Source organism: Cynocephalus volans, chromosome 14 (assembly GCF_027409185.1).
Source record: "Cynocephalus volans isolate mCynVol1 chromosome 14, mCynVol1.pri, whole genome shotgun sequence".
NCBI classification, from domain to species: Eukaryota; Metazoa; Chordata; class Mammalia; order Dermoptera; family Cynocephalidae; genus Cynocephalus; species Cynocephalus volans.
In genome coordinates this window covers 29,841,500-29,985,678 of record NC_084473.1, presented here as the reverse complement: position 1 = coordinate 29,985,678, position 144,179 = coordinate 29,841,500, and the positions used below count along the sequence as shown (strand labels likewise).

Below are 144,179 nucleotides of genomic sequence, written 5' to 3'. Positions count from 1 at the left end.
CCCCAGGAGGGATGCTGGGGCCCTGTATAGCTGTTCAGCTGGAGTGTCCACTCTGGGCAAGGCTGCTGCTGTTGTGGACAGGCCATCCGTGAACCTAAGAGCATTACTGAGATACTCTGGATTTTCTCATCTGGGGAAGATTGCCCCACACGAGGTTACTGGGGCTATGGGTGAGCTGCTATGCCCCCAAAAGTGATGTCAGATCCCTCTGAAACCCCATGCTGGAGCAGGCAGCCCTGGGAAGGCTCACTGGTGCTGCAGGTATGTGTCTGTGCCTGAGAGAGGCGTATGAGTCCTCCACTAACTCTCTGTGGCTGCTCAAATTGCTAGGACACCTCACCAAAGAAGGTGGGTTGCCAGCAGTGGCTAAAAGCCCCAATTAGGCATTTTTCTTTTCTTTACTTTTTTTTTTGTTGTTGTTGCTGGCTGGCCAGTGCTGGGATCTGAACCCTTGGCCTTGGTGTTACAAGGCCGTACGCTAACCAACTGATCTAACTGGCCAGCCATAGGTGGTTTCCTGACTCTGTAAAGTGTGCATGCCTACATCCTCTGTCCTAAGAATGGCACCCTCACTGCACTGGATGGCCTGTTCCCAGGGTGCAGGACTGCTGCATGGATGCAGGAGTGGGCAACCTGGTACAATAACATGGCTGCAGGGGAGTGAAACCACTGTGTGGGTCAGAAGAAATGGTCTCAAGTGTTGGGGTTGATCTCAAATCTGTGCCCGTTGTAGAAGCCTGGGGCCCAGGGGGTTGGGCCAATTTAGCATGTGTCCCTCCCCAGGTCAATTCAGCTGTGTGTGCCCTCAGGAATTCCCAGCACTTGGCATGTGGCCGCAGAGGCAGCCCTTAAGAGAGGCATTCTGCTCCCCTTCTTATGGCTATCAGTATTGTATGGGCAACCCACCAATATAAGCTGGGTCACTGGCTATGGGCACCAGACCCGAATAAGCTGCTTTCTGGGTCTGGAGCATGTGTGCACTGATCCCCTCTGTCCTGAGGGTGGTGCCCTTGCTGCACTGGACCATCTGTTCCTAGTGCACAGGGCCAAAGCCAAATCCAATGTGTTGGGACTGATCCCAGTCCCAAGCTCGCCACAGCAGTGTGGAATGTGGGGGGTGGGGTCAGCTCCACATGTGTTCCTCCCCAGGCCAATGCAGTCGAATGTGCCTGCAGCAGTTCCCAACACTGAGCGCATCGTCGCAAGAGCATTGCAGAGTCCTCTGTGGATTGGGCCGCTGGTCCACTCACCTTCCTGCAGTCAGAAACTCCTCCTGAATCCCTGTTACTCTGGGTTGGGGTGTGGGATGGTAGTGGTGGCCAAAAATTTTTTGTTCTCTTTGTGACTGTCGTGAGTTTCTGTACTCACCAACATCTGCACTGCTCCCTTCTCCCTTGATGTAGTCCTTCTCACTCCTTTCGTTTTTCTGATTCGGGGATAGCTGTGCATTCATTGCACTCTCCATCTCGGTGGGAGATGTGGGCTATGTATCCTTGTAGTCAGCCATCTTGCTCCACCCTCAGGTCATCAGTTTGATAGGAATTATGTGTCACTTTTCTACACCATGAACTTCTTTAAAACTTCTACACCATGTACAACTGTTTCTTTAAAAACAAAACAGAAAATTATGTTTTTGAAAACCTCAAACAAAATTTATTATATTATTAAATTAGGGATAAATAACATGTAGGAATAGATTATAAAAGAAGAAAACTGCTATTAAATGGTAGATGATCTGTTTAATCTGTTTCAGTTCCCTGATAACATTTTGCAGGTATAATCAAGGTCCTACTCTGATAAAATTAAGTTACAAATCATGCCAGCAACCTTATCTACCTGAAATTTGCTGGCTGTATTATGATCATATTTTTCCACATATATAGATCTCCAGGAATCTAATTTTTGGGGGCGGTCTTCATTCCCTTACAAAAATTTTCCTACTGCTCCCTTATTTCCTCTCATAAAATGGGGGATACCTTTTAAGAATAGGTTTCTTTTAAAAGGTTTGCATGTAGTATTTTTTCTCTTCCCCATTATACTAAGCTATGCTACATAAATAAAAATATGGTGTGAGCTAAATACATTCCTATTTCAACAAAATAGAGTTCCTCTGAAGGCACCGAATTTTAAGTATCCTATCAAATAAAATCATCTTTGCACTGAATTTTAAGTATCCTATCAAATAAAATCATCTTTACACTGAACCACCATAATTCAGAGATCTCATTACTTTTGGCAACAGAAGAAATTGGTCACTCGCATTAATTCAGGCTGCACAGGTAGGGGAGTAAAACCAGGGCTCCTCAACTCAAGTGAAGCCAAAGAATCAAGTTACCTTAAATGGCACAATCTTCTGCTTCGTTCACATCATTAAATGTAGGATTTGAGAGTGTCTAAACAACTGGGCCATCTACTTCAATTCTCACTTTGTTTTGACAGGATCTCCTTTGGCTGAGTGTACTCAAAGTTGACTCTTCATTCAAGAAAAAAGGGTAATAAAAAAAGAAAGGGAAAGTAGGTAGATATTGGGGGAAGGGATTATGCAAGGAAACAAGAAAACATTTATTGATAACTGAGTATAACCAGGCATTTTGTATATTTTAAAACCTTTAATGTTAGAAAATCCTGATAAGTAGGTATGATGCTCATATTTTTGATGAAAGTTATGAGACTTTGAGAGAGTATATGACTGGCCAGGATTGTATGACAGGTCTGTCTAACTCCCAAACCCATGCTCCTTCTATTATTCCATACTACCTGGAGAATAAGGGAAAGTGAGAATAAACAAGCTGGGGGGATTATGACCCATTCACTTCAAGGATCTGTCAAGAATAAATTGGTGCAAGGGTGTAGAGTATGCATAAAACAAATGTACTTCACAGGGCCTGGTTTTCCAAAGCCTTGCAGTTCCAAATACTGACCTTGCAAAGGACAGGAATATTTCCCCAGGCTATAGTCTCGGTTGTAAGATAAAGAATTGTAACACAGCAAGGTTGCTGTCTCAAAGACAGACAGGTTACTGATTGATATGTAAAGATACTGGGAAATTGCTGTAAGAAGAGAATGTTTGCTACGATCAAGCTTTTGTTGGTGGATCACTTAATTGCCTAATGGAATGTCATCTGACTTGTTTTTATTGAAGGTTCCCAGCTTCTATTGTTAAACTTGTTAAAACTATAACCCCACCTATGTCTCTTCCTGTAACTTCCTGGGCTGGAAAATAAATGCAGGAAGAGAACCTCAATTCGTGGTTAATTTCTCAAATGGAAGGAATGCCTCACTCTTGAAGGTTCGGGGAGATTAACCCCTTTCTGGGGCTCCTCACTGCTCAGAAGAGATGAGCTTTGAGTAATTCTTAGCAGCTCTGTCACCCAGGGGAAAAGGGGTGACAAATCCATGGGAGGCAAAGCAACACAAGGGAGTGTGGCTATAAGGGGCTAAGGTGAAGATGACAGGCTAAGAAGTATCTGTTTGAAAGGCTGAGTATCAAATATGAAGCCAAAGGAGACCTGGCAAACCTCCTGAATGCCTAGGATTATGTTTTAATGGTTTTGGAGAATTTGGAAGGCTTTCTTGTTTCCTTGATTTAGCCTGATAAGAATGGTAAGCAATGGAGAAGGCAGCATTTTCTATCCAGTAGAGAAGTGTGGGCAGATACCAGTCACGATCTGATTCAAGTGTTAAATGAATGACTCTGCTTACTGTGTGGAGACTAGACAATAGGAACTCAAACACAGAACTAAGGAAACCAGCCAGGGGGCTAGGGCTGTGGTGGTTGAGGTAGGGTGGTGACAAGAACCAGGGTGGTAGTGGTGGAGAAAGTGAAAGTGATTGGATTTAGATTATATTTTCAGGTAAAGCTAATATTATTGCTGATGGATTGGATGTTATTGGGTCTTATGGCTTAGCTTCAGCACAGCCATGTTGAGTGGCTTTTCTGCTTTCCCCCCACCCCCTTCAATTTCTTCCCTGGGAACTGAGATTCCTCTCCTGGGAAGGGGTAAACATTACTGTTATCATCAAAGGAACGTCTTGTGGGTTGCATCTAGCAGGCTTCAGGCTAGAATGCTTTGTATTGAGATAGTAGCTAATCAGGAGTCTATGCCTTAACCAACCAGATGTTATTGGACCACAAGGACTGTGTCATCTTGCATATCACTGATTTCAAAACTGCCCATTCCTCTGCCAGAACCCTTAAAGTCTTATCAGCCTCCTGCTTTCCTTTGTTTGGGGGAACTGATCTGATCAGTCTCCCCTCCATGTTAGTGGAATAAAGCTTTTTGGCTAAAATAGCAACTGGCTTGGGTCTCTTCCCCCCTTTTCTCCATCTAACAGTTTATTGGTGCCCAATGTGGGGCCGGGTAGTTTGGCTTCCAGCCACCCTGGCCACGAACCTGGTGAGGCACTCTCTCTCTCTGCTCCTCACTCCTGGAACGGGGTCGGGGACTCTGGCGAAGGATTTTCTCTTGCAACCTGGGAAGCAGTGGGCAGTTTACTCCCAGATCCTGAGCAGTCCTTTGTCCCCACCTCTGCCTGCTCTCAAGCCCCCTCTTTTCTCTCTCTGTCTCTCTGTCTCTGTCTCTGTCTGTCTGTCTGTCTCTCTCTCTCTCTCATATCTCCCACAAAAAGGCAGCATGACTGATGGCAGCTGAAGACTGTGGGATGAGGCCACACCTTGGTACAGTCTAAAGGCCCCAGGATTGTTTGCTTTAGTAGCTAGTGACCAATGGGGTGGAGATTTCTCTTTTGCTTTGCCTCCTCTACCCTGTCTTGAGACTCGAGCCAACAACTTTTTGCCACCGAATTCCATTGCTGACCTTTGCAGCCAGCACTGGCTATAGATCTCTACTTAGGTGAATGAATTCTTGTTTCCCTCTCACTACGGAACCACATTCACAGATATTCCAGGACTGTACTCAAAACTTCAGTGCTGGGGCGGCAGCTCCCCTCTCAGCCATGCTGGTGGCTAGGCACCTCCACACTTAGGGACGCCTAGTGTCATTGGTTTGCCTCTCACTCTCAGATCCCCACAGATTTCCAAGGGTGCCTCGTCTTCACTGAGGCTCTCAGGGACTTGAACTTCTCTCACCCCCCAAATTTACATTTCACCTCATGGGCAATCAGATATCTTGTACTCCAAGAGACACCCCTTTGGAGTGCCTTCTTCGCAACCTAAAGATCCTTGTACTCTCACCTGATACTCGCCCAAAGAGACTTATTTTCTTCTGCAATACTGCCTGGCCACAATACAAATTGGATAATGAAAGCAAGTGGCCAGAGCATGGCACTTTCGATTTCCAAATTCTCTGCAATTTAGCAAGTTCTTCCACGGCAATGGAGAGCGGTCAGAGGTCCCCTGTGCCCAAGCCTTTATTTACCTTTGTTCTCAACCCTCTCTCTGTTGCACTTGTAACTCTTACCAAATTCTTCTCCTCAATGACAAGCCCCCCAAATCCTCTTCTTCTGCTGAACAACCCTCTCCTCCTTCTGCCTTTGATTTTGATCCTGCAGGAAGTGCTCCTGTGTCCCGGAAGCCTCCAACTGCCCCATCTCCCTCCCTCCCTCCCACCACCACAGCCTCCCTCTTCTTACCCCTACTGGCCTGCATCTGACCCGCCTTCACCTCTCTCTTCCCCTCCTTCACCAGATCTCAAAAACCTAAACTCTCTGGTCCTAAAGGCACAGTGACTGACTGCCCTCCTCCTCTCTTACCTCTGTGCAAGGTAGCAGGAGTGGAAGGCATAGTCAGAGTTCATGTTCCTTTCTCTTTTAACGATATGTCCCACATTGAGAAATGACTGGGTTCCTTTATCACAGACCCCTCTCGATATATTAAGGAGTTCCAATATCTTACTCAATCCTATGATCTTACATGGCACGATATCTATGTTATTGTTTCCTCTTCCCTCACCCCTGAGAAGGAATGGGTATGGATAGCAGCCCAATCTCATGCAGATGATTTATGTAAACAACACCTTGAACAGTGTGCAGTGGGCCCCATGGCAGTGCCACAAGCCAAGTCCAACTGGGATTATCAATTTGGCTCTCCTGACCACAAAAAGAGGGGTCGTATGCTTTCATTGCCAGCAGAATTGCAGCTATGTTCTGCCAAGGAATGCTCTCATGCAAGATTACAAGCCATGAGAGAGAAGCTATTCTGTTTCTGGAAGTGACAACGTCTTCAGCACAGCCACTCTTGGTGGCTGTGGAGGTGGCTGCAGCAAGTCACAGGCTGTGATGATCTCAGCTGTGACAGCAATGATCTACTGGTTCCTGAGCACCTCAGTAGCAGTGGCAGAAGTAATACGCTCCTGTAACAAGAGCATGGATGCATGGAGACAGAGGAGTGTGAACTCAAATGCGGATTCCAGGAGCCTTGAGTGGCAGTGGCAGGGCTCCTGTGGGGATGCTGCACAGACCATAGCAGCCTCCTGGAGGAGAGAGTGAGTTTTGTAGCAGACCAGTGCGGGCTCCTTCAGGGGTCATGAGATGACTTGTGTTCCCTCAAAATTGTGTGTTAACGTCCTAACCTCTGGTACTTCAGAATGTGGCTTTATTTGGAGATAAAGCCTTTAAAGTTGAAATTAAGTTAAAGAGGTCATCAAAGTGGGCCCCAACTCAATATGACTGGTGTCCTTATAAGAAGATGAAATTTGGACATAAACATGTACAGAGGAAAGACCATGTGAAGACACAGGGTGGAGATGGCTTCTACGGTTAATTTTGTGTCCACTTGTCTGGGTCATGGAGTGCCCAGATATTTGGTTAAACATTATTCTGGGTGTGTCTGTGAGGGTGTTTCTGGATCAGATTAACATTTGAATCAGTAGACTAAGTATAGCAGATTGCTCTCCCCAATGTAGTTGTGCCTGTCCAATCTGTTGAAGGCCTGAATAGAACAAAATGTGGAGCAAGGAAGAATTCACTATCTGCCTGATGGGCTTTGAGCTGAGACATTGGTCTTTTCCTGCCTTCAGGCGCAGACTCCAGCTGGAGCTTACTCAGTCAGCTCTCCTGATTCTCAGGCTTTTCTTTGTACAGGTCAAGAACTACACCATCAGCTCTCCTGGGTCTCTAGCTTGTTGACTGTGGATCTTTGGACTTCTTAGCCTCCATAACAACATGAGACAATTCTTTATAGTAAATCTCTTTTTCTATCTATCATCCATCTATCCATCCATCCTATTGGTTCTGCTTCTCTGTAGAACCCAGACTAATATGGTGGCCATTTACAAGTCAAGAAGAGACCTCAGGAGACACCAACCCTGCTGACACTTTGATCTCAAACTTCTAGTCTCCAGGACTGGGAGAGAATAAATTTCTTTGCTTAAGCCACCTGGTCTGTGGTACTTTGTCATGACAGCCCTAGCAAACCAATGGGTGGTAGTGGCTTCTTGCAGGACCTGATCTTTGGGTAACAGTACCTCTCTTACCCTCTCCTTTGGTCCTCTAGTCCTTTTAACACTTTAAAACAGTATCTACTGTTTAAATCCCTTTGTGCTTGAAACACCTAAGGTGGTTTCCTTTTTTCTTACTAAACCCTGCCTGATAACAGTATTTACTACAAGGATAAAGTTGGATAAAACTGCATGTGTCCATATGAATGTAATTGCCAGAGCTTTTGAAATCTATGTGTTATCTTAAGCAGCTGGAATTGTTTCTTTTAGTTTGCTTATTTAGTTGACTGAAACCTGGTCTCAACAACGGCCTAATTCAATGAAATTAAGGTACCATAATTTTTCTGGTAGAACAGAAAAGAAGGAATCCAAAGACTTAGGGAGGGGAAAGTTAGAACAAATTTTTAGATGTGACCCTCCACTATGTCCCTAGGAAGACTCAGAGCAGTAAGAAATGAATTGATGAGGGAAACACAATCATTTCATAAAGCTCTGTAATGGCTGTCTTCAGCCAGCAGCAGATGAAAGTGACACATGCTACACTACAACACACTCCCATAGTGACTGAGGCCGCGTGGAGGCACTTAAATGCCTGGGTCAAGATGGGCCTAGTTACTGAAATGGTTAGCAAGGGTGGAGCAGGAATCGAATGACATACACCTGGATGAAGTGCAAAAATTAGTGCCACCATCGAAGACTTGAAAGGTGCAGGGATGGTGATTCCTTCCATATCACCACTTAACTTGCCTGTTGGTCTAGCTGGAAGGCAGATGGGTCTTGGAGAATGACTGTATTTTTGGAAACCTAATCAGATGTGATTCTAATGGCAGCAGCACTATAGCAGGAGTAGGGGCCATGGGAGACCGAACTGCTTGTTCATCCAACTTACTTATGTTTCAGGATCATTTCTACTCAATTATGGCATGCTGCTGCTGTGCATACCCAACTCTGTGAACTGGGTTTCAGGAAATACCCAGCATGCAGAGAGCAGCTGTGATTGAATGGTATTTTGAGTTCCCTAGTCAGGCATTCAGTCTCAACTAGGACTCAGGAATAAGCCAAGAGCTGTTTCTCAAAGGTGAATAGTTATTTCAAGAAGAGAACATGGCTTTGCTCTAAAACCTTAGGGTCTGTACTGCTACTGGCTTTACAGAGATTTCATACAGTGTCCTAATGTGCCACAGACACTTTGAGCATCACTGGATCTTTTGGATTATAAGGCCAAAGTGGCTGAGCAGCTTTTGTTAATAGGACTAACTACAGAGTCTTCTCTTACATTCCAATTTTCCCAGGCCAGCCTTAGTTGATTCTAAAAGATAAAATCTCAGCCAGCAAAGAGCTTATTAATGTTTTATTCCCCTGGATAAACACTTTCACTTTTATATAGATAGGCACCATTTGACTCTCCTGGAAAAAAGACTGACCCTTTTATAGAGATTCAGTACATTACTCCCTTGGACAAATACTATGAACTTTTATATATCTTTAATATATACTGAGCAAATATGAGTCTTCTTTGGATGTATGCTATCAGTCCCTAGTTCAGATACCATATTTGGAAGGTATCTAATCTATGATAACAAATTCGAATTCCACCATCCAGCCAAGTATCAGGAGGTCTCTTTTCTTTTTCTGGGGCCTCCTTCTCTGATGAATTAAGGAAGTTCTCAAGGGATTCTTAGACTGTATTTATATAGGAAAGAAATGTTGATGTGTTCAGGGTGTGGTAGTCAATGACTGAAGCTGGTATACACTCACCATCTTCCTTCCTATAGAGCAATTTTTACAAATAAGAGTCTTATTTTTAACTTCCAAGTCTTAGAGTTCTATAACAATGCCCACCTACCATTCCTGTGCAGACGGTTTTCTAAGCCTAGACCATAGAAAGTCTTAGTTAAGGAATTAAATGTAAGGATCCAATTTATTGGTATTTTGGTTAAGGTCGCACAGTGGCAGAATGCATTGGCCCCCACTCTCTTACCATTTTCCCCACAGACAGAATAAAGGATGCAGATATGGAGGTGAGAGAAGGTCTACAATGAAAGAAGAGAAGCAAACTGGGAGTGGTGGGATTTGTAGGAAGGGAAAGCGATGGAGACAGGATGGGGAGAAAAGCTCCTGATGCTTAAGCCATCTACTCCTTTCCACCTGCAGAGCATTCCAGAGGAAATGACATGTTGGGAGGGATACATCATCTGAATACAGCAGGAAACCAGACACAGGCTAGACGGTTGTGGGCTCTTCTGCTTGCTATCCCACCATGGTAAATTGATTATCCCCTCAGTGTAGCATCTAGTTTTGATGGCTCTTATTCTCACTTTCCAACACTGGGCCATCAGCCTCCTGAAAATCAGCCGCCCAGCCCTGTGGGTATCCTGCCCGTGTCCTCCCTCATCTGGTTCCACACAGTGCTCTCTGCTGCTGAGGCCCCCTCAGCCTGTGAAAAATTATAGAGTCACAGCCATAGCTTCTGGGACTTTTGAAGCTGCTTTCCTCTATCCCTGCCACCCGCACTAAGGCCTAAGGTCCTGGGTACGAAAGCTGAGTTACATTCTTCCCTGTTATACCAAAACCAACATCAAGCTGAGCCATACTGGTGCCTGAAGCAAAAGGAAAAATGAGCACACCTATCAACATGTTTTCATTTATCTTTTAATGTTTTTTTCTAGAACATTAAAGAAGTTGAAAAACTATTGAAAAATTGAAAAGATACATTAAAACTCACAAAATTATTTTAAGTTTAAATATTTTGTTTGGTGATTGAGGGCAAGATGGTGGACTAGAGGTGCCCAACACATGATCCTCCCACAGAAAGGGATAAAAGTAAGGAATGGACAGCTCATACAGGGGAAAGCAATGGCGGGAGAGTATGGGAGGGCAGTGGGAGCCTGGTGAGGACACCGTGGAGCACAAAAACCAAGCAAAGTGATGTAGAGTAGAAAGAGGCATGAAGCTCCATCTGCTGCCATGTCTCCAGCACCAGGATCAGCCAGGAGGAATTCTCCCTTGTGGTGGGAAGAATCTACTTGGCCATGAGCACTTCTCAGTGGTAACCCTTCTCCTGCTCTGGCCCAGCCTGACCCCCAGTGGTTGCCTGTGCCATTGTCTAGTCCCAGAGCTGTGGTCCTTCTCCCTGCAAAGGAAATTATCCTGTGCAAAGCACCCTACCATGTGGCCCACACCATTTGCATGGTGCAAGCCACCTGAGCTGCTCTAGCCATCCATGTAGCCCCAGCCTCTCATGTGACCCCAACCATCCAATCGCCAGCATGGCCCCACCCATGAGCCTGTGTCCAGCTGTCCACCCACGTGAGCCCAGCAATCTAGCAGCCCACATGACCCCACCCACCCAAGTGGGCCTAGCCATCTAGCTGCCCAAGCAGTCCCACCTGCCCTAGCCACCCTTGTGCCCAATCACCCAAGTGGGCCCAGCTGCCCCAGCTGTCCCAGCTGCCCACATGGCCCCCACCCACCTGTGTCAGCCCAGTTGTGTGTGCAGCCCCAGCCACAGACATAGCTGCCAGAAACCCCAGAACTATCAAGTCTACCCAGAGATACTGAGTCTATCCAGAACAACTGAGTCTACCTGGAACTACCGAAACTACTGAGTCTACCGAGCACCAAAACTAAAACACCTCACCCAATAGGCAATATATATCAAATCTACAGGAGGAAGTCTCTCTACTCAAAAGCTACCCCAGAACAAAGGAAGAAGTAACCACTTCATCAGAAGACTAGATGTCAATGTAAGGATAGTAGAAAGATGAAAAATAAGAAATTATGACACAAACAAAGGAATACTAATATTCTCAATACCAGACCTCAAACAAGAGGAAACCCTTGAAATGTCTAAAAAGGAATTCCAAGCAACAATCTTAAAGAAATTCAGTGAGTTACAAGAAGACTCAGTTAGATAACACAATAAAATGAGAAAAACAATCTAGGACATGAAGGAGGAAATTCACAAAGAGAAGAATACCATAAAAAAGAATGTAACAGAACTCCTGGAAATGAAGGGCTCATTCAACAAAATAAACACTGCAATGGAGAGTGTAAGACACAAAAATAAGCACTACAATTGAGAATTAAAAAAAAGAAAAGTCTAAGAGAGCTAACAGACCACCTTAGTTGCACAAACATCCAAACCATAGGTGTTCTGGAAAGGGAGGAGAAAGGAAAAGGCATTGAAAACATATTCAATGAAATAATAGTGGAAAACTTCCCAGGTATTGGTAGACATATGTACTTCCAGATCCAAGAGGCTGAAAGATCCCAAACAGATTCAATCCAACAAGGTCCTCTATGAGACACATTGTCTTCAAGCTGTCAAAAGTCAAAGACAAAGAGAGAATCCTAAAAACAGCAAGAGAAAAGTGTCAGGTCACCTATAGGGGAGTCCATATCAAACTAACAGCAGACTTCTGAGCAGAAACATTACAAACCAGAAGAAAATAGGATGATATATTCAAAGTACTAAAGGAAAAAAACTGCCAGCCAAGAATACTATACCTGGCAAGGCTATCTTATAAGGGGGAAAATAAGGGGGAAACAGTGTATTTGCCAAACAAATGAAAGCTGAAGGAGTTCACCACAACATGACCAGCTGTACAAGAAATCCTTAAGAGGGTTCTGACCTGGAATCCCAAATATGATAACCACAACCACAAACACACAAGAAAGAACAAACACCACTGGTAGAGCAGATATGCAAATGAGAAAGAGAAAGAAACTATCATACCACCTCAAAAAACCACTGAATGCTCAAGACAAACAATAAAAGGGAAAGAAAGGAACGAAAGATAATTAAATCAACTGTAGGAAAAGAAATAAAATGTCAGGAGTAAAACAATACTTTTCAATACCAACCCTAAATGTAAATGGATTACATTCTCCACTCAAAAGACACAGACTGACCCAAATATATGCTGTCTATAAGAGACTCATCCTGAAAAGACACACACAGACAAAACGTGAAGGGATGGAAAAAAATATACCAAACAAATCGATACTAAAAATGAGCAGGAGTAGCTATTCTTATATCAGATAAAATAGACTTTAAACCAAAAAGTATAAAAGGAGACAAAGATGGTGTATTAGTCCATTTTGTGTTGCTATAACAGAAATATCTGAGACTGGGTAATTTATAAAGAAGAGAGGTTTATTTGGCTTACGATTCTGGGACAGCTGCATCTGGCGTGGGCCTCCAGCTGCTTCTACTCATGGTGGAAAGCAGCAGGCAGCCAGTGGGTACAAAAAGATCACATGGTGAGAGGAAGCAAGAGAGAGAGAGAGAGAGAGAGAAGGTGCCAGGGTCTTTTTAAGCAACGAGCTCTCATGGGAACTAATAGAGCGAGAACTCACTCATTAATCCCTCCTCCCCCAGGGAGAGCATTAATCCATTCATGAGGGATCCACCCCCATAACTCAATCAGTTTCCAACACTGCCACATTGGAGATCAAATTTCCACATGAGTTTTGGAGGGAACAACACATCCAAACTCCATCAGATGGCCATGATATAATAATAAAGGGATCTATCCAGCAAGAAGACATGACAATCATAAATACAGGTGCACACAACACTGGAGCATCCAGATATATAAAGCAAACACTAGTAGTCCTAAAGAGAGAGAAAGGCCCCAATATGATAGTAGTTGGGGTTCTCTCAGCACTGGACAGATCATCTAGGCAACAAATCAAGAGAGAAACACAGGATTTAAACTACACTTTAGACCAATTGGACCTAGCAGATATCTACAGAACATTTCATACAACTACAGAATATACATTCTTCTCATCAGTACATGAAACATTCACAAGGATAAACAATACATTAAGTCAAAAATCAAGTCTCTACAAATTTTAAAAAATTGAAATCATTTCAAGTATCTTTTCAGTGCTTGACAGATTAAGACTAGAATTTAATAACAAGCAGAACTCTGGAAACTATACAAACACATAGAAATTAAACAACATGCTCCCAAATGACATATGAGTCCAAGAAGAAATCAAATAGAAAATCTAAAAATGTCATGAAACTGATGAAAGTAAAGACACATCATACCAAAACCTGCAGTATACAGCAAAAGTAGTACTAAGAGGGAAGTTAAGTGCAATAAATGCTTATATCAAAAGAATAAAAAGATTTCAAATAAACAACTTAACACTATAAGTCAAAGAACTAGAAAAACAAGAACAATTGAATCCCAAAATTAGTAGACAGAAAGAAATAATTAAGATTAGAGCAGAACTAAATGAAAAAACTATACAAAAGACCAATAAAACAAAAAGTTGATTTTTTGAGAAGATAATAATAGACAAACTATTAACAAGGATAACTAAAAAAAGAAGAGAGAAGACCCAAATAACAAAAATTAGAAATGGAAAGGAGACATAACAACTGATAAAACAGAAAAAAAAAAACCCCCCATCATTAGAGACTATTATAAACAATTATACTCCAACAAATTTGAAAACCTAAAAGAAATGGAAATAGATAAATTTTTGGACACATACGAACTGCCAAGACTGAAACAAGAAGATGTAGAAAACCTGCACAGACCAATAAAAAGCAATGAGATTGAAGCAGTAATCAGCAGTATCTCAACAAAGAAAAGCCCAGGACTGGATAGCTTTACTGCTGAATTCTACCAAACATCTAAAGAAGAATTAATAACAATTCTCTTCCAACTATCCCCCAAAATTCAAACAGAGGCCATTCTCCCAAACTCATTCTATGAGGCCAGCATCAGCCTAATACCAAAACCAGACAAAGATACAACCAAAAAAGAAAATTACAAGCCAATATCTTTGATGAACAAATTCAAAAATCCTCAACAAAATATTAGCAATCAGAATACAGCAACACATAAAAAAAAAAAAAAGAAATACACCATGATCAAGCGGGAATCATTCCACAGATGCAAGGAAGATTCAGCATCAAGTCAATAAATGTGCTACACCACATCAACAAAATCAAGGACAAAAACCATACGATTACGTCAATAGATGCTGAAAAAGCATCTGACAAAATTCAACATCCCTTTCATGATAAAGGCTCTCAGCAAATTAGGTATAGAAGGCAAGTACCTCAATACAATAAAAGCCATATATGACAAACCTACGGACAATATCATCCCAAACAGGGACAAGACAAGGATGCCTACTCTCACTGCTCCTTTTTAACATAGTATTGGCAGTACTAGACAGAACAATCAGGTAAGAGAAAGAAATAAAGAGTGTCTAGATTAGAAAAGTTGAAGTCAAACTGTCCCTGTTTGCAGATGACATGATCCTATATATAGAAAAACCTAAAGACGTTACCAAAAAACTCTTAGAGCTGATAAATGATTTCAATAAAGTTGCAGGGTAAAAATCAGCATGTGAAAATCAGTGGCTTTTTTATACTCCACTAGGGAACTAGCAGAAAAAGAAATCAAGACAGCAAGACCATTTATAAAAGTCACCAAAAAAACAAAAAACCAAAAACCTAGGAATCAATTTAGCCAAAGATGTGACAATCTCTACAACAAGAACTACAAATCACTGTTGAAAGAAATTAAAGAAGACATAAAAATATGGAATAATATTCTATGCCTTTGGATTGGAAGAATTAACATTGTTAACATGTCCATATTACCCAAAGTGATCTACAGATTCAATGCAATCTTCATCACAATACCAATGACATTCTTCATAGAAATAGGAAAAACAATCCTCACATTGATATGGAACAAGAAAGGACCCCAAATATCCAAAGCAAACCTCATCTCCCAGCTCCCTGCCACCAAAAAATCTTGGAGGTATTATACTACCTGACTGCAAATTATACTACAAAGCTATAGTAACCAAAACAGTTTGGTATTGGCATAAAAACAGACAATCTGACCAATGGAACAGGGTAGAGAATGGAGAAATCATCCCACATACTTACAGCCAACTGATCTTTGAGAAAGGGACCAAGAACATACATTGGGGAAAAGATTGCCTCTTCAACAAATGGTGCTGGGAAAACTGGAGATCCATGTTTAGAATAATGAAACTAGACCTGTACCTCTTGCCATATATTAAAATCAACTCAAAATGGATTAAAGACTTAAATATAAGACGTGCAACTATAAAACTCCTAAAAGAAAACACTGGGGAAACACATCAGGAAGTAGGACTTGGAGAAGACATTATGAATAAGACCCTAAAAGAGGCAACAACAGAAAAAAAATGTGATTATATCAAACTAAAAAGCTACACAGCGGAAGTAAGACACACACAGACAAAGTCACACATAGGTGCATTTAGATAGTAAAGGGATGGGGGGAGAGAGAGAGAGGGAGGGAGGGAGCGAGGGAGAGAAAGAGAAGAGGAGAGGAGAGAAGGAAACCTGTTTGTAGTAGGATCAGTATTTATTTCTTCAACTCCTTTCCTGGCTAAGACAGAATTAAAAGAGGGAGACTTTGTTAGCATAATAATGTGATGAAGTTGAGCTCTAAAAGCAGGCAGTTTTAGCATTGTAACTTTTTTGTTCTTTTGTAGATATTTCACTCTGAAGATCCAGAAGGCCCCAACATCTCCTTTGGTAGTTGAGGCCACCTTACCCTACCACAGAGAGGAAAGGAAACAGGAAAACAGGAGAAGCATGCTTGCAAGTAGAGAAGTGAGAATTGACTTGATGGGACTCTGGACATATTCTTAGCTCAGTCAAGATTTTCTGTCTAGGAACAAACCATAATTACTTAATGGGGTATTATCAATTATTGAAAAATAAAACCCACCAGAGCTTGATGCCTACTAAGTCCACTGTTGAAAACACGGGACTGACCAGGGTCTAGCCATGTAAATGGGGCCATTTGAAAGCATCGATAGCATCCCCTTTCTTCTTCCTTTTCCTTCCACAAATCTCTCCTACCTCTTTGTTAACACTTAAAATCCTGTTCACCAGGAATAAAGTCGTTGCAACTTAAGTGACAAATGTAGACTTCACTTTAGTCTACTCCCCTTTGGAAGGGAGATGGGGATAAGAAAAGCCTGCACAGAAATCGGAACAGATGCCACAGTGGATTTGGACAAGGATTTGTTAGGCAAAGAAGAACTGAGTTACATTAGGGAGTTTTGAAATCTTCCTGGGAAATGGCTCCAACCCTCATGCTAGTGAGGAAAGGCAGTCTCACCTGGAGGCAGGGGCGTGGTCTCATTGGCCTCGCCAAGAGTCAAGCTGGCTTTGACAGCTTCCTCTGGACCCCCACCATGTCTTTGTTGTCCCTCTGTGAGAAGTGCTAATAAGAAGGTGAATCTTTGCTGAGGTGAGCTTTGTAGCAGATCTGTCTCCATCTGTGCTGAGTTCCTTGAGGAGAGAGTAGACTCCATCTTTGTCCCCTTGAAAACCACCCTCTCCCCAGCGACGAGAGCAATCATTCTTTATATCCAATAAATCCTCTAGGATAAAGCGCCCACACTCTTCCCTGAACCTCATTTTCCCCATTTTCTCACTGACTCCCTCACTGTGCTCCAGCCACTCTGGTCTTTTTCAAGTTCCTCAAACATGCAACGTTTCTCTCCATCTCTGAGTCTTTGCACATGCTGTTTCTTTCTCTAAAATGTTCTTTTTTTTTTCCCCTTTGCCTAGACAACTCCTTCTCATATTCAAGTCTCAGCTTAAATGTTGCTTACTCAGGCCAGGACCTAACTAAGCTAGATGCTACGGTACTTCTCCTTTGTAGTGCTTTTCAGCATTGTGACTTAAATATTTATTTGTGAGATTAGTTATTTAATGCACATCTTTCATAGTACATTACAGACTCCAGGAAAGCCAGGACTGTGTCTGTCTAGGTCACACTGGTACATCACAGTAACTGGTCATGGAGAACGCCAAATAAAAACCTGGTTTCAATAAATATTTACCTCTGTCCAACCTCAAAAATTCCACAGTTTCCATCTTGTTGTTGTCAACAGTCAATTGTCCTTCCTTATCTGACTCAACTGTCAACAAAACTTGTTTCTTCTCAAAGCCATGTCTTCATTTTGGTTCTGGAATGCCGCAATCTACTATTTTCTTCCTCCTGTCTCTCTGGCCACTCCTTCCTACTCTCCTTTCTGGTTTATGCTTGTCCTAACCTCTAAATTCTGGAGTTCCCCAGGACTCACTCTTAAGATCTCTTATCTTCTCAATTCCCAGGTGATCTCAATAATGGCATGGTTTTAAGTATCATTTATAACCTAACTCCTAAATTTGTATATTAAGTTTTGACATCTCCCTGTGTTTCCAAACTTGTAAATTTGTCCACTCAAAAAGTAAACTTGAATATTTATTAGGCATCATAAAAGTAACAGATCCAGTGCAGAACTCGATCTCCTCATCCTCCAAACCCCTGAATCTCTCATTAAATGATATCGCCATTCATCTAGTGGCTCAGGTAAAAATTTTGAAGACATTTTAATTCTTATCTTTCCTTCATACCTCACATACAACCCATTTTATAATCCTTCTATTATATCTTCGAAATATATCCAACATCTTTCCATTCACCTTCATCTCTACTCTTACCATCTTAATCTATGCCACTGTGTTATTTTAAAAAATTATTTGATTTTTTTTCCTTCAAATGTTGGAGTTTATTTCTCTTCCTCTTGAGTGTGGGTTATTCTTAGTGGTCACTTCTAATGGATGCAATGTGGTGGAAGTGACCATGTGAAATCTCTTGCTGTCAGGGGAGCCAGTTGCCATGAGAACACTCAAGCAGCCCTGCAGAGAAATCCACATGGTGAGAAACTGAGGCTTCCAGTCAATGGCCGTGTGAGTGACCCATCTTGGGAGTGGACCCATCAGCTCTAGGCAAGCCTTCAGATAACGTAGGCCCCAGCTGACACCTTGACTGTAACATCATAAGAACCCTAAATCAGGATTACCCAGCTAAGTCACTATTGGAAAATAAATGTGTGAAATAATAAGCATTTATTATTTTAAGCTGCTAAGTTTTGGGATAATATGCTATTTAGCAATAGATATATTAGATATACTTTATTCATTTCCTGGGGTTGCCCTAAGAAATTAGCACAAACTGGGTGGCTTAAAACAACGGAAATTTGTTTTTAAACAGTTCTGGAAGGCCAGAAGTCTGAAAATAAGATGTTTGTAGGGCAACATTCTCTCTGAAGGGCCTAGAGAGGGATTCTTCCTTGCTTCTTCTAGCTTCTGGTGGTTTCAGTCATTTCTTGGCTTGCAGATCCATAACTCTAATATCTGCCTCCATCTTTATGTGGCTTTGTCCTCTGTCTCTGTGTCTTCCCCTCTTGTGTCTCTTATAAGGACACTTGTCATTAGATTTAGGGCCTTACCAGGATAATCCAGGATGATCCTAGCTTGAGGTCCTTCGTCATGTTTGCAAAGACCCCTTTCCAAATGAAGTTACATTCACAGATTCACAGTGGTTAGGATGTAGACATATCTTTTGGGGGCCATCTTTCAACCCACTACATTCACTACATTTACCATTATTGCTTCTTATCAGGATAGTCTCTTAACTAGTCTCCATATCTCTATTTTTCTATCCTCCTAAACACAAACACACACCCCTATGGTTTACTGTATACACAGCAACCAGAATGACCTATTTAACACATGGTACAGATCATGACACTCCCCTCTAATGATTTTCTACCACATTTAGAGTAAAATGCAAACTATTTACCATGGCTTAGAGGGTAGGTAGATCTGGCCTCTGCCTATATCTGGCCTCATTTTCTCAATACTACTGTGTTATCCAAACTTGTGGGTGGCCCTCAGGCAGGAAAGAACTGGTGCCAAGCAGGTTTTCATGAAGTTAGGAGGCCAGTCATTCAAAGGAGGAGTATGTGAATAACACACACGTGGAGGCTTAAGCTGAGATCCGTATGTATGTTTCATGAAGGCCAGAAGGAAAAGGCAGGGAGTGGGATGGCTGGAAACACTTTCAGGGGTTGAGACCTAGGAGAAAGGGACAGAGTAGACATCAGTGGGAGAAGCCAGAGATACACCTGTGGGGCTTAGCATAGATAGGTGAATCCATGGAAGAGGCATGACATTAAAATGGCCACTGATATTAGTAAATTTGCTCCTCATTCCTCCTTTGTATTCCTGGATCCTGCACATGTGTAGTGGTACCAGGAAGAGATAAATCTCTATAGAGGATTGTAACTAAACTGCAGCAGTTGCCTCAGGTTCAGAGAATAAGGTCCTTTGCAAAAGTGAATTTCCCAGATATATGAATTCCAGAATGGTAGAGTAAAAAGAAATATGAGTTTGACACCTATTTTCAAGTACCAGTTCTCCCACTTACTAGATATGGACTTGTTTAAGTTACATATCCTCTTTGACTCCTGGAGAGTTCATCTGTAAAGTGGGGATAACAGCATCTGTCCTAGGTTCTCTGGATTGGGTCACTCAGTCTCCATTTCAGAAGACTTGAAAGCTACATTTCTGAGTCTTCTCTGTAGTCAGAGTCCAGGATGTGAATTTGGTTCTATCAGTCATACAATTTGGCACAGGTGTAATTTTTAGAAAGTTAGAGGTGAAATGGAGGCCATTTTCCTGCAAAGAAAGTTATAGAAATATATAGCATTCCTACAGATGGTTCTAGGGTCCAGTCTACAATGTCCTGAGGGTATAGAGTGACTTGTGGTAGTATCCATGGCTTCTTGATCTGACTTCCAAACCTAATTATTGCTTGGGGTGCTTGTGCACTCCCCAGTTTCCTGGACATGGAGGCAGCTGGCAGGACAGCAGTTTTTTGCTTCTACAGCTATAGCGAGAGTCTCAGAGCAGTAGCTCCCATGGTGGGTCAGTTCTATATATTTCTGAAGGTTATTTCTGGAGGTCCAGTCTGGAACCTGATCCTTAAGCCCTTCTGATGATTTTGAAAAGACCTAATTCCCTGAATTAAATTCCTTTCTGCTTGAAAATTTCACAGAAATTTCTATTTCCAGAGCTGAAGAATGGGACCCATACAAAAGGCATGAGGGGTGTTACCAGGGAGGGCCAACCAACTAACTCATCATGAAGTCTCATAATGCCAAGTGGCATTTACCTTGGCAAATGCACTGAAGTCCAGGTTAGGCTTGTGGCTTACTATCTTAGGACCCGATATACTAGGGTTGATGGGGCTTGGAGGCTGACTAATGCCAACAAAGCTCTCAAGAAGAGGATTTATGAAACCAGAATGCTCAATTAATAATTTACAATGAAGAATACACTGCCAGGAAGATCATACGCAAGTACTAGCCTGACCAGCACTTCTACTGATTGTGGTAAAGCCATCTGGGAACTCAAATTTTCAAAGGCTATTTGGCGAGCAGTCAATTGGAACAAAGGAAGAGCCACAACAGGAAAAACTTGCCCCTGGACCAGACTAACCAAGGGTCCTGGGCACCCTCTTTCCTCGACAGTGTTTGAATGGACTCTCCAAATGGTATCTCTTAGTTTCTCCTTTTCTGTGCTTTCAAGGCAGACCAACTTCCCATATGATTCTAAACATGGAAGTATGGGCATGTAAGGGGAAATTGCAATGTGGACATAGATTGCACCCCCAAGGTAATCTGCCTATGACAGACTCAACCTGGAGAGTTTACTCCTTGAATAGGACTTACCCAAATTTCTGTCTAACTCTCACTATCTTAAGAAAAGTGTGCAATCCCTGAGCAAACATCAGCTGTGGTCAGGAAGAGCAGGCTTCATACTGAAAAGGAAGAATGAGCTCTGGCTCTTAGAGAAGGGACTGCATTTAAAAAAATACCTCAATATGCTATTTTTTGACACAAAAGAGTAACTCTTGGAGAAATTTTGGGACTGCTTGGCATCAATCAAAGAATCTAAACCACTCTGTATAATAATGAAGCAGAATTTTGACAGTCCAAGGTCAACCTAAGAGGGGACGAGGTGAGGACAATCCCCCATCCCCTCCATCTTTCTCCCCTCACCAAAGTTACAAAGAATAATCTAAGGAAAAGAGAGATGTGTTGGGAAAAGGACCTATCAAGATGCACAGAACAGAAGGGGAGGCAGGTGAGAATTTCTGTATTCAATCTTGGGGAGTTTGTTGGGGTTGTAACCTCTCTGCTGGGGTTCCAAGATCTTCAATAAAATCCTACTCTTCATACCTGCCTGTCTGAGTGGTGCTTTGGGAAAACAAGGAAAAGGGACTGAGCTCCGGGTCTGGGTTGATGTAAGGTGAAGAAAAAAAGCTGCAGGAGGGAAAAAGTAGCAGAATACAAGAATCCCATGAAAAGAAGGAGTTGGGCCAGGAAAAGATAAGCCTCTAAGAATGCCCAGCAATTGTAGTGCGGGGAGAGTGCTGAGTGCTCGTCTATGCAGGATTGAGTATAACCCACTTTTACTTAAATAAGTACAGGGCAATCTGGGTGGGCTGGAGTGCTTGGGCAGCCAGGATCAGTGCAGTAAGGAGCTATAAGATTGGGCTTAGGAAGGAGGGTATCAAGAGCAAGACTGTAATGTAGAGCCTTGTGTCCTGCACATAGAGTAGATATTTCAACTTTTTAGTATTTCTCTTGGAAACTGCTAATAAGTTAGCTTTCCAGAAGCTGGAGGGGAAAGCTTTTTCTTTGGTGTTTCCTAGACTCTTTCCCTACACCCCATGTTGTCTGACTGGCCAATGTGGTTTCTTACTAATTCCTAAAAGCATCCCTGGACTCTCTTCTCACTGTACACAACATGAGGTCATGCCAATTCATGCTTCTCTGACGTTCAAAGAAAACACGATACCTCCTCTTTGTTCTTTTAAGTCTTAAAGGAACTTTGATGGAGAGCAATAAAATTTCATACCAGTAAAGTTGGTAATTGCAGGGTTTTAAATGCTTGATGAAAGGCCCTTTCTTATGAAAGAAGACTATCTTCCTCCAATTACATAAAACAGATCCTCGAGGTCAAGTCACACAGTTTCCTGCTTGGTGCCCACAGGAGAGCTTCTACTGACTCCCCATCTGGGTTTAAAGTCCTGAGGTATAAGCAATGTCTTGTTACAGAAGACGACAAGGCTGAGCAGGGGGAGTAGGAATAGTCAGATAGCTACATGTGCTCTCTGGAAGGTTCTATGTGGATGCCAAGTGCTTTCCCCGAAAGAGTGGAACACAGAGCCTGTGAGAAATTTTGACACCAGGCTGTCTAAAGCTTTTAAGTGATTTAGTCAGAGCCAGAAATTCTTATTCGTCAGAAAGGATTTTGCGGGTGAAAGGAAAATTTTGGACTAAGCTTTTTTCCAACTTCATGGATAGAACCAGAGCGAAATTTATCATAAATAAAGCTTAGTGAGTCATAGCAGCATTTTTCACAACAGCCAAAAGTTGCAAGCAACCCAAGTGTACATCAGTGGGTGAACGGATGAACAAATTATGTTCTATGTAGCATATACAGTGGAATATTATTTGATCTTAAAAGGGAGGAATCCTGACATGACAATGTGGATGAAACTTGAGGACATTATGTTAAGTGAAACAAGCCAGTGACAAAAAGGCAAATACTATATTATTCCACTTATACTCATATGAGGTATGTAGAGTAGCCAAATTCATACAGATGGAAAGTAGAGTGATGGTTGTCAGCAGCTGGGGGGAGGAGGAAACGTGGTGCTGTTATTTAACGGGTACAGAATTTCCATTTGGAAAGATGAAAAAAGTTCTTGACATGAATGATAGTGATGGTTGCATGACAATGTGAATGTACTTAGTGCCACTGAAATGTGCATTTAAAAATGGTTGAAATGGCAAATTTTATGACATATGTATTTTACCACAATAAAAAAAAGCTTAGTGAAAAAGATACTGTATTTGCAAAAGTTTGCATTTCTTTAAATTATGTTTTTCAACCAGTGTTCCATGAAAGCCTCATGAGAAAAAGATTCTATAGTTTGAATTAGCTACAGAATGCCCCCCACAAAGCACATTAATCACAGGAAAGTCTCTGAGAAGGCCTGCATTGAAATTATTTAACGTTGTTTAACCCAGAGTTTCACATATGTATTTGACCCTAGGATGCTTTTTTCCAGAGACCACTTAAACACTTGTTAGAAATGTTATTCTGCGAAGTATCAGTTTGGAAAGCACTATTTTAAATCATCCTCCAATCTGTATAGTAGATGTGTCTAGAAAGTAATGGGTGACTTTCTTCATGGACTTGGATGCTCAGTTCTTTATAGATATAACTCATGAACTTTGTGACTAGCAATTACAGATTACTTAATTTGTTGTGCTGTTATTTCAATAAAGAGATCATAAATAAAAAGCTCTCAATAAATAGAAAATTCTCTGACTGACTTACTTGAAAACTAGTTATTTGGATTTTGCTAATGAACATAGGCACCCCTGTCACTGTGGCAGCAGCTACCTGGATTACAGGCATGTGACTTACAAATAAAAATTAATCAAGTGACCGTAACTGTCCCATAACTGGCTTTTCTTATCTGCATGGGGCTTCCCTTCACCCTGCCTGATGTAAGGGGTCCACGAGTCCTGCTGAAATGGAGAGGATCATGTAAGAAACAGTCTTACTCTTGTAGTTATTATTTCATGCTTAGATTTTCCCTTGCATCTCCATCCATTAATAGTTGCAGAAAAAGAAATTCTATCACAGTGTATTTCATGCCTACTGTACTGGATTGAATTATGTCCCTCACAAACCCACTGAAGCTTGAATTGCATCCCCCAAGTTTTATGTATTAGAAACTTGGTCCCCACTGTGACTGTTAAGAGAGTGGGAAATACTATTACGGTAACTGAAAGGTGGAGCCTTGAAGAGGTGATTAGATTACAGGATGACGCAGTAGTGAATGGGTTAAAAATGGTGTCAGGGGCCTGATTCTGAGGGCTTTAAAAGAAGAGAGGAGAATCTATCTATCTCTGCTCTCTCTGTTTCTGCCATCTTGTAATGTGAGACTACTGAGTCATTGCTGCCACAGCCAGATGGACTTTGGACTTCCCAGCCTCAGAAACTGTAAGCAATAAATTTCATTTTCTTATAAATTACCCAGTTCCATGTATTTTGTTCTAAGCAACAAATATGGACGAATATACCCACAAATCAATATTTTGGGCAAATTATTTCTACTCTGTGGAAATAAGGAACTTGGATTAGATTACAAAAGTTCCTGCCAACCTAAAAAAAATTACTTTTTTAAGATAAAAGAGTAATTTTTCTTTTTCTTGGCAAGTCAACATTTCTGTCTTTACCTTATGAAGATTTTTAGGTTTACAATTTTAAAAATTTTACAAGTATTTTCAGTTTGCACACAGTGTTTATATTTTGTACCCACAAACTCTTTTTCTTAATAATTCTGTTGTTCTTTTGCCGCTTTTACTGCTGGGCTTTTGACAGATTGTTCTTAGAAAAGGTGGAAGTTTTAAAACTTTAGTTATTTCATAAGAGAAAAGAACATTTGAAAATGAAACAAAGAAAATTTTAAAAACACCTGTAAATGGTAACATTCAGGGACAACCATTACAAGAATTGAAATGGAGTGTAAAACTTCCAAATCAGAAAAGAGAAAGAAATGGAATAAGAAAACAAACATGTCACAAACTGAATACTAAAAAGAAGAAGAAGAAAAAAAAAAAAAGAACCATAGAAAAGAAAGCACAAAGTAAAATGGTAGGAACAAGGCTAAATATTTTTAAAATCAATAAAAATGTAAATGAGTTAAATGTGCAAATTAAAATAGACTTACAATGAATTTGAAAACAGTAACACAAAATTCTGCCATGCCCTTTTACAAGAGACATACTTAAAGACCTGGGAAGGTTCAAAGTAAAAAGGATAGAAAAAGATAAAACATAAGTACTAAACAAAAGAAAGCTGGCAATAAGATGTTAATTTCAGATAAAATAGACTTTAAGACAAAAAGCATCTTCAAGAATAAAGAGGTCCCTGCATAATATTTAAAAGCTTAAATACCCATAAAGATGCCTCAACACAATTCTAAAAATATGAAGCAAAAATTGAAAATGGACCTAAAATTATCAGGAGAAATGGGCAAATTCAGAATCAGAGTGGAAGATTTTGATAGAAATATCTTCAATTATCGACAAGTGAACAGACTAATATTAGGGTTGTGGTTAAGATTAACTGATAATGTACGTCATTTAACTTATAAAATTTGGTTGAGTGCCTGTTTAATGCTAGGCTATTCTAGACTTTGGATTAGGTGGTGACACAAAGATATGGTCTCCTATCTCATGGATCAGACAGTCCAGGTCCTGGGGCAATACAGAGGGGGTTGACCAGGATACCGCCTCACCATGGCATGGAACTTGGAAGTATAGCTTAGTGGTTAAGTTTTCATGCTTTGGACTTGGGTCATGTTGGGTCTTGTCTATAGCACATAGGAACTACATGGCTTGGGACAGTAATTTAATTTCAATCTACTCATCTATAAAATGGAACACAATGCCTATCTTCAAGTGTTGGTGGATAACATGACATAAAGTATTCAAAGCTCTTAGAACAATGCTTGGCATATGTTTTCAATAATTGGTAGCACTTATCATTACCTGTTATTTTGCAAAAAGCTTTGAATCAACAATTGCTGCTGATCCTGATGATCAAGCTTTAATAACACTCTGAAAAAATAGTACTTTGTGGAGGAATATCGGATGTTTGAATCCATTTCACCACAAATCCTAGTTTGTTTCACTTCTCACCATGTAATGGAGATGCAAAAAAGGATTACTCAAAGCAACATGAATGCAATAAGAAGTCCAAAGGGACTGCACCTCAGCAGCCCCTCTGTTAGAAGGAGAAACTGGGTATAGCCCCGATTCAAAGTTAGCTTCTGTTTTCTATGGTAAAGACTAGGGAGTTTCACAAGAAAAATCAGTTGACTCAGTCATTTCAAAAGGACAGAAAGACATGGGCATTGTGACAAAAGTTATTTGTGGCTAAGTATAGCTTAAACAATGGAAACGAGTGACATCATTTAAATCTAAGTATAATTGTCTCTAAAGTTTCCATAACAACACAGTTTGTCCATAGCAAACATTTTTTCACATTTTTCCCTACAGCAATTCTTTAAAATCTCTTAACAAGATTGGTATGTCAACTACCTGTTAGCTCTAAAATCATTTAAGTATACAATCCCATACTTAAACAACGATTAGAGTTGACTAGATGGGCTTTTGCCCACTGGCTGTGGACTTTTGTCCCTTAATTGAGGACTTTTGTCCCATACATGTGTTATCTAAAAACCCTATTCTAAAAATCAAATAAGAATCAAGATTTCTAACCCTCTACACTAGTTTTTCACTTTTTTAGTCTTTTTAGCCAGCTTTATAGTTTTGCATATTTGGGACTGGTGAATATGCATATTTGTAGTTGGTGAATCTGAATACTGTGGCTGCATTTATCAGTTTGTGTGCTTAGAATTTCAGAATTAGGATAATGCATTGTGTCTTACTTCATATTCTGGCTAAAATGGCCACTTTTCCTCTAACACGTTCAGACATTCTAACATGATATTTGGGTAAAACTCAATCTGAAACCATGATTTTTTTTTAAAAATTGTTTTTATTAGTGGCTGCTGGTTATGAGCTGCCACTTCATTTCAGGAGATCAGCACTGAATGTGTCCAGGGATCAAAACGGAGGCCTCAGGGCATTTCTGCCATCAGTAATTCATTTAACCCATCAGGAAGTATTTACTAAATTCTTCTGAAATGTCAGACGTTGTTCTATGTCAGGAATGGTGGAGAATACAAGTATGAATAAGTTATGATTCTTACTCTGGAGAAACTTACTGTTTATGGGGAGAAATAAGAAGTAATAAACAAAGAGCAAGAAATAGAAAGTAACTCTACTCTTCCTAAGGGCAGGAATATGGCAAGGATGTCTACTCTCATCACTTCTACTCAACATCGTCTGGAGATTCTAACCAGTGTAATCAGGCACAAATTACAAGAAGGAATAAAAGGCATAAATATAGGAGACAAATAATTAAAACAGACAAATAAAAAATATTAGAACAAGTGAATTTACCGGTGTCATAGGGTACAAGGTCAGTATACAAAAATCAATTGCATTTCTATATATTAGCAATGAAGGACTGGAAAATAAAATTTTAAAAGCAGTACCACTTATAATAACATAAAAAAATACAAAATACTTGGGAATAAATTTAACTAAAGATGTTCAAGTCCTTTATACTGAAAATTACATAGCATTGTGGAGAGAAATTAAAGACCTATGCAAATGGGAAATACGCTATGTCTATAGATTAGAAGGCTCAATATTGTTAAGATGTTGTGTTAGTCTGTTTTTGTGTTAATACTTGAGACTGAGTAATTTATAAAGAACAGAGGTTTATTTGGCTTATGATTCTGGGACAGCTGCATCTGGCACAGGCCTCAGGCTGCTTCTACTTGTGGCAGAAAGTGGCAGGCAGCCGGCAGGTACAAGCAGATAACATGGTGAGAGGAAGCAAGAGACAGAGAGAGAAGGTGCCAGGGTCTTTTAAACAACCAGCTCTCACGGAACTAATGGAGTGAGAACTCACTCACTACCCCCACCCCCTAGGGAGAGCATTAATCCATTCATGAAGGATCCACCCTCATGACTCAAACAGCTCCCAACACTGCCACTTGGAGATCAGATTTCCACATGAGTTCTGTGATGTCAATACATCCAAACTCCATCAGATGTGAATTCTCCAGTTGTTGTATAGAAATACAATCTCAAACAAATCCCAGGGGACATATTTTTGTTGAAATTTATAAGCTAATTTTAACACATAAAAGTTCAAAAGATCTAGAATAGCCAAAACAATCTTGAAAAATAAAAAATTGGAGGACCTTTGCTTTCTAACTTCAAGATTTATAAAATTACAGTAATTAAAATCATGTGGCATGAGCCACATTAGACAAGACTGAAAAATAGACAAATGGAATAGAATAAAGTCCAGAAATAGATCTACACATGTAGGGCCAATTGATTTTTAATATGTTGCCAAAGGAATTCAGTGAGATATGAATGTTATGAAAGTTATTTTAACAAAAGGTGCCAAAACGACTAGACTAGCAGTGGGAAAAAAATGAACCTCAGCCCTACTTCATACCATACACAAAAATTTAATTTGATATATATATATCATATATGAAAACATGAAAGTTAAAACTATAAAGCTTCTGCAAGAAAATAGAATACTTTTATTTCTTTGGAGCAGGCACAATTTTCTTAAATAGAATGAAATACATTAACCATAAAATAATTGATAAGAAGTACTGAAACAAAATTAAAAAACACTTGTTAAGAGACACCATTAAGAAAGTGAATAGTCAAGCCACAGAAAAGGTACTTGAGATGTACGCATACCTCAAGTAGGTACGTGAATTCAAAATATATACAGAATTTCTACAGCTCAGTAATACAAAGACAAAAACTTCAATTTAAAACAGACACTGCACAACAGAAGTTATAGAAATGGCCAATACACACGTGAAAATATGCTCAAAATTATTAGTCATAAGAGAAGGGAAAATTAAAACCACAAGACACCTAATCAAATGGTTCAAGTGAAAGAGATTGACAACACTAAATATTGGATAGGATACGGAATAGCTAAAACTCTTATACATTGCCAGTGGAAGTATAAAATGTTATACTCCATCTTGGAATGCTATCTAGGAGTTTCTTATGTGTTAAACATACACCTGTTCTATCACCCAGCAAAATAAAAGAAAGAATTAATAAATTATGATATATCTTACAATATCACTCAGCAATAAGAAAGAAAGAATGAATTATTAAAACACACGACAGCATAGATGAATCTCAAAAACATTATGCTGAGTGAAAGAAACCAGATACAAAAAATACGTACTGTTGGATTCCATTTATATGAAATTCTAAAACAGACGAAACTAATCTATAGTGATAAAAATCAGAACAGTGATTGCTAATGTTGGAGGTGGAGAGTGGGGACTGATTGGAAAAGGGCATTAAAAAACATTCTAGAATGATAGATATGGGGTGGTAAAATGAGTGTATACATTTGTCAAAAATCATTAAACTGTGGATGTGGGAAGATAGTGGACTAGAGAAACCCAGGATGCATTTCTTCCTCAGAGGAAGAGCGAAGTAGGAACACTGCTACCAGCGCTGCACTCACCAGTGACATTGTCAGGACCCAGGACTGTTGCCTGCCTTCCCACTGTAAGTTTTGCCTCAATCCACATGGCTGCTGCCTGCACAGTAGCCATCCACACTGGCACTGCAGCACCGACCAGACCAGCCATGCACAGAATTCCTGCCCACACTGCTGCACCAGTCAGCCCTGCTGTGTGCAGAACCTCTGCCACAGCTGTCTGCATGCAGCAGCCATTGCTAGTGGCCATCTATGCCACTGCACCAGCCAGGTGAGCCATGCACAGGACCCTGGCCCAAGCCACCTCAACAGCCAGCCCAGCTACATGCAGGACCCCCTGCTATAGTTGTGTACAATGCAGCTACTGCCACAATAGTCATCACCAGTCAGACCACCTGGGTGTGAGAGCTCCTGCCAATGCTGAAGCAGTAGCCACCCTGGCTGGGCATGGGACCCCCTGCTGTACCCACCTGCAGTGCAGTGGCCATCACCAGTGGCCATGTGTGCTGCCACACCAACCAAACTGGATGCATGTGGGATCCCTGCCCAAGCCACTCACCAGCCAGCCTGGCTTTGTGGGACCCCCTACCATAGATGCATGCAGTATGGCTGCTGCTGCCATAGCCATTGCACCAGCCAGATTGGCTGAGTGTGGGACCCCCATTCATGCCACAGCATCAGCCAGACTGTCAGTGAGAGGGACCCCATGCCAACACTGAAGAAGCCAAACCAGCTGGGCTGGGTACCTCAGCTGCTACCACCTGTTCCGCTGTTCCCTCTGCTGCACCACCAGAAGCCATATATACCTACCACTGCTGCTGGCCATGGGCAGGACCCATCACTGCCATCACACATTGCCACAAGAAGGGTCACAAACAGAGCCACCAGAAAGAGGTAAGCCAGCACAGACCCACACCCCAGTGACCCAACTCATAGGGGGAATTATACCTCATGTATAGTTAGCAGAACTGCCTTCACCCAGGGAGAGACATGTGCAGAGAACCCAGAGAGTACAGAAACCCAGGAGAGCCAAATAGTGTACAGAAGGAAATTCCCATCCCTCAACCAAGAGAAACAAGGACCCAGTAGAAGCCTTGGTTTATAGAAATGAGGAAGTAAAAACCTTACCCAGGGTCACCCATTCAAGCTGAGGAGATCCAATATACCCCAGTGCACCCATCACGGTCATGGGACACTGGATGGGGAGCCAACAAGTCCACCTAGGGTCACTCATCCCAGCCAAAGAATGACAAGGAACCCAGGAACTTTGTGCAAGACCTCAAGAGCTAGCCCACGTCCTTGACATCCCAACTAACCTCAGCAAGAAATCACTAAGTGTCCTAGTGCCTACACGTGGGAGGCACCCACACACAACTCCAACATTGAATACAGCAGAAGTACCCACATGGAGACTACACTATTGATTCTACCCAAAACCAATACTAAAGCACATTATTCAACATCAATATAAAACACATCTACAGGAGAAAATCTCTCTCCTCAAAGCTCACTGCAGAGTAATAGTAGAAGCAACTGCTCTACTGGATGACAAGAAATCGACATAGAGAAACTAGAAATATGAAAAAACAAGAAAATATGACACCACCAAAGGAATACAATAATTCTCAAGTAGCAGACCTCATAGAGCCAGAAACCCTTGAACTGTCTGAAAAGGAATTTCAGGTAATAATCTTAAAAAAACTCAGTGACACACAAGAAGACTCAGACAGCACAATGAAAGGAGAAAAACAATCTAGACTTGAAGGAAGAAATTTACAGAGAGATAAGTTCCATAAAAAAGAATGTAGCAGAACTCCTGGAGCTGAAAGACTAATTCAATGAAAAAAACAAACAAACAAACAAAAAACTACAACTGAGAGTGTAAACAGCAGGCTAGAGCAAGTGGAAGAAAGAATTTCTTAACTTGAAGACAGTCTTTTTGAAATAATACAATCAGACAAAAAAAAAAGGAAAGAAAAAGACAATCTAACAGAGGTAGCAGACCACTTTAAGTGCACAAACATTTGAATCATGGGTGTTTTGTGGGGGAGGAGAAAGGAAAAGTCATTGAAAACATATTCAGTGAAATAACAGTGGAAAACTTCCCAGGTATTGGTAGAGATATGGACTTCCAAATCCAAGAGGCTCAAAGGTCCCTAAACAGATTCAATCCAAAAAGGTCCTCTCTGAGACACATTGTAGTCAAACTGTCAAAAGTTAAAGACAAAGACAGAATCCTAAAAACAGCAAGAGAAAAGCATCAAGTCACCTATAAGGGAATCCCCATCAGACTAACAGCAAATTTCTCAACAGAAACTCTGCAGGCCAGAAGAGATTGGAATGATGTGTCCAAAGTACTAAAAGAAAAAACTACCAGCCAAGAATACTTTACCCAGAAAAGCTATCCTTCAGAAGTGAAGAGGAAGTAGTGTATTTCCTGGACAAACAAAAGCTGTGGGAATTCACCACTACACCACCAGCTCTACAAGAAATCCTTATGGGAGTCCTGCATCTGGAACCCCCAAAATGATAATCACCACAATGAATACACTAGAAAGAACAAACACCACTAGTAGAGCATATATGCAAATGAGAAAGGGAAAGAAATTATACCATGCCAGGAATTAATACCAATTCACTTCAAACTATACCAAAACATTGAAACAGAAGCCATTCTCCCAAACTCATTCTATGATGCTAGCATCACCCTGATACCAAAACTGGACAAAGATACGATAAAAAAACAAAACTACAGGCTAATATCTTTGATGAACATAGATGTAAAAAAGCTCAACAAAATATTAGCAATCAGAATACAGCAACACGTCCAAAAAAAAAAAAAAAAAATACACCACGATCAAGTGGGAATCATCCCAGAGATGCAAGGATGATTCAATATACACAAGTCAATAAATGTGCTACACCACATCAAAAAAATCAAGGACAAAAACCATCTTTGTATGTCAATAGACATAGAAAAAACATTTGTAAAAATTCAACATCCCTGCATGATAAAGACTCTCAGCAAATTAGGTATAGAAGAAAAGTATTTCAATATAGTGTAAAAGCCGTATATGACGAACCCACTGCCAATATCATCCCAAATGAAAACTTTTTTCTTAAGGACAGGAACAAGACAAGGATGCCCACTCCTATTTAACATAGTATTGGAACTACTAACCAGAAGAATCAGGCAAGAGAAAGAAATAAGGACATCCAGATTGGAAAAGATGAAGTCAAACTGTCCCTGTTTGCAGATGACATTACCCTATATATAGAAAAACCCAAAGACTCTACTATAAAACTCTTAGAGCTGATAAACAATTTCAGTAAAGTTGCAGGATAAAAATCAACATGTAAAAACTGGTAGCATATTATACTCCACTAAGGAACTAGCAGAAAAAGAAATCAAGAGAGCAAGCCCATTTACAATAGTCACCAAAAAACAAAAAAACAAAAAAAAACCTAGGAATCAATTCAACCAAGGAGATGAAACATCTCTATAATGAGAACTACAAATCATTGCTGAAAGATATTAAAGAGGACACACAAAAATGGAAAGACAGTCCAGGCTCTTATATTGGAAGAATTAACATTGTGAAAATGTCCATACTACGGAAAGAAATGTGTAGATTTGATGCAATCCCCATCAAAATACCAATAATATTCTTTACAGAAATAGAAAAAAAAAAATCCTAACATTCATACAGGAACAACAAAAGACTCTGAATAGCCATAGCAATCCTGAGCAAAAAAAAAAAAAAAAAAAAAAGTAAAGCTGGAGACATAATGTTCCCTGACTTTAAACTATAATACAAAGTGATAGTAACCAAAACAGCATGGTACTGGCATAGAAACAGACACTTGAACAAATGGAACAGAATAGAGAAACCAGAAATCAACCCATATGCTTACAGACAACTGATCTTTGAAAAAGGCATCAAGATCATACATTGGGGAAAAGACTCCCTTTTCAATAATGGTGCTGGGAAAACTGGACATCCATAGGTAGAAGAATGAAACTCAATCTGTACCTCTCACCATATACCAAAATCAATTCAAAATGGATTAAAGACTTAAATACAAGATCTGAAACTATACAACTCCTAAAAGAAAACATAGGGGAAACACTCCAGGATGTAGGACTGGGCAAGACTTTATGAATAAGATTCCAAAAGCACAGGCAACAAAATAAAAAATAAACAATGAAATTATATCAAACTAAAAAGCTTCTGCACAGCAAAAGAAGCAATGGACACAATGAAGAGACAACCTACAGAATGGGTAAAAATATTTACAACTATGCATCTGACGAGGGATTAATATCCAGAATATACAAAGATAAGCAGAAGAAAATAAGTAACCTAATTAAAAAATCAGCAAAGGAACTGAGTAGATATTTCTCCAAGGAAGATATACAAATAGTTAACAGACCCATGAAAAAATGTTCAACATCTCTCAGTATTAGGGAAATGCAAATCAAAGCCACATTGAGATATCATCTTATCCTGGTTAAACTGGCCATATAAAAAGATAGAATGATAAATGCTGATAAGGTCGTGGAGAAAGGGGAACTCTTCTATAGTATTGACAGGACTGTAAATTAGTGCTGCTTTTATGGAAAACAGTATGGAGGTTCCTCAAACAACTACAAATAGAATTGCCATATGATCCAGCAATCCCACTGCTGGGTATACACCCAAAGGAATGGAAGTCATTATGTCAAAGGGATACCTGCCCTCCCATGTTTATTGAAGCTCTATTTATAATAGCCAAGAGTAGGAACCAACCTAAATGTCCATTGACAGATGATTGGATAAGGAAAATGTGGTATATATACTCAATGGAATACTACTGTGCTATAAAAAAGAATGAAATTCTTCCATTCACAGCAACCATAGATGAACTTAGAGAAAATTATGTTAAGTGAAACAAGCTAGGCACAGAGAAAGAAACACCACTTGTCCTCACTCATAAGTGGGAGCTGAAAGAAAGAAATGAAGAGTCACAATAATGCGCTAAAACTTAAAAAAAAAGAGAACAGAACTGTGGTTATTAGAGGTGGGAAAGGGGGAGAGAGAGGGGGTTTAGGGAGCAATTAATTAAGAGTCACGAAGATTGATTATGTTTGTAAACATGAGTATACTAATTATCCTTATTTGATGAAGGGGGAATGGGGTAATCAAAAGTTTATTTAAGACACTTTAATTTTGAGATATCTGTGGGCCATTCTAGTTAGAAATACAGAATAAACCATTGAATATAGAAGTGAAGGGATCAGAAGAAAGATCTGGGCTGCAAATATTCATTTAAGGGTCATAGCATATATTAATATCAAAAGTCATGGGAACGGACAGAGTGAGGATTTAAAGGGAGAAGAGAAGGTGGCTATGGACTGCCCGCTCCCTGAGCAATTCAAATATTAGAGTTCAGATAGGGTAGGGGGGAGAAGAGGGCTGGCAAAGGAGTCTGAGAAGACTAGGGAATTAGGGGAAGACCAGCGGAGTATGATGTCATGTCCTTTTTGCCTTTTCAGGAAGTTTGTTCCATTGTTATCATTTCTACCTTCACTCTCAATTGGATCTATGCAATAAATATTGAATTATTTGTATACCACCCCTCCAGCTATTGCTCCAATTTTCTGCTTCTGTTAGCCATGCTTCTTGCAAGTTTTTCCTACATAGTCATATCCTCACCTCTTATTCATTCTTTAATGAATTCAATTTTGGCTTCTTCCCTCTCCACTCTGTAGAAATGGACCTTGCTAAGGTCAGTTTATGCTGCCAAAGCCAATGGTGATTTCTCTGTCCTTATCTCACTGGATCATTCTGTGGTATTCTATGCTGTTAACCACTTCTTTCTCGAAACACTCTTCCTCTTCTGGGTAAATTGAATTCAGGAAGAACCAGCTCCATTCTTCTTGCTGGTTTCTGCTCTCTCACTGCTCCTCTCTCACACATTCTAATCCATCACAAATTGCTATCAATTCTGCTGCTGAAACATGTCTTGAAATTACTTCAGACATGTCCATATCCATTGCCACAGATCTAACCCAAGCCATTATCATCTCTTGTCTGCCTAACCTCCAAACTGGTCTTCCTGTTTCAACTCCTGCCCCACTTCAAGCCACTCTCCACGTAGAAGCTGGAATGATTAGATAAAGGGGTATAGGGTACTATCTCACACTCACACACAAACTCCCCCAACCACTGGAAACTATTGATGGCTTATTTTACATAAAACACTATCTAAAGCCCTAAACATGGTCTTAAGCATGATTTAGCTTTTTTCACCAACCTCCTCCTGAACTGCCTTTCACTCATGCAGTACAGTGCTTTCCCTCCTCCCATCAGTTCCTTGGGTATACCAAACTCTTTTCCACCTCAGGGAGTTTGTACAGCCTGTTTGCTCAGCCTGGAACATTCTTGCCATGGCTCTTTGCCTGGTTCCCTGAATCAGCAATCAATTCCAGCATCACTTCCTCAGAGTGGCCTTCTCTATGTATTCTATCTCTGACACAGTTCCGACAGCCCAGTCTTTTCCACTGTACTATGTAGTCCAATTTGTAAATACTTATTTATTTTTGTGTTTATTGGTTTAATGTTAGTTTTCTTTAGAGATATTTCATCTCCATGAGGGTAGAGATCAGGCCTGTTTTGTTTAACATCAGAGGTCAGTGAGTATAGTTCTTGGCCCATAGTAGATATTCAGTAATTATTTGTTGAATGAATTTATTATTGAGTATAAAGTTGATAATGATAAGTTCTCCAACCCCAGCCTGGATCAATTGTTTGTTTTTCTGTGTAACTCCCTCCAGGCAGGATGCATCATTTCTTCCCACAAAGTTCTATTTTATAGCCCTCTGTGCTTGTATTTACAATGCTTCTCATGGCAGACATTACTAGTATTCACTGATATCCTGTTCATCCTATTCCCATCCACTTTACCTGAGTTACTGGTAGGATTATATTTTACTACTAGATTAAGTTATTGTTCCCGATATTTGCTGCCCCTCTACGTGGTAAGATTATTATACCTCCGACACTTTGCAGTCAGATATTGGCCATGTGGCTCACTTTGGCCTAAGAGTGGAAGTGAGATTTGTCACCTCTGAGCAGAAGGATAGAGCCACGGCATCAATCCACAGACTCTCATTCTATATATCATGAGAATGACAATGTCTATATAGAGGATGCTCCTTCAGCCTGGATCCCAGGGCTTTAGATGACCTGCAGGCCGTATGTCACAAGAGCGAGAAAGAAATAATGGTTTCTGTAAACAATTGAGATTTGGGGGGTTGATCATTACCACAGTTTAGCCCAGCCTGAGCTGATGGATCAACTCGCTTCCTTGAAATTGTATGTAGCTCATGACTGGTTCTGCCATCAAAATGTGAGCATAAGTGTATCACTTCCAGGCAGGGTTAGCTTGGTCAGGTCTTCTCTGGGCTTCAGGAGTCAGGGTCTCTGGGTCCAAATGCAGTGTGGTACTGAAGAATCAGGAACAAAACTTAAAGCGGATGTTTTAGCCTGTTTTGTGTTGCTATAACAGAAATACCTGAGACTGGGTAATTTATAAAGTTTATTTGGCTTACGATTCTGGGACAGCTGCACCTGGCATAGGCCTCAGGCTGCTTCTATTCATGGCAGAAAAGCGGCAGGCAGCTGGTGGGTACAAGCAGATCACATGGCGAGAGAGGAAGCAAGAGAGACAAGCAAGAGGAGGTGCCAGGGTCCTTTAAACAATTAGCTCTTGTGGGAACTAATAGAACGGGAGAACTCACTCATTCCCCCCGGGAGGGAGAGCATTAATCCATTCATGGGGGATCTTCCCCCATGACTCAATCAGTTTCCAGCACTGCCACATTGGGGATCAAATTTCCACATGAGTTTTGGAGGGGACATCACATCCAAATTCCATCAGCAGATTATATATTTATGGCTTGGTAAAGAGAGAGAGAATGAGATTGCCCTGAAGAAATCTTTTGCACGTAATACAAATGTGCTTTGACTCTCTAGTCCAAATCCAGACAGCTGGACTCTGGACTACTAGGCATTTTCTTGAATAGGACCTGACCTGTAAGCATTCTGAGGCCCTGGATATCTGAGACCACTCAGTCCCATCTCTGCTTGGCTCCCCGCAAGTGAAATGAAGGAGCTCTGTGTACTTATTTCTGCAGTTTGGCCCAAGACAGGCCTCACAGGAGGAATCCCTACTCTCTCCTGCCTGCTGGTAGTGTGTCTCAGTGTGGGATTCAGAGCCTTTTCCCTGGGAAGTGCCTGATGAACATCATTAGTTTATGGCTAGATGCACATGGCCAGGAAGTTCTCGGGACAGTGGCCTAAAATACAGTGTAAAATACTCCTAAGCTCCAACTTCTGCTTCGAGAAACATTTCGTGAACACCTGCTCTGTTCCTGGCAATTAACACACATTGTCTCCTTACATGTACCAGGTGAGGAAAACATCACTATTTCCATTACTCAGATGGTGACATTGATTCAGAGAGTATACGGATCTTGCCCATTGGTGCAGAGGTAGTGAGCTGAGAACCTGGGATTTACAAATATTTAAATTCTATGCCTGTTTCCTCTCTCTCCCCTCTCCCATACTGTATGTTAGTGATGATGAAGCTCATACCATTACTAATCTCTTAATATTTCCTTCTCTAAATCTCATCCCTAGGATCCTTTTCCTTGAATGCTCTTCCTCCAGGACTGGTATTAGAAAATATTTTTCAGTCTCTTGGAAACAGTTCCTTTGTGACAAAAACTAGTTCTTGAAAGTGTGATAGAAGAACCTCAAGGGGCAAGCTTTGGGAACCAAAATAGCAAAACCTTCTTTCCTGGCTCATGTTGGTTACTCTGTCACAAACTGTGCAGGGCAAACCAAGCCTCAGGCTGACACAGGAGACCAGGGATACATGGAGCTCCCATTGGGGTCACTGGCATGAGACTGTCCACTCAGGGTGGCTCCTCAGACACCTAGGCATTGCCTGGTGTCTACCTGATTACAATATGAGGCCTCAGAGGAGACCTGCTGCAGGGCCCTTCTTCCCAGAACACTTCCCAGAACTAATTGTGGGCTTCCCAAGTTGGAGAGCTCACCATAATTATGGGGATGTGCTGGGGCGGCCACAGCCACCCAAATCTCAGATGGTGCCACCCACTGCTCCCGCCTGCTGCCACCACATCTGTTCCCAGCTCTGGATGGTGATGAGTCATTAGCTGGTGGCTCTGCTGTGCATTTCAGGGCCTGTGGGAGCTTGGGCCTTGAGGAAGCTCCTGGTGGGGATTTGAACAGCTTCTCTGAGTTCTGTTAAGCTTTGGAAAGACGCAGTGTTTTCCTACACTCCTCCTTAGGTTTCCTTTCCTTTCAGTTGATGCCGGTAGGAAAGGGATGGATCTCCAGGCCCTTATTGAGGGAGAAGGCAGGTGCTATGCATACAAAAATGAGTCTTTAATTCAGGTCATACCACTGACTGCTTCTTGGAGTTGATATCTGACTCTCACTCCCTTTTCTAAGACTCTGGGAAACTGGCCTTGACAGACACGAGTCAGGCATTAATACATTCCTTGTCTCATTGTTCAAATGTCAAGGCAGCTCCATGCTGCTTCCTACACAATGCAAAAGTGATTAACAGCTTCTCTACCCTGGGTGCAAGAAGGGGTCTTGAATGCGGGGCTTTTGCTTTCTGAGGGGGCACAGAGGGCGCCTACAGGGAGCTTTAGGAGGAGAAAGGGAAACTCTGCTCCAGCAGCAAGTAGGGCTGCTTCTCCTCTCCGGGGCGGGAAGTGAGAAGAGATTGTCTTACCTTCTAGGGCTTTTGATTGAGTAGGGGAAGACAAGCCCATGGTCTGACCCATTCTCAGTGACCTCTCCCTGCCACAGCTAACTTACCTGGCTTGGTGTGGAGGCACACTGGCATCACACACCTGGAGACCATTAGGCCACACAGGTGGACAGGTGTGCCTGGCTCTGCCTGATGTTGGATTTTTTTAAACCTCTTTTGGCTTCCCTCCGTGTCTCTGTACAGACCAGTTTTCCCATCTGTCCCTTTCTCACCCCTTTCTTACAGTCCATATGCCCATGTCTGGACTACTTCTATCCCTCTAGTAAGCATTTTTTCCAAATTCCTTCAGAAATGTTCCTCATGAGTTTCCAGCAATCATTGCCCAAGGTGGAGGTCTAACCACAAGTAACTCCCATATGACCTGTGTTTACTGTAAAGTCTTACTTCACTAAAGCCAGCATTTATGATTACTGGGGTTTATTTATGCCAAACTCACTTCCCTGTCCCTAGATTTTCATTGTTAGTTTTTGCTGTTTTGTTTTTTAAGCATTGAGGATTTCCTCCTGACTCTTCCTTATTGGCCCAAAGCCAGTGTTGATCAGATCTTGGTGCTGGTTGGATACCAGGCTGTGAGCAGCTCAGTCTTGTGAATAGTGTGGGTGCTCAAGTCATAATCTCAGGGATCCAGCAGAGTGGAAGGAGCACTGACTCTGGAATTAAAACTGGGGCTCGAGTTCAAGTTCTGCAGCTCACTCACTCTCAGAACCTATTTCCTCAGATGAAAATGGGGCTTGTAATATCAGGTGTTTATGGAGCTCCCATAAATCGATGTATATAAAAGAATCATAATACCGTACAAACCGTAGTGCATGATGATAATGACAGTGAAGAGGAAGGAAAAAGGAGAAGAGTAATGACACGTGTAAGCAGAAGGTGAAGAAGACTTTGTCTTCTGGGTGGGAGGGAAGTGGACCCAGGTGAAAAGTGTGAGAACAATCCGTGCCTTTCCCTCAGCCCTCCCCAGCTGAGCAGAGGTCATCGAGCAGGTATTCACTGACCACTGCTGGGGATACAGAAATAAGTAAGAGCTGGTCTCTGTGTTATGTACCATACTAGAGGTGGGTATGAAATACAATGGAAATAGATGAGGGGGCAGTGGATTTTCCTGTGTGGGGTTGTGTGTGGGAGTCTGAGGCCATGGGCTTTGAGGAGCAGGTTGCATTTAAGCTGAGCTTTAAAGGATTTTAACAGGGAAAGGAGTGGGGAAAGGGAGTTCTAGGCTGAGTGAGTGACCTTGGCAAAGGCATAAAAACGGTGGGGAGTTCAGGGAGCCCAGAGCAGTGATCTATTGAGGCCAAAGATGTGTGTGGGGGAGCTGGAAATGAAGCTAGAAGGTGGGTGGGGACCAGGTGTGCCCTATGTTCTGACACAAGGAAGTTTATGCTGGACTCTGTGAGTCCTTCTCACTGCCATTGGGTCATTTTGTTAGCATTGCGTTGAGTTTTAGGAGAGATTTTCCCTGAAAGCCGTGCATCTTTGCAGCTGTTCACCTACTTTTCCTCCTCTTTAGTAATATATTTACAAGCTGTTGGAATAGCATCACTTTCAGACCCACTCCCACATCTTCAGGGTCCAGGACAAGGGTACAAATAGAGGCCCATATGCTATATGTTTACATATCCAGAAGTTGTAAACTAACTTAGCAAAATGTTAAATCAAAATGTTCTGTGCTCCTTACTTGACAAGTGTACCTTCATAATCACTTGGAAGATGATTTTAATTGATCATTTTCATACTCTTTAGAGAATCAGCTTCCCCCATCCCCCAGCCTGTCTCCCACCCTAGCTTGACTTCCATCCCCATCTCTAGCCTGCTCTGAGATAGTCCTTTGTTGGGTGGGTAACATATCCACATACCCAAGCTATGCCCACTGCCCCAGCAGTCACCCCCAGGAGACCTATGGACACAAGTATCAGAAGCCAAGGTATGGCAGACCAGGAGCACAGCTCTCCTCCGGGAGACAGACCGAGGAAAATGGCCAGACCAGGCCATGGAAGTGAGCTGGGGGCCACTAACCAGGGCCTTGGTACATGGAGCGTGGTATAAAAGGGAAGTGACTCAGGCTCTGAGTGGACACTCTCCTAGGCCTGGTGGACTTCTCTCCCACGGGGAGAGGCCTAACCCCAGGCAGGCCAGGCCAGCGCGGGGCCACCTCTTGCCTGGGCCTCAGGGTGAATCTGTGACAAGCCACCTCCTACCTTTGGTGAGTCCTACTTTCAGGGTTGGTAGACTGAGTTTACAGAAGCCTCAGCCCTTGCCAGCAGGAGGACTTGTCACTTCCATCCCCAATGGGTCTTTTAAAGGATTGCACTCTACCCCTTCATGGATCAGAGTCTCAGCGTGACAACCGGTTTTGTCATACCATAAGAATATAAAGAAAATTTCAGAGGCGTACTAAAGAGAGTTATTCAATTCTCTTTATTTTTATTTAATTCTCAATTAGTACTCAAGGATACTCTGTATCAGGAAATACTGATTTAAACAGTTAGATAAAAATGACAAACATGAAATAGACCCAAGTGCTTCTATAATCTGGTATTATACTCTTTTCCTTAGCAGTCCAGCTGCACCAATGCTGGACAGGAAATAGGAGTATCCTGTAGCGTGAACACAACTTGCTCAGAGGCGGGCAAGGCTCACAGGTTATGAACAAAAAGGGCCATTGCACTCACAGGCAGGCTTTGGACAAGAAACCAGTATGCAAAAAAATGCCTACGTATTATCTTACACTGTAATACCTGAAAATGTCAGAGCTAGAAAGGTCTTTAGAGTTTTACAGATGGGAAAGGGACTTGCCAGAAGTGACACAGAGAGGAGCAGATCCTTGGCTTTCACTTGAGTTTCTCTTCTCCTAGATCAGGACTCTTTCCATGGCTTCATCTCAACCCAGTTCTTAGTTCCAAAATTCTCTAGGCCAGTTAAATGGTGCCTCTGTTTCTTCATAACACAGATGAGGGGAGGGTGGTGAGATTTTGCCTAGGGCAAATATATATATATATATATATTTATTAATCAGCTCACAATCTTTGCTCACAGACCTACCACTGAGGCACTCCCATTTCACCTCCAGGCAAGGTGCTTCATGCAATTTCTGGGAGCTGCTACTTTGCGGACACCCCAGACGTAGCTACTGGAGCTGTATGATTCATTCACAGGGAGCCAGCACCCAGATCCTTGTCATCCCAGTTCCTATTTCCACATGGGATTCTCAGAATAATGTTGATAATAAGATAGAGGTGATGAAGTAGGGGAACTTTAATAGAGTGAAAACACAGATAGTGATCAAGACTAGAAAATTATAGTTGCCAGGTTATTAAAGACTATTAACTATTCTGGTCTGGTTACTCAAATGAAGGCAGAAGACGGCCAAGAAGCACAGGGATAGGAAACTTGACCGAGAGGCCATGGCCCCTGAGATAATGGTGGTTGCCATTCTATGTTCACCATTCTTTGGACTCACCCCTCTTCTGCTACTCTTTCTGTTGGGTCTTCTGTCTTCCTTTTCCTCTGCTTATGCCCTAAGTCTATCAATACCTCTGCTCAGGTCCCCAGGTGTCATATATGTATGGTTAAAACCTTCCCCAGCCAGGTTCATGTTACCTCCATGTTCCAGGAAGCTTCCAAGCCACCAGGGGTCACTGCTTTCTAGAAGCCTCTGGTCCTCCTGAGAGAAGGATGACCAAACCCATGTGTTGGGCAGACCCCACAAGAATATTGCACCTTTGCCCTTCTCTGCAAATCCTGGGCCTGGGATCCTGGGGGGAGGTTGTAGGGGATCACAGGTTCTGTTCCATCTGTTCCTCCCGGCAGAGTGATCTTTAGGTCTCTAAGGAGCCAAATTGTCAGGTGGGTGACAGCTAAGATTATATTGACCCCCCACCATCTGGTTCTTGTCTTTCCCCGTAACCTTTTTATATTCTATATTTTCCCAAGAGAATTTCCCAAGATTCTTGTAGACAGATACCAGATTTCTGGTCACTGGGTGATTTCCATCCTCAAAGCACTTTATAGCAACTGTAGAAGTAAAAGCAGAGAGACAAACCATCTCTGTGTTTTAAAAAAGACAGGCCTGGAAGGTTCTGAGCCTGCTAGTGCCACACCACATGCCAATCTTCTTTCTGTTTCCTCCACTACATTCCTCAGTCTGATTCTCTCAAGGCCAAACTTTTTCTCACTGCTGCTACCAATTCAGTGAGGCTCTGGCAATGAGATGGTCTCTCCTCTGCCCCCCACCCCTATGATGTATAAAAGGCCCGTTCTGGGTGGTGTCTACCTAAGAAAGCCTAGCCTCTGCTCTCTGTTACTGTCAGAAGATTCTAGAATCACAGGGACTTGGGTTCAAATCTTGTTCTACCTTACCAGTTATGTAGCTTTGTGTGATTTACTGAACTCTCTGAGATTAGCCAGCTTCCTTATCTTTAAAACAAGCAATTATATCTATCTCATAGGGATTTTTTGAAAGGTAAAAGATATCCATATGGAATGCCTAGCCTAGGACCCAGCACATATTAGCAGCTTCATAAACCTTTGTCTTCTTCCAAATGTCTCCCACTATGGAGGTGATTTTGCCTTGACCAGTAGGCTAACCTCAAGACTGGGGGCCTCTGGTGGCAGAATTTATAGCGAGAACTGTATGTTCTCCTAAAAGAGCTTAAAGTTTCTTGCTTGTGCAAAGAGATGTGTATGTCTTTATTTACCCAACCCTCATAAAATGCACTAAAATAAAACTAACAATACAAACAATTCCCTTAAAAAGCTCAACGAGAATTGCTTAGTGTGCTGAGATGCAACTGCATGCATCATTGTAGCTTATAAGATAAAATTTATGCTTCAGAAGAATGACAAATATTACATCATGAACCTTCGGGATTACCCATGAGTAGCTAAAATAGCAGTAGTAATCCACAGATGCTGAGCATCAACCGGCCTTCAAGCCTCTGGAGAGAGGGGCAGACTTCTTCCATAAGTGACAAAAGATGGAAGGGAAGGTCCCATCAGCAGAGGAGAATGTCGGTCAGGCATGGGTAAGACCATCCTAAGTGGCTCATGCAGCAGGGAAGACTATGCAGAAGGTCAGTCCAGTTTCCTCGAGTGCTGGAAAAACTAGATGTATTCTAGAGGACAGGTCTGAGTGGCCAGTTTGCTCTCTACCCCTGGTTACATTAGGGATTAGACTCCCTCTGGAGGGCTGTATGCCTCGGATGTAAACAGTAGTTTAATGGACTTGTTTTTCAGGGGAGAAGGAATTCTTTTCTTTTTAAAAGAAGAACAGAGCAAATAACATCATTAGCAACACTGAATTCCTGTGAAAGTTCTAGTACAAAGACAAGTTTAGAACAGGAACAGCACGTTGTCTTTCCGTAGCCTTTTGCACCCTGAATTGACTTCCCAGAAGCTGTTGTAATAAAACTAGGGAGCTAGAGCCCTGAGATACAAAGGAAGATCTCAAGTTGTCATATGACAGCTGTTTTAAATACGTCAGAATATAAGCCTGCATTCTGTGTCCTTGCTTTGGGGAGTGGTGAAGTCTAGGAGGGCAGGTAAAGAGCTTTGGATTCAGTTTCTGAATGTTGGCTTAGAGGATCATGGATGATCTACAAGGTACAGTAAGTGTGCTCCTTAAGCCTCTTTGACCGTCATTGCCCAGCATAGTGAGTGACATGTGGCAGAGCCTCATTAAAGTAGATAAATAGATAAATGTGTGAATATTGCCTAATGTAGAAGTTGCTCTGGAGCCCATCGAGTTTGGGGATGAGGACACTTAAGGCCAAGGACCTGGAGATGAGACCAAAGTTACTCAGGAGCCCATGATTCTCATTGACACCATTTTCACATATAGTTTTGCACATGGGCCATGCCAGACATCCAAGCCATGCTTCCTTGCCTTTAACTAAAACCTGGTTCTGTCATTGCTGTCATTCGTTTGTTCATTTATTCATTCATTATTCAAAAAATATTTTTTGAATAAATATTGTGTCTACCATATCCAAGCAGTGCTTTGCATTGAGCAAGACAGATAAACATCTCTGCTGTTGTGGAACTTACTGTATTAGTGAATAGAATGCCAGATGCTATAACAGACAAACCCTGAAATCTCAGTGGGTAAACATAATAGACTTTTACTTCTTGTTCCTGTAAAGGCAACAAGGGCGAGGGATGGAAGTGTTCAGTTCATTGTATACACTTAAGAACTTGAGCTGATTGGAAGCTCTGCCATCTTCAATGTGTGGCTTCCCAGGTCACCCTGGGCATCAACATCAGCTGTCGTCTGGACATTGTGCACATCATTTCGTTCATATTACATTCATCAGGACTTAATCGTATGGCTTTATCCATACATAAGGGAGCTAGGAAATGTAGCTCCAGGCTGGCAGTGGCTTCCCAGCAGAAAATCTTCATTAAAGAAAGAGAGCATAAATATTTGGTGGGCAGGTGGACATCCCTGCCACATTTACATTCTAGTGGGTGCAGAAAGACAGACAATAAATGTATAAATGTGTACATTATATAGTATTTCAGATAATAAGAAAAATAAATCAGGGGTTGGGAATAGGGGGCACCAACAGTTGTGCAGATAATTTTCCCTAGTGGTTACTCATTGGCCCGTACTGTTTCCAGAGCACATGTGAGTTATCCTTTGAGTAAGTGAAGTAGTAAGAGCTCTCCTTCCTGAATTGTGTGAGAGCAGAGCAGATTGGAGAGGGAGACCTTACTTTGTGTCCAGCTAGTCACCAAGCCTACATTGTCATCGCCACAAATGACTCTGCAGTTACAGAGTTTATTAAGTGCAAAAGACAGCAGCAAAAACCAGAAGGATGATGCAGACAGACCAAAGTGGGTTTAGATTTATTTCTGGGCCTTTTCTGTTTCTTGAGCTTTTGTGTGTCTGCAGTTTTGACTCCGTATCTATTTTGGATAATCTCGTCTTCCTGATTCTAAGAAGATCTACTTCTCAGCTGTGTGTAGAAAATCAAGAGTTAATTTTCTCCATAGTAATAGAGTAATGTGCCCTTTATGCTGAGGAACTCTAGCTGGTTACCTAACAGATTGCTTAGAAAGGAGCTGGTGAGGGAAGTTAAATGGTGCTATGAATATATGAAATGAGGGAAGAAAGCTCTGTGTTTAGTAAAAGGCAGAGGCTCAGACATTTCTGAAAACACAACTCATCCCTTGCATTGTGGCCTTTATTTGTTAGCATTTATTGATACTTCTTATAGACCTGGCCCAGTGCTAGGCACCAAGAATAAAGTAGTAAACATAATTTTGCTTCTGATCTCAGGAACTTGCCATACAGGCAAGACAGAAAGACACCTCGTCAACCAGAAGGCTGGATTTCAGCCAGACTGAGAAGGGCCATGAGTGCTGTGCTAACAATCATGTTTTTATTAGGGAAGAACCATCAGACAGATAACTTCTCTGCTGGGGAGTGGGTGACAGATGTAGAAACAGACGCTTGCATTCCGTGTCAACACCTCTGACCCTCATTTTCTTTGTCTGCAAAGGGAAGATCATAATAATTTCTCTGCTCACCTTGTAGGGCTTGTGTAAGGATCAATGTGATAGAAATAATATTCAGGTCAAGAACTGTTATTAAGAACAAGGAGAACAAGGGAGGCCTTAGGTGTTGGGCAGTGATGCTCTCTAGAGTGGAGCATTACGTAGGAGTGGAACATCAGTCTTTGTTAAAAAAAAAAAACGTCTGAACAATAAATATATTAAAAGAAAAGTGATTTTATTTCAAGTAAACTTTGTTGTAAGTGAAGAAAATGAACAGGTGATGCCCTTAGGTTACAGACGAGAATGCACATCTAGATGCAAAGAGAAGGAGTCAGCAGACCAGAAGGGTGGGCTGCTGCCGAGGCAGGTTAAAGGCCTGCAGTGAGACTTCTCGAATAAGCTGGGTGCAAATCCATGGCATGAGGGGCCAGGGCATGATCTTAAAAGCGAGGAAGGCCCCACAGCTATTGACCTGACCAGGCCCTCAGGGAACACTCCAAAGTCTTTCCTGACTCGGCTCTTCCTCCAGTGAGTGCTTGGCCCTGAGGGAGTGCACTCTTCCAGAAATAAAGGCATGTCTCTTGGCAGCATTTTTACTCTTCATATCTCTTGTGATTTCCTGAAAGTGTGTGGTTCTAATAGGGAAAAGGCCTGTATCCAGGAGGCCTCAGGGATTTTCTTTTTTTTTTTTTTTTTGTGGACTTTGGGAAATCACATGTCAATGCAGTGTATATTATAAGCCAAGACATCTTTTAGGCAAATGCGGTAAGTTAATTAATGCAATGTAAGTAACAGCCTATTCCCAGACCATGAAGTCTCATTAATTCAGCCCAAGTTTCAGAATTTATCCCAACATTGAAAACATATATCGGAGGTCTTCAGTTTGGAAAAAGTTCTCATTTTAGATTGTTTTTTTCCTGTATAATAGCTTGAAAAGTCACAGAGGGGACTGACATAAGCAAGATGGTAGAATAGGACTTTTCAGCACTTGTTCCCCTACAGAAACGTCAATTTGAACAACTGTCCACACATAAAAATACCTTCACAGGAGCTAAGGAAGTGGGTGAGAGATCATAGCCCCTTAGTATAGCACAGAAATAAGAAAAGATGCATTGCAGAGGGTAGGAATGACAGTTTTACATTATCTGTGTCACCCATCACCCAACCCTAGGCAGCACAGTGTAGAAAGAGGAATCCTTCACTTGGAGGAAAAAGAAGTGAGCATCAGACATTGCCCTGGGCCCCAGCACTGGGCCTGCCAGAGTAAAGCCAAGTGCTGGTCAGGCCCCCACGGCTCCAGACTCCAGGCTGGTATGTGTAGACTAAATCCTGATGCCAGGCAGGATTCTACAGCTCCAAGCCCCCTAGCACCTGGCCAGCCCCTGAAGACTCAGGTTCAAGGCCCACTCCCCACCAGGTCAGTCTCAGCAGCCCCAGGTATAAGGCTGTCTTGTTTGGGAACAGGATCCAGGGTCACCCTCACAGACCTAGACTTCAGTCCCACCCCTTTGGATCCTATCAACAGGTTCACCCCAGTGGACCTAGGTACCATGCCTACCTACCTGCTGATCCAGCCATCAGGCTAGACTGCCTGAGGACTCCAGCAGCAAGCCTGCCTGCAGACCTAGAAGAAGTGGGTAAATTCCTAGATATGAGCAACCTACCAATTCTGAAACATGAAGAATAGAAAATCTAAACAGAACAATAATGAGTAGGGAGATTGAATTCGCAATAAAAAAATCTCCCATCAAAGAACAGCTCCATGTTTATTACAGCTCTATTTATAATAGCCAAGAGGTGGAACCAACCTAAATGTAGAGAAGGAATGTACCTCAACAAAAAAGGTCATATATGACAAACCAACAACTAGCATTATATTCAATGGTGAAAAGTTGAAAGCTTTTCCCTTAAGATCTGGAATAAGACAAGGATGCCCAGTCTTGACACTCCTTTCAACATAGTATTGGAAGTCCTAGCCAGACCAATTAAGCAATACAAAGAAATAAAAGGCATCCAAATAAGAAAGGAAGAAGTTAAATTGTTCCTGTTTACAGACAACATGATCTTATATAGAGAAAATCCTAAAGACTCCATGAAAAAATTGTTAAAACTGATAAACAAATTTAGTAAAGTCACAGGATACAACACTAACATACAAGAATTAGTAGCATTTCTATACACTAACAACAAACTATCTGAAAAGAACTCAAGAAAACAATCCCATTCACAATAGCTACCAAAAATACCTAAGAATAAATTTAACTGAGGAGATTAAAGACATGCACATCAAAAACTACAAAACATTGAGGAAAGAAATTGGAGGAGACACAAATAAATAGGAAGATATCTTGCACTGACAGGTTGGAAGAATTAATGTTATTAAAATGTCCATACTACCCAAAGTGATCTACAGATTTAGTGAAATACCTATCAACATTCCAATGACAATTTTCAGAGAAATAGAAAAAAAAACAAACCCTAAAATTTGTGTGGAATCACAAAATACCTCAAGTTATCTAGAGGAAACAGAAAAAAAACAAAAACAAAAACAGAAAACAAAATGACAAAATCACAGCAGTCAAGATGGCTGACTAGAGACACTCAGTTTATGCCTCTGATGAAAAGAAAGTTTGAAACAACTGGATAGTCACCAGTTGAATAGAGTTTCTGGAAGAAAACACCCGAATTCAGCAAAAGGGTGAGGAAGAACCCCTGAGGCTCATAAACTTGAGGTGACAACTTAGAAAGACAGGTGAAGCCTGAGCAAGATCAGGTCACAACGAGGAGAGACACCTTGCTGTGGGGAAAAGGTAGACAAGGAGAATCCCCAACTGTCTGCGCTCCTGCTGCAGACGCCTGCAATCACAGCAGCAAAGGAGCCATGTGGCCTTTGCAGGATGTGATGCCAGTGTGGGGAGCTGCTCGGAACCCACATGACTTCATTAATTCAGAGAGGAAGTTCATGCTGAGCCCCTCCATACCCTGGGTCCCAGGCTGCCACAGACATTGCCATTTTGAGATTAGAGCCAACACCAGAGTGTATTTTGACTTGGGGCTCAATAGTCCTGGGATTTCCACATTCCTAAGGCCCCTTCTTCACACTTTGATTTCAGCACCCAAGCCCACAAGGTGGCCTGCACCCCTGGGCACCAGCATTCCAGCACAGTGTAGAAGCCATCCCCAGAACAGAGGGGGCAAGTGCTCATACTTTCTGGAACCTGAGAGCCAACTGATCAGCAGGGCCTTCTCCAACCATTGGTGCCCTGTTTTCTTTGGTGGAGCACACATGACCCTCTCCAGGGGGCACAGAGTCCTATCTGCAGCTCAGTCAAGCCTGTCCAGAGCCACCTTCCCTAGCTGGGGAGATGCTGAGAGGCCTATCACTCTCTTGGGAGATCAAGATCCCAGAAACAGCCCCAGTGACCCCATCCAGTATGGCCAACTCCAGTTGAAGAGATTCAGATCACCTCAGCACCTCTCCCAGGGGAGCAGGTTCCCACTTGAAGCCCCAGTGACCTTATCCAGAGTCATCTACTTCAGCTGAGGAGCTTCAGAGCACCTCAGTGTCTCTGTTAAAGTCCAAGGTTCTGGCTGTGGCCTTAGAAATCCTGCCCAGGATTGCCCATTGAAGCTGAGGAGCTTCAGAGCACCTTAGTGCCTCTCTTGGTGGCACAAGATCCTGGCCATGGTACCAACAAGCCTGCCCAGGGTCATCCTGTCCAGCTGAGGAGCTACAGAGCACCCAAATGCATCTTTCAGGAGCCCAAAACCTTGCCTACAACCCCAGTGTCCTGCCCAGTGTCACCTACTCTAACTCAGGAATCTCAGAACATCCTAGTGCCTCTCCTGGAAATCCAAGGTGCTGGTTGTAGCCCCAGCAACCTCCCCTGAAGATTGGCCACTCCAGCTGAGTGCTCCAGTGTATCTCCCTGGTGTCTACTTCCTGCCCATTATCCTGGTGACTCTGACCAAATTAGCAGAGGAACAGCCAATTGCCAAAGCAACTCTTCCAGAAGGCCAAAGTCCAGATGGTCCAGTTGTCCTCACAGACAACTTTGTTGAATACAGTCAAAGAAATCACACAGAGGCTACACTACTACACTTACCCAGAACTACACCCCAAACACTCTACCCAACTGACACTATAGAACACACCTACAGGAAAGTTCTTTCCATAAAGTTAATTAACAAGATGCCTAGACATCAATGTAGGGATATGAGAAACAGGAAAAAAACAAGGGAGCATGGCACCCTCAAAGGAATGAAATAATTCTCTAAAACCAGAACCCAAAGAAAAGGAAATCTATAAAATGCCTGAAAAGGCTTTCCAAATAATAATCTTAAGAAGACTCAATGAGATGCAAGAGAATACAAATAGACAACACATGAAATCAGAAAACAATTCATAATCTGAAGGAGAGTTTCAACAAAGAGATAGATATCACAAAAGGGAACAAAGCAGAAATCTTGGAACTAAAGAATTCATTAAATAAAATAAAAAATACAACTCAGGGCTTAAGCAATAGGCTAGATCAAGCAGAAGAAAGAATCTCTAAAAAGATAATTCTTTTAATATAACCCAGTCCTCCTCATAACCCAAAAGCAGGCAAGAGAGCAACACCTGGGGTCCTAGGCTGGATCTGGGGGCAGCTCTCTCTGCCCAGAAGCATGTAAGAGAGCAACACCAAGGGTTCTTGGTGGGAAATGAGGGAAGGCCCCTCTGCCCAGAAGCAGGCAAGAGAGCACATCAGAAACACCACTTCTGCATGGGCATCCCACCACTACAGCCATGGCTGCTGCAAAAGCAGCTCAACCTCACAGTGGTATCCATGGCCACCACGTAGGTGGCCCCCAGACACTTGACTGCATTGACATAAGAAGAGTCATCAGCAGAGACTGGAAAGAGAAGAGGATGTCTCTCTCCTCAAAGCGCACTCCAGAGTAATAGAAGAAGCAACTGCTCTACCAGATGACCAAACATCAAGGTAGAGATACTAGAAATATGAAAAGTCAAGAAAATATGACAACACCCAAGTATAGAGTAATTCTCAAATATCAGACCCTATAGAGCTGGAAACCTTTGAAATGACTGAGAAGGAATTTTGAGCAACAATCTTAAGGAAACTCACTGAGATATGAGAAGACTCAGTTAGACAACATAATAAAATGAGAACAAAATCCAAGATACGAAGGAGGAAATTTACAAAGAGATTAATACCTTAAAAATATATAGCAGAACTCATGGAACTGAAAGATTCAATCAATGAAATAAAATACACAACTGATAGCTTAAGCAGCAGGCTAGAAGAACAAGAAGAAAGAATTTCTGATCTTGAAGATAGTCATTTTGAAATAACCCAGATGGACCAAAAAAAAGGGGGGGGGGAAGAATTTTAAAAATAAAGAAAATCTAGGAGAGCTAGCAGACAACCTTGAGCACAAAAACAGTCAAATCATGGGTATTACTGAGGGGAGGAGAAAGGAAAAGGGATGGAAAGCCTATTCAAGGAAATAATAACAAAAAATTTCCCAGGTATATGGAGGGACATGGACCTTCAGATCCAGGAGGCTCAAGGGTCTCCAAAGAGACTCAATCCATAAATATCCTCTCCAAGACACATCATAGTCAAACTGTCAAAGCTCAAAGACAAAGACAGAATCCTAAAAGCAGCAAGAGAAAAGCATCACATCACCTATAAGGGAGCCCCTATCAGACTAACTGTAGCCTTCTCAACAGAAACTCTACTGGGCAGAAGAAAAGAGGATGATATATTTAAAATACTGAAAGAAAAAAACCTGCCAGCCAAGAAACTGTATCCAGCAAGGCTATCCTTCAGAAATGAGGGAAAAATATGCCACCACATAACCAGCCCTGTAAGAAATCCTCAAGGGTGTCCTGCATCTGGAATCTGAAAAGTGATGATCACTACCATGAATAGAGAAGAAAGAGCAAAACACACTGGTAAAACAAAAATGAAATTGAGAAAGAGAAAGAAACTAAATCTTCCTACCACAAAAAACCATAATGACAATGTAATAATGCCCATACTTTATTTCTGATTTTAGTAATTTTGTTCTTCTCTCTTATATCTTGGTCAGTCTAGATAAAGGCTTGCAAATTTTGTTGATCTTTTCAGAGAATCAACAACAACAACAAAAAGAACAACAACAACAACAACAACAAAAACAGTCAGACAAGAAAAAAAGGGAAAAGAAAAAAAGAAAAAAGCTTACTAAATCTAAGAGACAACATTAAGCATACGAACACCTGTATTATGGGTATTCCAGAAGAGGAAGAGAAGAAAAGTTATTAAAAACCCATTTAACAAAATAATAGATGAAACTTCCCAAGTATTGGGAGAGAAATAGACTTCCAGGTCCAACAAGCTCAAAGATCCGTAAGCAGATTCAACCCCAATAGGTCCTCTCTGAGGTACACTGAAGTCAAATTGTAAAAAGCTAAAGACAAACATAGAATTTAAAAATAGCAGGAGAGGGGCCGAGCCTGTGGCGCACTTGGTAGGGTGCGGCGCTGGGAGCGCCGCGACGCTCCCGCCGCGGGTTCGGATCCTATATAGGAATGACCGGTGCACTCACTGGCTGAGTGCCTGTCACGAAAAACCAACAACAACAACAAAAAATTAAAAAAAAAAAAAAAAAAAAAAAAGAATTGTAAAAATAGCAAGAGAAAAGTGTCAAGTCATCTATAAGGAAATACCCATCAGACTAACAGCAGTTATCTCAGCAGAGATTTTACAGGCTAGGAAAGAGTGTGATGATATATTCTAAATGCTGAAAGAAAAAACCTGCCAGCTGAGAATACTATGTCCAACAAAACTGTCATTCAGAAATGAAAGAGAAATAGTGCCATTCCTGGATGAACAAAAACTAAGGGAATTTATCAACACTAGACCAACACTACAAGAAATTCTTAAGGGATTTCTACATCTGGAAGCAAAAGAACAATAACTTCCATCATGATAACAAATGACAGAGTAAAACACACTGGTAGAGTAGAAACACATACCAGAAAGAGAGATAAATTATATCTATTTCTACGAAAAAACCCCATCAAATAGCAAAGACAAGCAAAAAAAGAGAAAGAAAAGAACAAAGGATATATAAGACAGCCATTAAGCAATTAACAGCATGTCAACAGTAAGGTGGCACCTTTCAATAACGACCTTGAATGTAAATGGATTAAACTTCCCATTTAAAAGATATAAGGCTGGTTGAGTGGATTACAAAGAAAGACCCAACTCTATGCTGCCTACAATAATCTCACTTCACCTATAAGGACACATGTTGACTAATAGTGAAGGTATGAAAAAAGATATTCCATGTAAATGGAAACCAAAAATGAGCAGGAGTAGCTATAGTTATATTGGTTAAAATAGACTTTAAACCAAAAACTGTAAAAAAGGACAAAGAAGGTCATTATATAATGATAATGGGATTAATTCAGCAAGAGGATATAACAATTATAAATATATATGCACTCAACTTCAGAGCACCCAGATACATACAGCAAATATTATTGGAATCTAAAGAGAGAGATAGACTCCAATTGAATAATAGTTTGGAACTTCAACACCCTCTCTCAGCATTGGACAGATCATATAGAGAAAATCAACAGAGAAATATTGAATTTAAACTGCACTATAGCCCAAATGGGCCTGACAGACAGTTACAGAATACTTTACCCAATTACTGCAGAATACACATTATTCTCATCAGCACATGGATTATTCTTCATGAGAGACCACATGTTAGGCCACAAATCAAGTCTCTACAAATTAAAAATAATTGAAATTATGTCAAGTATCTTTTCAGACCACAATGGAATAAAACTAGAAATCAAACATAAGTGAAACTTTGGAAAGTGTATAAATATATGGAAATTAAACAACATGCTCCTGAATGACCAATGGGTCAAATAAGAAATTAAGCAGGAAATCAAAAAAATTCCTTGAAACCAATGAATAGAGAAGCACAAAATACCAAAACCTATGGGATACTGCAAAAGCAATACTAAGAGGCATGTTATTGTAATAAGTGCTTACATCAAAAAAGTAGAAAGATTTCAAGTAGCCAACCTAATGTTGCTCCTCAAGGAACTAGAAAAGCAATAACAACCTAATCCCAAAATTAGTAGGCAAAAAGAAATAATAAAGATCATAGCAGAACTAAATAAAGTAGAGACAAAAAAGATACAAGATTGATGAAATGAGACGTTGGTTTTTGAAAAGATAAACAGACTAGACAAAGCCATTAGCTAGACTAACTAAAAAAAGAAGAGAGAAGAGCCAAATAACAAAACTTGGTAATGAAAAAGGAGACATTCTAACTGATACCACAGAAATACAAAGAATGATTATAGACTATTATGAACAACTATATACCAACAAATTGAAAAATCTGTAGGAAATGGATAAATTTCTGGATACCTACAACCCACCATGACTGAAACAAGAAGAAATAGAAAACCTAAACAGACCAATAACAAGTAAAAAGATTAAATCAGTAATCAACACTCAACAACGAAAAGCCCAGGACCCGATAGCTTCATTGCTGAATGCTATGAAGCTTTTAAAGAAGAATTAATACCAATTCTTCTCAAACTATTCTTCCCAAAATAATTGAAACAGAGTGTATTTTCCCAAACTCATTCTATGAAGTCACCACCACCCTGATACCAAAATCAAACAATGACACAATAAAACAAAAAAACTAAAGGCCAATATCTCTGGTGAACATAGTTGCAAAAATTCTCAGCAAAATATTAGCAAACCAAATGCAACAGCACATCCAAAAGATAATGCACTGTACTAGCCTATTTTTGTTGCATATAATGGAATACCTCAAGCTGGGTAATTTATAGGGAGATGGAATTTATTTCCTATAGTTTGGAGGATGGGAAATCCAAAGTCCGGGGAACACATCTGCTGAGGGCCTTGTTCTTGGCGGTGACTCCCTACAATGATGCAGAGTGTCACATGCCAAGAATGGGCTGAGCAAGAGAGCTAACCTCCTCACAATATAATCACTTCTTAAAGACCCCACTTTTAAAGTGTAATTGGATTTCCCACCCTCTTAACACTGTTACAATGGAGATTAAGTTTCCAATACATGAACTTTTGGGGGACATATTTGACCCTTACTATACATCATGATCAAGTGGGATTTATCTCAGGTATGCAAGGATGATTCAACATATGCAAATCAATATATACACCACATCAACAAAATGAAGGACAGAAACCATATCATTATCTCAATAGATGCAGAAAAAGCATTGAATAAAACTCAGCACCCCTTCATGATAAAAACTCTCAACAAATTAGGTATAGAATGAAGGTATCACAGCACAATAAAGCGCATATGTGACAAACCCACTGCTAACATCATGCTGAATGGGGAAAAGTAAAAAGCTTTTCTTCTAAGAACAGGAGGAAGACAAGGATGTTCACTCTCACTGTTCTTATTTAACATGGTACTAAGAATTCCAGCCAGAGCAATTCAGCAAGAGAAAAAAAAAGTACAACCAAGTTACAAAATTGCTCCTGTTTTTAGACAACACAATCCTATAAATGGAAAAACCCAAGTATTTCACCAAAAATCTCTTAGAACTGATAAACAAATTCAGTAAAGTTGTAGGATACAAAATCAACACACAAAAATCAGTAGAATTTTTACACACAATGAGCTAGCGGGAAAAGAAATCCCATTTATAATAGCTACCAAAAAAAATAAAACACCTAGGAATAAATTTATCCAAAGAGTTAAAAGATACCAAAAAAATAAAACACCTAGGAATAAATTTATCCAAAGAGTTAAAAGATTTCTACAATGAAAATTACAAAACACTGATGAAAGAAATTAAAGGGGACACAAAAAATTGGAATGGCATCCCATGTTCATGGATTGGAAGAATTAATATTGACAAAATGACCATATTACCCAAAGTGATTTACAGATTCAGTGCAAGTCTTATCAAAATACCAATGAAGTTCTTTACAGAAATAGAAAAAACAATCCTAAAATTCATATGGAACTGTAAAAGACTTTGAATAGCCAAAGCAATCTGAACAAAAAGAACAAAGCTCGAGGCATTACACTACTTGACTTCAAAATATACACAAAGCTATAGTAACCAAAAAAGCATGATACTGGCATAAAAACAGACACATGGACCAATGGAACAGAATAGAGAATCCAGAAATAAATCCATATACCTACACCAACTGATTTTTGACAAAGATGCCAAGAGCATACGTTGGGGGAAAGGACAGCCTCTTCAATATATGGTGCTGGGAAAAGCCAAGATCCATATGTAGAAGAAGCTAGACCCCTATCTCTCACTATTTACAAAAATCTACTAAAAATGGATTAAAGACTTAAATGTAAGATCTGAAATTATAAGACTACTAGAAGAAAACATAGGGGAAACATTCCAAAACATTAGTCTGGGCAAAAAATTTATGGAAAAGAATTCTAAAGCACAGGCAGAAAAATAAAAATTAAACATACAGGAACACATGAAACTAAAAAGCTTCAGCACAGCAAACAGCAACAACAACAATCAGCAAAGTGAAGAGACAACCAGCAGAATGGGAGAAAATATTTGCAAGCTATCCATCCTACAAGGGATTAATATCCAGAATATGCAAGAAACTTAAACAACTGAACAGCGAAACAAACAAAAAATTTGACTGAAAAATGGGCAAATGATCTGAATAGACATTTCTCAAAAGAAGACATAAAAATGGCCAACAGGTATTTAAAAAAAAATTCTTGATGTCACTAATCATCAGGGAAATGCAAATCAAAACCCAGTAAGAATGGCTATTATCAAAAAGACAAAAAGTAACAAGTGTGAGTGAGGAAGCAGAGAAAAGGGAACTCTTGTATACTGTTGGGAGGAATGTAAATTAGTATAGCCATTATGGAAAACAGTCTGAAGATTCCTTAAAAAAACTAGAAATAGAACTACCATATGATCCAGCAATCCCACTGTTAGGTATTTATCTGAAGGAAAGGAAATTAACATACTAAAGAAATATCTTGACCCCATGCTTATTGAAGCACTATTCACAATAGCCAAGATACGGAATCTAATCTGGGTTTCCATCAACAGAAGAATGGATAAAAAGTGTGGTATGCATACACAGGGGAATACTATTCAGCCATAAAAAAGAATGAAAATGTGTCATTTGCTGCAACGTGAATGAGTATGGGAGACATGTGAAACAGCCAGGCAGAGAGAGAGAAATACCACATGTTTTCACTCATATGTGGAACTTAAAAAAAAAAAATTGAAAAGTTAGAAGCAGAGAATAGAATTGTGATTACTAGAGGCTGAGAAAGGTAAGGGGTAGGTGATAGGGAGAGGTTAGCTAATGGACACAAAATTACAGCTAGATAGGAAAAATAAGTTCTAGTGAAGTACAGTAGTGCTAGGCATCTATAATTAATAATAATTTATAGAATGTTGTCAAATTGCTAGAAGTTAGGACCTCAAATGTTCTCATCACAAAGAAATGACAACATTTTGCAATGATGAATATGCTAATGACCCTTATTTAATTGTCACACATTGTATACATGTATTGAAATATAACTCTGGATCCTATAAATATGTACAATCAATGTACTTCAATGAAAAAATAAATTCCTATATAAAAACAATGAAAACAAACCCGAAGGCATAGAATGACCAGACTTCAAAATATACTACAAAGCGATTGTAATCAAAACAGCATGGTACTGGCATGAAAACAGACACATAGCCCAATTAAACAAAACAGAGCCCAGAAATAATTCCACAAATGTATGGTCAATTAATTTTTGACAAATGTGCCAAGAACACACAATGGGGAAAGGATAATCTCTTCAATATATGGTGTTGAGAAAACTGGATATCTACACAGAAAAGAACAAAATTAAAACCATATCTCATACCATACTTAAACAAATCAACTCAAAATGGATTAAAGACTTAAATGTAAGACTATAAGCTGTAAAACTACTTGATGAAAACATAGGGGAAAATCTTCATGGCACTGGTCTGGGCAATAATTTTTTTTTTTTTTTAATATAATCCCAAAAGCACAGGCAACAAAAGCAAAAATAGACAAGTGGGATTACATTACATTACATTAAACTAAAAGGTTTCTGCACAACAAAGGAAACTATCAACAGAGTGAAGAGACAATCCATGGAATGGGAGAAGATATTTGCAAACAATACATCTGCTAAAGGGTTAACATCCACAACATATAAGGAACTCAGACAACTCAATAGCAAGAAGATAAATAACCCGATTTAAAAATGGGCAAAGAACCTGAATAGATTTTTCTCAAAAGAAACATACAAATGACTAAGGGGTATATTAAAAAATGCTCAACATCACTAATCATCAGAGAAATACAAATGAAAACCACAGTGAGATATCATCGCACACCTGTTAGAATGCCTGTTATCAAAACTATGAATGATAAGTGTTGGAAAGGATATGGAGAGAAGAGAGCCCTTGCACGCTATTGATAGGAATGTAAATCAGTACAGGCGTTACGGAAAGGAGTCTGGAGTTTCCTCCAAAAATTAAAAATAGATCTACTTTATGATGCAGCAATCCCATTACTGGGTATATATCCAAAGGAAATGAAATCAGTATGTTGAAGAAATATCTCTACTTCCATGTTCACTGTAGCATTATTTACAGGAGCCAAGATATGGATTTTTCCTAAGTGACCATCAGTGATGAAAGGATAAAGAAAATGTGGTATATATTCATGCTGGAATACTATTCAGCCCTAAAAAAAGAATGAAATTCTGTTATTTACAAATAACGTGGATGTACCTGAAGGACATTATGTTAAATGAAATAAGCCAGGCACAGAAGCACAAATACTGTGTGATCTCATTTATATGTGGGATCTTAAAAATTTGAATTTATTGAAGTAGGGAGTAGAATGGTGGTTACCAAGGGCTGGGGCCACAGGGGGTTAGGGAGATGTTGGTCAAAGAAGATGAAATTTCAGCTTGAGAGGAGGAATAAGTTCAAGAGATCTATTGTAGAACACGATGACTGTATTTAATAACAATTATTATATTTTGAAAATTGCTAAGAGTCTAAGTGTTCTCACCACACACACACACAAAATGATAAATATAATAAGGTAATACATATGTTAATTGGCTTGATCGAGCTATTCCACAATGTATCCATACTGTAACACATCATCTTATGCCCATAAATATATACGATTTTAATTTGTCAATTGAAAAATAAAATAAAATGAAATCACAGGTAAAGAAAATGGTGGCAAATACTTCGATGAATAAGAAGTAATCAAGCTAAATCAAAGTTTTTGTTGGTTTCCAGTATCTGGGGTTTCAGCTAGTTATTATTGAAATAACAATTCTGAATGATGATATAAACCCTTATTGAAAACTTATGTCAATTTTAACTTTCAATATTCAACAGTAACAGGAATTTGAAGGAGTTGAAGATTGTCTGAGTGGGGAGAAGCCAACCAGTATGTATTATACCGGGCGTCTACTGTAGGTCGCACATTTAACTTATGTCTCATTTAATTATCATGAGAGTTGATTCTTACAAAGTAGAATTTTGTAAATGAGGATGTTGAAGCCAAGAGAGTGATTTTTGCCAAAGGTCCCACAGGAGTAGTGTAGCTAATATTCAAGCGACTCTATCCAAAGCCTGGGCTCTTTCCTCACCCCTTCCCCTCAGCCTTGAGGCTTCCCTGGGACTTTTGCTAGGGACTGCCCGGGAGGAAAGGGAGGGCTTGTTAAGCTGGGTGGATAGCGAATAGAGGAAAAGCCTCTCAATCACAGAAGTGTGAGGGTCTGGGAGAATTGACTCATTACAGAACACGCCCCAGACTTAGCCTCTCTCCCTCTCCTCACCTCCTTCCTTCTTCCTTTTAGGGCAGCATTTCTCATCCTTGGCTCTTTTGACTTGACTCTTTTGACTTTGTTGTGGGGGGTTGTCCTGTGCCTCATAGTATGTTTAGTAGCATTACTGGCCTCTGTCCACTAGATGTCAGTAGCAATCCTCCCCAGTCATGACAATAAACCATATCCCAGGACATTGCCAAATGGCCTCTGAGGTGGGGAATACCAACTCTCTCCCCTGAGCAATCACTGTTTTATAGTGACTAACCATTCTGTCAGTCCTCAGACTGAGAGCTTTACCAGGATCTCTGAGGGATTTTCCAGGATTCAGTGCTAAAACCGAGATAGTCCTGGACAAACTACGTGATGGGTCACCCTGCAAATGAAGCTTCATCTCCTGGTTAAATAAAGGCTATGGTGGGAGCAGGGCATTGTGTTGACTATGCAGTTGTCCTGGCAGTCTTCAGTTTCTCTAAGCTGTTGCTGTACTGAGCGCATCTGCCTATTACTCCTTTCTTCTGCCCATGTAGCATGCCAGTGGCAAAGGGGCGGTGTCCTCCTCCAGGAAGGCTGGCTGAGGGACTGAGTGTGTTATTACAAGAGGGGCATTTGGGAGGGTGCTGGGCTGCTGAGAGCCTATTGGGGCTGCTCGGGTGGATAGTGTGCATGTGTGTTTACACCGGGAGTTAATGAATAGTAGATGGGGAAAGGTTTTCAGCTCTGTGTTAACTTGGCCTGTGCCTATGTGGTATGTACATTTCAATTTATTTGGTATTTTGAAATATTTTTATGAGTTATTCCGACAATTTGTCAAGGGCATTTTCCTGAGAGAAACAAATAAAAGAAAAATCTTAAACATGGTGTGCTATCAGGATTATTTTTGTTTTGTTGAGGAGGATATCTCAGCAATGGTGATAAATACTTTGGTTCTTTGCAAATTTTCAAGGCACTTCCAAAGTATCATTCGTCCCTCAGCCTTTGATCTTGTAGTCATTCTTATGCTTTTTTACAGTATGAAAACATCCGAGTTCCAAAGGTGATAAGTAGCATGCTGAGGTCAAATGTCAAAATCCGAATCTGGGTCACTGGGCTCCATGTCTCATGACCTGTATTCTCCACCAGGCTGCGAGAGAATGAATCTTGCATGTAAGTGCTGAATCTGTGTTCTGTAAACCTGAATGGTAAAGTGACAAGTGTAGACACGGAGGGTGTGAATCAGCCCTATTAGCAGTGACTCTGACAATGGTCCTTCCACCTTCTCTGTCTTACAACAGGTGGAAGGATGAAGAAGTTTCCATGAGGGCAGTGCCCAGGACTCACAAGACATTGTGAGTGGTGCCAAGACATTGGCCTTCCTGATATCTGAGCACTTCCTGAGCTCTTTGAGGCAGATGGAGGCGTGGTTTGCTGTGCACGATTGCTTTCATTTCCCTTGATGACGTGTCAGTGGCTTTTGGCGAGAGCTCTGCGTGCTCTCTGCTCTGAAGTAGGATTTGCCAAAGCTCTGTGGGCTCTGGTTCCCTGCCGTTGTTTGATTTCATTTCATTTTATTGGAGGGCGTATCTTTCCAGTTGCAGAGCAGTGATAAGTGCCTGGGTCTCTCAGGAGTGAGGTACTTGGAGTTCAGGGACCCCATCCGTGGCAATGACAGCAGACGAGCTGGTTTTCTTTGTGAATGGCAAAAAGGTAAGCAGGAAGTGACCTTTGGTTGAAGTCCCTGCTCCCCGGGAGGAGTTGTGTGTCCTCTGGAAGAGGCACGTTCTGTTTCTCTCTCTTTGCTCTTCCCTCTTGCATGTTCTCCTCTCTTTCTCCCTCTCCCTTCAGATGTGTTTCTGCATTTTGGTAACACTGGGGTAAGAAGACCTTTTCAGAGATAGTGCACAGGCGAAATACTGAAGGGGCAAAGAGGGGAACGGAGGCGACAAGAGAGGCATCTGTGAGCTCACTGCCAACTCTGCAGTAGTAGAGACACTGGCATGAAGTGAGAAAGGGGGACAGAGTTCAAGGTGAGATTGGAAGTCATCCACCACAGCTCTCTTTCTGTGTTTAATCAAATTCAATTTTTTTCGTAAGCCACAATTTTTTTCATAAAGGGCATGTTTCCCTCTGCCACCCCCCTTAGTTGTATACATAAGTATTGCAAATCTTCTACCCACTTGGATTAACTTCTCTGGTGCACAGGACCTGGAAAAGATGGCACTGGTACCAGTCCTTTGGGAACTGCAAGGGTGAGAACCTTTCCAAATTTTCATGCAGGTGAAGGGAGAGAGGGGGCTAGCAGATTGTATTGTCTCCATTTGCCCTTCCTACACCACTGCTGAGATGATCCCATCTACTTCAGCTCCTCACTTGGGAATGAAAGGGATAGCTGCATAGCTGCACGTAGTAACTGGCCAGGTGACAGTGTGAATGATGAATGTGCCCAATGGGCTCCCATTTTGTGTTGAACTGAGAAACTGAAAGACTTTTGAGGTAATTTTTGCTTCATAGGACTCTCAGGATTTAAATGGTTGGGGTGCATCTGAGTGGCTGTCAAAGGAATTTCATAAGCCATTTCAACATCAGTGTTGCAGAAACTGATGGATTCAGTTTGAGTGGTGTCATCAGGAGGCACTGGGGAAGGGGGCCAGCCAAGATCTTCTGGGTTCAGAGCTGCCCCTCTGCACCAAGATTTTCAGGGTTGGCAACTGGCACCAAACCAAGAGGTAGGGCAAAACCTCCAAGCTGGTGGTAGTAAGACTTTTGCATCCAACATTTCAAACTTCTTAGCATTCAAAAATTACAACATAGAATTTTAAGAAACATCGGTTGAATTGCCTTCTAGAGATGTTACTTACACAAAGGCAGTTTCTCTGGAATTTTTATAAGTTGTTTTTACACTGAATAAGCAGCTGGATGAAGTAAGTAATTGGACTTCTAAGGCCATATCTCACTCTAAGGTTTTATTACCTATTAAGCCATCAATTCATGTGTGAATGTGTAAGTTCCTGCCCTTCTTTAGGGGTGGTTTGCTACTGTGCACTGGCTCTGGAAAGGAGCATTTTAAGGTAAATGTGGCTTGGTAAAAATTGTTTCCACTTGAACTTTATTTTCACTTTAGAAAAGTAATTTTAACTTTTTAGATGGTATCATCACAGCAAACCTTATTCTCTCTGGAAGCTTGTATGGCTGCCAGTTTCTGTGATGAATATCCATGTTTGCAATTTATAAAGATGTGGTCTCTTGAGAAACTGCCGGAAGGGTGGATAGGGAGTGCAAAGAGGAAGGATGTGAAAGCAGTGCTGTAAACACAAGACCAAGCAAGGGAATTTCGGGTCAAAGTGAGGCAGCTGTGAAAGTTTGTTCCCATTTCTGTTACCAAGATGTTCCAGACTGTTTGTTAAAGGATATTGCACAAAGAAGGGACCAGAAAAGCTGTTGGAACTTGGTGACTCATTCTTAAATGTGAGCCTCCTGCTCTTCTTGTTTTGTTCAAGGCTCCGTCTCCACCAGCTGGGGTGCTGCAGAGGGTATTAGAGGCAAAACCCCAAATACCTCTAGGGCCTTCTGTGCTGGTGATGGGCCTTATTGACTGCTGTTTTTGCATTTTCTGTTCTGGAGTCAAAGTCAAAGGGAAAGAGCTGCCCAGGATTTTATTATCATTGTAATTATAGTCATTTTGGAGGGCAGGATTCTAGATTTTCTGAGCAGTTATTCTCTGCTTAGTGGAGATCGTGACACCTGGAGGAATGTGTGAGGATTTGGCATGCAGGCTGTGGCTGAAGGTGCCCAGGAGTGAACCCCACAAGAAGGAGGTGTCAGCTGCAGAGAGCCTCACACTGGCCTTCACTCTCTCTCTCACTCATGTATTCAACATTTATCAAGGTTCTTCTAAAGCCTAATGCTGTGGGATATGCAGTGGAGAAATACAATCTCTAAGACCAGGCATTTGCCATTTGGGAGCCTATGGACTAGTTGAAGTGAACTATGATCAGGCAAAGTAATATATTCCAAAATGTATTTTACAGAAAACTAGCCCCATGAGGGACTCTTCTGGGATATTCTTAAACTGCTTAGCACAGTGCTTGGTACCTAGTAGGTGCTCAGTTAATGTGGATGGAACAAATGGATGAATATTAAATGCCCCGAGAAATCCCACATTGAAGAAATCTATTCTTTTAAACTTTGTATTTTAAAATTATTTTAAATTTACAGAAAAATTGCAAGAAGAATATAAAAAATATTAAACCCTTTGCCCACTTTCACTGCCTGTTAACATTTTGCTACATTTCTTTTATCGTTCTCTCTCTTTCTCTGGACACACACACACACACACACACACACACACACACACACACACACACACGGGTACTTCAAAAAGTTCATGGATAAATGGAATTAAAAGAAACAAATGAAAAATATAAGCTTTGCTTCTCAATATAAGCTCCATATAAGACCCTTAGTATAAGCTCAATGTAAGACACTTTTTGTAAGCCATGATACCAGCCATTTAGTCTATCTCTAAAGAACTGAGGGTCCTGGGAATTTAATCATGTCAATGCAGTCTTTTTCACATTATTAACTGAAGAAAAATAGGTGCCCTTTAAAGATTTTTTTAAGATTAGGAAACAAAAAGAGCCGAATCAGGACTGTAGGTGGATGTCTAATGACTTCCTATGGAAACTCTTGCAAAATTGCCCTTATTTGAAGAGAGGAATGAGCAGGCGCATTGTTGTGGTGGGGAATTACTCTTTGGTGAAGCTTTCCTGGGCATTTTTCTGCTAAAGCTTTGCCTAACTTTCTCAAAACACTTTCATAATAAGCAAATGTTATTATTCTTTGGCCCTCCAGAAAGTCAGCAAGCAAAATGCTTTTGGCATTCCAAGAAACAATCGCCATGACCTTTGCTCGTGACTGGTCTGCTTTTGCTTTGGCCCACTTCCAGCTCTTGGGAGCCATTGCTTTGACTGTGTTTTGTTTTCATTCAGGATCATATGGGTAAAGCCATGTTTCACCTTCTGTTACAATTCTTCAAAGAAATGCTTCAGGATCTTGATCTCACTTGTTTAACATTTCCATTGAAAGCTCTGCTCCTGTCTGCAGCTCATCTGAGTGCAACAGTTTTGGCACCCATCGAGCAGAAAGTTTGCTCAACTGCAGTTTTTCAGTAAGGATTGTGTAAGCTGAACCAGTTGAGATTTAGGATGCTGGCTACTGTTTCTGCTGTTCAGTGCTGGTCCTCTTCAATTAGGGCATGGACAAGATTAATTTTCCACCACAAATTGATGTGGGTGGTCTGCCACCTCAGGCTTCAACTTCGACATCGTCTTGACCCTTCTTAAAATGAGTTATTCGTTTGTAGACTTCTGATTTCTTCAGGGCATTGTTCCCGTAAACTTTTCGTAAGGCATCAATGTTTTCAACATACTTATATCCAAGCTTCACCATAAATTCGATGTTTGTTCTTGCTTCAGTTTTAGCAGAATTCATGTTTCTCTGATAGGGGCTCTTTTCCAACTATGTCTTATCCTTCTTAGTGCCTCAAACTAGATCCTGTTCAGACATATTATAACAAGTTAGTATGAGTTTATTTTGGTGCAAAAAAATTTTGCAATCCATGCATAGTTTTTTCATAATACCCCTTTTTCATGAACTTTTTGAAGACCCCTTGTACACAGATATATATGTACAGAAATTATTTTATATATTTGTGTATGTAATTGATGAAAAAAAATACATAAAATAAAACATTTTCTTTCTGAATCACTTGCGGGTAAGTTTCAGACATCATACCCCTTTACCTCCTCTCCTAACACTAAATATATTCCTACAAAATCAAAATCCATTTATAAAAATCAGAAAATTTAGCTTTAATATAATTTTATTATCTGTAGACTTTATGCAAAATTATTTCAGTTTTCCCAGTGATGTCATTTATAACTCCTTTTCCCTTCAAGCTAAGATCCAGTACCATGCCCTGCTATTAGGTGTCATGTCTCTTTAGTCTCCTTTAATCTGGAACAGCTCCTCAGCTTTCCTTTGTCTCTGTGACATTGACTCTTCTGAAGAGCACAGGCCAGTTTTTTTTTAGAGTATCCTTCATGTTGTCCCATGTGTTCTTATAATTAGATTCAAAGTGCAGTTTAGGCAGGAATAGCACAGAAGTCATGTGTCTTTCTCAGTCTATTCTATCAGGATGCACATGACAGATTTTTTCATTATTTGTGATGTGAACTTTGATCACTTGGCTAAGGTGGCATTCATCAGGTTTCTTCACTGCTATTAACTCTACCAGAAAGGTGATAAGGATAATTATTTTTTGCATTAATGATTTCATCTCTAGGGGAAAAGAAGTGGCTCCTTTGTAAACTTTGTAACCAGGATATTGAACAAGCTGGATTCATGGAGTGTAATCACACAAAAAGTTAATCTTATCTCCCACTTTCCATTAAACTTTATTCAAAGGGCAAATTCTGGCAGTTTCATGAACTTTTTGATTCCTCTTAGTCAATAAAAAATCCTATGGTCATTTTTAAGTTGCCAAAGACAGTCTCAATCCAGGACAGCAAGATAGCTCTCATTTAATTGGTACTGTTGGAAGGTGGCTTTTGGCTTTTCGGCCTTCCGGGTGCTTGGAGCTGACCCTTTTCATCCTCTTGTGAGGGCTTCCAAGGATTCTTCAGGGGCCACCATGGGAGACATCTGACTGCATGTTCCATGACAAGAGCGATGTGCTTTTCTCAGGCTGGCTGCTCTCCACTTTCGAGAAAAGCCTCCAGTTTTGAGAGGTGCACTTCACACGTCCTCTCTGCTGCAGGTTCCACGACTCCCTCTAGACACTCTTTCTGGGGATAATTTGAACACCTCCGAGCCAGCTCTCTCTCTCATGGAGGGCCTGCACTATCCCGACACTGCCACTTGGTCAGCTGCAGTTGAGGAGTTTAAACTTATCCTTATCAGTTATTAATTTTATGTTCAGCCTACTTCTAGCTGTTGAGATATGCCAGACTACCATCTCTATACTGCAAGGTGCTTTCCGTGGAGCACGAAGGAAGCCCCCTCACTAAGTCGGAGGTGTCATGCGGGTGTCTTCTCCCTTCTGCTTTAGGAAGGTGTGGGACTCACAGTAAACTTCTCTTCTAAAGAAACCCTTATCACAAATTTTCTCCCTTTAATCATTCCTATAACCCAAACCCTTTTATGTATTTATTTACATTTTTTATTGTTTATTAGGCCTCAAGGCTAGCTTAACATCAGCTCAGCCAGGTTAAGGAACTTTCCCCATTTCCCCCCTCCTCTTTCGCTATTCTGCTCCAGGAACTGAGATTCCTCTCCTGGGAAGGGGTAAACATTACCGTTACCATCCAAGGAACATTTTATGGGCTAGATTGGATTAACAGGCTTTGGGCTGGATTGTTTTGTACTGTGATGGTGGCTAATCAAGAGCCTATGCCGTAACCGACCAGATGTTATTGGACCGCAAGGGCTGTGTCACCTTGCATACCACTGATTTCAAAATTGCTCATTACTCCGTCGGAACCCTCCCTAAAAGCTTATGAACCTCCTGCTTTCTTGGGTTCGGGGGAACTGATCTGGTTCAGTCTCCCCTACATATTAGTGGAATAAAACTTTTGGCTGAAATGGCACTTGGCTCGGGTCTCTCTCTCTCCTCTCCGTTTCGTGGAACCTAACATTGTTCTGATATATAAATTTTATTTTAAAAGAGTGGTTAACAAAAACACTTGTCTTTGTCTATACCCAGGGTTATACCCATAATCATTTAAAATGATTATGTCCCCAAAGTAGAGTATTATGATACTTTATTGAAAAAGATCCTACATTATCTGATGCTTGGTAACACTGATATTTTTCACTTACAACACCTTTACACTCTTGATTTTATGATTTGAGCGGATGGAATATAAACTGATGGGTAATTTTTAAAAATGACTGCATCACTTGTAATAAAAAAATATATGCTTTAAATTCCTCAAAAGTAAGGTAATTACAATCAGTCATCCTGCATTAAAGTAGCAATTTGAAATTAGTCTTATATAATTAGGATGACCATATGCTTGATTTGCCTGGGACAGCCCTGCTTTGTGCCCACTGTACTGGCGTTGTTAGCAGTGCCTGCTTTCACTCTGAAAGAAGTCCTGGTAAACTATGGCTATTCTATGTATAATCAATTGCAGAATAGTTACATTGAAGACATTTTATAAATTTAGTGTTTATTCTGGGACAGGAATAAACTAAAGTCTGGAAGATATGGTTGTCACAGTACATAATATTCAATTATTTAAGTAATTATTTTCCTACAGAGAATCAAAGTAAATTTTGTGAATGAATTGTGAAGTACTAAGAAGAACCAGGGACCAAAACATATTTAGATGATTTTGAAACCAGTCAAGAATCCAAAGTTTTTATTTACTCAAGCAGGGTTCAAAGGAAAATATTGATGCACCTAGAATTCTAGAACGGATTATACCACATTTCAAAAATGTAGAAATAAATAATTGTGAGCTTATCAACCTGACTACTCTGGAAGATATATGTTCCAAACAATTTCTAAAAGAGATAACGGCCCCTTTAACATTATAAAATAACATAAAAATTAAACAAATGACTTAGATTTTTAGGACAGTGGTCACTAAAATTAGTTTGGTCATCTAAAATTTAAATCCTACTCATAAAACTGAACATGATATGCTGACTCATGGTGCTGGCTACTCTTTATAATAATAGGAACAGGTCATTTTTAAGAATTATCAAAGCTATACTTACAGAGGAGAACACAGTAAAAATATGAAAAAATCTTTTCTCCCTAGAATTTTCTATGCAATTGCCCGTAACTCAAATCCTTTTAGCTTTGATAATGCACAAGAATTAGTGAAATCGGTTTACATAGACTTCCTTTGACAATTTGCATTGTGAACTGGCTCTTCACGTTGCAGATGACCTTTTCCATCTTGTTGAACATACCGATGGATCTTTGGTTTGAGATTTCTCCTCCATTTCTGACATGTGTTATTATTGTTGACTGGGATAGTGCATCACATGCAAGAACACTCCGCTATGAGCACAAGCTAACTGATTGGCTTTCTACAGTCACACGCAGGGTCTGAGAGTGTGCACTCAAGGAGGCAAAGCCAGAGACCCGAGTGCTACCCTCTCAGATGTCCCTGGTGTTCACAGGGGTGATCCAGTAGTAGAAATAAGATGACATTTTTGACTTAAAGGGGGCTTTGCCTTGGTCAGCCCAGCAAGGCAGGGGCAACACCAGAATGTTGCGGGGTGGGTCCACAGCTGAGCACTAAGTTAGAACTTTAGAATTTAAGGACATGAGCATGTATGTAGTCTGCCTTGCAGTTAATATGTTCATTCTTATGGAATTGCCAAGAAAATACCTTAATTTTCATGATCTATTTAGCACATTCCCATTAACACTACAAATTCTTGGATGGGACATTGAGGGGGAGAAATTAACTGCAGAAGGATCACTAAGTGTACCTGTGATATATTTTTCTTTCATTTTTTCACAGGTGGTGGAGAAAAATGCAGATCCAGAAACAACCCTTTTGGCTTACCTGAGAAGAAAGTGTATCCTGACTTTGGAGTGGGAGTGAGGGAGAGGGGGTTGATGTGGACACATTCTATGGGACTTACATTATTTCCTTGTGACTGGTGGGGTGGCCACCAAGTGTGGAAAAGAGGCACTGCCTTAGGAGTCTGGACACCTGCATTTTAGTTGCAGCTGTGTCAGTGGCTGTGCCACCGTGGGCAGTCATTTGAGCTCCCTAGATCTGAAATTCTCAGCTATCGAATGAGAGGATTGTCATGATATTCTTTATGGTCATTCCCCCCCGCCTAGGGAGAAGTGGGCCCTTCCTTAGGGGACATTTGCTTCCCTAGGCAGAGGGAAAAAGGGAGGAGGCGTGTATGGGGAAAGGGATGTGAGACTTGTGTAGAATATGAAAGTACCTGAGACGGTGGAACAAAATCAAGGACAAAATTAATAATAGGAGCTAGAATTTTATAGGCACTGAGCATACGCAGGCAGAGTTCAATGTGGTTTGCATCACTTACACCACTTAATCCCCACAGCAATCCCACGGAAGTGTCATGTCCTCTTTTAACAGAGGAGTAAGTGAGGCCTGGACGTATGAAGAGACCTGCCTTTTGCTAGTGTGTGCTGGGCAAAACAGCCTGCCCTAAAGCCCCCAAGCCCTGCTCTTAATTTCTCACCAGTACTGGAAACTCTCCAGAGGTCTGTTGTCAGAACAACATTCTGACCTCTGTCAATGAATCACTCTTGCTCCCAGAGGGATGTCTAGCAGCTCTTTCCAGTGACGTATTTGGGGACAACAAATGATTGTTTCAATGCGCACAAAAGTGGGCCTGGGATCCATGGCCTAAACTCTGTTTTGCTCCCCTCCTAGCAGATAGAACAGTGGCTGGCTTTGCTGTACTTTGGCCTGGACTTTTTGACCTGGAATAGGCAGGTCTGGTGGCTCACAGCAAACGAACCTGACGGCTTTTCTGCAGCAGAAGAATCACTGGGTAGGATCAGGGGACTGCTTGGAACTTCCTTTCCAGCCCATCTACCTGCGCAGTCTGAGAAGAGAGCTCATTCTCAGAGACTGTTGAGATCAATTTTAGCTTTGTAATAATAAAACTAATTTTAGCTTTCTGATAGTTTTGATTTTAGTTTTGAAGGCCCAGAAACCTTAGGAATTTCTTACCATAGCAATTGGCTGGCTTAATTGTCAAATCTCAAATGAAATTCAAAACTGAAAGTTGGCACATACATATGAAGTCCTCGTGGCTTATTGCTAGCTGTGCTGAGAGTTTATTAGTGGGAGTTCCGGGTAAGAAAGAAGACCCTAGCCTTGGCATCTACCCTGGCCCCCAGAAAGATCTCCAGACCAGACGAAGACTTTGCTAGACTTTGGGCTGCCATCCTTCATCTTCATGTGCCTATAGAGTTATCTCGAACTGCTGATAACTGCATGTATCCCAACTAGTGAGAAAAATGACTTAGGATGTGGGAAGCCCTCCCCAGATGTGCTTAGGAAGAAGTAGCCTGGGCAAAGGGGAAGATCTGACAGGTAGTCAGTATTAGTGCTTTTTAAGTACAGGGTGCTGTGTCATTGTTAGTTATTAATTTTATCTTGAAAATGAGGGAAGTGACCAGGCGATAATAACCTCAGTTCCTGCCATAATCAGTAGATATCTGGGTGGCTCAGAGGCCTGCAGGCCTGAGGGAAAAGCCTCAGTGGAGCCCGTGTGACTCGGGGAAAGTGACCACCACAGTAGCCGCTCTCTACAATAGCCTACGAGTTGGGCACTTTAAAAAATGCAAAGAATCAGATGATCTTTTTGCAGGTGTATGTAAGAGTTGGGCCCAATTTTGGTCCCTGACCTCAAAATAAAAATCATTTTAATTTCCATTCATGTATCTTATGGACTGGATATGCAAAAGCCCTTGGTCCAGCCCTAGTTTTGGTTCCTGGGAATTTATCAGCCCAAAAGGCTCAGAGTGAAAAGCCAGGACTCAGTAAGTCACAGGACAGATCAACGTCTCATTCTAGCCCAAGCGGCTTCATTGCATGCCCAGCCGGGAGATGTGATGCTGTCCCCCATGTTAGTCTTTGAGGTGCATGATTTGCCTGCCTGGTGAGATCACACTTGGAAGACCCTGACCCCAAGAGAAGTCTCCAGGACCGGTGAGCCCTAAGACTTCCGTCCCAGGGGATGTGACACAGGCACTGTCCAGGAGACCCTGATGCCTTTGCTCTTCTGTGTAGTGCAGATGGTCCTGCTCCCACCCCCGGGGGAACGGGGCAGCCTCTCTGGGTGAGGAGGCTTGCGGGCCTGAGCCTGTGTGTGAGAATGGGTGGCTCTATACACGCAGCTCTGCCGAAGCATCTTCCAACCCTGCAGATTTCTCTCCCTGAGTTCATGCTCCTTAATTCTCGACTGTCCAGTGGGGCTGAGCGGGACCAAGCTTGGCTGTGGAGAAGGTGGCTGTGGGGCTTGCACAGTGATGCTTTCCAAGTATGATCATCTCCAGAAGAAGATTGTGTATCCTTTGCCTGCTGGCTGTTTGCCTGTGCAAGGATTATGATGCAGGGTCAGCGTGTGAATGAGTGTGTGTGTGTGTGTATGCATGTGCATGTGTGTGTTTCTGAGCAGGACCTGATCATGCACAGGGTGCTGTAGAATGATGTCTTAGCAAGTATCTTCCTGGCTTCTGAATACTAACTAAACTCTGAACTCCTGGTAAAATGACATTTGTAAAATACAGGCTTATCTCAGATACCATAAAACCCTTCCATAGCTCTCTATTGCCCCAGGATAAAATCCAAAGGTATTGTAAAGGCAAATCCCTTCACAATTTTCTTTCTTTCATCTCCAATTTTCTTTCTTATCATGGGCCCAGCACCCTATTCAAGCAGAGACAATTGTGAACTACCAATGCTTTATGCCTACTAATTTCTTGGTTTTTTCATAAGCTGTTTCCCAAGTCTTGAATACCCTTTTTTCCAGGACTTCTCCACCTGGCTAACTCTCACTTCTTTTTTAGGATTGGGCTAGAAATCAAGCCTTCCTTCATCTCTCAAGACTGGGTTAGGTGCCACTTATCTGTGCTGCTCCCGTAGGTCCCTATGAATAGCCTTCTTAAAGCACTTAACATAAGAGATTGTTAGAAAGGTAAACTGTGGCACAATAAAATTTTCAAAGAGTTTATTTGAGCAAACAATGATTTACGAATTGAGCAGCTCCAGACCAGAAGCAGTTCAGGAGCTCCACTGAGGGAATGCAAGGGGAGACTTTTATAGGATGAACAGAGAAGTAAAGCGAAGAAAGTATTTATTTATTTATTTATTTTTCTCTCATTGTTTTTTATTTTCTTTCTATATCACATCTACTCTAGTTTATTATTTCTTTTCTTTTTCTTTTTTAACTGAAACATAATTGATTGTACATATCCATGGGGTACAATGTAGAATATACCTGTGTGCCATACATGATCCTCTAATCAGGACAATTACTGTATTCATCATTATACAATGTAATCACTTTTTGTGGCCCTTTACCAATTTCTCAGTAACCTCCCTCCCCCTCCCCTTTTCCCACCTCAGGTGGCCTCAGTTCCATTCTCCCCGTTTGAAAGTTTAATGAATTATTGTGATTGTTGTATCTTTCTTTCTTTGCTTATTTGTTTCTTTTTCTTTTTTTTTGCTCCCACTTTTGAGTGAGGACATGAAGTATTTCTCTTTCTATGCCTGGCTTATTTCCCTTAACATAATTTTCTCTAAGTTCATCCATGTTGTTGCAAATGGCAGGATTTTGTTCTTTTCTGTGGCAGAGTAGTATTCCATTGTGTAAACATACCACATTTTCCTTATCCAGTCATCCATCGATGAACATTTAGGTTGGCTCTTTCTCTTGGCTATTGTAAATAGAGCTGCGATAAACACGGGAGTGCAGGTGTCCCTTTGACATGATGATTTCCATTCCTTTGGGTGTACACCCAGCAGTGGGTTTGCTGGATCACATGACAATTCTATCTGTAGTTCTTTGAGGAAACTCCATACTGTTTTCCATAATGGCTGCACTAATTTACAGTCCTATCAACTGTGTAGGAGGGTTCTCCTTTCTCTGCATTATTGCCAACATTTGTTATTCTCTTTTATGTAACGGCCCGTCTAACTGGCGTGAGATGATATCTCAATGTGGTTTTGATTTGCTTTTCCCTGCTGCTGAGTGATATTGAGTATTTTATAATGTGTCTGTTGGCCATTTGTATATCTTTCTTTAAGAAATGTCTATTCAGTTCCTTTGCCCATTTTTTAATAGGGTTACTTGATTTTTTATAGTTAAGTTGTTTGAGTTCCTCATACATTCTGGATATTAACTCCTTGTCAGATGCATTGTTTGCAAATATTTTCTCCCACTCTGTAAGTTGTCCTTTTACTCTGTTAACTGTTTCTTTTGCTGTGCAGAAGCTTTTAAGTTTGATATAATCCCATTTGTTTATTTTTCTTTTTGTTGCCTGTGCTTTTGGGGTCTTCTTCATAAAGTCTTTGAACTGTCCTACTTCCTGAAGTGTTTTCCCTATGTTTTCTTTTAGTAGATTTGTAGTTTCAGGTCTTATATATAAGTCTTTAATCCATTTTAAGTTGATTTTGGCATATGGCAAGAGGTGTAGGTCTAGTTTCATTCTTCTGCATCTGGATGTCCAGTTTTCCCAGCACCACTTATTGAAGAGGCAGTTGTTTCCCCAATGTATGCTCATGTTGTCCTTGTCAAATATCAGTTGGCTGTAAATATATGGGCTGATTTCTGGATTCTTTATTCTTATGCATTTGTCTGAGTGTCTGTTTTTATGCCAGTACCATGCCAGTATCATACCTTTGTAGTGTAGTTTGAAGTCACATAGTGTAATGCCTTTACCTCCATTTTATTTTATTTTTTGCTCAGGATTGCTTTGGCTATTCATGGTCTTTTGTTGTTCCATATGAATGTTAGGTTTGTTTTTTCTATTTCTGTGAAGAATGTTGTTGGTATTCTAATGAGGACTGCATTGAATCTGTAGATCTCTTTGTGTAGTATGGACATTTTCACAATGTAAATTCGTCTAATCCAAGAGCTTGGAATATCTCTCCATCTTTTTGCATCCTCTTTAGTTTCTTTTCACAGTGATTTGTACTTCTTGTTGTAGAGATCTTTCACCTCCTTGGTTTAATTGATTCCTAGGTATTTTTTTTTTTCATGACTGTTATAAATGGGTTAGCTTTCTCAATTTCTTTCTCTGCTAGCTCGTTACTGGAGTATAAAGTGCTACTGATTTTTGTGTGTTGATTTTGTATCCTGCAACTTTACTGAAATCATTTATCAGCTGTAAGAGTCTTTTGGTAGCATCTTTGTTTTTCTATTTATAGGATCATGTCATCTGCAAATAGTGACAGTTTGACTTCATCTTTTCCCATCTGGATGTCCTTTATTTCTTTCTCTTGCCTGATTGCTCTGGCTAGTAGTTCCAATACTATGTTAAATAGGAGTGGTGAGAGTGGGCATCCTTGTCTTGTTCCTCTTCAACTTTTTGACTTTTCCTCATTGAGGATGTTATTGGCTGTAGGTTCGTTGTATATGCCTTTTATTGTGTTGAGATGCTTTCCTTCTACACCTAATTTGTTGAGAGTCTTTATCATGAAAGGATGTTGAATTTTGTCAAATGCTCTTTCTGCATCTATTGAGATAATCATATGGTGTTTGTTTCTGATTTTGTTGTGGTGTATCCATTCATCTACTTGCATATATCGAGCCACCTCGCATCCCTGGAATGAATCCTACTTGTTCATGGTGTATACATTTTGTGGTGTGTTGCTGTATTCTAATTGCATATATTTCATTGATGAGTTTTGCATCTGTGTTCATCAGAGATAAGGAACTGTAGTTTTCTTTTTTGGTTGTATCTTTGTCTGGTTTGGGCATCAAGGTGATGATGGTCTCATAGAATGAGTTTGGGAGGAAGGCCTGTGTTTCAATTTTTTGGAATAGTTCAAAGAGAATTGGTATTAATTCCTCTTTAAAGGTTTGGTAGAATTCAGCAGTAAAGTCATTTGGTCCTGGGCATTTCTTTGTTGGAAGACTGCTGATTACTGCCTCAATCTCATTGCTTACTATTGGTTTGCTCTGGTTTTCTGTGTCTTCTTGGTTCAGCCTTGGTAGTTTTTACGTGCCCAGAAATTAATCCATTTCCTGCAGGTTTTCAAATTTGTTGGTGCATAATTGTTTGTAATAGTCTCTAATGATTCTTTGTATTTCTGTGGTATTGGTTGTAATGTCTTCTTTTTCATTTCTGATTATTGTTATTTGGATCTTCTTTTTTCTCTTTTTAGTTAGCCTAGTTAATGTCTTGTCTATTTTGTTTATCTTCTCAAAAAAACAACTTTTTGTTTCATTGATTTTTTGTATAATTTTTTGGGTCTCTATTTCATATAGTTCTGCTCTGATCTTAATTATTTCTTTCCATCTACTAATTTTGGGGTTGGATTGTTCCTGTTTTCTACTTCTTTGAGGTGTAGCATTACATTGTTTATTTTAAATCTTTCTATTATTTGATGCAATTGTTTATTACAATAAACTTTCCTCAGTACTGTTTTTGCAGTGTCCCACAGGTTTTGGTATGATGTGTCTTTATTTTCATTAGTTTCAAGAAATTTTTTGCTTTCCTGTTTAATTTCTTCTTGGACCCATAGGTTGTTCAGGAGCATGTTGTTTAATTTCCATGTATTTGTGTAGTTTCCTGATTTTCACATGTTACTAATTTCTGATTTTAACCTGTTGAGGTCTAAAAAGACAGTTGAAATGATTTCAGATTTTTAAAATTTCTTGGGACTTGATTTGTGACCTAACATGTTTTCTATCCTGGAGAATGTTTCATGTGCTGATGAGAAGAATGTATATTCTGTAGTTGCATTAAATGTTCTGTGGATATTTGCCAGGTCCTATTAGTCTACAGTGTGGTTTAAAGCCTCTATTTCTCTGTTAATTTGTTGCCTAGATAATCTGTCCAGTGCTGAGAGAGGGTTGTTTAGATTCCCTACTAATATTGTATTGAGGTCAATCTCTTTCTTTAGGCCTAATAGTGTTTGCTTTTAGAACGTAATAGGGTTCTCCAGTGTTGGGTGCGTATGTGTTTATGATTGTTTTGTCTTCTTGCCTAGGTCCCTTTATCATTATATAGTGGCCTTCTTTGTCTATTTTTATGGCTTATGATTTAAAATGTATTTTATCCAATATAAGAATGGACACTCTTTCTCTTTTTTGGTTTCCATTTGTGTGGAATGGAAACCCTTCACTTTAAGTCTTTTTCCATCCCTTCACTTTTAGTCCGTGTGTTTGGCTTTACAGGTGAGATTAGTTTCTTGTAAACAGCATATAGTTGGGTCTAGTTTTTAAATCCAATCAGTCATTTGTGTCTTTTGGGTGGGAATATAATTCATTTACATTTAGGGTTATTATTGAAAGGTATCGTCTTACTCCTGGCATTTTATTGATTTTCATTTGGATGTTTTAAATATATTTTGTTCCTTTCTTCACCTTTTATTGTTTGTCTTTTCTGTTTGTTGATTTTTTGAGGTGGTAAGTTTTAGTTTCTTTTTCTTTTCCATTTGCATTTTTATTGTGCTAGTGGGTTTTGTTCTTTCATGTGTATTTATGGTAGTGATTATTGTTTTCTGGATTCCAGATGCGGGGTTCCCTTGAAGATTTCTTTCAGGGCTGGCTGTGTGGTGGTGAACTCCTGCAGTCATTTGAAAAACACACTATTTATCCCTCATTTCTGAAGGATAGCCTTGCTAGGTATAGTATTCTTGGCTGGCAGTTTTTTTCTTTTAGTATTTTGAATATATCATCCTATTTTCTTCTGGCCTGCAGAGTTTCTGTTCAGAAGACTGCTGTTAATCTGATATGGACTCCCTTATAGGTGACTTGATGCTTTTCTCTTGCTCCTTATAGGATTTTCTCTTAGTCTTGGAGCTTTGCCAGTTTGACTCTAAAGTGTCTCAGAGAGGATCTTTTTGGATTGAATCTTTTTGGGAATCTTTGAGCCTCCTGGATCTGAAGGTCCATGTCTCTCCCTTTAACTGGGAAGTTTTCCATTATTATTTCATGGAATAGATTTTCAGTGCCTTTTCCTTTCTTCTCCCCTTCTGGAACACCGATGGTTCTGATGTTTTTGCACTTATGGTTGTCTGCACAGATGTTTTGCACTTATGATTGTCTATTGTACATTTTTCATTTTTAAACTTCCTTTTTTTTGTTCCCCTGGGTTATTTCCAAAAAACTGTCTTTGAGATCAGAAATTCTTTCTTCTGCTTGCTCCAACATTATTGCTTAAGCTCTCAGTTGTGCTTTTTATTTTGTCGAATGAATCATTCAGTTCCACAAGTTCTGCTACATTCTTTATTAAGCTATTCATCTCTTTGTAAATTTCCTCTTTCATATCTTGGATATTTTTTCTCATTTCATTATGTTGTCTAACTGAGTCTCCTTATATCTCATTGAGTCTCTTTAAGATTGTTACTTGGAATTCCCTGTTAGTCATTTCAAGGATTTCTTGCTGTATGGGGTCTGGTACTTGAACATCACTGTATTCCTTTGATGATGGCATATGTTCTTGGTTTTCCATATGCCTAATATCATTACATTGATGTCTGGTCATCGGTAGAGCAGTTGCTTCTTCTATTTCTCTGGAGTGGTCTTTGAAGAAAGAGAATTCCTTTCTTTTTCTGGTCTCTGCTGGTGTCTCTCCTTGTATCAATGCAGTTGAGTGGGTGGCAGGCCACCTGCACAGTGGCTGTGTCTGCTACTGTGGTGACAAGCTGCCCTTGTGACAGCAGTGGCTTTTGGCAGTGGCTGTGGTGAACCATCTGCATGGATGTGGTGCCTTTGGTGTGCTCTTGCCTTCTGCCAGGTGGTGGGTGCTACCCATGGCTCCCACCCAGGACCCTGGGCATGCTCCTGCCTTCTGCTGGGCAGGGGGCGCTGCCTGTGGCTCCTCAAAAAAATATTTAATTGGTTACAGTTACAGTTGCCTTATTTGTTCTATCCTGTTGGAAAGTCTCCAGTTATATAATTATAAGTTTGTTGGCTGCCTATGAGTGGTTGAGCTTAAGTTCTCTTTTTCTTTAATACAGGCATTTACAAGAAATAGCTCAAGTTAAGTTTCGCTTATGTTTGCAAATCAAGAAAAGTTGAGGTCACTTATGAGGCCAAACTGGTTTTGTCTGCTCAGGGATTCTTCGGGTTTGGTCTCCATTTTAATTCACTTTAACAAGATTTAAATTGCATTTTCACACCAGCTTCTATTTCCCCAGGCTGACCGCAAGCTCTTGAAGGACAGATATTTTATCTTATTCACCTTTATTTCCTCAACCCTTAGCAGAGCGCCTGGCATGTTGGCACTCAGTAACCAATGTTGATTGTGTATGTGGATGAGTGATGAATAAAGGAAAGGATGCAGGGAAGCTCTAGCTAAGGGATTGGTGTCTCGTGTTGCTTGGAGATTTCCTTCCCCTTCCCCACAGAAGAATGTGCGTAAGCAGCAAAACAAAAGCGACTGTAGATTTGACAGTGAGGAGGCAAAGGAAGGGCCTTGTGGAGACAGGAGCATGCTTCAAGGCTGCAACCTGCCAGAAACTTCCTCTTGACTCATCTTCTAGGGTCAGGCTGAGTAAGAGGCAGCTGAAAGTGACTTGGCTCCCTTGCTCCATCTCAGAGGCCAAGGGTGCACTGTTGCCTGACCCCACAGGACTCTGGAGGGTCTCAGTCTCAATTGGGGAGAAAGCTTCCTTTGTTGCTTACCCAGATTCTGTGGTGGAGAGGTTAGGATACCAGTAGAAGAGACAAGAACATAATGTAGAATGAAGAGAAATAGCATAAAGCCTCACAAAGTCCCCCAGGCCCTGCACTGAGGCTCATTCTGATGATCTGAGTGGACAATGGAATGACCTTAATCTGGGGTTCTAGCCACTTTTCTGCCAATGCCTGCCTGGCCCCCATCTGCTCCTTGCACCACATTGCTGTGACAACCGTGGAAGGAATAGGAAGCACCAAGACGAGGCTGCATCCTGTGCAGGTAACCAGAGCAAAGAAGCTGTGCTCTTGAGGTCAGGCCATTTGTTCTGCAGGGAAGCTCGTATCAAGGCTGCAGACTTGTTTTGGATTGCTGGGTGGCATTTCACTGGCTGCACAAAGGAGGCATTGTGGCCTGGTCTCCTCTGGGTGCTGTGAAGCAGAAAGAGGAGGGTCCAAGTCTGAAGCTCTCTCCTATGGTGTAAATTACACAACCTTAGGGAACCAAGAGGTCAACTGAATCTGGTGGCCAGGGCAGTCCAGCTGGACCAGAAATAGGAGGAGGATGGGCAGGGGAGCTTCTTCACCTTGTTCCTGAGTGTACTTAGGAATCCCTTGGCCTTCCCAAATTCCAAATCCTCTGTGTCCCTTGTTAAATAGTACACCTACTCCCTGCTCCCTGGAATGGTCATTCCAATTGCACCCCTCACCTCTCACCCATAGATAATACAATGTGGACTGCCAGGCCTCCACCCTCATTAAAATGGAGGTCAGCAAGTGCTAAATAAGATGATAAAGACACCCAAGTGCCTGACCAAGACTTTCTCCCTGATGGTGTCAGACCACCTGAAAATAGAATGAAAATCAGTGGGAAAACTTTTGGGGAGAGTGGACAGTAATCTGAGGGGTTTCGTGGAGAGAATCAGGTGCTCTAAAGCCAAGTGGAAACAAATGGGAGCAGAGCACTGTGGGAAGGACAGGCCATTGTTCCCAGCGTGTTTTGTTTGGGGTAACTGAGGCAGGAGCTGTCTGGGAGATGGTAATCACAAAAGGTGCCAGAGCTAGGCCCAGGCCTTAATCTCCCCTTGACAATTTGAGGAGACGTGTCATTCAGGAGAATGTGTCTTCCTTGAGTCCCTTTCATGACACGAAGCCAGGGCTTCCAGCTGGGTGAGCTGGTTCTGTTCCTTGGGAGAAGCATCTTGGGTCAGTCATGTGAGATCAGAGCTGGGTGGGGGTGGTATTGCTTCACTTCTACACCTTTGTTTCTCAGTCAGGTAAAGGGGAAATTACTAAGTTTGTCCAACTTGCAGGAAGGGTACAAGGGTTAAGTAGGGCTTGTTATTTTCTTTGAAACAAATAGATGAAAGAAAGAATGAATAGTTTAACACAGGAATCCTATCTGTACGGCCAGTTTAAAGCCCTCCCTTTCCAGTGATTCAGATCCTTATTCCCGATGCACTTATTTTGGCTCCACGTAAGCTACAGAGCCAGATTCCACTTCTTGTCCTTTGTTTTTTTTCCTTTTGGTTTCTGTGACACTACACTTCCTGCTTCTCCTCTGCTGGAGCTCTGATTGCTGCAGTGCCCTGGGCTCTATCTAGTCCTTCTTCATCCCCACACTCTCCCTAGTGATCTTAACCCCTTCTACATGCAAATGACACTCACATTTACACCTTCAGCTTTGACCTCTCCTAAGAAATTAGACTCGCATTTCTAACTGCCTACTTGGTATCGCTATATGGATGTCTAATCAAACTTTACAAAACCCTACTTTCCCCCTAATGTCTTCCTTCCCCAATTTTCCTCTATCTGAGTCAATGGCAAAGCCATCCACCCAATTGCTCAAGACAGAAATCTAGGTGTCACCTTTGATTCTTTCTCTCCTATGCCACACCCAACCCATCCAGGAGTAATATCCAGGAGTAATTTACCTCTACAACCTGCAATGAAACCTTTTTCTCTCTGTTTCCACCATTGCTACTTGGTCTCAGCTGCCATCTCCTCTTGCCTGGCCCATTACAATATCCTTGTCCCCTGTCTCTGTTCTTGTCCCCTATAATTCATTCCCCACCCAGCAGTCAGAATGATTCTTTAAAAACATAAATTACATCACATCTCTTCCTTCTGAACATTCCCCAATGACTTCCCATCACACCCAGAATAAAATTCCAGCTCCCTCCCCTGGCTTCTGAAGAGCTGCACAACCTTTCTGCTGCCCACTCTCCCTGATGGCTTCTCTAGTCCCAGTAGCCTCCACCCACAGGGTCCTTTTAGCAACTCTAGCACCTCAGGGTTGTTTTGTCCTCAAAGCCTTTCCACTTGCTGTTCCCGCTGCCTGGAATACACTTTTTCCTGATCCAACACATTATTAAAATCAGCTTAAAGTTCACTTTTTTCAGAGCAGTCTTTTCTGACTATTTTAAGTAGCCATCAGTCATCCTGGATCATGTCATCCAGTACAAAGCTCTGCATAGCACCGACCTCCACCTGGAATTTTTTTCTTTGTTTTTGTCAGTATTTTACCCAATATAATGTGGGCTTCATGAGATCAGATACCTTGTCTCTCCTCTTCAATGCTCTGTCTCCAGTGCCTTTACCACGTCTGGCACATAATAGTTTCTCAGTAAATATTTATGAAATAAATGAATATATATACTAGACACTGAAGATACAATATTCTAGCAATTTTACTTATCATAACAAGAGAGACTCCCAAGAGACAAAAAAAAAAAAAAAAGAGAGAGAGAGAGTAATATGGACGGGGAGAATCTCTTTGTAATAAAAATCTCCCAACCATGAATGAAAATTCTGTGACATTCTACACACATAGAAAATTCTATTTGACACCTTTCTCAATTCTTATGTCCTCCTTGGGATTCAAGAGTTGTCTTCACTTAAGAGCGCAGGAATACAGTGGTACTCTAGTTGGGAATAAAACGTATTCAGCTGGTTCTTCATAAATGCTGATTAGGAGGGATTTGAGGGTAGTATAGTTAAAGGAACACAACACAGCTCTTCCGTTCACCATGTGTGATCTTGGGTAAACCCTAAATTCTCTGGGCTTGCTTCCTCCTCTATTAAATGAATGGAATGAAGGGTGAGAAGGTGCCTCTGGTTCTAATAGTCACTATTCTTTGAAGGGATCTTCCCACTAATAGCTAACTAACATTGACTGACCGCCTACTTAATGCCAGGTACAATGTTAAGAGTTTTATATGAATCATCTCAGTTAATCTTCACCACAGCTCTAGAGGTGAGTCTTCAGAGGGGGGTTGGTAATCTGGCCACGATCACAGCTTGTAGAAGATGGTACTGGGACTTGACTTTGTGTAGTGCCCGCTACTCCCATTGTCTCTCAACATGGGCAGGCTCATTGCCTCTCAACAGGACTCTGTTGGGTCCTGCCAGGGGCGCCTGAAAGGGATTCTGCCCAAACAGGTGTCTATATCATCTGTCCCTTGTAGGAGAGAATTGCCAAAAGCCATGGCTCCCAGTGCGGATTCTGTACCCCTGGCATCGTCATGAGCATGTACACCCTGCTTCGGAACCAGCCCGAGCCTACCATTGAGGAGATTGAGGATGCCTTCCAAGGTATGTGGCTTCACGCACAACTCGGGAGGTGGAATGGCAAACGGGGCCCTGTGGAGGTCAGGACAGGGCCAGTATAAAAGCCAGGAATGGGCTAGGAGTGGGAGGGGCTACTCTTTGGAGGAAAGGCTCAGGCTACACCAACCTAGTGGCTAAGATCTGTTGGTAAAGTAGCCCTCTCTTAGTTTGGAGACATGCTGGGATTACCTGACTTTGTGTTCATCTTCCTGAGTGTCTTCCCGCCCTCCCTCAGCAGTCAGGTGGGGCTGGCAATGGCTGGTTGGCACGAAAGGACATCATTTGGGAAACTCCACAGAGACTAGTGATATGGCTTCTTTCCCTCTCAGCTTTCACCACAACAGGATTCTGCCTGGCAAAGATCACATATGGAAAGTGTTCAGGATTCAGAGCCATGGGCAGGGGCTGTCTTCCCGTTTTGCCTTCTATGAATGGGCCCAGGAGCCTGTACCATGTGCCTATTTTTGTGAATTGAATAAAGAAGGCTCCCCATCCATTCACCATTTCACTCTATCATTTATTCAGGCACTATACAAGGTACACGGGACACAGGGATGAAAGACACAATCCCTTCTCTCAAGGAGTTTCCACTCTGAAGGAGAAGATGGTTTATAATGTAGTTTGATATGCTCACTGATAAAGCTATGACTATGCACCTGTCTCAGTCTGGGCATTGTAGGAAGAATTTCTGGAGGAAGTCATGACAAATTTTCTGAAGTTAGGAGTATGAGGAGGAGGAGAGGCCTTCCAGGTGGAGGAAACAGAATATGAAAAGGCAGGGTGGTAAAGAGAGCACCAAACTGGACTAGAGCAAAGTCCCAAACCTCACCTGCCCTGGAGGCCTGCGCTGACATCACGGCTTTTCCCTTGGCCTGCAGGAAACCTGTGCCGCTGCACAGGCTACAGACCCATCCTCCAGGGCTTCCGGACCTTCGCCAGGGTAAGTGGGGGCCCTAGAGCAGCAGTGGCTCTGCTCTTAAAGCAGCAACACTCAGAAATCACAGTTGGGAGGGATGACAAGGGCAACTGGTCAACAAAGAAGAAAGATAAGATGGTCAGTTAGTGGGTCTTCCTGCTGGGGACATCTGGCATGGGGAGTGGACTCCTACCATTCTTGTCCAGGGAGGGGCTCTTTTCAATAGCATGGGGACTTCCGTGCCATTGAAAGCCTAGAGACCCACTTCCTGGAAGAGGCACACTGCCCAGAGGCTAGCTTTCTCCAGCGCCTTCAGGCTTGGCAGCTTTTCCTTGGAGACTGGCATGTGCTGAGCGTGGCATTTAGTAATGATTCAGCCTGGCTCAGCACTGGCGGTCTTCCCCTTTCCTTCTCCTGGCTGCCTTCTGCAATTGGCACTCTGCTGGGCTTGCGAAACTGATAATTAGATCTCCAGACAGTTTGGGAAGCCCTGCAGTGTTCATATAATTCTGGGTGAGAAGCCACAGCCGGGTGTGTGGGCGTTGATTACATAAACATAGACACACACCTGCCATCTGGCAAGGAGGACAGAAAGCTGGCCTCTCCTTTCTTGGCTTCATCTCCCTAGGCTTTACCTGGTTCCTCAGGTGGTCAAGTTAATTCTGGCTCCAGTCAAACCATCCCATCATGATTTGATTCTCAGTCCAGGGGACAGTTACAGACTCATGTGATTTTCACTCACATTTTGAATTGGTGCATCACAAAAAGGAGTGTTATTTCCAAATAACCCAAGAGAGCGTGGTTGAAGATGGAGATGGGGCCTTATAAGAATGGAAAACACCACACCCTGGTGAATGCTGCTGGTGATTAAGTATTAGGAGGTATGAAATTGAACAAAAATGATTGAAAGCACAGATCAGAGTCTGCAGACCAGAGTTCAAATCCTATTCCATCACTTAATTGCTACATGACCTTCGGCAAGTTTTCTGGTTTCTAAAATGGTGATTATAATAATACCTACCTTATGGTGTTTGTAAAAATTAAGTACTTCTTATAAAGCTTTTAGAAAAATGCACATCGTAAGTATTCAATAAATGGCAACTATAAATTATGATGCTGACACATTTCTTCCATTGCCCACTATATGATCTTGATAAATTGTTCAGACTTCCCAGAGAACCAGGAATTGTTAATCTTCCCTTTATTTACTTCACAGGAGCCTGCTTAAAGAGATACAATCTAACCAGTCCTCATAGTTTCTCAAAAGAGAAGAGTTTTAGAATACAGCAGATAATCGTACTCCTTCTCAGGGTCTGAGTTCTATCAACATTGAAATGATTCCTCATTTCACTGTGCAGCAGAACCTCCCTCCATCCAGCCACCCAACAGTGTACAGCAGAATAGGGCTGAGAGCTCTGAGCAGCCAAAATGCCTGGCACACAGGAAGTGCACAGAAATTCATGCACACTGTTCATTGGAGGCCCTGAGACCTTTATTCTGAATATTTTACACACAGTTCTAACAACTTGGTTATCTAGTTTTCCAGTCCACAGCACACACTAGAAAAAGGTAAGGAGGGTCGGCTGGGGAAGGGCACAATGTTCACAGCAAGAATTGACAATGTCCATCCAGCAACAAGAAAGGAAATTGAGGAACCATAACAGTAGGCACAGACAAGACTTCTGGTTTCCACTCTGGCATGTAAGGAGCTTAGAAGTCTTGTAAGAAGCTTAGAAGTCTTCCTTTTATCCTAAGAACAAGTAAGAAGTAGAGCAAAGTGAAAGATAAATGACTCTTTGATCCATCAGAGAAGTGAGGTCACAGGACAAACCATTGACCCCCCAGCTTGGAGAGACAGACAGGCACATATAGAGACTTATGACATACCAGAGAAGAAACATGTGAAAAGAGAACTCTGCAGGAACCTTTACCAGAGTAGGAAAACCTAAACAGTGGTTGGCAAATTATGGAGGCACAATGTGGACCAGCTTGAGAGAGACAAACTCCAAGAGGGTCTAGCTGCAGGAGGGTCCTCATAAGCTTTACCTCCAGAAGCTGTGCAAGGTCTTCCCAATAAATACTGGAGACAAACCCCCTTGTGCTTCCAGTAGAGAGAATAGAAAAGAAACCATTTTGAAATACGCCAGAACGTTCTGCCAGAGCCTCTCCAGCTCCCTCTAGCCTTTCACGTGGGGAGAGGTAAATACACAACCCAGTCCCTCTTTAGCCATCCTGTTTCACCTAAGGAAGAAAAAACCAAACAAACAAATAAACAAACAAACAAACAAAAAAACTGAGGAGCACTTGTGAAGTTCAGAGTTCAAGGACAAAGGCTCACTAAAAGAGTGAGATCTAATCCTAAGGCTACAGATCACTTCCCCTCCCCTACACCTTACCAATACATGAACTAAAGGCCTATTTACAGCCAGGGATTTAAAAAACTATTATTAATATGCTAAGAGCTGTAGTGAAAAAAGTAAACAACATGTAAGAACAGATGGATGATATAAGCAAAGAGATGGAAATTCTAAGAGAGAATGGACAAAAATGCTAGAGATCAAAAACACTGTAACAAAATGAAGACTGCCTTCGGTGGGCTCATCAGTAGGCTGGACATGGCTGAGAAAAGAATCTCTGAGCTTGAGAACATGATAGTGCAAACTTCCAAAACCAAAATCAAAGAGAAAATTTTTTGAGTGAATTAAAAACAAAACAACCAGAAAATTCAAGAACCATGGGACAACTACAAAAATTATCACATGCATGTAATGGGGATACCAGAAGGAGAAGTAAGAGAAAAGGAAAAGAAGCAACACTCATATTTGAAGCAATAATGACTGAGAATTTCCCAAAGTTAATGTCAGGCTTCAACCCACAGAGCCAGGGAGTTCAGAGAACACCAAGCAAGATAAATTAAAAACAAACAATCCAACAATAAACAAAACAAAACCAAAAAACAACAAAACCCAAAAAACTACACCAAGGCATATCATATCCAAAGTTCAAAAAATCAAAGATAAAGAAAAATGTTGTGGAAGAAAAAAAAGGAAAACAGAGCTTAACTGTAGAGGAGCAAAGATAAGAATTACATCTGACTTCTCAGAAACCAGGCAAGAAGAAGAGAACGAAGTAAAATATTCAAGGCATTGAGAGAAAATAAATCAACCTAGGAGGGCGGGGATGGGAAAATTCAGCCTTATCCGACCTCAGTAGACCTTGAGGACAGTGAGGCATTACTGTACATCGCAATCATTTATGTCATAAACATACCAATGAATTATCAAGAAAAAATATCTAAGTAGTAATGTGCAGGCACTTTAATGATTTGGAAGATGTGATTCTGTGAAATATGTCCTTCCTCGGGAGGGCCAGGTGGGTGAGGCTGGTGCCTTAGAATATGCAGTTCCTCTTGCTTCCAGCAGGGCGTGGGACTTCCCCTACATCGCTCCTTCTGCAGGAAGAAGGGTGAGAAGGGGCACCACTGTCTCAATATAGAGGAGAAGGGCAAGGTGGCAGTGGCTAGGCCCAGAATAGACAGAGCAAGACTGGCATCAATGGTAAAGCTGGGAATTCCACAGGAGTCTGCATGTCAAGCAGCGCGTGCAGGCGTCCAGGCAAGAGAGGATTTCTCTGCGGATGCCATCGCCTGATTGAGCTTGCAAGTTCTCAAAGGCTGCACCTCCAGCCTCCATGGCCCTCTGAGAGCTTTCTTGGGAAAGATAGTGGGTTGTGATCATATTTTGGGAGAGGCCAGCATGGAATGATGTCTCCTGTGGCTTACATACAGAAGGGCTACCCCCAGCCTGCTCCTTCAGGAATCGGCTACCCCAGAAAAATGCCTGGGGTGGTGCCTAGGCGTTTTCCCCACTTTTACATCTCAGCATAACTTCATGATTATGCAGTGTCCTGAAGCCCTGAGCTGCAACTCCTGCCTTCTTGGAGAAGATCAGGCAGGCTATCCCAGTCCTGCCCTCTCCTGCAGTGCCTGGGTTCTGGGAGGCAGAGATTCTGGGCTCTGTTCATGCCCTGCCATTCGCATCCCAAGAGGTCCTGAGCGAGTCCTTTCCTGTACGTGATGGGTGATCTGACGTTCACGTCCTCCAGGACAGGCTCACGGTGAGGCGTGAAGAGTGTTTAGCTTCCTGGGAAGAAATGCCTAATAAGCCCCCTAGAACTTGGCTGATTTGCAAGCAGAGCCTCTTGAGTCCTGAGGGAACTGATGGGAATTTCTCTCAGAGACTTCCTAAGGAAGCAGCACTGAAGAAGGAAAACGGGCAGAAAGTTATGTTGTGATAAAGTAGGATCGAGTTTTTATGGAGAAATTTTCCTGACCTTAAATTTTCCTGTTGCTTCTATCCGTTATCTCTGAGTTATTTAATCTATGATAGCCAAGTAAGAGAGAATGTCACAGAGGCCTCAACTCCACGCACAGAGGCAAGCGGGTCTCTGCTGCTCCTGTCGATGCTGGGATAGCTGGTGTTCATGAACTAGTAATAATCTAGGTTCCTTTACTTCTGTGAAAACTCTTCGGTAATATCCCTGTGCAAATGTTCATCGTCTCTCTAGGATGGTGGATGCTGTGGAGGAAATGGGGACAACCCCAACTGCTGCATGAACCAGAAGAAAGACCGTATGGTAAGGGGTCCTTTTCCTCTTACTTGGAGGGCAGTCTCAGGCTCAGCGGAGTCAGGGCACTCTCCCCACATCCCCAACAGGAGTGGCTGGAAGAGGAAACTACTGCGAGAGTTGGTGATGGCCAGACCACGTGGGGGTGAAAGTGCACCTTAGCCCTGGGTCCTCTGGCAAGACCTCCCTGTTCCTGCTTCCCAGGAGCTGCCTGCCCCTCTACCAGGCTGCTGGGGGCAGGGAACAAGCTCACTTGGAGAAAGGCCTGGGTCAGTCCCACAGGGCATTTGAAAGGAGGGGATACTGTATCACCTACCTGTTCTCTTTCCCCACAGGTTACTCTCTCACCATCTTTATTCAAACCAGAGGAGTTTGCGCCCCTGGATCCCACCCAGGAGCCCATCTTCCCCCCCGAGTTGCTTGTAAGTGACACCACAGGGAGGGGTCCAGCAAGTCTCTGTACTGTGAGCTCGTGGAGGTTTTCATGCCCACCAGGAACTTTGTGTCTTCCTTGTCCTTTAGGTTTCAGCCTAAATATCCCTTCCTTCTTGTGACACCCCTACTAGGTCAAGTCCCCCTATTACACACTCCCACAATACCCCAGACTTCTTCTCACATGTGTCACACTTATAATTACTAATTTGACATCTATGTCCCTTGCTAGATTATAAGCTCCATGAGGACAAAGACGGGGTCTCCCCAGCACACTGTATAGCAATAGCAGGTGCTCCATAACTATTTGTTGACCTCCTGGCTGCATTTAATGGATAAGCTCCCCGAGAAACAGGTTCTTCTCTCTATAAACAGCCCACGTTTAAAGAACACACACAAAGGGAGAGAGCTCTATTAAAAGGACACGATTCACGGCTTACAGCTCTGCTTTAAGGACACTCTCTCACAGCTACTTTCTCACCTTCACTCCAACATTTATGGCAAGGAAAGAATCAAGTCATGCTCAGAGTTTTCCACGTGCTCATTTCTCGGGGGTGTCGAGCTCATGAAGACTGCCTGGTAGGTTTCAACAGGCTGGAGAGTGGCTATGCTGCAGGCTGCTGGCAGACCTTTCTCTGGATTGCAAAACTTTGTAAACACTGTCAGTTTGATTTGGGGGCTTGCTTTCCCACATCAGAGCCAGTCCTTTGCATTCCCTTCTGACACCACCTCTTCCTTCCCAACTTCCATCCCTTCCCACACCTTGTCCACTGCGCCTCCTGGCTACAGCATGGGGTACTGCAAGGAACCTGGGCTTTCAGCCAGGTCGGTTTGGGTCCTCTCATGCCGGTGGCCTTCAGCAGGTCCCATCCCTTTCTTAATCTTCAGGTTCCCCCTTCACCTGTAAAACTGAGGCTGACAATGCCTCCTTCCTGGAGGTCCTCTCAAGACGAAGTGTGTATTTAATAGCCCCATAGAGTTTCTGCCTCAGTAGGTGCTAGTTCCCGTTCACTTCTCCCTCGACATGTATCTTCCTTCTGAATTCAGTATTGAACAAGTCAATAGAAGGGTTGATCCCATTGCAGACTTAAAGCAATTTGTGAGGGGAATGGCAGTAAGAGGAAGGAGACCGTGTAGTAAGAAAATGACATTTCCCAGAGGTTGAAAGACATTCCTCGGAAGCAGCTTCGTTTTGAAGGGGAGCGTGTGACGTGGATCCAGGCCTCAACCCTGCAGGAGCTGCTGGACCTCAAAGCTCAGCACCCCGATGCCAAGCTAGTGGTGGGGAACACGGAGATCGGTAAGGGCTGGGTGGCACCGGGGCCTGCCTGCCCATCCTCACCCTTCTGCATCCCACTCCCTTGCCCCACTGACTGCCTGGGAACCACTGAGGAGCCCTGGCACTTGAATTCCTGCAGAGACCCCTGGGTTTGGAGTCACAGAGATCTGGTTCAACCCCTTGCTGGTTGTATGTCCTCAGAAAAGTTCCTTGTCCTGCTGTACCCGCATCTTCCCATTTCTTCTATGAGGGCAATGCTAACTCCTCAAAGGGTTGTTCTGAGGGTTAAATGAGATCCTTGCATACTTGGTGGTTTTTCTCCATAAATGCTCGCAAAGTGCCAGCTGTGAGCCATGTACTCTGGGAAGGGCTTGGGATACAAAGGCCAACCGGACATGATTCCTCCCCTCAAGGCACTCCTAGTCTAAGGGAGGAGGGAGTGATATAGGCAAAGTGTCTGGGCAAGTGTCTAATGGACACTAGGGGTTCCATAAATGTCACTCTTCTCCCTCTCTGGCTATTTTTCTGGAGAATGGTGTGATAAGGTAAAGGGCAGGAGATGTCCAGATGTGATGGTGGTTGTGTTGCCTATGACCATGGCTACCTGCCCTGTTGGTGCCCCACCTGAGCCATGAGGCCCTCAATAGTTGAACAGGCCAGAAAGGCTCAGGATGTGCAGCTCTCAGCCCTGGTGCTTTAAGAGACAGGGAGAGATGTCAGAGGTGCCTCTGGTTTTGTGGGGGGCGGGCGTGGTATGCTTTTAAGCAGTCAAGTCCAGTTTGTGGAAGACTTTTTGCTCTGGTTCTGGAAGGAGCCCCTCTCTCCTGGATTCTGGTTGGATTCTCAGCCGCAGAGAAGGGTCCTGACTCAGTTCAGTGCTGATGGAGGACACAGCTGGCCCTTGTGAGCACAGATACAGAGCAGAAGCCCCAGCTGTAGTTCTGGGACACACGGGGGCAGCAGGGGGGCTTCAAGTGATGTGACTCTGATAACTGTGGCTAAACAGGACTCATGGTCCATATAGTCATGGCCCTAGGGTCCAGGGGTAGCATGATTTAAGGTGGCTGGAAGAATCTTAGTAGATCCTTTGACACTTGACATGCTCTTTGCCATGAATCATATCATGTCCTGAACCCAAGTCATACCATGCCCTGGATTCAAAGAGAAATGAATTCACAAAGATTTTATAGGCTCTGCATTTGGAAATAATTTCTTAAGACACTTCCATCTGTCCTACGCACAGATCCCAACAATATAACCACCCGCAGCCAGTACAGGGTATTGGGGAAGGAGGTTATAGAGAAAACTTTGCCAAGCAAGGACTTACTACTTCAGTCTGTGCTCTTTGTCCTGGGAGCTGATATTCAAACAAGCCAGACTTCTCAAAGCCTGGGACCCCCCTTCCAAAATCCTAGACAGCACCTGGGGTGGGGGTGCACACAGGCATTTCTTTTTCAACCTTTCCCATCTGTAGCCCCTATGGCGGGGCTGAGAGAGGTGCCATGCAGCTGGTCTGAGGGACAGAGGCTTGTCTGCTTTGCAGAGCTTTCTGACATGATCAGTCAGGAAGGACAGAAACTGGACACAGATGTGTGGCCCGCAAAAGCCACACACCTCGAAGAATTCAGATTGATACTGGGAACTGGAAGGCAGATATGAGGTTTTCCCTCCTATTTTTCTTTTTTGTTTTAATGTTAGACTTTCGTGTTTTTATTACTATTATACCTTAACACTAACAATAGCTCAAGTATTGATATTTGTCTATTTTAGCTGTGTGATTTCGGCAAGAAACCCAAGCTCTCTGTGTCTCAGTTTCTTCATCTATAAACAGAGACAATCACAGTACTCACAGGGTCATTGTGAAGAGTAAATGAGTTAAGATAGGTAAAGTGCTTAGAAGAGTTCACAACATACCTTAATTCCCTGTGTTTTCTCATGCTGCTGTTGCACACATGCACGCGTGCACACACACACACGGGTGAGTTCAAGTTCATTTCATTTTAATTTGGATAGATTTCTTTGAGAGAGAGAGAAAGACAAGAGTTTTAGGGCTGAAAGTCTGGAGACTGTGCCTAATCCCACACCTTGTCCACTGCATTTCCTCATCCTGAGACACCCACGGAGCATGTTATGATTGTATGTCCTATATCCTCTGTGTAATGGTGGGAAAACTGCTGAGGCTGCCCTAACGAAACAACGACAGGCTTTAACTCCAGGCTTCTTGATTCTCTCAAGGCATTGAGATGAAGTTCAAGAACAAGCTGTTTCCCGTGATTGTCTGCCCAGCCTGGATCCCGGAGCTGAATTCAGTAGAGCATGGACCCGAGGGTATGGGGAGGCTTGCCCTGAGCCCACAGAGGGGCTGTGATACTGGGGGTGGGTCCTGAGGGGGGATGGCAGGTGCCAGGGTGGGCTCCCCTTTGGCTCTGGATGCCACCTGCTTCTGCTACCCTGCCTAGGAGGTGTCGGGGGAAGGGGACACCCTTCATTGCCTTTTCTCTACCAAGCGCCATGGTAGAGTCCCAGTGGGCCAGAGGCTGTGAGATTTTCAATAGTTGCTGTCAGTCCTGGCTGCACATTAGAATCACTCATGGGGTGGGGGATGTGGGGGAGAGCATTGGGTTGGGGGAGTGCTTGGGTGTTTTTTTAAAAAAAATACCAAGACCTCAGCCCTAGAGATTCTGGTTTTATTGAGTTGAAAACCACTGGACATCAGCTGTAGGATCAAGAGGCCTGGGCTTGGGTCTTGGCTCTTTTGTTAACTGTGTGGCATTGGTTAAGTTTCTTAACCTCTCTGAGACTAATTTCCTCAACCATTTAAAAATGTGAGTCCTGATTCAACCTTGCTTGGGTTGCTGTGAAGCTTCAAGCAGCTATATATGAAAGCATTTTCTGAGCTTTAATGGAGATTGCTGTTATTCTGAACATGTATATGTCCCCAGGTATCACCTTTGGGGCCGCTTGCACCTTGAGCTGTATGGAAAAGACCCTAGTTCATGCAGTTGCTAAGCTTCCTGCCCAAAACACAGAGGTGTTCAGAGGAGTCCTGGAGCAGCTGCGCTGGTTTGCTGGGAAGCAAGTCAAGTCTGTGGCGGTGAGTCTCTGTTCAGATGCAAGCAAGGCCCACAGGATGGGGCCTTGCATCAGAAAGCAGGGTGACCTGCTGCGGACTCCCAATTTTTAGCCCAGTGGGCCTCAGACTTTAGGGCTTAGAATTGCCTGGGAGGAGGGTTGCTTATTAAAATGCAGATTCCTAGGCCCTAACCTCAGAGATTCTGAGACAGTGGGTCTGGGATAGAGCCCAGGACCAGGTTTTTAACAAGCCCCTTGTGTGCTTCTGATGAAGGTGGTCTGTGGGCCACTCTGAGAAACATCCGGTCGTTTTCTCTTCGTCTTTAGCCCTGAGGTTGGAGAGATATGGCTTCCTGCTTCCCTCTTCCTGAACTTGGCCAAGACTGTCATAGGTGAATGAGAGATGTGTTAGGGAGAAGCCAGATTGGGAGAGGGGTTTCCTTTCAGAATCTAGGAGAGAACCAGAGGCAGAGCCCCGCTGCCGACTGTTCATAATCGGCATTCAGTCTGGCCCCCAAAACCCCAGTTTGCAAGTGGTTCACACACCCTGTGCCATTTGGGTTCAAAGCAGTTTATGGTGTTCAGAGGAAAGCTATTCCTTCCATTCTATTTTTTTTATTGTTTTTAAATTAAAATGGAACAAAACCGCCAACTCCCAATTCCCTCACCCTGCCCCTAGCACCTGCCACTTCTGATTATAGATGAGGAAGTATAAACTCAGAAATCTCTACTGAGTTTCCTAGTTCTGCTAGAATCTACTTCTAGGAAGGATTTTGTTTTCATTGTGCAACTGATTTTCTTCCTCTTTCCTAATAATAAGAATTCTGTATCTGATTCTCTGTACATTTTTGCCAAGTTGCCAAGAAGTTCAGATCGAAACAGAGCAAATTGTTCAACCTTAAGTCTCCCTCCTCTTTTTCCTTGATCCTTATCTTCCATTTCCATTTTAATAATTCAGTGGCCTCTGTGATAAACCACCTCAATCCTTCCAGAAAAAGGTTGGGTAAAAATCAAACAAACAAACAATTTAAAGGAGCTTGCCTGGTAGATTCAGAGCTGGGTTCCCATGCCAAGTGTTCTGATTTCAAGTTTTGCACATTTTTTCTGAAGGCCCAAGTTTTTACTATGCCGGTCTTGTGTTTACAGGGGGTGCAGGTCCTCGGTAGGTGCCCCCCACCTTCCTTGTGTTCGGGAGCACGAGTGAGCAAGGGTTCCTGGGGCGGGCTCTCACGGCACACTCTCTGCTTGTCCTAGTCCATTGGAGGGAACATCATCACTGCCAGCCCCATCTCCGACCTCAACCCTGTGTTCATGGCCAGCGGGGCCAAGCTGACCCTTGTGTCCAGAGGTGAGCTGCCTGAAGCAAGAGGTCCAGAAAGAAGGACTTGGGGGAGAAAAGTCTCACCAAATAGGTCATTTTCTAGAACAGCAGAGCCCAAAGTTCAGTAACCCAGTTGTCCTAAGGTTTGGATCCAGGGAAGCTGCAAAGGAGGTGCAGCGAGGTTGGGGGCCAGGAGAGCTGGACCTTTCCTTTATAAAGAAATCACAACAAAATCTGCCACTTGGATGCCTTAGCCTGTGGTATGCTGAGGCCAGAATGCACTGGCTCACTACTGCCAATTGTTGGATTCTCAGGAATTCTGTGAGCTGTATGTTAAACACGACCATTATTAAAAATTAAATGATATACACTTGAAATGAAATAAATTATATTCAAAACTTTTGCCTTGGGGACCAATGTTAGCATCTCTCAACTTTAATATTGATGTTTTTCTCTCTGATCTTTGCCCCTAATGAACCAACCCTATTCCTCTCCAGACAATGAATTGCAGGGTAGGGATGCACAGGGCACAGACTATGAAACTAGACAGCTAGTAATAATAAATACTCAAAATGTTCACTTCCTAATTACTTCATTTTACTATTATCTCTGCTCATGAAGTTATTAACATCTATCGTATCTGTACAGTGGAGATGCTCTACAATAATGCACTACTGTGCATCTCAGCCTTGTCAGAGGGTCCCCAAGACCTAGTGGTTTTCTAGGAGGATTTAGCATAAAGTCAGACTCATGGCTATGATTTATTACAGCAGAAGGACACAAAGCAAAATCAGCAAAGGGAAAGGTGCATGGGGCAGAGTCTGGAAGAGAACAGGCACAAGCTTCCAGAGCCCTCTCCCAGTGGAGTCACACAGGATATGCCTATTTCCTCTGGCAATGGGTTGTGACATACCTGTGAGGTGCTGTCTACCAGGGAAGATTGTTACAGACTCAGCACCAAGAGTTTTCTTGGGGGCTGGTCACACAGGCAGCCTCTGCCTGGCACATACCAAAAGTCAGAATTCCCAGAAGGAAAGCAGGAGCTCAGCATAACTGTGTTGTTTGTACAGTTTAGGCACAGTGAGTCACTCTTATCATGGAACGGTGGGAAACTTTGTGAAATACAAGTTCCCAGATGTCAGTCAAGGGTCAACCCTGTAAACAGGCCTTGCAGAGAGAGGATAGTGTTCAGGGCTGCTGTCTTAACTCTTTGCTGCCCTCTTCCCAACTTCACATTCAGTGATGTCACTTTGGTAGCTTGAAAGTGGCTGTGGTGGGAGCATTTACACCACAGAAACTGGCAAATGCTTCTGATCTGGGCCTTTTCCCTCCCCTGAAGATCTGGTTGTTAAACGTTCACCATCACACCATTGCTAAGGATTCCAGATGGAGGACTTGGCTCCAATTGTGCTGGTCACTCTTTCTGACTCTGGGTGTCAGAGACCAGAGTAAAGAATCCCACAGGTGGGTTGTCCTCTGCCCCCAACGTGGTCCGCAGCCTCTCCCTCACGAGGGTCCCTCTTCATCTCATCTCTGTACAGGCACCAGGAGAACTATTCAGATGGATCACACCTTCTTCCCTGGCTACAGAAAGACCCTGCTAAGGCCGGAGGAGATACTGCTCACCATAGAAATCCCCTACAGCAGGATGGTGAGATGTCAGGAGCTGGTCCGTGCTTTGACCAAATTATTCCTACTTCCAGGATCCAGCCAAGGGGCCAACTTTTGCCTTGGGGACCAACGTTAGCAGCTCTCAACTTTAATATTGACATTTTTCTTAAAGAAAACATAATTTTATTATTATTTTTTACATTCTAGGATGTTGTTGTGGAGCGGTTGGGAGGGAGTGGGAGGGGAAAGGGGAAGGAAATGGGATGGAAGAAAAAGGAAGGAGGAGGGGTGGGATTGAGGCCTGTGGCACCCCCCTCATTCCCACAGAGGAGACCAGGGGGCTTGCCAGGCTGGGTGCAGCTGTCAGGGGGGTGTGCAAAAGCCCTCACCCCCGACCATCCCAGCTTGGGAACCTGGGGCCCTTCCTGCTGTGGCTTGGTGGTCGTCGCTGGGCTGGTTGCACATGTTAGGGGGTGTGGCCCAGGCCCTTGGCCTCCCACCACCCTGGCTTGGGAGAGGCTGGGACGCTTCCTGTGGCAGCTCAGTGGTTGCCACTGGGCTGACTGCAGGTGTCAGGGAGGCGTGGCCAAGGCCCTTGGCCTCCCACAACCCCAGCTTGGGAGGCCCAGGGTGTTTCCTGTGGCAGCTCAGGGTTGTCATTGGGCTGGCTGTGTGTGTTGAGGGTATGTGGCCAAGGCCTGAGGCCCCCCCCACCCCAGCTGGGAGAGCCCAGGGTGCTTCCTATGGCAGCTCAGTGGTCACTGCTGGGCTGGCTGTGGGTGTCGGGGAGTATGGCCAATACCCTCACCCCCCAGCCTCTGGATTGGTGCGGGTGTCAGGGGCCATGGCTGAGGCCCCCGGCCCTCTCCCTTTTCTGGTTTGGTCGCCCAGGGGACTTCCTGTCCTTCTAGGTGTTATAGGTGTTCTTTGGTGAAATAAGACCTTTACTAGTTAATATGGAACTTTGTCTCTGGTTGTGGGTACTTTGTTTTTTCTTTCACTTCTGTTTTTGATTATTTGCTGTTCCCACCATTTAAACTAATTTGTTGTCCTTTGCTTACTTCTAAAATGGGGGAACTTCCTGTGGGAACAAGTACTTGAGCTCTGTGGTTGAGCTAAATTGCTGCTTTGCTGCTGATTCCCTAGGGAAGGCTTTTTGTGCAGCTCAGATTTTAATGGTTGACTTATGGGTACTTCTGGCTCTTGAGAGATCCAGTGCACCTGGGTTGTGTAGAAACTCTGGTCTGGGCCTGAGTATTTTCATCAAACCGCACCCCATGCAATTCTATATTCCTGATCAGTCTCCTCTGAGTGGTCCTTCATTTATTAGGGTACAGATCAGCTGTCCTTGCTGTGCCCCAGTGTTCCCCCAGTGGGCCCATCTCCCCCACCACCCGTGCTGCAAACACTTCCCATGGGATGGGCCATGCACCGGTCCCTTGCGATGACTCACCAACCTCTGAGTGGCTCCTTTTTTTCAGTTGTTGTGGCTCTTCAGTCCTGTGTGAGTCCACAGGAACCCTATTAGTGGTCTTGCTGGCCTGGGGGCCACCATGGCCCTGTTCTCCCCTGCCACCTTCAAGCAACTTCATCCGAAGGGCACAGCTGTGGCTTTTGCTGGCTCCTGCTCCATGCACCCAGCAGCTCCAGCCTGAACGTGATTCCCAGAGCTTTGAATTTAATTTCACAGACCAGTAAAATTTTTTTAAAATTACGAGTGGAGAAAGGGAGAGAAAACAGGCAAAACACTACCCAGTTTTCATTTTGCCAGGTGTGGTCATTAACATAAGCATAGTTTTTTTAACAGAAAAGAGATTTTAGTATTCAGAATTAGGAAGTTTTCTCAAATAAGATGTGGTCAGCCTGACGCTGGCAGTTCCTGGCACCCCATTGAAATGTCACCGGGGACTGGCACAGTCCTGGGTGTGAACATCTGGAAACTCTGCTCAAGAACCAAGTTCAAGTTCTAGGGTCAGTGCCGACGACAATGCTTGACACCCAGGAGTCTGAACTAGCTCTGTCATGTGGAGGGGCCTCTGTGGCCTCAGAGGAATGCTCATGGCCATTTGGGGGCCTTAACAGTGGGCCTCATTGTGCTTTTCCCAGTAGATCTTCTTCCCTTAAACTTCCTGCCTTTGGTGTTGTCAGAATCTGCAATGCCAGGGTGAGCTCAAACCTCAAGAGGAACCTGACACAGAAAGGACTTGAAGTCAGATGGTTCTTACCCAGAAAGTAACTCGCACTCACTCCTGTCCCCAAAGACAGGCCCTGGCTCAGACCCAGGGGGAAAGGTGTGTTCAAAGCACAGAGGCAGCAATTGTTTCATTGTGTGATACTTTCCTGCAAGAAGCAGGATTTCTAAATGGAGCCAATAGCCTGGTGGGCGACAAGTCAGAGAGAGCACCTGGGGAGGCCACCAGCCGGAGGTGTGATTCCAAGAGCCTCGGCATCGCACTGTCTCTGCTGGAGAAGCAGCCTGGCCAGCAGGTTTCAGCACAGCCCCCAGAGAAGCCAGGTGGCCTGACACTGGCCACCACAGTGGGGAAGACATGGGGGCTCTGAGGAACCTTTGTGAAAGCATGCTTCCTCCTCCCCAGCTGCTTGTTTGGTGGAGACCACCCAATGTTCCTTTGTCCCTGACTCTCAGCTTTCCTGACTAACAGGGAGAAATCCTAAACCCTTTTCCAGCTTCTGGGAATGCTATCTGGGACTTCTAAAAACGTGGTAGTCAGGCATATCTTGATCTTTGATTCCTGAGACCAGCTCCCCCTGCTGGTTAGCGATGGTATCGTCACCTCACTCCCCTGACATCCCCGGGCCTCAGGTTCGCTATTCTCCGTCCTTGCAAAACAAGGTTGAAAACAGGCACTTTTGTTCGTTCTTAGGGTGAGTTTTTCTCAGCCTTCAAGCAGGCCTCCCGGAGAGAAGATGACATTGCCAAGGTGACCACAGGCATGAGAGTCCTATTCATGCCAGGAACCACAGAGGTAAAGGAGCTGGCCCTTTGCTATGGCGGAATGGCCGACAGAACCATCTCAGCCCTCAAGACCACTCAGAAGCAGCTGGCCAAGTAAGAGTTGACAGCGAGATGAAGCTGCTGCGACCACTGTCATTGCTACTGCCACTGTGACTGAGGACGAGCAGTATGACTGTTGCCACTACTACTATTTCACCTCTACTACCGCGGCTGCTTCTACCAGGGCAGCCACCACAGCTACTCATGAATCCTGCTGCTATTACTTATGCAGCTGCTTTATTAACACGAGTAGTGTTACTGCTGCTGTACTGCTATTACCATAGCGACTGCAGCTGCTATTATTAGTGCCATTACCACTGTTACTGCAGCTACAACTAATATTACTCTTACTCTTTCTGCTACTGCAGCTGCTTCTGCTACTCCAGTTACTACAGCTACTCATTACTGCTACTGCTGTTACTATAGTTGCTACGTCTATTACGGTGGCTACTGTCATTGCTGCTATTCCTACTGCTATCACTACTATGACTAGTATTACTGCTGTGACTATCACTGCTGTTACCATTGCAACTAATGCTGCTGCCTCTTCTATTAATTCTATTACTCCTACTACAATTACTGCTGCTACTACTAGTATTTCTATTAATAGCATTACTGCTGCTACTACCATTACTACTGCTGTTTCTCCTACTACTGTTACTACTGCTACCGCTATTCCTATTGCTTCTAGTACTGCTGCTGCTACTATTACTACTAGTAGTGCTATCACTGCTGCTTTCGCTGCTGCTGCTATTACTGCCACTTTTGCTACTTTCTAGTGTTGCTGCTGTTACCACTACGATTACCACTGTCACTGCTGCTGCTATTACTACTATTACTGCTAGTATTGCTGCTGCTGCTGCTACTTCTTCTACTACTGGTATTACTGGTGAGGTTGCTACATTACACTACTTCTTATTCTACTACAATTGCTACTACTTCTACTACTACTTTTACTATTGTTACCACTACCACTATTACTGCTGCTGCCATTGCTAGTATTATAACTAGTAGTATTGCTGCTGCTGCTATGACGACTGCTGTTATTAATACTGCAATTACTAGTATTGATGCTACTACTGCTGCTACTACTATTACTATGGCTACTATATGGCAGCAATTAAACCAAGTACTTCCTTGGCATCATCCTGTATAATCCTTACAATAATCACATAGGATCAATAAAGCTTGGCTTGGAGTTTGACTCCGTGGTTCCAATTTCTGGTTCTGACACTTACAAGATGGGTAATGAAAGTCAAGTTATTTAATCTCCTCATGCCTCAGTTTTCTCATTGGTAAATGGGTATAAGAATTTTCCCTACTATGTTACTTAATTTAAATTAAAAGTGACAATTCTTATAAAGCACTTAAGGACATTGCCTAGTGTATTGTATGGACCCGATAAATTTATTATTATTTTTATGGTCTTTTACAAACTGTATCCACTTTTAAAGAAGGGGAAACCTGAGGCTCAAGGATGTTAAGTAACTTGCCTAAAGTTTGTAACTCTAAGTATCTGAGGCCAATTTTGAACCAAGGTCCATATGACTCCAATGCCCTGCTGCTCTGCTCTACACAAAATGATTGGGAGGGCCAGATGTGAGCCCTGTCCCACGCCCTGTACCCTGGCAGGCTCTGGAAGGAGGAGCTGCTGCAGGACGTGTGTGCGGGGCTGGCAGAGGAGCTGCACCTGTCCCCCGATGCCCCCGGCGGCATGGTGGAGTACCGGCGCACCCTCGCCCTCAGCTTCTTCTTCAAGTTCTACCTGACAGTGCTCCAGAAGCTGGGCAAAGACAACCCAGAGGATGTGAGTGTGGGGCCGGGCGAGGCACAGGTTCTCTGCAGCATGGTTCTCTGCAGGTTTCTCTGCAAAAGCTCGTCTAGGTGGTAAATTTGCTCTTCTCTTCTGCACGTCTGGGGACAGAAGAGCAGGTAGCAGGGACACAGCTCAGGAGCCAGAGAGATGGGAGCTACTGGCCAAATGAGAGGCTGAGCACTGGGCTGGGAGTCAGGGATGTGGGTTCTTGCACTGCCTGTGTTGTTACCTCACGGCGAGGACTTGAAGAGTGACGACTCTCTCCACGTCTCCGCTGTGACTTCTGCACAAAGGGGCAGGCGGACCACATGATCCTTCTACAGTAGCAGCAGAGCTGATATGACAGTGGCTTTGAAGGTTGTAAAGGGAACACAGAGTGTGATGAGAAAGTAGAGGGGACTGAGAATGTCAGGTGGGGCTGCCACGAGGAGGCGTGGAGTGCACACGGTGTGCGTTCAGAAGAGGGTGCTGGCTGAGGGGCCCGGCTCCTGAGCTGTGCTCACCAACACCCACTACTGTGCTTGTAACTATAAGCCAAGTTGCGCTAGGCACTGGAGCGGCCAAGTGTGGGGAGAACATGCCAGCCACGGCCACCCTAGAGTCCCAGCTGAGGAAATGGAGTGTGGAGGGAGACAGGAGAGGGCTTCACAGATGTGGGATGGCAGAGCCAGATCCCTCCTTTAAAAACACCGATAATACTTCTTTTTTCTGATCATAAAAGTAATTAGGACTTACTGTGGGAAACTTAAAAAGTACATGATTGTATAAAGAAAAACTAAAATTATTCCTACTCTCAGATCCCAGAGAAAACCAATGCTAATATTTTGGTTTATTCCTCTAATCTTCCTCCCACATTTATCTGTCCATCTGTCTGTCATACTGTTTGTCTGCCCCATCTCTTTCTCTCTCTCTCTGTCCTTCCATCCATCTATCAATATATCCATCATCATCTTATCTTTTGATCTGGATATATTGTTTTCTAAACAGATTTGGGATCAGGCTGCCTACAGAGTTTTATATCTCCCCTACTTCCACTGAGATTATATTGTGAACATTTTTCATATCATTAAATACTTCCCATGGAATTGAGGATGGTGAGGAAGATTTTTCCAGGAAGGCTGGGGGAGAAAGATATTCCCAACAGAGAGAGCAGCATGCATACATGCAGGAAGGAAGGAAGCAGCTTGGTGTGCTGGAGAAAGTACAAAGCATTCACTCTGCAGTGTGCAGGGGTGGCTGGAGATGAAGCTGAGGCTGTTAACGAAACACTGAGCTCCAAACCCACCTCTGGATGTTGAGATAGACCCAGCTAGTATTCAAAGGGGTATGAAATGAGGGGATGAGGGGAACAGTTGTCACTTTTATCACTTGGGGACAACCAAGGAAGGGATCAATGATCAAAATATAGTCCTGATCACCTCTGTTGTCTTACCTCCACAGAAGTGCGGAAAACTGGACCCCACCTTTGCCAGTGCCACTTTACTCTTTCAGAAAGACCCTCCGGCCAATGTCCAGCTCTTCCAAGTGAGTACAGATGGTGTGCAGCTAGCATCAGGGGCCTTTGCAGGCCACATCATATGATCAGTGGTCGATCACTGGTGAATGACCAACTTGAATTGTATGCAGGTGCATAAAGATCCAGTGAAGAAAATGGAATCATACTGACGTCAGTGTAGCTATGTCCCCTCTTTCCTAAATTTCTCTCTTGGAATTAGACTCTCATCTGCACCTGTTCCTTAAAGAAAAAGTGTTCTTTTTTTTTTTCCATTTTGTCTTTTCTGGCTCCTCAGTGGGGCTAATATGCAAAGCCAGAAGTTGTTTTAGCATGCAAAAACAAACAAACAAACAAACAAAACCCCCCACCCCCCCAAAACCTTTCTATCAACTGCAACTTTTTGAGAGGTACTAAGTGAAGGATCAGCAAACTTTTCCTGGAAACACTGTAGATTTTGTGGGCCATATAGTCTCTATGGCAACTTCTCAACTCTGTCATTGTAGTACAAAAACAGACATAGGCAATACAAGGGTACTTCAAAAAGTTCGTGGAAAACTGGAATTAAGAGAGAATATGAATCTTTCCATGAGCTTTTAAAGACACCTCATGTGTAAATGAATGAGTGTCCTGTGTTCCAGTAAAACTTTATTTACAAAAACAGGTAGCGGGCCAGATCTGGCCTGCAGGCCACAATTTGGTAATACCTGCAGTAGTGTGTAGTGGTCCAACGCCCGATCTTTGGGACTCAACTGCCTGTATTTGAATCCACACTCTGCCATTTTGTAACTGTGTAATCTTGAGCAAATTACTTACCCTCTCTGTGACTCTTTGGCAAATTAACTACGCATAATGATGCAAACATGGATAACGATGATACCTGTTTGATAGGATAGTTTTGAGGATTAAATGTGTTAATAAAATATATTTTAAATAGTTGCTGGCGTGCAGTAAAAGCTCAATAAATATTAGACATTAGTATTATTAATTTGAAAAACAAATAAAAAACAGAACTTTGTTATAAAATTAATTAATTTTAAAACACTTTGGAAAATACAGAAAAGTATATAGAAGAAAATAAAAATCACCCAAAATTCCACCTTCAAGAGAAAATCATTATTATACTTTTGTTTACTTATTTCCATTTTTCCTATGCATATATGAACATGCATATATTGTATTGACAGCATGTATTCTTTTTTCCTTCAGAATTCGAATCATTACACACACACACACACACACACACATTGTGTCTTGTTTTTAACATGAGCATTCCTTCCTTCTAATTAAAATTCCTCAGAAGCACGTTTTGACGGTTGCATGCTACTCCATTGCATGAGTGTAGCACGACCCAGTCCCCAATTAATGGACATTTAGGCTCACCTTTTTTTATTGTTGTTCCTGTATATAATAACACCACAACCATTTTATCAATTGCTTCTCATGTGCCGTTCTATTTCCTTCACCCCGTGCCTCTCTGCCTCCTCCATTCTTACCCTTCCCCAGTGTCCCTTGGTCCTGTAGAAGAACAGTGTCCTCAGCAGCTCAGGCTGACTGGTGACTGTGTTGTTCCAGGAGGTGCCCGAGGGTCAGTCCGAGGAGGACATGGTGGGCCGGCCCCTGCCCCACCTGGCTGCGGACCTGCAGGCCTGCGGGGAGGCCGTGTACTGTGACGACATCCCTCGCTACCAGAATGAGCTGTCTCTCCGGCTGGTCACCAGCACCCGGGCCCACGCCATGATCAAGTGAGTGTAGTTGCGGTGGACGAGCTGGTGGTGCTCCGAGAGGAGGGCGCTGGGAGCACGCACCAGACTTCTTGCACCCTGCCAGGCACCGAAGTACAAAGATCATGAGGTTCCTCCAGGACTCCCCAGTCTAGAGAGGAAGGCGGGAAGTCATCACAAAACCACAGTCTGGAGAGGAGCAGGAGGATTAGGGGCTCCCTGGTGCCTGGAGAAGGTCTGCCCCTGGGAGGGTGGGGGGGCTGGCATTAAAGAGGCAGACAGAGGCTGGGTTAGTTAAGCCTGGGTATTCTGAACAGAGAGACCACACCTGGCCCAGAAAGCAACAAGGAGCTGCTGAAAAGCTCTTAACAGGACCAGGTTAGATTTGCATCTTGGATATTGGGCTACATTTAAATGCAAAATTTCAGGAGAACTTGACTTAGCACTAAAGGGAAGAACATGGCTTTGGTGTCTGACAGACCTAGGACTGAATGCCTGCTCCAGTGCTTAGCAGCAAAGATCTGGGCCTGTGTCCTTAAGTTCTCAGTTTCCCCATCTGCAATATGGTGTTTGTGTGAGGATTAGCTATAGAGGCCACAAAACACCTAGTAGAGAATGGTCACTTATATGTGTTTATGGAACTTGGAGAGCCTGAACAGCAAGAATTGCCACCTCTATAATCATCATCATCATCATCATCATCATCATCATCATCATCATCATCATCTAACACTCATATGACACTTAATATTTGTCACAACCTGGTTTAAAGCTTTTTACCTATATTGGTTCATTTGTTCCTCACAACAACCCTATAGGCAGGTCCTATTATTATCTACCTGTTCCAGATGAGGAAACTGAGACACAAACAGGGTAGTTAGCCACCCCAGGCCACACAGTAGGTAAGTGGGAGAGTTGAAGTTTGAAGCTGAGCAGCATTAACAGCTGGGCTGTGCTGCCTCTAGATGTTCAAGCCAGAGACTGTGAACTTCATCACCTGATGGGCATTAGACACACGGCCTGCTGAGTAGACAGCTAAGGAAAAACCCTCCCTCAGGCCCTGCCACTGCGTGGATTAGGGATCTGGTCTCCTGGTCACTCATTCATCTTTTCTGTTGCTGCTCCTAGCCTGGAGACAGCCTCCAGGAATGGTGAGCCAGACACAGACAAAATCTAACAGATAAATAAACTTTTCCAGGTCCCTGAAAAAAAATGTTTAAGTTCATAAGGGTATCAGCTATGGGATACATTCTTTCGCCTTTGTCTTGAGCCCATGTTGACAGTACCACGACCCACACTGTCTACACTCAGCCTCCACCCAAGTAGGATAGGGATGGACACTGTAGTGCCTGCAGCACGCAGGTTGTCCACGGGCTTCATGCACTGGGAGGGGAGCGTGGAAGGGCAGAAGCTGCGCTGACGTGGGCATCTGCAAAACTTAACCTCAGTTCTAATCCCTGTTACGCTGCTTTCTGGCTGAGTGACTTTGGACCAGCTCCCTAACTTCCCTGAACTTGAGTCTCCCCAAATGTAAAATGGGGTTAGTGATCATTACTTTCAGGGTTTCTTGTGAGGATTAACTGTTTGGAAGATGGCTGCTATGTCAGGGCAGTTGTCCCTACCTTTCTCTGAGGTGCCTCTACCCTAGTTCCTCATACGGGCATGGGCTGGAGTGATCAGTAAACAGTTTAGACTGTTATAACTGATAAGCTCTCCAGGCATTCTCCCTTTGAGGTCTGTATTGCCTACTTATGCCTGGGATAGCACTGTTAGTGTGGCGAGAGAAATTGGTTGTGTGAAGATGTTCAGGGGCACTGGATCAGTGGCACAGCAAGGGCCCAATGTGCTGATTCTGGATAATGTTAGCTGGTGGTGTGGGTTTATGCCCGAGCTCTCCAGAATAAATGCTGCTCACTATGAGTGAATGTGGAGACCAGACAGGGCATAGCATAAGATCCTACTCTCTTACATCCCCAGCAGCACAGTGGCCTGCATGTCGTAAGCATTTAATCATTACCTTCAGAATAAAATAGAACTGAATTAGAATCTGATAGAAAAGAAGGCAGAGAAGAGAGGAAATAGGGTGGAGGAAAACCCATTAAAATGAGGACAGGTTATCCCAACAGGTGCCAGGTCTCCCGCTTCAGTGTGCCCACTTGGCCTCTCACATTACTCATTCCTGCAGGTCCATAGATACTTCGAAAGCAAAGGAGGTACCAGGGTTTGTTTGCTTCCTCTCAGCTGGTGATATTCCTGGGAGTAACATAACTGGCATTTGTGACGATGAAACAGTCTTTGCAAAGGATGAGGTATGTCTTGTATTTTTTTACAGGAAGTAAAGTAAATGGAATAAGCATTAAAGTTTTAGTTTGTGCTCATTGCTCCAAATCCCTAATCCTGAAAGATTGTACATTTGCATACATCATGGTCATCATCCGATTGGCCAGTATTCAAGACAACCCGTAAAGGGATAAAACATGTTACTTGTTTATGTAAAGCATGGCTGCTGTTTGTACAGAGTAGGATGACTCCAAAGCAGCAATAAAACAAGGCTGGTGAATGTAATTTAATTAGCAATTGGGTTCTTAAGATACAACATTAAATTCCTTTATTAAAAGAAAATAGAATACATTAACAGTGGTAGTATTGCGTAGTGTTCTAAGAATACATTAAACAAACTAACCAGAAAACACCACTATCTGTCCTGATAATTTACTTATATCAAAGTTCATCTATTGATTTTAATTATATGGAATTATGCAACAACAACAAAAACTTTCCAACTATGTAAGACAGCTACTACAAAAATCCTTATACTTTACTCATAGGATAATTCTCAGATGGTCATTTTATAATTCCAGGACAGATCAAACGCTGAAAATTAGATGTGAGTAGGTGTTGCTGAAGGGTAAATTCACCTTATTATTGATGTAAAAGTGAAGGAGAGAACAAAAAACCACAACTATGAGACACAAGGGCCCCTCAAGGAGAGCATTTGGTAGAAGAACAAATTGCTTTACAAACTTTAAGAGCCCCCAAGAGCATTATTGGCATTATGGCTAGTGAGAGCAGCCAGGTTTACCACCACTGCACTAACCAACTAAGTCAGCAACTTGACTGGATCCTCAAGAGATAAATTCAGAGACTTGCATCGGTTCCCATGTCAGAAACCTCGTATTCTAAAGTGTGAGTTGGACAATGATTTTTTTGTTGCTTATTTTTTGGGGGGATGTTAGATAAAAATTAATTCTGAAAGAGAACCATTAGGCGATTATGGAAATGAATTGTTAAAAGAAAAGAAAAGAAAGCAACCATCGTTTTTCCATAAGTTGAAAATAAAAGTCTTGTTCATGGGTCATCAGGTCTAAGAACCAGCATTTGGGAGTTACTGCCTTTGGGCCTCTAGATGAAATATATGACATGCTTACAGCCTTTGAGAAGCTTTTGGTATACATCTCAGAAATAGGACATCAAAGAGAGTGGTGTGGTAGAAAGAAAATAAAAGCAGGAGTCAGGGCCTAAGATTAATCATGATCTGGTAACTAGCCAATCACGACCTTGCCTCCTGGGTCTTTGTCTCGTCTTGTGAAGACCAAGGATGTTGGAGTAGGTCCAAATTGACGAGTTCACTTCCTGGTGCCATCTCTCCCGTTCTGCTCATGACAGTCATTACTAATCTATTGCCACATTCTATCTGTGAAGCTCTTCAACAGGCTGCCGGTACTAAGTAATCAGAATTGGCCCTCGAGGTGAAATCTGTTTGCCATCCTGATCCTAATGATCTCTAAATCCCATTCCAGGTCTCCTGATTCTAAGCACTTATGAAAAGGCACATAACTTCAGTTAGTAGGATAAGGCAATGGAAAGGACCCAGATCATTCTTGAAGTGTGCTTTGATCCTGAGCAGCTTTGCTGGTATTCTGTAATTGACTTCATGAGGAGCTTCCTTGTGTTCTGGAACAGTCTGTCTCTGCTCCTAGGTTACATGTGTTGGGCACATCATTGGTGCTGTGGTTGCCGACACCCCAGAACATGCACAGAGAGCTGCTCAAGGGGTGACAATCACCTATGAGGATCTTCCAGCCATTATCACAATCGAGGTAAATGAGAATGGGCTGCCTCTGCAGGGGACTGAGTTCCCTGTTTCTGAGGCACATTTATTAGGATCCTCTAGAGGGGATTCAAATAGCAAGTAGAGATTTGGCTGATGGGCTGTTAAATCCCTCCCAGCCCTGGAACTTTTGGTCCTGTGAAACTCTCTCCTTCATGATCTTAGGCTCAGGCCACAAACAGCCATATTGAGTTCCTCCTTTCCAAAATGTCAACTCCAACTTGTTCCTTGTGGGATTCTTTGCTTTTCCTCAAGACCCATGGTTGTTCATCTAGAGCTGAGGAAATGGAGGAATGTGATTTTTTTGGGCCACAGGAGAGCTTCCTTTGCGTCTATATGTGAAGCTTCTGGGCAGTCATACAAGAGAAGAGGGAGGCATCAATCCAGGGAGCTTCTCTTTCCCTAATCAGAAGCGTCTTCCTCCCCCTGAAAGCCAAGTTACTGAAGCTTCTTTTTGATCCACAGGATGCTATAAAGAACAACTCCTTTTATGGATCTGAGCTGAAGATTGAGAAAGGAGACCTCAATAAGGGGTTTTCTGAAGCAGATAATGTTGTTTCAGGTACAGCTGCACCATGCAGAAGTGGGATGGGGTGGCCCCAGTTTGGGAATCAAATTTAAGAGATGCATGTTGAGTCCTGGAGCAGAAAAATGATTTCAAAACATTTCCTAACAGAAGATTCCCTCTCATGTTTGTAACAAAATAGTAACTAGTTGGCTGGGAAAGAGCTTCAGTCATCTTAATCTCTACTGTCCTGTCTCTAGGCTGGATCTATGTGATTCCAGAGAGATTATAGTGTACATATTCCAATTTAGAAGATTGTATAGGGAAGGTAATGGCCACAGATACCTGCTCGTCCTTGGGTCTGCAAGGGCTCTAACCACACAGGCCCCTCACCCTCCCCATCTTCTGCCTGAAGGCGTCTTTACCTGTCCTCAGTCAGCGCTCTCCCCTGCTCTTCCCTCTCCCCTCCTCTCCCCCCTCCCCTTCTCTCCCTGCTCCCCTCCTCTCGCCGCCTCTGTCTCTAACACTGTGAAATTAGGCCCAGAGCTCTCAATCCAGGACAAGGCTGCTGATAGCTCCTTTCAGAATTGCTTTCTGTATCGGCTGTTGTGCATTGCTATGTTGCTAGGAAGCCAACTCTCCCACAGGCCTGACAGCTTCAGTTCTGGAAGATGCTCTTATTATCAGCTTTTCAATCACATCGATTAACACCTCCTTTACTTTTTCCAAAATTCTACAGTGAGAGTTTTAGAAATCCTCGATTTCCACTGGCTGCAGTGAGAAGGGAGCTTTGCACCTGCTGCGTTTCTGAGTTGTTCTGTTTTTTTGTTGTGGAAAGTGGGGGTGGAAGACACTCAGCTAAGACTGTGGGACCGTTTTCTACCCCAGGCATGGAATCTAGGACAGTTGGTTCTTGCCCAGGCTACGGGGCAGAGTGCACTCTCTGTGTAAGCAAACCCACCCTCTGTAGCATGGGCTCACTACGGGGATCTCACTGCTTCCTCAGGAGAGTTGCACATCGGTGGCCAAGAGCACTTCTATCTGGAGACTCACTGCACCATCGCTGTCCCAAAAGGCGAGGCAGGGGAGATGGAGCTCTTTGTGTCTACGCAGAACACCTCGAAGACCCAGGTAGGTGTCCTGTGGGTCAGCTCAAGGGGCTGAGAAGGGAACTGGGAGCTCCTTCCTGGCAGACCAGGAGGGCAGTGTGGGGAGTGGGAAAAGAGAGATCGGGGCTGGTCCTTGAGTGGACGTAGTGGAGTGGGCTTGGAGCCAGACCTTGTCATCAACAAGCTGGTGTCACTGAGATTGTTACATAATCTTTCCTGGCCTCAGTTTCCTTATCTATGAAATGGGGCCTGGTAGGTTGTTGTACTGATTAGATGAGTTTTAAAATTTGGACTAGGGCCTGGTAAATGTTGGCTATTATCGTCCAGTGCTAAATGGCCTTGGTCAAGTCATATCCAGCCTCAGTTTCCTCATCTGTACAACAAAGGGATTGGGTTAAGTGGTAGCTACAGGGACCACTAAATTATCTGCAGCAGCTCAAATATTCCCCATTTCTCTGCTGCCTGTAATGTGACAGTGGTTGCCAATGTTTTTGGCAGCTGGTCCTACCTTCATGACCTACCAGTCCCTGCTAGCCAGGATGAGTTCCTGAAGTATGCTGTGACTAGCCGCTTGCCCCTCCAGCTAAAAACAAGTGTCTGCATTCAGTCTGCAGTGACCGATGAGTGCTGGGCCCCATCTCCACCAACTGTGGGGCAGCACAGGGAGGGGAGGAGGATTTTGAATCAAGGGATTTCAGAATTCACAACAGTAATTAGGCCCATGCATACCAGGCAAGATCTGGGTCGGGCCTGAAATAAGTCCAGATGATGCGCTCAGTGTGAATGTTTTGTCTTTTGCCCACAGAGTTTTGTTGCAAAAATGTTGGGGGTTCCAGCAAACCGGATTTTGGTCCGAGTGAAGAGAATGGGAGGAGGCTTTGGAGGGAAGGAGACCCGGAGCACGTTGGTGTCCACGGCGGTGGCCCTGGCTGCACACAAGTGAGTTCCAAAGTTTGCTTCTCCCAGCAGGTGCTGGGAAGGATAAGGCCACCTCTGCTAGGAAGGCCTTCTGGATTTCCCCATGTTGAAAGTAGTTTTCCCCTGCTTTGAATTCTCACAGTCCTCTGTTTTTAAAACTCTTGGGCATGGGGCGGGGGGCAGTAATATTGCCTGTTTCTGTGTGTTCTGACCCATGTGCCCTCGTCTTACCTCCCCTGCCTGGCTGTGAGCTCCCCAAGGGTGAGGACACACCTCGCATCCTTACTTTCCCCACACTGTCCAGCACAGTGTCTAGACAGCGGAGCAGCCTGGCACAGGTCTGCTCAGTGTGCAGGTGGAAAAGGCGGCTTCCCGCTGTTTTCACCCCTGAGACTCATGGAACGGGCTGGTGTTGAAGGCTCCTGGGTTTCTAACCCTCTTGATACTCCCCTCAGGACTGGCCGCCCTGTACGCTGCATGCTGGACCGTGATGAGGACATGCTGATAACTGGTGGCAGACATCCCTTTCTGGCCAGATACAAGGTTCTGGATGTTGGGGGCTGTGCTAGGGCAGGCAGTGCCATTTTGTAAGGAGACCTGGGGACGAAGGTCCCGAGACCCTGGGCTGCACTCTTACTTTTTGCATGACTACAGAGTAAAGTTCAAAGAAGAAATAGCAGTGATAGAAATTCAAATAGGCAACAGCAACCTAGAAAGGGAGGTGTGAGGGAGGCTGGCAGAACACCTCCCAAGAGATGCCACAGTGTGGCGTTCATGACTTCTGTGAATTTGCTGTGATCCAGATCTGGGCTTTGGCCAGTCAGGCAGAAACATAATTTGTCAGTAGACTGAGGGTAAAGCCATCGCGCAGGGTGGCTCAGGGTTCACATGTGCACAGGCCTGATGTAAAAATCAGAACAACTGCTTTATAATTTATAGTGAGAGATAAAACTTCCCAGGGGCCTGAACAGATGCAAGTTGTTAGCGTGGGCACCTGCTCTGCCAGTCCATGGTTGGGCACTGCCCACATTTCTCTTGGGGACAGCCTCTTCTATGGGCTTCTGTGTATGACCAGTTCTTTTCTGACCAATGCCTCATTTCCCTGTATGCATTAGCATGGCCTTGCAGTCTAGCACTATAGACCTGGGAGCTCTCCCTCTCCATGCACTGGCCTTGAACACCTCCTCTTTGACCTGTTCTGACTTTGTTTTATGATTTAACTCCTGGAAAGGGATTGCATTTCTCTTATTCCCAATTCTCATGGGCCTAAAGAAAGTAACTTGATCTTTTGGGGTGCTAGCTGCCACACTTGTAAAATGGCCTTTAAATTAAAGGGTTTTTTGTTTTGTTATATTTTTTGGTTTTGATTGTTACATCAAAAGGTCAGGTATGTGCAAGCACATTCATGCTTGTGCAAAGTGTAACTTTTTTGTCCGCTCCCCTCAAAAGCTGGGAGGGGAGTCTCCAATATATTTCCCAGCAGGAAGGATGAGTGTGGGACAAGTGGGCCTGGGGTCGAGGAGCTAAGTGTACACCACTGGGGAGATGTTATTTCCTCTCTTCTTCACCTGTTATGTTTTGGTGATCTCTTAAGATCACCTGTTTTTCATAGTGTGAGGTCTTGTTTTTTCTGATTCTTGCAGGTAGCATAAGTGGGAGGGGAGGATCAGAAGTAGACAGAGGGAGGGAACTGTTGATAAATCACTCTCCTTTTATCAGGTTGGCTTCATGAAGACTGGGAACATTGTAGCTCTGGAGGTCAATCACTTCAGCAATGCAGGGAACACCCAGGATCTGTCTCAGAGTGTAAGTAGGACCTGTCCCTGCACCTGGGGGTGACTTGGGTGGGCAAGGGCATGCCCAACAGCCTATTGGAACACAAAGGCACAGGCCTCTCCAATTCTTGCATGTTAATGTTGCATTCGCCTCCTAACTGGTCCCCACCTTCAGGTTCCCCATCATTGGTTAATCTCAAAAGCACAGAGATGATTGTATTTCTTCTCTGATTAGAAACCCATTCTTCCCATTCAAGATATATTGCCAAGAAAGCAAAGTTAGTTACAAAACTCTAAGTATAATGTGGTGATATTGTGTGCATGTAATATTAATTAATTAGTTAATTAATGAATATAACATATATATAGTGATACGCATGAAGAAAGTCTGTAAGAACATACACCAAACTGTTAACAGTGATTAAACTGTTGACATTGACTGAAGTGGTATTGAGGGGGCACATGCTGTCATTTTCTACATTGCACACTTCTGTGATGTTTGAATTTTAAATAATGAGTTGAATTGCTTTTTTAAAAAATAGGATCATTGAAGTATGCTTTACATACCATAAAGTTTATCATTAGAAATGTGTAATTTAGAGATTGTTAGTAAATTTAAAGAGTTGTATAACCATTATTGCAATTCAGTTTTTGAACATCCATTACTCCAGAATGATCTCTTGTACCCATTTGCAGTCACTCTTGTTCCCATTTTCCAGGCCTAAGCAATGACTATTCTACTTTCTGTCTTTATAGATTTTCCTTTTGTGGTCAAGTTGTATAATAGAATCATACTCTACGTAGCAATTGCTAGGTCATATGGTAGTTTCATGTTTGAATTTTGAAGAAACTGCCGAAGTGTTTTTCAGAATGTCTGTACCATTTTACATTTCCAACAGCAGCATTCGATGTTATCATTATTTTTTTATTTTAGCCATTCTGAGAGGTATGCAGTGATATCTCATTGTGGTTTAATAAACATTTTTCTAATGGTTAAGATGTTGAATATCTTTTCATGTGCTTATTTGCCACCTGTATTTACTCTTCAGTAAAATGCATGTTCATATCTTTTGCCTATTTTGTAATTGAATTATTTGTGTTTTTGCTCTTGAATTTTGAGAGACATATTCTAGAAATTAGTCCTTTATCAGGTATGTGTTCTGCAAATATTTTATCCCACTGTGTAGCTTGTCTTTTTACCTGCTGAATAGGATCTTTCAAAGAGCAAGAGCTTTAAATTTTGGCGAAGTCAAACTTATAAATGTATACTTTTATTAATACTGCTTTTGGTGTCAAGTCTAAGAACTCTTTGCCTGGTCCTAGATCCTGATAGTTTTCTCCTGTGTATCTTTCTAAAGGTGTTATGGTTTTACACTTTGCATGTAAGTCCATGATTCATTTGAATTGTGAGACTTAGGGTTAGGGTTAAGGGTTTTCCTTCCTTCCCTCCCTCCCTTCCTTCCTCTCCCCAACCTTTTTTTTTTTCTTGCCTTTGAATGTCTAACTACTGCAGCACCATGGTTGAATGCTCCTTTGAATTGCTTTCTAACTTTTGCAAAATGTCAGTTGGGCACAGTTGAGTGGGTCTATTTCTGGGTTCCCAATTCTGTTCCATTAATCTATGTGAATATCCCTCCACCAATACCACACAACCTTGATTACCAGAGCTATATAACAAATCTTGAAATTGGGTGCACTTATTTCTCCTGCTTACCTCTCCTTTTTCAAAATTCTTTATTCTAGTTACTTTACTTTTACATATAAATTTATTTATTTTTAAAGTACTTTATTTTTTATTTCTCAGTTTTCTATACCTACATCTTAGAATAATCCTGTCTATATCTACAAAAAAATCTTGCTGGAATTTTGGTAGGAATTCAGCTAAACGTGAATATCAATCTGGTGAGGATTGACATCTTTGCTACGTTGTCTTCCAATCCTTGAACATTATATGTTTCTCCATTTTTAATATCTTTCTTTGATTTCTTCCATCAGTGTTGTGTAGTTTTTAGCATGCAAGTCTTGTAAATGTATTGTTAGATTTGTACCTAAGTATTTTGTTGACTGATTGCAAATGGCATTGTATTTTATATTTCAGTGTTCACGTATTCATTGCAAGTATATAAAAATACACTTGATGTTTTGTGTGTTTATCTTGTATCCTGTGACCTTGCTGAGGTCACTTGTCAGTGTTAGGGGTTCTTCTGTAGATTCCTTGAGATTTTCTAAGTAGACAGTCATATCACCTGTAGATAAGGATAGTTTTCTCCCCTTCCTTTCCAATGTGCATATTTTTCTTTTCTTTTCTTGATGTATTGCAATAACTAGTTAGAACTTCCAGAACTACATTGAACAAGAGTGGTCAAAGCATATATCCTTCCTTTTTTTTTTTATTTTTAGGGGAAAAGCATTCAGTCTTTCAGCATTAAATATAATGTTAGTTGTAGGATTTTGTTTGTTTTTTAGATGCTCTTTATCAGATTGAAGAAGTTTCTTTCTATTACTATTTTATGAGTGTCTTTATAATGAGTGGGTGTTGAATTTTGTCAAATGCTTCCTTTCTGAAATTTCTATTGTTTGGACTTCTTGGACTGGTCCTCGAATTTTCTTGTATTTTCTCTCCTATTTTATCACATTGTTTTCTGTTTTGGGGAGATTCCTCAAGCTGCTTCCAACCCTTCTGCTTTCATAGTTTTAATTCACAAGAGCTCATTTTTATTCTCAGACTGTTTAACTTTTATAGCATTCTGTTTTTTCTTTAAGGCATAATACCTCTTCTCTCTGAGAAGATAAAGGACAGCTTTTGTGTTCTCCTTCATTTGAGAATGTGTTGTCTTTTTCTTATTCCTGAAGGATGATTTCACTGGGCATTAAATTTTGGATTGACAGTTCTTTCAGCTCCTGAAAAACTGTGCCACTTCCTTCTGGCCTCTATGGTTTCTGATGAGAAATCTTTTGTCATTCTAATTAGTTTTCCCCTATAGGTAAGGTGTCATTTTCTCTAGCTGCTTTTAAGATTTTTCCTTTGTCTTTACTTTTCAGAAATTTAATTATAATATGTCTTGCCATGGATTTCTTCAGGTTTATCTTGTTTGGAGATCACTCAGCATCTTGAATCTGCGGGTTCTTATCTCTTGAAAAAATTGGGAAGTTTTCAGCTATTATTTCTTTGAGTACTTTTTTAGCCTCTTTCTTTTTCTTTTTCCATCCAGGACTCCAGTGACATGAATGTTAGGTCTTTTGTTATAGTCCCACAGGTTCCTGAAACTATTGATTTTTTACATATACTTCAGATTGGGTAATATACGTATTATATTATTCTTCAGTTTATTGATTCTTTCCTCTGTCCCCTCTCTTCTGCTGTTGAACCCATCCAGTGAGCTATTTATTGTGATTACTGTACTTTTCAGTTCTAAAATGTCCATTTCGTTCTTCTTTATGTCTTCTATTTCTTTGGTAAGACTTTCTGTTTACTTCCTGAGGCTTTGTATATATTTTTTAATTTGAGTCAAGTGTGTTCATAAATGAGCATGGAAGCATTTTTATCATGGCTGTATTTAAACCGTTGTTAGATAGTTAACATCTTTGTAATGTCAGCATTGGCATCTATTAAGTATCTTTTACCATTCAGTTTGAGATCTTCCTGTCACTTGGCGTAACAAGTGATTTTTCATCAAAACCTGAAGAAATTCAACATTAATACGCAATTGATGATGATGATGATGATGTTCTGAGACTGTGGATCTTATTTAAATCTTCTATTTTAATTGGTTCTTTCTGACACTGCTCCCACAGCAGGTAATGGAGGTTGTGCTAGGTGAAGGTAGAAGTCTTGATTTCCCACCCGTCCTTTGTTGACACCTGGGCTGGGTGGAAGTGGGAGATGTAGATTCATATATTCTCCGTGGACATCATGGTGGGCATAGCCTCTTTACCACTGGGCTATGGTGAAGGTCCCGATTCTTCACTAGGCTTCTGACACCACCCAGAAGGGAAGGGAGGAAATGTGGTGTGTCATTTGCTCTCCAGTGACTCTACAGGGTGTAGGTAGGGCCTTATTACTGGTCATCAAGGATGAAAGTTCAGCTCCCTTCCTGGCTTTCTCTGATACCACCCCTGCAAAAGTGTTAGGGCACCTCATTACTGTCTCATGAATGTGGAAGCCTAGACTCCCACGGAGCTTTTGCGGGTGTGGGTAGGAATAGAGCCACAGTTTTTTCTGTGGTGTTTGGCTGATGTTGAGCAGTTATCGTCTAAAAGTTTCAGTTTTACTAGACTGCCCCTTTCCTGGTCCTTTGGCTAGAGAGAACAGTATTTGGGGGATAGAGTGAGTTTTTTTGGCCTCTGTGATCATTGCCATTTTTAGATTGCCAGCTCCTGGGATATATGAGGCAAAAAGAAACCCCCTGGAACTCACCGTCATGTCATTCCTTGGGTCCCAAGTTCCCTAGCAGGTCTGCCTTTTTCTCCATCCTTCAGACTATTTCTATGTTGTTGTTATTGATTTTAGATAAATATATATAGTGCCCAAAGTTTTTAGTGGTACTCAGTGGGAGTGTGGAAGTGAAAGTCCCTATACTGTACATTAGTGTTAGGTTTCTTCCAGGATGGAACCTGAATAATGCCAAATGTAGTTATCATGTGCTTTCATATTTCGTCTCATTTGATGCTCCTCCAATCACATTGTACATGACCAGGGTAAGACCAGAAGTGGGCGTTATATACTCCTCATTATTGTGGTTACAGCTTTGGCAAAGAACTTGAAATATTGAATCATTTAGAAAAATATTTGGGGGATAGAAGCCTTGGATGAAATAAAATCAATTGTGAGATACAACAAATTTACCTTGGTGGTATTTCCTTTTCAGGTTTTTAAAATCTTAATTATATAACCATACTAATTACGTATGTATTAATTCTTATTTTTTAAAAAAAGTTAAACATTTCAGGGAAAGCAGAAATTCCCCATTACCCCCTCAGGATCCCACTTCTCTCTGCTGGGGGCTAATTGGCTCAATTAGGAAACTTCACACTTCAAATCCAGTGTTAAAACTGTTCAAAAAAGAAATAGTTCTAGTTTTCTCATGATGTTATGGGAAAAATCAGGTTGAAAAACATACAGTCGCCAAAGATCTTACAAGATTTAAAAATTTTAATTCAATACAGCAAATATTGATTGAGTGTCTAGGGTGGCTACATAAAGAAGAATATGACCTTGTTTCTGCTCTCAAGAAGTATGCATATGATGGGGGATATAGATAACAAAAGAAGGAAAAAGAAATAGAAGTACAAATTGAGAAGCTGCTAAGGGAAAGCAAATGTGGAATTAACTGAAACATTAGAAAAATGGTCTAGAATATCTAAAACTGAAATAATCAAAAACATGTAAAGCAACTTGTGGAAAAGAGAGATTATACATGTGAAAATAAACTAAAACTGAACTAAAATAAATAAAATAAAAATGAAAACAACTTGAGGAATCTCCCCTAAAGAGAAAAATGTGGAATAATAGGAGAGAAAATACAAGAAAATTCGAGGACCAGTCCAGGAGGTCCAAATAATAGAGGTTTCATAAAGAAAGAATGGAAAAAGTAGAGGGGAGGAAACTATCAAGAAATAATTCAAGAATTTCCCCCAAACTGATGGACATATGTGGACATATATTTTGAGATTAAAAGAGCCCATCTAAGGCAGCACAATGAAGGGAAATAGACCTATGCTGAGTTATATCATTGTGAAATTTAGACATAAGATCCAGGAACAGGAGATTCAATACAGAGAGAGGTAAAGGGAATCAACTGGGATGACTTTGAGGGAAAATCCCAACATAACAGCTGGACAGAAGGCCTAGTGGTAGCCAATTAAATTGGAATAGGCCAGTTGGCTCCAGAACTGATTTCTTCAAAAAGATAAAACTGATAGAAAATCTAATGTGCTTGGACATAGTGAGAGCAGATTTTTAGAACTGGAGAAGACTTTAAGTTGACCTCATAATACATGCATAGAAAAATGAAGCAAATGAAAAAATAAAGACAATTATTAACTCTAGAGTGAAAAAGTGTTATCAAGAAAAAGAGAAGTAATCATAGAGTAACTACATGGTTTATCTGTGAGCAATGTTTACAGAATTATAATATTAAATTGACTGTTGATCAGATCAAAATACAACTATATGGGGATAGGAAGCTGCTGTGTGTGGGGAAAGGGAGCTGGGCAGAAACTAAATCTCCCTTTTCCATGGTGGAGAGACAATAGAAAAGTCTAAAACTGAAAAGTCAAAATATAGCAATATAAGCACACTAGTTAGAGATGGAGAAATTAATCTAAATGGCTGGTTGATAATTAGCTATGAAGACTGCAAGTGGTTGCTCCTAGAGAATGGTAGAAAGGAAGGTGGAAGGATGCTGTTTTTCATAGCACAACTCAGAAGTATTGGACTCTATAAACTCTTTGCAGTACAACTTTAGTAGGAATAAAAATTCATTTACAGTGAATTAATAAAATCAACTCTGTTTTAAAAAGGCAGGTGATTAGTTTCAACTAGAGGGTCTGGGGAGGGCTTCCCCATGGAGGAGCTGGATGAGGATGTTAATAGGTGGATAAGGTGCAGGAAGGACACTGTTGCAATATCCTGGGGAAGAAATAGCTTGGCCTGAAGAACAGTTGACAGTGAGGCTGGGACAGGCAAACACAGGCGCAGCCTTCTGAGTTTTTGTTTGAGGAGCCAGTGAAATCAACACACCGTTCTGTCCCATTTTGGTTTCCTGTGCTTCAGATAATGGAACGAGCTCTATTCCACATGGACAACTGCTATAAAATCCCCAACATCCGGGGCACTGGGCGACTGTGCAAGACCAACCTGCCCTCCAACACAGCCTTCCGGGGCTTTGGGGGGCCCCAGGGGATGCTCATTGCTGAGTATTGGATGAGCGAGGTCGCAGTGACCTGTGGGCTGCCCGCAGAGGAAGTAAGCTGGGATGTTGGTGGCACAGGTCAGAGTGGGTTAGCCTACTTTGGGGGGAGAGTGGCTTTGAATCTTGGGCATCTTCTATGTGGGGAGAGGATGGGCAGGTGCTGCTGAGGGGGGCTGGAAGCTTAACTTTAGGTTGTGCCCTCCACCCCAGTCTCTTGCTACTGACAAGTCCTCAGTGTCTCTCTCCTTGGTAAGGTGCGGAGGAGAAACATGTACAAAGAAGGAGACCTGACACATTTCAACCAGAAGCTTGAGGGGTTCAACTTGCTCAAGTGCTGGGATGAATGCCTAGAGACCTCTCAGTATCATGCTCGGAAGAGTGAGGTTGACAAGTTCAACAGGTAAGTGCCGGCAGAGGGAGTCCCATGTTCTGGTCTTCTCTGGGATCCCTCATTCTACAGCCTTTCTGCTGAACACAAAATAAGAAGCTAACAATTTGATGGATAAGATGGATAACTTATGAGGCTGCTGAGTGCAAACCCATTCCTAGCCATCTCTTTAAGATCTTGTAATGATCTTCAGCCTGGGGGCAGATGGGCTCACAATCTGCACCCAGGGCCATAGCCCATCAGTCGTGGTTCATCTTTACACATTTGTGTGCCTTCTGGGCACACTGTGTTACAGAGAGCACTGGCCCAGGACTAAGAACACTGCAGTTATATGCCTGCCTCTGATACCAATCTGTAAATGTGATCCTGGCAGTCACACCATCTTCCTGGGCTTCAGTTTTGTCACCTGCCAAGTGGATGTCATTATGATGGCTCTGTCTTCCTCACAGAGTTACTCAGATAACTGAATATAAAGTACAGAGAAGGCTTCATTACCACCGGCGAGCCACAGTCCCACCCTGGGTCGGTGACAGTCCAAGGTCACCAGGGCCCTCTCACCCAACATGAATTCCATTTAGGGAAGAGGAGAGAGTCAGGACTCCCAGGGTGGGTTCTGCAGCAGCTGCACTGGAGGACCCAGAAACCAAATTCTTACCTTTCTCATTTTTGTCTGCAAAATACACATAACTGAGTTGTGTTTGAGGCACAACTCAGCTATGACAACGATGACATGGGCAGCTCCACGGATGCCCTGTTCCAATTTAATACAATGATGTTGACTGAAAATATGTCTGTTCTGACATAAATTTGGTGGACAAGGTTCTATGAGAATGTTTCTTTTTCTTCAGGGAGAATTGTTGGAAGAAGAGAGGACTGTGCATAATTCCTACCAAGTTTGGAATATGCTTTACACTTCCTTTTCTGAATCAGGTAATTGCTTTATGTAATTTTATCTATCCTCACTGGACTGGGGCCTCATTTCACCCCTGGTTGCAATATTACAAGGGAAATCCCATTGTCACTGGTAACAGAGCTTCCTGGAGGAGCTCTTTGCTGTTGAGATGAAAGTTGAACTTGAATATTTCTATTTGTCCAATATGTCACGGGCAGTGAGACTCAGAGATCTGGGATCAGCCTCCAGTTCTTACCTTCTGGATTGTAGGACTGTGGGCAGCCGCTGTGCCTCTCTGGTTCTGTTTCTTCACCTATAGAGGGAGGACAAAAGACATTTGGCCTACTCCCCTCTGAGGATGAGAGACAGGGAGAGAAATACATTTTTCAGACTACTGGAGGGCTGTATGAGTAAATCATGAGATTTATACAGTTTTAATTTTTGTCTGGGATTTACATCCAAAATGTTGCTGTTGGCTTTCTTTCTCCTGGGCTCCATATCTTGGTCCCCATCCATAAGCTGAGTTAGGATCTATTGAATTCTGTGTCTGGTATCCTTCTCTTTCCCAGGCAGGAGCCCTGGTTCATGTCTACACAGATGGCTCTGTGCTGCTGACCCACGGGGGCACCGAGATGGGCCAAGGCCTGCACACCAAGATGGTCCAGGTGAGCAGCCGGGGACTGTGGGCGTCCTCCCCAGCAGCATAGTGTCATTGTGAGGGAAGGTGCTGTGAGGACTGGGCAGTGGGACATGCCAGAAGCAGAAGCAGCCCCAGGATCTGGCTCTTGCCCTGATGCTCATTTACGTGTGGCCTTGGGCGAGTCTTCTCTCTTTCTTTGCCTCAGTTTCCTCATCTGTACAAAGGGATTGGTCAGGGGATGTCTGAGGACATGTCCATTACCAACATTCTAGGGCCCTGTGTGTGAAGGTGAACATGTTGTGTGTATAAAGGTAGCTAGTTTCCAGTGCTTCGCAAGACTCCTCACAGTGGAGCTAGGATAATGGAGCTGGATTAGAGTCAGCACGTCTGCTTGGCTCATGGGGACTGGCCAAATTGGATTTTTTAAAAAGCCAAGGTTAACTTGAAAAGGCACCATTAGGTTTACAAATTTGTTAGCCAACTAAACCACTCCATAAAGTACTGCTTCAGATTCAGCCAGATGTGAGACCATCCCAGAATCAGTAGTATTAGAGCTTACAAAATTATTTTCTTGCCTTTAACAGTGGACTTGAATCCTGTCTTGAGGAGAAGGCAGCCAAGCCGCATGATAACCCCTTCCTAGACAGTCATGTCTTCTCTTTTCGCAGGTGGCCAGCAGAGCTCTGAAAATCCCCACCTCTAAGATTTACATCAGTGAGACGAGCACTAACACCGTGCCCAACACCTCTCCCACAGCTGCCTCTGTCAGCGCCGACATCAATGGCCAGGCCATCTATGTAAGGAGCTCGCAGACACCAGCATAGCGGGGCCAGCCCAGGGCTTTGGGCCTGGAGAGTCTTCCTGGATGGGAGCTGGACTGGTTCCTTGCAGTCTGTGTGGCTGTGGCCATGCCTTTGGCTCTCTTATCCAGGAGGATGCTGTTCCTGCAAACACCAAGCTAAAAGAGAGGCCCAAGAACTATAATCACTTCTGTCAAAGCCAGAAGGATGAGTGCAGGAGAGGGGAGTGTTGCAGGGAAAGCAGGGGCTTCTGGGAAGACATACTCCCTGGCATTGGAACTGGACACAAGTCAATAGGCTGAAATTGAAATTTGATTGTGGGCTCAGCCAGATTGGACCCACTTGTTTCTCTCCCATGTGAGGGATGTAACCAAATAAGGAATCTGATGAGAGAAGGCACATCTCTGGGGATCCCTCAAGCATTTCATCCCCATTAGTCTAAGAACTGAATCACGAAGTGCTCTCCAGTGGTGTCCCCTTTGGCAGGTCCTATCCACCTTGGGCCTTGGTCATTCCTGAGAGGGTGGCAAGGGTGTTTGAGTGGCATCCTGGGTACAGCATTGCTTGGAGGTGGCCTTGCCAAGGCCCTTGGGCTTTGCCTGGGCCTTAGAATGCAGGGGATTGATGTGTCTGGTCGGTTGTGTTTTCTTTAGGCAGCTTGTCAGACCATCCTGAAAAGGCTGGAGCCCTTCAAGAGTAGGATTCCTGATGGCTCCTGGGAAGACTGGGTAAGTCTGAGCTGATCCAAGTCGCTTTTGCAAATAAGGGAAATTGATAGAAAGGCCACTGTCCCCACCCCAAACAAGCTCAGGAGATAAGGATCTAGTCACACAGGCCCAGAGAACTTGAGTTGGTTCATATGATTTCACAGGACCATTTCTGTGTAGTTTTCATAGCTGAGGAAGGTCACTTGAGGAAACTGTCTGATCCAGGATCTTGACGAGCCTGTGGGAATTGGGCTTTTGGCCGCCCTGGGCCTGAAATGACGGAGTGACTGCTGAGCATGCCTGACTGCAATGTCTTGGTTTGCTTGGGCCTGGCTCCACGCCCCGCGTGTCTGGCAGTGTGGGTCCATTGAGATTCCTTCTGTGAGAGAGCGGGGAGAAGACGTCACCCAAGAGCTTCCATCATTCCTGTGACTTCAGGGGTGATAGAACAAGCACTCATAGTAAGAATGAGCCCAATTCTCTGACTTCTGGATCAGAGGCCTGCATGTCAGAAACCCTCAGAGGGAAGCTTGAAGACTTCTCTCTCAGGTGGAGAACTGGGCGTGATAGTAACACATAAGCTGCCCGCACACGAACCAGCTCAGGGACTATAAACCTCCCTCCGTGGATTCAAGGAAGCTAAGCTGTATCTCTCAGACCTGCTCATCATGCTGTGCTCACACGATCTCCCCTTCCCACACTCACAGGTGCCGTGTGCATGAATTCCATGTGAATATAGCTTGGGTTTAGTAGTTTGGATTTTAGCATGGATTTGTCAGGCAATTTAAGAGTCTTCAACAACAGCCTTGACAACAGTTTTATGGCATCTAACCTGTTGATTTGAGATTTGTCCTCAACCACCAGTTATGTCATCTAATATTCTTTGTAAGCAGGTAACCCCACTACATAAGCCACAATCACCAGCAAATACACACACTGTATTATATGACTAGAGCAGATCTTAGGCCAAGGTTTTTTCTCTAAGCCTTAGTTTTCTCATCTGTAAAATAAGAATAATAATAGCATAGATCTTATAGAGTCATAGTGAATATTAAGTAGGATGACATAAGCAAAGTGCTAAATAGCACCTGGCACATAGGAAAGAGCTTGGTAGTTGACAGTAATAATGATAGAAATTATATCAAGCACAACTTAAATATTAGTGTTGTGCTAGTGCTGAGGATACCAAAAAGCACCCACTATATAGTTAGAGAGACAGGATTATGGACAGCTTTATTAATAGGAAAATATAAGTAAAAGCACAATGTTAACATATTAAGTATCTAATGAGTACTACAGAGAGTTGCTCTTATAATGGCCAGAGTAGAAAGTAATCACCAAGGAGAGGCAAGTTTGAACTAGTCATTAAGGGGGAAAAATGACTTGGAAAGATATCACAGAGGAACCACATAAAAGAAGGTGCAGAGGTGTGGGGACATGGAAGGGTTAGGGGAGAGTTAACACTTGAGTTTGGCTGAGTGGCAATGGTGTGATAAAAGGCCAGAGAGGAGACTGTGGTCCTTGAGGTCAGGCATTTGCTCTGTAGATGATGGGGAGTCATTGAAAGCTCTAGAGTCTGGGAGTGGCATGGGCAGGGTGGTATGTTAAAGTGACCACTCTGGCTGGGCTGCGGCGATGACTTGAGGCAGGGAGACCAGCCACTGCTCCAGGCTGCGGACAATGAGGCCCCAGTGCAGGTGGTGGCAGTGGGAATGTGCGGTAAGGTGTGAAAGTGGGAGTCACAAGTCAAATGAGCTGATTGGCTTCCAGATGAAGGGGAAGAGCTCATGAAAGCTTAGTGGTGGCCAGGATTTCTGGAAACTACACCTATCCCTTCCTGATGGACTATTTCCTCTCATCAGGTCACAGCTGCTTACACGAGTGCAGTGAGCTTGTCTGCTACTGGGTTTTATAAGTAAGTACGGGGCTGTTCTTGCTTCTCAGTGTGTCATCATCCTGACCTCCCCGGTGACCTCCAGCTGTGAATCCTGCCAGCCTGTGGTCGGGAGGGAGCAGTTCTCCCAAATTCTTATCCCTTCAATGGACTTCCACTAATTTCAGCCTAAAGATGTGCTAGGATATGTGTGATTACCAGACTATCTGTCAAGGAGACAAAAGCACACGCGGCTGTTTCAGAAGATGCCTGCATTCTTATTCTGGTCTCAAAGAGTGCTGTTTCACTTGGGGACATCAGTGGTTCCCTCAGAACCTGTTTCCCCATCATGACATACTGGACCGATCACCTACCATTCCTCCCTCAGCCATATCCTGCAAGAACTGGCAATGTCTCGTGTTCTGAGTTGGGCATTGCTCTAACCCATTTTGTGTTTCTCTGTGCTATGCACTGGATTTCTTTATAGGGGCTTTCTCTTGAAAGAATGAGAGGAGAATTTCTGACATGTGGTCTTTTATAAAACGAAGAGTACAGTGGAACTTTATTAACACAATGAGATTTAGAAGAGAGCACACATCTTCTGCAACTTTAAAATTGAGTAGTGGAGTTAATAGCTAGTGACCCTGCTCATCTAACTTAGAAGCTGTAAAGAGAAACGCTCAGATTTATTATCGGTCGTCATGTTTTAGCCATCGCAGGGAAATTCAAGTAGGACCTATTCTTTCATAGATCGATAGATTTGGAAAATAGTTCAATGTTTGCTTTAACATGTCTTATATGAATGTATGAACACATGCACATACACACACGCAGATATAGCAGAGAAATGTTTTGCTAATACTCCCTGGGTTATGTAATATTTGACCTACATAAACACAACTAATATGGACTTTCTCATAAGTTTCTATTACATTTTTGGAGTTCATAAAACTAGGGTTTTATAAAGGTGAACCCAGATGAACATGGTAAAGCCAGAGGGCAAAGAAGGTGGTTTCTTCTCAAAGAAGTTTTTTCCCTTTTCCCTCAGCTCTCAGTCCTTTCCCTGTATTGGTTTTGTTTTTATGCAGACTCTGGCCATACCAATTGACATTATTTCTGTGTAAGGTGTAGAATAACATAGATACAGTGTACTATAAACTCTGGGTGTGTGAATACACACACACAAACATAAACACATATACATATATGACATGCAAAATTGGAATTATTTAAGGTACTCAGGATTGAGTACCTTTCTACTAATGATATTCTCCTCAAATTATTTGTTGAAATTTCAAAGGGGCTGGTAGGTAGGGGGTGGCTGCTTTAAGATGCACCTAGGTTGGCATGAGATACTGATCTTGTTAACTTTCACCTTGAGAAAGGTGAGCAGCCCCGTAAGCAGATGAACTTGTGTGAACAGTCCAAGAGCCACCACAGGCAGAAACTTCAGTTCTGAAGACCTTAGATTCTGATTCAGTAGGTGCTTTGGAGTGTGACTTTTATGTCCTTCATGAGCTCAGACAAATCTGTCACCTCTGTTTCTACTGTGTGGAGGCCAGACCAGTATCAAACACTGCCAAGCTGTGCAGAATGATTATGTAAGGGCACCTGGCAAACTGGAGGTGAGAAAAGAGACAAAATGCTCTGGCAGACTTGGATTTCATGAACAGGTTCAAAATATTCAGAACAAATGGACATTTTTGGAGAACAGCTGAATGACAAAAATAAAACCTTTAGAGTTTAAAGATTTTGTGGGACAAGCTGTGTGTGTGTGTGTGTGCAGGGAAGGGGGTGTGTTTATCTTACTACATGTGCAGTATCTTCTCTTTTCTTTCCTAGGACACCCAACATTGGCTACAGCTTTGAAACAAACTCAGGGAATCCCTTTCTCTACTTCTCCTATGGGGTGTCTTGCTCTGAAGTAGAAATTGACTGCCTAACAGGGGATCATAAGGTAAGAAGTCTGCAGAACCTCAGTACTCAGGGGAAAAGAGAAGATAAACAACTGAATCGTCACACTAGCAGTGGTTAGAGACAAACTTTCTGGTGGGAAAATCATGCCTTACATTGGGGTAGGTAAATGTTGTATAAAGGGCCAGAGAGTAAGTACGCAGGCTTTGTGGGACACACGGCCTCTGCCTCCCCTACTCTACTGTTGTAGCGTGAAAGCAGCCATAGACAGTACGTAAGAGAATGAGAGTGACTATGTGCCAATAAGATGTTATTTTTGGACACTGAAATTTGAATTTCATATAATTTTTACTTGTCACAAAATACTCTTTAGAAAAATTTCCAGCCATTTAATAATGTAATTAGTCTACAGGCCCTGCAAAAATGGGGGGTGAGCTGGACTCAACCCATAGAACGTGGTTTGTTGGCCCTTTCCTTGCATGATCTACCCAGACTCAGGTTGGAAGCCCCTGTCCCTGGGAACCTGTCCTTCCTAGTCACGCGTGAATGTGTGCACAGTTACTTCCAATTGTGGAGAGATACCCTATGTAGCTGCTAAGAACTCAAATTTCAGCAGTGACAATGGCAGTGGAGACATGGCGGGAACATCAGCACTTCTACCTGACCATGCCTGGAGCTTTCTGCTACTGAAAGTACTATTTGGGCTGGCACTTGTCTATCATGTTCCAAACATCCCTTTCTTCTCAAACTGCTTCGATTTTGCCATCCACTTTAGAACCTCCGCACTGACATCGTCATGGATGTTGGCTCCAGTCTGAACCCTGCAATCGATATTGGACAGGTAAGGCTCAGGGTGACCAGGATTGTGATGGACCTGGCCACCAATGTGTCCCATCCCCCTCCTAGGGTAACCAGCCACAGCATGTCGTCCAAAGTCGTTTTTAAGAAGGCTGGGGTCCCAGAGTGAGATTAGATTGATGGCAGTTCACCTGACTCTCAAGGCAGGAAGCAAATTAATATGGATTAACTTGGAAAGGGCACTCACACCTCAGAGAGCAGATGATGAATGGTGAAACTGGATGCACATGTGTGCACACACATGCACAAACACACACATTGAGAGTGAACACAATGTGCAATGGAGATCACGTTTGGGATCGATGCCCTGGCAGTGGGGTCTGAGGTCAGAAGAGTTTTCCGCTTCCTCACTCTTCTTCCACTCATACCAGCTTTTGTACTCCAGGAAGTAAATGCAATCAAACATGGGGTGGTGCAGAGCCCTGGGGGCAAAAGACACAGGCTCGGCCAGAAGGAGTAAAGGAAGGCCTAAGGAAAATCACTTTTGGAAAATATGAGATATGAGGCAGAATGGGAGAAACAGCAGAAAACCAGAAGGAATCAAGACTTCAAGTATTAAGCATCTGATAGAAAACATAAATTGTATTTCTTAAAAGGGCAATTACTGAGTGTCCACAAATGTAGTCATTAGTCAATCTGTCCATTCATTCATTGAACAACTTTGTAGGAAGCCCCTATATGAGCAGGCACTGTGCCAGTCACCGTAGATCCAAAGGTGATTAACAGCCTGTCTCTCCCCTAACCCTCACTGGGCTACAGCAGTGCCACACATCACTCTTCTGAGCAGGGTGTCTGGGAGGGCAGAGAAGTGGGCCACTCTAGCATGGCAGGTGCCCTAGAAGAGAGAGCTCTAGAGATCTCACAGAGGTCTGTAAGCTACGGCAGGGGCCCTTTCTCCCAGAGGACGGGAGGGCTGGGAGTTCAAAATGGCTGGAGTTAAGTGTCAAGAATCTTCTATCCAAGAAGTTGCTCCTGTGAGCTCACTGCTGAGCTCTGGGTCACCATTTTGCCAGTGGCAATATGTGAGGAACATTTCCATCTGCACTGAGGTGGGTTTTAGAGGGGAGTTACGCCTACCACTGTGTGACCCTCTTAGAATCGCTGACAAATTCTGAAACTGACCTTCCATGTTAACACCAAAGCCTGGTGGAAGTCCAGATGAGTCATCCCAGGGCTGGGGCAGGGGCCAGGTAAGCAGTAGAGGGCCGTTTTAGCTTCCTTCCAGGCCCCATTGTGGGTGGGGCTTTGGGCCCATTGTGGCAAACAGTGTCTGTCCTTCGGGAGGAGGGAGGCAGGGTCACTGTGGTCTTCATCTGTCCTGCAGGTGGAAGGGGCATTTGTCCAGGGCCTTGGCCTCTTTTCCCTGGAGGAGCTGCATTACTCCCCTGAGGGGAGCCTGCACACCCGTGGGCCCAGCACCTACAAGATCCCCGCATTTGGCAGCATCCCCACTGAGTTCACGGTGTCCCTGCTCCGCAACTGCCCCAACAAGAAGGCCATCTATGCGTCCAAGGTACTGTTGCCGTGGGTCTGCGCTGCCTTCCAACCTGCACGGTGGGATGAAGGGCTTCAGCCACCCACCTGGCAGGTCTGCAAGGGGCTTGTCTTGAAGAGGGAAGAGGGCCTGGCACCGGCCTTGGCAAGGGCAGCAGAGCACTGGGCAGTCCTGCCTGAGAACCACCTGAATGGGGTTGAGGATACCACCATAGTGCGGTCTGAAGCTGGCTCCTTTGGGTGGACTTACAGGATTCCTTAATCAGATTCTGCAGGTCCAATCCTGGCCTGCACCCATATCTCAGGTGTGCATCTCTGGTGCTTGATCCTCAGAGATGATTGTATAGATATGGCGTCTGCACTGAGGTCCCATGAGAATCAGCATATTCATTGCAGGTGGGGCAGTGCCTTGTACATGCCCTTTCACCTCCTTCCATTGTCGAGACCTGACCTTAAGACTTGATCAGCATGTCTGGAGGATTGTGAATAACTGTCCTCTATTTATTCTCTCTCCAGTATATATGAAAAAATGGCTGAAAATTGACCTAGCTGATTGATTTAGTCTTAGGTCTAAGAGGGAACATAATCAGCGTAACCAGTGAAACACACGTTTGCTCATCTCATGGTTTACCTAACCGTGTGTGTGTATGTGCGGGGTGGTCTGGGACACATTGTGACCCTTGCCATTGGCTCTTTGGAATCACTGGGGCTCACAATAAAAATGCACCTCCATGGGGAACACCCCTAGAAATTTCGATTCAGTAAGTCTGGAGTAGGGTCCTGTAACATGCATTTGTAGCAAGTGTCCTTAGTGATTCTGATACAGGTGCTCTTTGATCTGTGCTCTGTGGGGGAGAAAAACCAACCTCTGCTAGAAAGTGTTTAATTCTTTTTTCTCATTGTGCTTATAATTCCAGCAGATGCCATAAGTATAATTATGGTGCCTGTAAATGTTGGTTTCGGAGCTGCAGGTAGATTATTCCCCTAGGAAAGGGTTAAAATTCATGTCAGGTTTTTTGATTCATAAAATGTAATTATGTAGAATCATTTTAAATGGTACATTATATTTGCATGGTGTCATCAGAGAAAATTACACAAGAGTTAAAAAAAAAAAATGCCCATGAGGTCCAGTCGTTTACTAGACTGATTGTTCTCAGCCCCTGATTAATTTTGACGGATGCTTCCTGCCATAGTTTACGTGGCTTGTTAGTGCAGGGTGGGGCTTCCCTGCCACCACCAGCCCTCCTGGTGCAGCGTTCCCTGCCTGGCCTCCTGGGTCTGCACGGTGACGTGGTGGCTGGGGCCACTCCCCTGATCCCCTGCCCTGTGCTCTGTCCATTCAGGCCGTTGGGGAGCCGCCCCTCTTCCTGGCTGCCTCCATCTTCTTCGCCATCAAGGACGCCATCCGTGCTGCTCGAGCTCAGCACACAGATAATAACATAAAGGAACTCTTCCGGCTAGACAGCCCTGCCACCCCAGAGAAGGTCCGCAACGCCTGTGTGGACAGGTTCACCACCCTGGTATGGTGCCTCTCAAACACTCACGGGAAGGAGGGCAGGGGCGGGCTGGCAAACTGCAGGGGGAGGTTCCGAAGAGAGGAGAGATGTCAGCTCTCTCTCAACTGGGCAGTCCCGTGCCAATGGCCGCCCTTGACTGTGTGGTGTGAGGCAGGCACCTGAACTTGAGAGAGAACCATGAGAAACCCCCTTCAAGCCACAGCTTGTAGCTGGACTACACTAGAGATGGGAGGAACGTGTGGGGCATAGTCATCACCCACAGATTTTTGTCATTTTCCATCTAAATGTGGGTGATGGATAAACCTCCCGAGGAGCCTGCTCTTTAGTGTCAGTCACTAGCATTTTGGGGACCCTTCTTTGTTAAAGACACTGTGTGAAGTAGTATGGAGATGGAGGGAAAAAGAGGAATTAATTAATGAGATCAACCACGTTTGTTCCACAATTACCATGTGCCATGCTGATACTGGGGGCACACAGGTGCCCTTGAAAGCTTTGTAACCTTTTGGGAAACCAGATGATTGTGTTATATGGTGATCAATGACCACCTCAGGGGTGTGTGTAGCAGAAGGTAGCAGAGGAATTTCATTGTCTTCGAAATCACTTTGAGAAGCCCCTGTGTGATACTTATGTGGACAATGCCTGGCAAAAGAAGACCATGCTAGGACAGCTTCTCCCACAGCTGGAGTCTCAGAACCAGCCCAGCCTCTGAGTTTGCTGAAGTGGTTGCTGCATGCATTGAACTCTCCACTCGCCTTTGCAGTCGCGATCTATGCTGAGTTAGCAGAGCTGGGCTCTTCCTGATACTCAGCTTGGGTTTCCTCCTTTTGAAATTTGATAGGACTTTTGGGTTTAGAGGTGAAGTGGGTCTCATGGACCTGAAGTGTCCCAGGCATGGGGAGGGTACAGGAGAGACCGCAGGGCAGGCAAATGTGGCACCCCAGGCCTGAGCACTGAGGGTGAAGGAGGCATATGGGTTCCCAGTGAGGCCACCCTTGGGTCTGCCAATAGCCATAGCTATAGGGTGAGAACCACTCAGACCCTACAGCTGTGTGTGGAGCTCCCAGGCAGTGAAGATGCCCACAGCAGCAGCCTTCCCACAGCCCAGAACCTTCCTACCATGGCCTCCAGCACTGACCGTTACCCAAACCCCACTTCCCTGAAGGGAGTGGGGCTGTATAGCTCCCAGTCAGCTTACATAGTTTGCAGGGTTAGTGCCTTGCAAACAATCTGATGCAGAATTCACTTATTTAAAGAGCATCTCTGAGGCTCCAGACCTAAAACAAAGATTCTTTTCTATGTTACACCATACCAGTGGTTTAAAAATCCCTAAGATGGTTTCTCATGAGCACCTGAGTCTATGAGCCAATCATGCTTTTCAAGGACAGTGAGTGCCACCTAAGAAGGGACCACTTCTGCACTGTTCATCACCGTATCTCCATCACAACCTAATAGAGTGCTGGCCACATGGGAAGTGCTCAATAAAAACAAGTGAATGACTAGGAGATTAAGGGGTCCTGCCCTGGTGCATTCCCAATGGTTGGGATTGCAGAGTGGTGTTTGGTCCTGGAATGGTAGTTGGCAATGTTGGGAGGTGGCATGTGTGTGAGGGGGTAGAAAGGCTACCATCAGAAGACCTTGGCAGTGAGAACTCTATATCGTTCCTTTCTAGTGTGTCACTGGTACACCGGAAAACTGTAAACCCTGGTCTCTGAGGGTCTGAAGAGAAAGTCCCCAGCAAGTCTTCTTGTGCTACCTTGGGGCTTCTACGGAGCGGGAAGCGTGTACTGCAGAACACGGATCTATAAAAGTCTCAGGATGACAAAGCTGCAATTCATCAGGATGGCCGTGGGAAGAAAATTGAGTGCATTGGAAGATTTTGATCAAAAATATGCTTTGCAAACATAATGATAAGCAAATTCAGAACTGTTAGACCTAAGTGGTGAATATACAATTAGGATCATTTCATGTCTGTTTTAATCATGCATTTGGAATAGGGTTAGGGAGTGTTTGTGCTATGTCCCAGTCACTGGACAGCCTGCATAACCTCAAGTTCTGACAATGCACATTCTTCAAAGAGGATTCCCACAAACTTCCAGAAGCTTAAACTAAAGTTATTCTAAATCCATGTGCCTTTCTCAGAAAGCCTTTCCTTTAACCAATAAACATATTATAACCTCATATCCATACTCAAATTTTGCAATGAGGCAGTGGGGTGAAATGAAAATCTCCAGCCACATTTGGGTCATTGGAGAGAATAAAGAATGAAACAAATTCAAGGTTAATAGGATCTAATTTTGTTAAGCTACGTAAAGTAAGATTACCCTATAGCACAAAAATCCAACCAACTCAATTATTGAACACCTACAATGTGCTAGATTTCTTTCCCTTCCCTTTTGTGTATTTCAGAAAAAGATCAGGTTTAATAATGAGTATTTCTCATTTGAATCCAGAGTAACTTACACGTAGAAATGAAGCTAGAGAGATCAGTCAGAGGAAAAAGAGTCCAGGAGCCTGGGTTCTCATCTGAGCTCTATAATTTTCTGTGTGACCTTGAACTGTCATTTCCCATTCCTATGTCTCTTTTCACTGCAAAGCGAAAGGGCTGGACTGGAATAATCTCTAATGTCTTTTCTCACTCTAAATGTCTATAAATATATGACCTGAAAACTCCACTAATGTAAGGTGTCTGCAGCTATCAAAGGCTCGGCTCCCTAACTGTTATGTGATATCAGGGCCTAATGAACTCTGCTTTGATTCCCTCAAGTTCCTGTGGTTGATAAAGAGAACAGAGGAAAAACAAACATCCCCTTCTATTGCTCCAACAGGTGATTTCATCACAACATGGTGCTGTGTGGAGATGCAACATTGTTGTGTGCCTTCACTGTGTAGAACACCCAATCTTCTGCCAGGCAGAGTCCATGGTTCTGGCCATGGAAGGAGGAAAGTGGAAATGATGTAGCTGACCTACTGCTTGACGTCACTAATGAATGAAACTGTCAGCTGGTTGGCATGTGAGAAATGCTGTTAATCATCATAATCACACCAAATGCTAGTATCTTCTGTATCTTAGCCAGCCTTCATCTATGGAAAGCACACATACACTCACTCGTGCATGCATGCACACGCATACACACACACACACTTTCTCACAAAATTCCCTTCCTCATAATATTCTAGATATGCTGGCTGTTTTATGTAGTGGGTTAGAAATCTTGATTCTCTTTTGATTTTTATAAAAGGCTCTTTAGCTAAAAAACTTATGGGACAAAAGTCCTTAGCTAGGAGGCAACGACCTACAGCTAGCGGGCAAAAGCCCCCATCTAATCAATTCTAATCAAGTAAATGTTGATTCTCAGTTGATTCTTAGCATAGGGTTTTTAGCTAACAAACTTATGGGATAAAAGTCCTTAGCTAGGAGGCAATGGCCTACAGCTAGTAGACAAAAGCCCATTGAATCAACTCTAATCACTATTTAGGTATGGGATTGTATACTTTGATGGTTTAGAGTTAACAGGTGGTTGACATATCAATCTTGTTAAGAGATTTTTAAAGAATTGCTATAGGAAACTGTGAGAAATGTTTGCTGAAGGGAAAACTTTTTGTTAATGGAAACTTAAGATATAATCACAGATAGGTAGAATTATAGGAATGTAATGATTGTTTTAGCTGTTATAAAAAATAGTTATATCTTAAATTAAAGACAGTAATCACAGTGCAATTAGCTTAACATTTCACTAATTATACTTTGAAATGTCATGCTGTTAGTTTTAATGGTATTACCATGTTCCATTCTTTACCTATACTTAGCTATGGATAACTTTTGTCATGTTGCCCATGTCTTTGTGTCCTTTTGAAATGAATGAATCAACTGATTTTTCTTGTAAAACTTCCTTATCTTTACAATAAAAACAGAGGCTAACTTTGAATCGGGGCTGTACCCAGTTTCTCCTTCTAACAGAGGAGTTGCTGAGATGTAGTCCCTTCAGCTTCTCATTGAATTCACGTTGCTTTGAGTAATCTCTTTTGTGTCTCCGTTACACAGTGAGAAGTGTAACAGTTTTACAGCATGGTTAAAGCTGAAAAGCTTTAAAAATCACACTGGTACTTAAATTTAGATCCCTGTAGGTCCATTTCAGATGATTTTCTGGGATAGATACTGTCACCAAACAGGCTCTCAGGGCTGATCCATGACTCAGAATTCCCTTCTGTGCTTAGATACAGAGGCGAGAGCAGAGTGGTCATGAAAATTCAACAAGAAAGTGCTTTGTAAATTAAGATCACCATATTATTCCTTCTCAGACACCTTGCCTTGCAAGCCTTGCTGTCTTAATCTGTAAAGTGCCTCAAGTCTATAAAGTGAGGTGCCCTCGTCTTTTGGGTACTGCTTAAAGGACACAGTCAACACTGCCTGTAGTATGGCATTGGAACCTGCAGAGGGCGGTAGAAGATTGAACATGAGGCAATATTCTCTAGATGGCTTGACAGTTCCATGTGTGGATAGTTACTAGGGCACTGATTTAGGATTTCAGAGTAGACCGAAGGTCCTCAAAGTTCTCTCCAAGAACTGGATTCAAAGCTGACTTAGTGGTTTAGACTGTCAAAAATGCCCTCAAAGGGTTCTCTAAAGATGTGGGTCAGCAATGGGAGCTTGAGTTGAACGGCTAGCAGGGGAAGGCAAGTCTTCTTTTCTGAGCATCTGCAACTTGCCAGGTGCCAAATTTAATGCTTTTCCTACCAGGTCTTATTTAATTCTTCCAGTGGCCTGAACAAGTAGGTAATTTAACTCCTGTAACCACAGAAGGAGAAGTCCTACCCCTAGTCATGCTGAGGGGCTTGCTCAGGGATGTGTACTCCTGGAAACCCACCACAACCCGTGGCAGCTCTTAGGTCTTGCAGGATATAGTGGGAGTGGCTCTGCCTGTCCAGGTGGATGTGTGCTGTCCAGGTTCACGGAGGTGGTGGAGGCACCAGAATGCCTGCCTGTTCCTTGCAGGCAGGGGTGGGAGGCTCACGTTGGCACAGCCAAGCTGCGGAACGGTCAGGGCAGCGGATGACCCTCATCCTACTCTGGAGCAAAGGTGGCTGGGAGGCCAGGACAGGGGGACAGGACGGAGGTCGTAGGAGGAACCCCGGGCATGAGATTAGGACAGAAATAGTCTTGGCTGATTGATTTATGACTGGGAACATCCCTGAGCCCATGATATATTTATCTTCTGCTGAGGGGGAAACCAGTCATTTGCTGCCTATTTTGGATCCTGGCACAGGCTATTCATAACGTGCAGCTTCCTTGAACTGGGAAGGTGGGGATCACCCTGGTGCCCCAGGCCCAGGAGCCTGCCTTTTGTTGGTCTCTATCCTGAGGTGGGGAAGTACATGTCCCTAAGGCAAGAGAAAGATCCTGTGACAATCTTGTCACCCAAAACAAAGTGGCCCATTGATGGAAGTGGAAATGTCAGGCACAGTCCAAAGGGGCTCTAGTGTCGTCTCTGCCCTTGAGCTGCCCTGGCCCTCGCCTTGTGCAATCCCCGGGACTGACTCAGCATCCCGGAGCTGGAAGGATCCTGGGGACCATCCAACTCAATCTGTTTGTTTCAAAGATGAGAAACATAAACCTGCAGAGGACATTGACTTGTCTAGGGTCCCACAGCTCTGCAGTGGCACAGCCAGACTTGTAACAGGTTGCCTGGCTCCTGGCACAGGCTTTAAAAACTAAACCTTACATCCACTAAGCAAACGAGCCTTCTCCTGTGCAACCTTTGGGTCAGAGAGCTGGGAGGTATCATAGGAAGCTAGTTCTGCTGGTTGGAAGAAGACACAGAGAGCTTGGGCCCAGGATAAACTCTGTGGCCAGGAGGCACATAGGTCCTCTGTGCCCTCTGTGTGCCTATATGCTGATGCTCCTGTGACAGGATGCTAACATGGGATTCTTTCCTAAGCCCCACAGGTGGGGAACAAAATAGTAAGTGTGAAAACATCCCCTCACCTATGCAGGACTCACAGAGGGGGTGGCTAGAAACTGATTTTGTCACCTTTACCTCATCACACACCATAAGGGAATAAAGGATTGAAATACAGAGTTTGAGAAATAGGAGGGAGGGCTATCCTTGGAGATAGCAAGCTGTACCTCCTCCCTGCCAAAGAGAAGAGTGTGTGGGGGGGGAGGGGGTCTCCCCCACCAGGCTGGGGGAAGGGGAGCTTCAAGTGGGCCACTCAGACCCAGACCATGAGGTCTGCTTGGAAAGCTGTGGCTGGATCATGCTGAGGCATTGGGGCAGCGAGAGGAAGGGGCAAGAGGGAGCTGCACTTCCTGCGGCAGCTGGGCGAGGATACCAATGTGACTACACTGGAGGGATCCACCCAGGAGGACTGCCTGGAGGAAGCAATGTAACCCCAACAGAGGAAGGGACTGTCTGATGCCCCAGGATCAAAATAGCATCAGGCCGGCTTGCTCCAGGGTGGCCGTGAGAAATAAACATTCTTGCTCTGCCTCCTGTTCCAGCCTGATGTCTCCCCTTCAACACATACCTTTTAGTAGGGAGGAAGGTAGCAGAGTTCTCTACTGTGCCTTTGTGACTGCCAGAGAGTGAGACCAAGGTGAGAGAGTGAAGCCCTTTCCTGAGAGTGAGTCCTAAGTGCTGGAGGAGGGACATGAGAACAGGGCACGCGGGCTGCCCCTCGTACTGACGCGCTCCTGCATCAGCCTGGGAACTCAGGGGACATTACTGAGAGTCTGAGTGGCATGTGCCTCGCTCCCCTATCTTCCTATCTCCCCATCCCAGTCACATCCTAGCAGGTCTCATCCCTCACCCCCCTGTTCAGCCAGTTGTCCTAGTATGTGAGCTGTCAGCAAATGCTGAACCGGCTCGTGCATGTGCTCTGTGTTCTTCCTCCTATGAGGAGGTGAATCTCCAGGGGTCCTCCTTGCTGCTGATGTCTTTGCAGGGCACCTCCTTTTCTGGCTTCCCAGCTAGGCTAGACCGAGTACATGCCCAGGGGAGGTGACGCACACCAGGCCTTGGCCCACCTCGGGCATTACAAACTGAGCATAGCACATGGGGACTGCCTGAGCCCCTCTGCTTCTCTTCCTCTTCTCTCTTGGGCAAGCTGCTCAGTTCCTCTGACTCTCAGTCTTTTCATCTGTAAACCAGGTGTGCATGATTATATCTACCTTGATGGGCTGTGGTGAGGACTGGAAGAGTGAGTGAGGTTAAAAAGCACTTTATAGAGGGCACAGTTGTCATTTCCAGGCCTTTGGCCACACCTCCAAGAGGGAAGACCACGGGGAAATCATGCATAAATGTTCCAAACCTCGGGAAGAAGGGAAGATGCAGGAATGAGTGAAACTCTGGACCATAATGAGGTGTGGGGTGATGGGAACAGACAGTCCATGGATAGCTGTGGTCTGAAACCAGGTTAGGAGCAGCTCCTAATACTATATTCTGGCATAAATGATACAAACGATTGATTATCATGTCTCAGCTTCTCCTGTTAATGTGATTTTCCCAGCGCACTGCAGGGTAGGAGTGCTGGCTTTCAGCTCCCCACGGCCGACTAAGAGGCACAGATTAGACTGGCAAAAAGAACCCATTGGCCTCAGCCAGCTACTTCACAAGGCTTTATCAAAAATGCAGAAGGAGAAAGTCACTCTCTTTTGTCACTGTGCTGTTCATATGTTTATGTTTATGTCCTGTGCTGTTCAATCTTGTCTGATAATGACAGCAGCAACTGACCTTGTAGCAGTTTGCAAGGTGTTTTCCCTGCATTGTTTTGTGTAACTGCAGTAAACTCATGAGGTAAGTATTACAATCACACCTATTTTACAGATGAGGAAACTGAGGCTCAGGGGAGAAGGTGCTGGTGCATTAGATTTGAAATCAACTGATGTGTTCCAATCTTGGATCTCTCACTTAGCTGCTGCATGCTCTTGGGCAAATTGTTTAAATCTCTGTGCTTCTACATTTTTCTCTGTGAATGTTGATGATGATGGCTTTTTCAAATAGGGTTATGGGGACAATGGCATCAGAAAATGCAGATAAAGCACAAAACTCATGCCTGGCAAGGAAGCTTCTACCCTTACACAGGAAATGCCTGAGCGGTGACTTGAACCTAGGTCTCCAGATGCCAAAGTTTGAGCTCTTTCAAGGGGGTGGCGCTGGCTCTTAATTTTCGACATTACACATTTTAGTCGGCATCTAGAATCTGGAGAACACACACACACATGCACACATCACACACACAAGCACACATCACACACACACCCACACCCATGTATCTCTCCACCTCCTTACTTTCCTCCATCCTGGTCTCAGAATCCAGCTAGGAAGGGGCACACATTCAGAAGGAAAGCACCTGCCTCCAGAGACAGATTCCCTGCTTCTCTTTCCAGACCCAGGACAGCCACTTCAGAGCAGGAGGCAGCTTCAGATGGTGCGGAGGTGAGCAGGGGCATGTTTGGATAATGGCCATCAGCTTCCTCCATACTCTCAGGGGTCCTGATAGTCACTCAGTGATTAGCCTTTTTCTTGGGTGTAGAATATATGTATAACAGGATGTATGGGGTCTTGTCCCCTTTCTCTTCCCTCCTGGAGATAACAGTCCCAGGAAAAATCCAGTGGAAGTGTTCTTTGTCCCCTTGGAGGTGAGCCAAGGGCTTCTTGCAAGGACCTTATTCATTCCATAGGCCCATGAGAATTGGTGATGATGGTTTCATAGTAGCTGGTGGCTCTGAGATGGATCCGGGCTCTCCTGTGAGCTGCTCCAATCTGGCAATAGCTTCCACTCCCCCATCCCCAGCCCTGGGGGCCAGAGTGTCATCCATCTGGGAGAAGTGGCTGGGGTAGAGTTGCTGGTAATTAATTAGTGGACCTCAGCTGATCAGGAGATTGGCTTGTGAGGAGCTCAGTATTTCCTTAAGTCCCAGAGTCAGATTTTCTCTGTTCTCAAATACATGTGCCCTGTGCTTCTTAAGGGCCAGGTGTTGGGCCAAGAACAGGGTCGTAGTGGGAAGAGCACAGGCTGAAATAAATCCTTTGCACTGCTCCAGCATTTTTATGATCTCTCTTCCCTCGAGCAAATGACTCACCCTCTGAGCCTCAGTTTCCTCATTTATAAAAGGAGGATAGAACAAGGGGACTTCAATTCTTGGAAAAGTAAAATTGAAATATATGATTCTTTCCACGAATTTTTTGAAGTGCCTACTGTCCATGTTGTAAAGTTAAATGAGGTACAAATGGAAAACACCCAGCACAGCATCTGACACCTGTTAGGTACTCAATAGATGTCAATCCCTTGCTGTTCCAGGACTCTCCCAGCCTCTGTACAAAACCTGTAAATTTAGTGTCTAAACATGCTTATACTCTGCACTTGGCATAGACACTGTTGCAAAGCCTTTCACCAGGCTGTGAGACCAGTGCCTGTAAATGTGTGCTGCTGATGGCTCATACCTGCCCGTTATCTGGAGCATTGGCCTCAGCTAAAACAGAAGCCACCTCAGCTGGGAGCTGACGCACCCTGTGCACCCTCTCCCACACTAAGGCAGCTCACAGCCAATGACAGGCTGTCACTAGGTACAGAAGGCCAGACCCTTGTCTCGAGGTGTGACCGACCACATCTACCCGTTGTGCAGTTCCTGCTGCGGAGTGCCCACAGGGTAAGGCTGAAACTACTCTCTGGTGGAGCTCACGTCCTTGCTCAGCTTTCCACCCACCCCACCCTGCTTCGCTCGGTCTCTTTGTCCTGAAAGCAGTCCCCCAGTAAGTCCCTGCATTCAAAGCCCTTCTGTAACTTTGCTTCTCGGGGACACCCTATGACAGGATGTATGCCATTTTCTACTAGCATAATTTTAACCACACTACACTCTTGCATCTCGCCCTCTGGATACTGTATGGCTGGGAATTCCTGCTCTATTGCAATGTAATGTGTGGCTGGGAATTCCCACTCTGTTGAATTCCCAATCTGTTGGGAGCAGAGACTCAGTCTCATGAGGTCAGTTAGATTTTTTGTCAAGACCTGGTTGATCTTGACAGGACCTTAAATTTCTCCTGAATCTCAATCATTGTCCATGGCTACTCGCCCCATTCTCACAATAGAGAAGGTCCCCTGGTCAAAGCATCATAGGTTTCCTCTACTGTTCCATTGAATGCTCTTTTTCCTGAGATAGCAACTGAGCACCCACATATGTGACCTGAGCTGTCTGCCTGGCTGCTTTAAATATTTACCTGGGCTCTGAGAAAATCACATGGCTTGCTCAAATGGTATAACTGAAGCATCATATTTTAGAGCTGGAAGGGACAATCTCAAGGGAGACTAGGACAGTGGTCCTCAACTGGGGGGTGATTCTGCCCATTAGGGAACATTTGGCAATGTCTGGAGACCTCTTTGGTTGCTACAACTGGGGAAGGTGTGGTGGCTGCTGGCATCGGGCAGGTAGAGTCCAGGGATGCTGCTAAACATCTTACAATGCAAAGGGCAGCCTCCTGCAACAAAGAGTTATTCAGACCCAAATGTCAGTAGAGCTGAGGGTGAGAAAGTCCTGTCCGACCTACCACATTGACAGCAAGGAGGAGGTGACTGAGGACTCTGAAGGTAGCAGTGGCAGAATTAAAACCTGAGTTTCCTGACAATTCTTTCTACCGATCTTGTCTCCTTATGTCATCATAGCATCGGTCCTGTGTAACAATCTCACTACAGAATTGAAATCTCCCGGTACAAGAACATATCAAGACCTCCTTATTTTTAAATGAGCACTGATGAGGTAACTCCGGCATGGTGAATTACCTTCTCTGCAAAGAGATTATAAATGCTGATATTCAGCTTTGACAGTTGCTTCTAATCCCTTATCAGACTCAGACCACATAATTAGTTATTTTGTGCTATAGCTCCTTAGATCTTTTCTGTGTCTGGGAGTAATTATACCCAGAAGTGGAATGTCTGGTCTGTTAGTCATGCTTTGAATGTTGTGTTTATAACCAGATACACTGAATTTATTTCCTTCCTTGTGGAGGGCCTTTACTTTCCTTTAAAAACTTTTTTTTCTTAAATAGAAAAATACAGTATATGTCAAACACAAGTAATACAAAATAAATAAATAAATAAATAAATAAAAGTCACCTATATAACTCCCACCCAGTTCTAAAAATGATTTTTTGCCCATATTTGTTTTCTCTGTTAAAAAATTAATGTTACAAGTAATTGAAGCTTCCCAATGTATCCCCCACCCTTAAATTTTCCTCTTTGCCTTGAGGTAATCATTATCCTAAGGTTGGTATATAACTTCCCCGTCGTGTTTTTATATTTTTACTGCCTGTGTATATATTCATAAGCAATTTACAATACTTGTGTATGTGCAGGTTTTAAAATTCACATACATCAATCACCAGAATGACTAAAATAAAAAAGACTAAAAATATCAAGTGTGAATAAGATGTGCAGTAACTGGAACTCTCTCTCACACAGCACTAGGGGAGTAAAATGATACAGCCAATTTGGAGAACTGTTTGGGAGTCTCTGCTAAAGCTGCAAGTATGCATACCTTCTGACCCAGCAATTGCTTAGCGTATACCCAAGAGAGATGCTTGCACATATGCACCAAAAGAAAGGGCCGAGATTGGTCAAAGCGGCACTGCTTGTAAAAGCCTCAAACTAAAACAAAACAAAACAAAACAAAAAAACCCAAATGTGGATCACCAGTAGCATATATTAATTATGGCACATCCATATGATGGAATACCAGCACGGCAAAGAGAATGAATAAATACAGCTACATACTTCAACAAGGATGCATCTCACAAACGTAACATGGAATTAAAGAAGCCAGATACAGAAGGGTTCACACTGTATGATCCATGTGTAGACATTTCAAAAACAGGAAAAACCAACCTATAGGGCTAGAAATTTGGTAGTCGTTACTCTTGAAGTGCTGTAGTACCTGGAGGACAGCAAGGGGGCCTTTGCGGGGGCTTGGTAATGTTCTATTTATTTACCTGGGTGCTGGTTATCAGGGTGTGTCTTTTCACAAATTCATTGAACTGTTTATTATGATTTGTACATTTTTATATATGTATGTAAAACATATTATTCTTCCATTAAAAGTTTCCTTTGGGGAAAAAATTCTACATACATGATATCATATTGTGATACCCTTCTGTAACTTTTGCTATTCAACATTATCATTTTAATATTTATCTGTCTTGGCTCCTTTAATCTGGTTCAGTCATTTATCTGTTATACAGTGCTTTATTATATGTACATGCCAACATTTATTTTTTTATCTGCATACTATTGGATATTTATACTGTTTTCAATCTTCCATTAATACAAACATCATTGTGGTAAACAACCTTGAACATGTCTCCTTCTGCAGGGTACGAGAGTTTTCTTCTAAGGCACATACCCTAAACTTGAATTCTCAGCTTACCTTCTCTATTCCTTTATTTTCTGCTGTTTGAGTCATGTTTTAGTTTGGTCTCTTATAAATAGTATAGGATTGATGGTTATGTGTGTGTTTGAATGTAATCTGAGAATATTCCTCTTTTAACTGGCAAACCAATGTGTTTTATTAATTGAGATTAATAATATATTTTCATTTGTTTCTATCATTGCATTTATTGTTTTTCGACTGAACATGTTCGTTCTTTATTTCTCTTTTTCTCATTGTCTGCCATCGGCTTAATCAAGCTTCCTCCTTCCTCCCTCTCTCCCTGTACCCCCCACCCCATTCTATGAGTTTGGTGG

General features: G+C 42.9%; 1 protein-coding gene across 1 annotated transcript; it reads left to right on the top strand.

The window, feature by feature from the left end:
• The first annotated feature begins 62,287 nt into the window (after positions 1-62,287).
• Positions 62,288-135,373, top strand: XDH (xanthine dehydrogenase). The gene is made up of 36 exons (XM_063078064.1): positions 62,288-62,457; positions 70,293-70,350; positions 72,738-72,834; positions 80,293-80,401; positions 83,586-83,712; positions 84,606-84,667; positions 89,210-89,278; positions 89,605-89,691; positions 90,860-91,001; positions 93,216-93,308; positions 93,923-94,074; positions 95,307-95,400; positions 96,915-97,024; positions 99,870-100,054; positions 101,633-101,807; positions 103,257-103,340; positions 104,884-105,053; positions 107,218-107,341; positions 109,013-109,132; positions 109,609-109,705; positions 110,655-110,779; positions 111,563-111,696; positions 112,131-112,218; positions 113,395-113,481; positions 120,226-120,417; positions 120,619-120,764; positions 121,601-121,682; positions 122,214-122,309; positions 122,953-123,081; positions 123,738-123,812; positions 125,654-125,706; positions 127,507-127,621; positions 128,354-128,419; positions 129,761-129,949; positions 131,274-131,450; positions 133,117-135,373. The coding sequence occupies exons 1-36, from the start codon at positions 62,416-62,418 to the stop codon at positions 133,165-133,167; spliced, it is 4,002 nt and encodes a 1,333-aa protein (XP_062934134.1). The 5' UTR covers positions 62,288-62,415; the 3' UTR covers positions 133,168-135,373.
• Positions 135,374-144,179: the final 8,806 nt, after the last annotated feature.

What these genes read in the sequence shown, in the direction of transcription:
- XDH (XM_063078064.1), top strand. Translation starts at nt 62,416, where the DNA reads ATGACAGCAGACGAGCTGGTTTTCTTTGTGAATGGCAAAAAG. An exon ending in CATCTCCAGAAGAAGATTGT is followed by an intron (nt 72,835 to 80,292) that starts GTATCCTTTGCC and finishes CTGGGGTTCTAG; the next exon opens with CCACTTTTCTGCCAATGCCT. An exon ending in CCTTTCTGGCCAGATACAAG is followed by an intron (nt 112,219 to 113,394) that starts GTTCTGGATGTT and finishes TCCTTTTATCAG; the next exon opens with GTTGGCTTCATGAAGACTGG.